At 35.2% G+C, this 110,126-nt stretch overlaps 3 protein-coding genes across 3 annotated transcripts; 1 reads left to right on the top strand and 2 right to left on the bottom strand.

Annotated features, from left to right (window-relative positions):
- Positions 1 to 7,917: 7,917 nt before the first annotated feature.
- Positions 7,918 to 72,774, bottom strand: LOC131979612 (testis-expressed protein 2-like). Its single transcript, XM_059343667.1, is given in 14 exon segments — positions 7,918 to 8,450; positions 9,490 to 9,610; positions 11,390 to 11,599; positions 12,767 to 12,880; positions 16,883 to 17,009; positions 29,418 to 29,517; positions 31,797 to 31,976; positions 32,875 to 33,116; positions 34,616 to 34,779; positions 34,781 to 34,947; positions 35,953 to 36,153; positions 36,904 to 38,428; positions 67,835 to 67,926; positions 72,568 to 72,774. Coding segments are annotated over 12 exon segments (3,360 nt in total). The 5' UTR covers positions 38,404 to 38,428; positions 67,835 to 67,926; positions 72,568 to 72,774; the 3' UTR covers positions 7,918 to 8,216.
- Positions 72,775 to 78,244: 5,470 nt separating this feature from the next.
- Positions 78,245 to 81,769, bottom strand: LOC131979646 (myeloid-associated differentiation marker homolog). The gene is made up of 2 exons (XM_059343705.1): positions 81,194 to 81,769; positions 78,245 to 79,312 (listed from the first exon to the last, which is right to left on the bottom strand). The coding sequence occupies exon 2, from the start codon at positions 79,271 to 79,273 to the stop codon at positions 78,380 to 78,382; it is 894 nt and encodes a 297-aa protein (XP_059199688.1). The 5' UTR covers positions 79,274 to 79,312; positions 81,194 to 81,769; the 3' UTR covers positions 78,245 to 78,379.
- An 11,734-nt stretch (positions 81,770 to 93,503) lies between these two features.
- LOC131979639 (perforin-1-like) lies at positions 93,504 to 97,109 on the top strand. Its single transcript, XM_059343699.1, has 2 exons — positions 93,504 to 94,027; positions 95,955 to 97,109. The coding sequence occupies exons 1-2, from the start codon at positions 93,504 to 93,506 to the stop codon at positions 97,096 to 97,098; spliced, it is 1,668 nt and encodes a 555-aa protein (XP_059199682.1). The 3' UTR covers positions 97,099 to 97,109.
- Positions 97,110 to 110,126: the final 13,017 nt, after the last annotated feature.

Raw genomic sequence — 110,126 nt, 5'->3', positions numbered from 1 at the left:
ACCACTATAAACCACAACAGACCACTACAGACCACTATAGACCTGGTGCTGGTCTACACACTGACCTATAAAGACGGACTACACTGTAAAAAGGTGTTTAGTCTAAAACCAGATCAAACAGTAAATCTGAGGGAAATGATCTTGCTGCATGGACAGATAATTTACCTTGACAAGATTTATTAAATTCAGATTATTAAATCTAGAAATAAGCATGTTGAACGCTTAAAATAATAAATTAACTCTTAAACCAGATAAAGTAAAGCTGCCAGCAGTGATGAACTGGCCCGAGCAGAGTGACCTGATGATTATTTGGTTCTTACCAAGATAAAAAAAACAAAAAACCTTTTTGTGTCTTTTTTTTGTGTGTTTTTTTGCAGATTTTTTGTGTCTTCGTTTGTGCGATTATGTCTTTTTTGTGTCTTTTTTTGGTGATTTTATGTCTTTTGTTTATTTTTTTGTCATTTTATGTCTTTTTTTTTGTCCTTTGTGTCTTTTGTGGGTCATTTTGTGTCTTTTAACATCTTCTTTTGGTCACAAAATGACCAAAAAAGACAAAAAATGTACAATAAGCGTTCATTTATAGATTTGTAGCGATAGATAGATAGATAGATAGATAGATAGATAGATAGATAGATAGATAGATAGATAGATAGATAGATAGATAGATAGATAGATAGATAGATAGATAGATAGATAGAAACACTGTTAGTTGTCCTCTGTCGCCTCCTGCTGGCGTCAGTGTCTTCTTACAGTTTTCATGAATGGATTTGTGTGTGTGTGTCTGTGTGTGTGTGTGTGTGTGTGTGTGTGTGTGGCCTGCCAGTGACCAATGGACATACGACAGTTCTTTAAAAGAAAAAAGACAGATTACAGATTGAGGTGAGAGACTAGAGACAGTCCATAATGATCTCTGTCTTGTTTTTTCTTCTTCTGAAGCGTGTTAAGCTAAAGTAACAGATAATATAAACCAGCTATCTGGATGTTGTATCAAATTACTGATGTAGGAAATGATCTGCTACAATATATTAGTGTATGATTGTCAGTGCCAAGAGAAAGAGAGAAAGATAGAGAAGGAGAAAGGGAGAGCACGCAGGAAGAACCAGGTGAGAAAACAACAACAATAAATTGATATTTAGTGAACAGTAACAACTCATACTCCTATACTAATTTATTGGCATTACTGTAAGTTAGCATTTTGTTGTCCAAGTAGCTGTTACTTTGTTCAGTGACAATAAAGTTTAAATCTAATCTAATCAAGTCAAAGTCAAAGTTTATTTATAAAGCATTTAAAAACAACCTCAGTCGACCAAAGTGCTGTACAGTTATTAAAATAGAATAAATCACACACAAATAGGTATAAATAAAAACAATGAATGATGTTGATTGAGGCTGGCTGGTGGCTCTGACCCTAGAATTACCCCTGCTGTAAACCACTGAGAAACATTTTGAAAAATTTTGACTTTTTTCTTGTAATTTTGAAATTTTTTCTGTATATTTTGACTTTTTTCTTGTATTTTGGCTTTTTTTTCTTGTAATTTTGATATTTTTCATGAAATTTTGACATTTTTTCTGTATATTTTGACTTTTGTCTTGTATTTTGGCTTTTTTTTCTTAAAATTTTGACTTTTTTCTTATAATTTAGATTTTTTTCATGAAATTTTGACATGTTTTTTTGTAATTTTGATATTTTTCATGACATTTTGACATGTTTTCTGGTATTTTTTTCTTGTCATTTTGACATTTTTTTCTGGAAATTTTGACATGTTTTCCAATCCAATCCAATCCACTTTATTTATATAGCACAATTTTAGCAAACACAAGGTTTCCAAAGTGCTGCACAAACAATAAATACATAACACAATACAAAGAGATGTAGTAAACAATAGATCAGTAAGATGCAATAAATTAAAAATGGGATAAAAATAAATAAAATAAAATGTAAAATGTACTGCCCGCACAAAATAAAATATACATGAATACAATAAAAACAAAAAATCATAAAATCAACATAAAATCAACACTCTATGTGGTGTTAAAAGCCAACGAGAAGAGGTGGGTTTTAAGAAGAGATTTAAAATGAGACAGTGAGGAGGCCTGTCTGATGTGCAGCGGCAATTCATTCCACAGTTTTGGAGCTGCAATGGCAAAAGCTGGTTCCCCTCTGAGCTTCAGCCTAGCTCTGGTACTCTCAGGAGAAGCTGGTCAGCTGACCTGAGAGAGCGGGTAGGAGAGTAGGGGTGCAGCAGCTCAGAGAGGTAAGGAGGAGCAAGACCATTTAAAGCTTTAAAAGCAAATAAAATAATTTTAAAATGAATCCTAAAATGAACGGGCAGCCAGTGCAGTGAAGCTAAAACAGGTGAAATGTGCTCATACTGTCTTGTGCCAGTTAAAAGACGTGCAGCAGCATTTTGGACCAGTTGAAGGCGGGCAATGGAGGACCCACTAACCCCCATATAAAGTGCGTTACAGTAATCCAGCCGAGTGGTCACGAAGGCATGGATTACTGTCTCAAAGTGCCGTGCTTGCAGGAGTGGTTTTATTTTTGCCAGCTGCCGTAGCTGGAAGAAACTGGACTTCACCACAGCTTTGATCTGGCTGTCAAATTTAAGATTAGCGTCCACTTTAACCCCCAGGTTACTCACAATTGGCTTATGATGTTGTGCCAAAGAACCCAGATCAACCAGGGGGGGTTTTGCAGAAGAGCCACCAAAGACCATGACTTCGGTCTTTTTTTCATTAAAACTCAGGAAGTTTGAGGACATCCAGGCTTTGATGTCATGTAGGCACCTTAGGAGTGAGTCAATACAGTACGAGTCATCTTTTTTGAGGGGGACATAGATTTGACTGTCATCTGCATAACAATGAAAAGAAATTCCATGTTTTCTGAGGATGGACCCAAGTGGCAGTAGATACAGGGAAAAAAGAAGTGGGCCAAGCACAGAGCCCTGCGGGACCCCACATGAGAGAGGAGCAGTGGAGGACACAGAGTCACCAAGGCTGACACAGAAAGTCCGATGTGACAGGTAGGACCTGAACCATTCCAGTGCTGTGCCACTGATGCCCACCCACTGCTCCAAACGAGCCAACAGGATTTCATGGTCCACTGTATCAAAAGCAGCAGACAAATCTAAAAGCACCAGGACAACACAATGACCAGAGTCAGTAGCTAAAAAGATGTCATTAAAAACTCTTAAAAGCGCTGATTCTGTGCTGTGCAATGTTTTAAAACCGGATTGGAAGATCTCAAGAATATTTTTTGCATTTAAAAAGTCCATGAGCTGAGCATAAACTATCTTCTCTAGAATTTTAGAAATGAAAGGCAGTTTAGAGATGGGTCTGAAATTTGCCAAGACAGTAGGATCCAGCCCAGGTTTTTTTAACAGAGGCTGCACCGCAGCATGTTTAAAATTTAAAGGGACTACTCCAGAATTTCTTGTAATTTTGACATTTTTTCTGTATATTTTGACTTTTGTCTTGTATTTTGGCTTTTTTTTCTTAAAATTTTGACTTTTTTCTTATAATTTAGATTTTTTTCATGAAATTTTGACATGTTTTTTTGTAATTTTGATATTTTTTATGAAATTTTGACATGTTTTCTGGTATTTTTTTCTTGTCATTTTGACATTTTTTCTGGAAATTTTGACATGTTTTCTTGTAATTTTGACATTTTTTCTGTACATTTTGACTTTTTTCTTGTATTTTGGCTTTTTTTTTCTTGAAATTTTGACTTTTTTCTTATAATTTAGATTTTTTTTAGGGTTAAACCATATTAGCGTCTGACTAATATCTTAGCTTTATAGTATGATTACTAATCCAGTGTATTATTAATCATAATATAATACTCAACACAGTATATGCAACACAGAATATTCAGAAAACAGAATTTGAAGCAAAAGAAAACAAAAGGCTTTTATTGACAGATTTATTTTGCTCTATAAATAAGGCAGATACACATAATCACTGGATTTGGCCTTTTAGAATTACATCATATTAAAAAATCATTACTAATTCACAGATACAAATCATGACATGATCTTCATATATCCTCAAAAACTGTATTTCATTCTGTTTATTCCAAAGACAAAATAACAAAAAAACAACCCTAACCACCTTGTGTCGTCATCCAAAAACAAAATACTGGACAAAAAGAACCGACAATCAGACATAAACAACCATTTATCATATTAGTACAGTGCTTTAGTATCCGAAGAGAGAGAAAAGGGAAAATTCCTGTAAACAATGTTAATGTCGGCATTGTAGCGCATGTGTAAATATTAAATCACAATGCTTTATCAATACAGGAAGTGTACCTTTGAGCAGAAATCATCATCAAAGGACTTTGGTTTAATATGAAATATGACACGTGGAAAAGAGAGAAACTTTACATTCTTGGCATTTAATGCTCCGTTATACAGTTCGTACCTTCATCCAATCGTTGTACATACATTATGGCGGCTGGGTAGAGTTTTATTAAAGCACATACTGGAGTTGGTCCTTTAAATTATCATCATCATCATCTTCATCAACACCATTAAACAGAGATGATTAATGTCTGGATTAAAACACCAAACTGGTATTTTATCTGGAGAAAGATCTTCAGGATGAGATAGTGTTTCTACTGAAGCTCTGAGAGGAAAATGAGAAAAAATAAAGTCTGGTTTTAACTGTTTTCTCTCCTGTTTGTTTCACATGTGGAGGTGAAACAGGTGGGATTAAAAAAAAAAAGTGAACAAAAAAAGTTATTTTTCTTTGTCCTTCATCTGTAAAAACTGTTTTTGTTGTGATCATTTTGGCCACTAACCATGTTGGAATATGTTGGCACATGTTATTCATTTTTCAGAATATTTGTACTATATGTGACCTCTACTAATGAGTTGGAAATGAGGTAAATACATGGCAAAAATAAATATATATATTAGATCAAATAATCATCTAGTGATATTCTCAAGAGCTTTAAATGATTCTTTGATGCAGAAAATGTAGATTTTAACAATTTTGACCTTTTTTCTTGCAATTTAGACATGTTTTCTTGTAATTTTGACTTTTTTTTCTAGTAATTTAAACTTTTTCTTGTAATGTTTACTTTTTTTATGGTAATTTAGACTTTTTTCTTGTAATTTCTACATTTTTTTCTGGAAATTTAGAAATTTTTTCTTGTAATTTAAACTTTTTCTTGTAATGTTTACTTTTTTCTGGTAATTTAGACTTTTTTCTTGTAATTTTTACATTTTTTCTGGAAATTTAGAAATTTTTCTGGTAATTTAGCCTTTTTTCTTGTAATTTTGATTTTTTTTCTGGAAATTTTGACGTTTTTCTTGTATTTTTGAATTTTTTTCTGGAAATTTTGACGTTTTTCTTGTAATTTTGATTTTTTTCGTGTAATTTTGAATTTTTTTCTGGAAATTTTGACTTTTTTCTTGTAATTTAAACTTTTTCTTGTAATGTTTACTTTTTTTCTGGTAATTTAGACTTTTTTCTTGTAATTAAGACTTTTTTCTTGTAATTTTGGATTTTTTTCTGGAAATTTAGACTTTTTCTTGTAATTTTGATTTTTTTTGTGTAATTTTGTCATTTTTTCTGGAAATTTTGACATGTATTTTTGTAATTTAAATTTTTTTCTTGTAATGTTTACTTTTTTCTGGTAATTTAGACTTTTTTCTTGTATATTTGAATTTTTTCGTGTAATTTTTACATTTTTTCTGGAAATTTTGACATGTATTTTTGTAATTTAATTTTTTTTCTTGTAATGTTTACTTTTTCTGATAATTAAGACTTTTTCTTGTAATTTTGACTTTTTTTCTGGTAAATTTTTTCCCATGACTGTATATAAATTAAAAAATACTTTTTTCCCACCTGTTTCATAGATGAAAAACAAACACAAGAGAGAAAACAAGTTAGACAGAAAATTCACATTTCACATATTTTTTCTTCTTTTTTTGCCTTTCAGGGCTTCCGTACTTCATCATAACACAATGAAACTTGTATTTGTGCAACAATTTTCATGCCACAGTCAAAAAATGAGAGGGCAAAGCTGTTGTTATTAACAATATCAACCAAAAAAATATTCAAACATACATTCAACAGATAATTAGAGCTGTCATACTTCTGACCAGACATAAACTTTAATAGAATATCTACAAGATCAGATACAGTTCACCGAGAGTTTTTATCATTGCACTTATTCTGAATGTGTTTTTATCATCAGTATGGAATTAAATAGTGATTGACACTTTTTTCCTACATAATCTATGTTTGCTCTGGAGCATGGTTTCCATGGAAACGTGGATAATAATAAGGGCATCGTTGGCGTAAAAAAGTTGTCTTGGCGAATGAAAAGAGGCGTCACAGCACGATGAAATACTGTTCACTGTTAATAACACCTGATCAGAAAGACACTTTAATCAAAAAGACACTTTAATATTTCAAACGCTGAAGAAAGAAATCATCAGAACATCAAGTATCGGAGATTTTGTTTTCCAAATAACTGTTTTTTTAAACCTGCTTACGCTTTGTTCATCCGATGAAACAATGAAAAAACTCGATCACACATTAATCATTCACTATGAAACATATTCCAGTTTCAACACATTGTCTTATTGTGAAAATCCACTGACTGTGTTTGTGTAATAAAGGGGTTACCGTCTTCTCTCTCTCTCTATATATATATATATTTATATATTTATATATAGTAAGGTATCTGGTGAATGCTTCCACATCATCACTGTGTTCATAGGACATTATATACTTCACTAATCCCCAAACATTAACTCCCCTTAGCAACTTAATCCAGGGGGCGGCAACCTTCGGCAACCTTCGGCAACCTGTGGCGGCAACCTTCTGCAGTGGCTCCCCGAAATATGATACAAAATGAAACTTTAATTTCTTTACATTTTCATTTATCCTCGGTGTAGGCCAAAGCAAACTGGATTCTTTATTGTAAAAGCTCTAAATATGAGTCACCAGAAACTGAATTTAAATTATCTGTATTTGAATTTGAATTGCTTAACTTGAATAATTGCATTAAAAAACTGAATTTGAATCACATCATTTGAATTTGTATTGTTCAATTTGCATCATCGCAATGAAAAACTGAATCTGAATTTTAATTTGATATTGAATTTATTAGTTTGGAACTGAAACATTCAGTTTTAACAACTCAAATTCAGTTCGCAGGCAGAGCAATCGAGTGCAGAAAACAGAGCTGCTGATTGGCCGAAGAGGCGATCTGTGTATCTGAGCTCGATTGCTCTGCCTCAACTACACTTCGCAGAAAATTGAAATATAATTTTGCGAACTGAATTTCTTTTTGACGAACATCCGGGTAGTTGAGGCAGAGCAATCGAGTGCAGAAAACGGAGGTGCTGATTGGCCGAAGGGGCGATCTGTGTATCTGTGCTCGATTGTTCTGCCTCAACTACCCGGATGTTATTCGCAGAAAATTTTAATTGAATTTTGCGAACTGAATTTGAATTGTGAGAACTAATAAATTCAATTTCAATTCAGATTCCAATGCAATGATTCAAATTGAACAACACAAATTCAAATGATGTGATTGAAATTCAGTTTTTTAATGCAATTATTCAAGTTAAGCAATTCAAATTCAAATATAAATCATTTAAATTAAGTTCCTGGTGGCTCATATTTCAGCTCGTACATAGCTTACAGAAGTCTACAGTCCAGAACTTCCAGTCTAGTTTAGAGTTTCCCAGCTAGGAGAGCTTTCGATTCAAATCTCTTGAGACATTTATCGTGTCCAGCCTCATTTTACACTTGAGTCTTTGCTGCATTCTGACAAAAACATATTCATAAATGCTCATTATGACCAGTTTGTAATGTCAGTATGCTCATTTAGAGCCAGTTTTAGCCTGTTTTATCCTTCTTGTAAGGCTCAAAATAAGGTTTGTGGTTCCATTCTGATTTTTTTTCTCACCAGAAATGACTCTTTTGTTAATAAAGGTTGCCGACCCCTGACTTTAACCGACCCCCCAAATATGATTTTCTTCACATATCAGTTTTTTTATAGTTCCATAAATCCTTCAAAGCCAACATCCTGTTTCCTCTGGCACAATAAATACTAGTGAAGAGCAGCAGGTAGTTAGTGTTTCCTGTTTGTGTCGTTAAGACTCTAACTAGAGGAATGATCGTTACAGTAGAAACCTACTGACTTTGGCTCCACGTCTCCTTCTGAGGCTTCATCAGGAATACTGTAAACATCTTCATGGCTGGATGCTGCTGCTGTCCTGACCTGGAGGCTCCGGCTCTCCTCCTGCTCCTCCTGCTCCTCCTCCTGCTCCTGCTCCTCCTGCTCCTCCTCCTGCTCCTCCTCCTGCTCCTCCTCCTGCTCCTCCTGCTGAGGGGCCCACTAGGGGCCCCCCGGCGCTGCGAGGGTCCATGGCAGAATGCATGATGGTCAGCCAGACGTCGTCCATGTTGGGCATCACAAAGACTTTCTGACAGGGACGACAAGGACGGAGGACATTAGAGGGACCATCAGGTCTCACTGTTGTTCACAGGTTTGATTTACACTTTCTGTCTTTAATTTAACACATAAACAGTAAACACGTAACAGGTAGAGAACAACTAGTAGTAGTATCAGTTCGACAGGATCATCTCAATAAATCAGAATATGATGAAAAGTCCATTTCAGTAGTTCAATCAACCAAGTATTGAGTCAAATAGATGGACACGGACACTTGTTTTGGTCATTTCTGCATCTTTTTCTGTAATTTTGTGTCTTATTTTTAACATTTCACATCTTTTGTAGTCAATTTGTGTCTTTTTTTGGTCAATTTGCGTCTTTTTTGTCATTTTGTGTTCAATTTGTTTATTTTTCTGTCATTTTGTGTCTTTTGTGGTCAATTTGTGTCTTTAGTTGGTCATTTCACATCTTTTTTTTTTATCATTTTGTGTCTTTTTTTTGGCCATTTCACATCTTTTTTGGTCACTTCATGTCTTTTTTGGTCAATTTGTGTTTTTTTGGCCATTTCACGTCTTTTTTGGTCAATTTCTGTCTCTTTTTTTGGTCATTTTGTGTCTTTTTCGGTTATTTTTACATCTATTTTTGGTCATTTTGTGTCTTTTTTGGTCATTTTGTGTCTTTTTTTTTTTCATGGTGATGATGATAAATGAACACGGAGTCACTTCTTCTGTTCAGGATCAGATTGACCCCAACATTATCTACAGGATCATCTCAATAAATCAGAACATGATGAAAAAGTCCATTTCCAGTAGTTCAAGTCAAACAGCTCCAACCAAGTATTGAGTCATATAGATGGACATGATAACAGAAAGAGAGAAAATAGAGAGAAGTCTTTAGGAATTTTTTATGGGTTTTTATTTTGGTCAATTTATGTCTTTTTTTTGGTCAGTTGTGTCTTTTTTTGTCCATTTTGCATCTCTTTAACAACAATAAAAAGAAGAAAATAACTCTATGGTACATCAGACACTGTGTCACTAATCAATAAATAGAAGTGTAGTGGTCCTCAGTACCTGGAACTCCTGGTCCAGTTTCTTCTCGATCCAGTCGGTAACGTGAGCCAGAGTGACTTCTCTCTCTCCCAGTTTGGGTCGAGCCTTCAGCTCCAGGTGAGGAGGCTTCCTGAAGCCGTACCTGCAGCACAGAAGGTCACAACTAGTCTTTATTTACACACAAACACTAGGAAAGGGAAACTTTTCTCACTTTAACCTGGCGGGACATGCAGGTTAATGCCTTAATGAACAGTTTGAGCTGCACATGTTGTTTCATGAAACCGAAGCATGATGACGAACAATTTTAGCATGTGCTTTAGATTAAATATGAATAAATGATTAAAATAATGAAGTGTTTGATATGAGAAAAACATATATGGGCGTCTACGTTTTCATACAAGCATGAATCTGTTTAGGCTTCATATTGGTAATTAGTTTACTTTATGCAAAAAGTTAATTTTGTATGAATTTACGTTTATCATGTAATACACCTACACACACGTCTGTCCTTTATTATTCATATTATATATCACGTGTATTTAGTATTAGGCTACTCTACAGAATATATTTAGAGATTTATTGGACAGAAATTAATGTCATCCAGCGCACAAGATCAGAAATGTACAGCGGGTTTGAAATAAAAGGGGTCTAGAACTACAGGTCTGATTCTGCAGTCTCCAGGTCTGCAGACAGACTGTTGTGAAAATGTCTGCTGTGTAAAGTGCTTTTAGTTTGGTCTCCACCAGCAGATGGCAGTAATGTATTAAAAAAAGTGCTACATTAGATGTATTTATTTTTTTACATGATAATCCACAACTTAGAAATAGAGTTTTTTACAACCGCTATGACTCGTTTGTCAGAACCTTAAAACTTTTTCAAAACTGTTAACGCACATCACACCTGAAACACACAATTCACCAAACAGTTAACTTCATGCTCAAAATCACACAGTGTAACTAAACACAGACACACACTTCCAAAATACAATAATACACTAACACAATTCACCAGATCTACCAAAACACTGACACACAGAAACATTTAGTCAGTCACTAAAATACTGACAACTGATGAATAACACAAACTGAATCACTTTGCATGTGTCAAATCTACTTTTTTCCCCCTTTTTCTTTTACAATCAACAGATTATTGTATTGATCATACATGTAAATTAATGTTTGTGATGATGTTCTTCATTTTTTATTTGTTGGCCATGAAATGTGTTCCTTTTTTTGTACAACACTCAGTACAAAAAGTGAACGAGCCATGTCAGAGCAGCTTTGCAGGATGTTTATAAAGAAGAATACAGTAAATGACAGGATTTACAGTAAACGATTTACTGTATTGCAAATGAAAATGACTTACAGTAAAGAGGGGGAAAAAAATCAGCATTTAGCTGTCATTCATTACTGTATTGTCAAATAGACAAAAAGAAAAAGGAGCAGAAGCTGATCAATGTAATCTTCTATCCATTAGTTTTGAACATGAGGTTTTCTGTTTTGACAGAGGAGTTAGTTTCTGTTTTTGTGTGAAAGTGATTTGAAAATTCACCAGTAAACATCTACTGTTTTGGTCTTGATTGAGCTTGTGTGTAAAAGTAGTTAAAACTAATTTTAAACGTGTAAAATGTGTGTATTTTGTGTCAAAAGAAGAAAAATTGTGTTAATTGTCTCGCCCACACAGGCTGATGTTGGTAACTGTGTGAAGAGTTTTGAAAAAGCGTTAAAAGTATCGAACAACGAGTCATAGAGTCATAGTCATAGAGGTTGTAAACAACTGTAAAAGAAAGTGTCTTCTGACTAATAACTGTTGACAAGAGTCATCTGTAATCAACCAGAGATGAGTTTCTATCTCTCTCTAACTCAGATTTGATCTATTTCACTGTGAGAAACATGAATATTGACTTTAGAAGAAGTCTCACCAGATCCTGTCTGTGGGAGGAGGAGGGATGTTGACGGCCAGCGTTCCTCTGAGCTCCTGCAGCTCCACCGTGAGGAGGAGCGGCGTGTTAGAAACCTCCTCCATCTTCTTCTTGATGAACTCCGTCTCTGTGGCCTTCTGGAAGTATTTAGACTTGGTGATCTTGTCCACGAAACGCATGATCTTACTGGGCTTGTGTCCCCCGACAAACCTGTGTTTAAAGAAAAAAAGAGGTTAAAGTCACATACTGAAGTTATTGTAGCTGTCTTTTTATTTTTTTCTGTTCTGTACAATTAATTGCAATGATAAATATATATATACAGTCATGGAAGAAATTTTTAGACCATTGTTTTCTTCAATTTCTTGTTAATTTTAATGCCTGGTACAACTAAAGGTTCATTTGTTTGGACAAATATAAGAAAACAACAAAATTAGCTGATAAGAGTTTAATTTAAGAGCTGATATCTAGACATTTAACATGGTTTTATTCATAAAAAAACAAGATCATTATCTAGAAAACCATGAATGTATATATATTTAGTATTTCTTGATGAATTCCAAGTTCTTCAGTCCCAATTAAAATTATTCTAGTTGAGTAATTTATCTTCACTATGACCTTCATCATCCTAGATGGTCTTCTTCCGTCTCTATTTTTATCTTAAAGCAGGGGTCTCAAACTCTAATTACCTGGGGGCCGCTGGAGGCAGTAGACAAATGACAACAAAAAAAGACACAAAATTACAAAAAAAAAGACACAAAACGACAGAAAAAAACACAAAATTACTAAAAAAAAGACACAAAATTACAAAAAAAAAGACACAAAATTATTTAAAAAAAGACACAAAATTATTAAAACAAGATACAAAATTACCAAAACAAGACACAAAATTATTTTAAAAAGACACAAAATTATTAAAACAAGACACAAAATTACTAAAAAAAGACACAAAATGACAAAAAAGGCACAAAACTATTTTAAAAAGACACAAAATTATTAAAACAAGACACAAAATTACCAAAAAAGACACAAAATTACCAAAAAAGACACAAAATTACCAAAAAAAGACACAAAACTATTTTAAAAAGACACAAAATTATTAAAACAAGACACAAAATTACCAAAAAAAGACACAAAATTATTAAAACAAGACACAAAATTACCAAAAAAAAGTAACTAAAGGGACCTTCCACACACAACACGGTAAAGTGCCATTCATATAAAACTCACATTAAACTTTCATATCAAGGTGGGGGCCACAAAATATAGTCACGAGGGCCACAATTGGCCCGCGGGCCGCCAGTTTGAGACCCCTGTCTTAAATGACCCTTTCATACTGCTCTGATAGGATCTGGTGTGAATGATGAAGATGATTCTCACCCTTCGGCTCCAGACGAGTCGTTGGAGAGCTCCGAGGAGTCTTCCTCATCTGAAGAACCAGCGCTGGACGACTCTTCATCACTGTCAGCCAGACAGTAGGTCCTCGGTCTGTAGCTGGACAGACACACACACACACACACACACACACACACACACACACACACACACACACACACACACACACACACAAAAATACACAAAAAGACACAAAAAGACACAAAAAGACACACACACACACACACACACACAAAAATACACGAAAATACACAAAAAGACACAAAAAGACACACACAGACACAAAAAGACACACACACACACACACACACACAAAAAGACAAACACAGACACAAAAAGACACAAAAAGACACACACACACACGCACACAAAGACACACACAAAAAGACACACACACACACACACACACACAGACACAAAAAGACACACACACAGACACAAAAAGACACACACACACACACACACACACACACAAAGACACACACAAAAAGACACACACAGACACAAAAAGACACACACACACACAAAAAGACACACACAGACACACACACACAAAAAGACACAAAAAGACACACACAGACACACACAGACACAAAAAGACACACACCGACACACACACACACACACACAAAAAGACACACACAGACACAAAAAGACACACACAGACACAAAAAGAAACACACAAAGACACACACAAAAAGACACACACAGACACACACCGACACACACACACACACACACAAAAAGACACACACACACACACACACACACACAGACACACACCGACACACACACACAAAAAGACACACACAAAGACACACACAAAAAGACACACACCGACACACACACACAAAAAGACACACACACACACACACACACACACACACACACACAGGTCAGAGTGATGCTGTGTCTGGTTCATTGAGCTCTGTAGATGAATTATAATATAATCAACAGATGAGTGATGGAGACGATGAGAAGGTGACATGGTGAACAGACTGAGAGCTTCTCACATGCACGACTGATAACCCTTTTGAAAACATCAACATTTTGAGAAAAAAATCAGCAAGTCAGTTAAAAAAAGCTGCTCTGTCTGTCTTCTGTTCAACTTTCAGATGTGATTTAATGTGAAAGTGAATCTTTCTTTGGGACTGACCGTTACTGAGCTGCTTCTCATTTACTGGCAGTTCAACTGATCATAAACTTTACGTGAACTCAAATGGAAAGAGTCTCTGTCTGCATGTCGAAACCATAGACTGTATAAAATAGGTCTAAAATTTGATTTTAAGTTTGGCTGCAAAAAACAGTCTGTAACTTCTAAAAAAAACACTTCTGACTTCTGACCGTAAATAATGGCCCCATTTAGAAGAAAATAGAAGATAAAGAATCGTATGATTTGGGGCGGGGCTACCTTTGATTGACAGGTCACTGACAAGGCGAGCCGTCATCAGGAGAGAAGCAGAACAATGCGTATCCACGGCAACGTGTCAATAAAGTTATATATAACGTCATATAGATAGAAAAAAGGACGTTTAGCGGTTTGGTCTCATAACTTTGACCCTTTCACTGTATTTTCACTTAATGACGTATTATCTGAACGTTTTGTTGATTAAATGTCTTGTTCAGTGTTTGGTTGGACTAACAGACACTCCAAGGAGTCGCTGCAACTTTTATTGTTAGCTAATGTTAGCTCGCGGCTAACGAACGGCATGATGCAACAGTGTGTTTGGACCTCTGGCAGCCTGGACAGGTTGATAGGATTTATTTCGGCTCGCGCAGACAGACAGATGATGTGGGGACAGGACTGAAACAGACAGGTGGGCATGCTTCTCTATAATTTTGCAGATTTGCAGACTGGACTCTGAGGGGTTAACATATCCTGCTCTGACTGCAGCTGGGAGAGACTGCTGTGGGAGGACTGGGCCGCTTGTGAGTGCTTTGGGAGGGCAGTTAAGAGTCAGAACGAGTCTCCAAAAGTCTCCAGTAACACCAGCAAAAGTCGCTGGATTTGTTGCTGGTCACTTTTTAAAAAAATAGTCTCTAAGGGGGTCTGAAAAGTCGCTAAATATAGCAACAAAGTGGCTAAGTTGGCAACAACTGTTCTGTACAATTAATTGCAATGATAAATATATAAATACAGTCATGGAAGACATTTTTAGACCCTTGTTTACTTCAATTTCTTGTTTATTTTAATGTCTTGTGTATTTTAATGCTCATTTTGTGTATTTTTATTGGTCATTTTACGTCTTTTTTGGACTTTTTGTTTCTTTTTTGGTCAATTAGTTGTTGTTTTCTTCAATGCATTTTAATGTCTGGTTCAAAAGTCTCCAGTAACACCAGCAAAAGTCGCTGGATTTGTTGCTGGTCACTTTTTTTAAAAATAGTCTCTAAGGGGGTCTGAAAAAGTCGCTAAATATAGCAACAAAGTGGCTAAGTTGGCAAGTTGGGCCGAAGTTTTTCTGGACACGTAATGACGTAATATAATTTTTTTATTTTTTATTTAACCTTTATTTAACCAGGGAATATCCCATTGAGATTAATATCCTCTTTTTCAAGGGAGCCCTGGGAATAATTGATTCCAGGGAGAAAAATCGATTTTTAAAATCACCCCATAAAAAAAATCGCGATATGTACATGAATCAAATTTTTCCCCACCCCTATTTGATTGGTGTATCTCAACTGCATTTACCCTGACGTACATACTGTATATTTACCATAGATATTTACATGTTCTTGTAAGGAGTCAGAAAAATAATGAAAGCACTGAACACACTTAGAATGAATGAAGTGAAATGAGATGAAGCTTTGAGTGGAAACATGAAATGAGACCAACACAAACTATTAACATGCAGAAGGAGAGAATTAATCAATAGAGTTGAACAGAAGAAATCACTGTTGAAAGAAGAACTCACCAAGAGAAGATACATATCCATTAACAGCCGCAGAAAGGTTGAATCCAGAAGGCAGAAAAAAGAACAAGAAGATATAAAAGAGAGCAAAGATACAGAATACTGAGACACCAGACACCTGACACACATTTATACTGTTAGAGTCAGGTAGAGGGAGGAAGGGATTTCATTAAAAAAAAGAAAAGATAACACAGATTAGGGAACACATATTTAACATTAATTAGTTGCTTATTCGCATGTAAATCAGTAACATATTGTCTGTTAATGAGTCATTGCTCAGTAGTTATTAATGCCTTATTCTGCATGGCCTTATTATACAACCAGTAAGACATTAACTAAGAGTTTTCCCTCAATAACCTCAGAATTGTTGATTATTAGTAGTAAGTAAGGAAGTTGTTGTATATGAGTTATGATCTTAATATGTTTTACTTTGTATGGACAAAAAACAACAACATTAAAACTCCCAATAGAATGACCAAAAAACACATAAAAGACACTCAAAAATGACCAAAAAACGCGAAAGACAGAAAAACTGAAAAAAAAACACAAAAAAAGATTTAAAAAAAAACAATAAAATGACAAAAAAACACATAAAAAACACAAAAATGACCAAAAAACACAAAAGACAGAAAAACAGAAAAAAACACCAAAAACATTTAAAAAAAAAAACAATAAAATGACAAAAAACACATAAAAAACACACAAAAATGACCAAAAAACACAAGACAGAAAAACATAAAAAAACCCCACAAAAAACATAAAAAAACAATAAAATGACAAAAAACACATAAAAAACACAAAAATGACCAAAAAACACAAAAGACAGAAAAAATACACAAAAAATTCAAAAAACGCATATTAAAAACAGACAAAAAATACACAAAAACAGACAAAAATGACAAAAAATACACAAAAACGCATAAAAAAACAAAAAAAATACAAAAAATACATAAAACACAAATACATAATGTCAATCATTATTAATAATGATTGACATTACAATCTACTAATCCTCATCAATCATCAAAAGGAGCCACCAGTCAGTCAAAGGTCTGGAGAAGGTGTTTGCTATTTGTCGTTTCCATGGTTTCGTTACTTATTTGCGTGCTAATTATCAGCTAATTAATGTTGAATGTGTGTTCCCTAATATAAAGTGTTACCAGATATTTAAACGTGGCTTTGACCGTCTCACCCGTCTTTTCCAAACTCTCCAAAGCGAACGCTCTCGCCCTCCTTCCCCAGACGGATCAGGTTCATCTTGGTCTCCAGAGTCATCAGGAAGGATCCGCTGTAGGAGATCTCCAAGTCAAACCACAGACCTGAAAGGACACCAAGCCAGTTAGAAATGTTGATCTGGGAGCAAATACAAGAAGTGAAAGTGTGGATGATTTGGGGATGTGAGCTGATTTACAGTAAACAAGAGGACTCGATTGTCTGCGTCTCTATATTTAAACACAGACCAATATAATACAAGGAAAAGTATGTGAACCCTCTGAAATGAGCAAGTGTCCCAAGTAAAGACAAACACAACGTGCTGAACTCTGGAGTTTTGGGCTATTTTGTCCATTTTTTAATCCTTTTCATCCTGCCTGTATACACCACATAAAAATTGTTTAAATGCCATGTTGGTATAAAAACACAGAAAATGACCAAAAAGACAGAAAATGACCAAAAAAAGACAGAAAATGACTAAAAAAAAAGACAGAAAATGACTAAAGAAAGACGGAAAATGACCAAAAAAAAGACACAAAATGACCAAAAAAGAAACAAAAAGACAAAAAAAGACACAAAATGACCAAAAAAGACACAAAATGACCCCAAAAAAACAGAAAATTACCAAAAAGACACAAAAAGACAAAAAAAGAAACAAAATAACTACAAAAAGACACAAAATGACCCAAAAAAGACAGAAAATGACTAAAAAAAAGACACTAAATGACCAAAAAAGGCATTTTTTACAGCCGTTTTAGGCCTAAATGGGTTAATTTTTGTCTCCTTGACACGTGGAGCCCCTCAGGGCACACTCCTCGGCCCATTAAACGTCTCAATCTATCCCTGACTCTTTTGTTCTCCACCTCTAACATTCTTCCCTCGACATCTTGGCCTTTCTGTGGCATCACAGACGTGGAAACTCCAGCAGATTTTATTGTTTTGATCCCTCCTTAGACGAGAAAGACACATTGAAAGTCTTAGTGAAGGGAGGGGAAGAAAAGAAAAGAGGCAGAGATCATAAGGTTCTTTGAACAGAGGAGAAACAGTTGGAGAGCACCAAGCTCCTGTTTGATATCAGCAGGAGGAGGTCTGGCTCCATAAACAGGGCTCTCCTTTTATTCCTTTTACCTCCGCTCCACCAAACCTGCTGTAATCTGGATTAAACTAACTCCTCTAAAGCCTCAATCCACCGCCTGGCTGCACGGGGCAGACTATGTGCTCTGGTTTCTACTTTTCTCTCTCTTTCTTTCTCTCTTTTCAACACTAGATCACTTCTTCTTGTGTACAAAGAGCCAGAGAGACTCATGAACATTCGTGTGGTTTCTCTTTTCTACCACTGGGAGGCAGCAGAGGACGACACATGATGGATTAAAGATGACTGAGCCTCCTTACTGTCCATTTATTAACCCATAAGAACCTATGGTGACACGGGTGTAACAAACACTTTAAATCAGGGGTCTCAAACTGGCGGCCCGTGGGCCAATTGTGGCCCTCGTGATGATATTTTGTGGCCCCCACCTTGATATGAAAGTTTAATGTGAGTTTTATATGAATGGCACTTTACTGTGTTCTGTGTGGAAGGTCCCTTTAATTACTTTATGTGGTAATTTTTGTGTCTTTTTAAATAATGTTGTGTCTTTTTTAAATGATTTTGTGTCTTTTTAATAATTTTGTGTCTCTTTTTAGCCTGGGTATACCCAGACTGCCTTGCGCGCTTGAATTTGATTTCGAACCTCCAGGCGGTCTGGCAACGAGGCGATTATCTTAGCCCTGTTTTAGGGATCCAATCACAGAGCGGGGAGGGACGGTGAGACGATGACGCGTACTACTCGGCACTTGGAAGCATTCCGGATCCAACATGGCTGCTGCAGACGCGAAACTCTCTTTAGCTGCAGATGGTGTTTTAAATAGTTTAGAGCGAAAGTTGAAAGGCGAAAGGTCTCTCGGCAGCTCCGCTGTCCCCCGGCTGGTAGCGAGATCACCGGTAGCGGGGCTATTAGCGCCGCACGGGCGGTTTCTGCGGCTCGTTGCGCCGAGCCGGTGAGACCGCCGGTCACCGCCGGTGATCTCGCTCCGAATCGGGGGACAGCGGAGCCCCCAGAGACCCCCAGCAGCTTGTTTATTGCCCATAAAATCAGTGGATGTGTGTGGCAGAATGACATGAGGGGGAATAAAGCGTGAAAATAAATAATCTTGCAGAAAGCGAGAACTGGAGAAGCAAAGCAGCAGCAACACTCTCTCACAGACACACACACAACAAACATCCATCTCTGTTGCTCTACTACGTCATCTGGTATAACTGATCTGATTGGCTAAGAGCTACCTACAGACGCTTTGATAGACATTCTAAGCGTCCAATAAACGGCTCTGGAGGATCGTAAACCACACCTCCTCTACGGAGAAATGAACGGCAGGTGTCCAGACCTAATCTCCAATGAGATTTGGTCTGGTGTTAGCCAGGCTAGTCTCTTTTAGTAATTCTGTCTTTTTTTTGGTATTTTGTGTTTTTTTTTTAATAATTTTGTGTCTTTTTTTGGTAATTTTGTGTCTTTTTTAAATGATTTTGTGTCTTTTTAATAATTTTGTGTCTTTTTAAAATAATATTGTCTTTTTTAGTAATTCTGTGTCTTTTTTGGTAATTTTGTTTTTTTTTAAATAACTTTGTGTCTTTTTAATAATTTTGTGTCTTTTTTTTGGTAATTTTGTGTCTTTCTTAAATAATTTTGTGTCTTTCTTAAATAATTTTGTGTTTTTTTTTGGTAATTTTGTGTCTTTTTAATAATTTTGTGTCTTTTTTAGTAATTTTGTGTCTTTTTTTAAATAATTTTTGTGTCTTTTTAAAAATAAATGTGTCTCTTTTGGTAATTCTGTCTTTTTTTTTTTTTTTTTTAGTAATTTTGTGTCTTTTTTGGTCATTTTGATTCTGCCTCCAGCGGCCCCCAGGTAATTTGAGTTTGAGACCCCTGCTTTAAAACTTCTATAATCTCCCATATTCAGCTTTATTCTTATCTTTAACACATTAAATCCCAAAGCGACACATACTAACACCCTGGTGTGGTGGTCATGTGACTGTGAGAGAAATGACTTCTCCAAAATGTGTCTGTGACTGGAAACAGAAATCTAAAAAAAGCTTATTTCTTGTTACTAGGCTTATTTTAAACCCATTTAACTATTCTAATCCATTAATAGGGTGTCCTGTATTGCATTTAACCCTATTATAGTTTGTTATTTGTTTTTATGTATTATTGATTTATTATTATTTTGTTACTTAAAAATAAATCTGAATTTTTTTTTTTTTGTTAAAACACTATTAATGTCACAATTTTAATAAATGTTGTGGAGATGCAGAGAAAAGGGCAAATTTGTGATTCTGTAAGTAGAAAAGGTGTTGAGTTTATTGATTTTAAAATAAGAAATATCACAAAAATAAATACCATAAACGCCCAATGTGACATATATGTCACATCACAGATCTTTAACAATTAGGGGTAGTATTTATTTATTTATTTTTTTTCAAAAACATCAGAAATGTGTTCTATGTGCTATATCCCCCATAATTTTCTTTTAAGGACAACTGGGTCTGGGTTCTTATGGGTTAAAACTCATCTTAAAACCTGTTTTTATTCCTTTTTGGCTTTCTACCACATGAGACTCTGCTCTTTTTTTAGTGTTTTTATGGTTTGTGTGTGCTGAATGATGTGATAATGCAATGAGTCTGGTGTTCCAGAGGGAAACACAATCAGAGTGAAAGTGAGTCGGACAGAAAGTAGAAATAAAAGCAGAAAAAAAACCTTTGACCCTTCAGAGTTTGGGGCCATTCTGTTGGTTCATTCTGCCTGTTTAAACCACTTTAAAGTGTTCATCATGACGTGTTGGTATCTTTGTTTTCAGCACAACATGACCAATATGACCTGATTATTATTATTTCATTTTGACTTACTGGATCAACATGTTGAACACAAAAACACATTAAAAAAACACACACAAAAAAGACCAAAAAACACAAAAGACAGAAAAACACACAAAATATACAAAAAAAAACCACACAAAAACCCAAGAAAAAAACAAATAAAATTACAAAAAAAACACATAAAAAACACACAGAAATGACCAAAAAACACAAAAGACAGAAAAACAGAAAAAAATACACAAAAACATACAAAAATGACTAAAAACACAAAGACGCACAAAAAATACAAAAAACACATAAAAACAGAAAAAATACAAAAAAGACATAAAAACACATAAAAACAGAAAAAATACAAAAAAGACATAAAAACACACAAAAAATACAAAAACACACAAAGACGCACAAAAAAAGACATTAAAAATGCATCGAAATGCAGACAGACACTGCAAAATAAAATAAAAATATCTGCAAAAACTTCATTAAAATCATGTTACTACACTTGGTCGAGGTGTTTTTTACCTTTGCTGAAAAAGAGTTGATGCACTAAATGGGACGTGGAAACTTGTGGGAAAGCCAAAACTTTAGAGGAAAGCTACACTACACTACACTTAGCTGACAGCTTTAGTTATTAGTTACTTTTTGGGTCAAGATTTAACATGAGGGAAAATATTTAAAAAATATACCGGTATAATAATGAACGATATGATATGACACACAACCTATGAAGAATTAAGAGTGTTTTGCACATACTGCAAAGAAACAGATGAGCTTGAAGAAGAGAGAGTAAATAGACACAAATGTACAACACAACTCTGTGTGGAGATACGCACACACACACACACACACACACACACACACACACCCAGCTGGAGGCTGATCGATGCTCTCAGCTGGTTCCAGGAAGGGTGGAGGTCAGATACGGTGAACAGAGAACCTGAGAACCTGAGAAGCTCCAGGAAACGACCAGAGGAAACTTTAAAAAGAGAAACTAAAGGGACCGATTCACTGCTGCTTCAGGTAAAAGGCTCTTATTGATCTCTTATTGATCCTGGAAACACAGCTAAACGTTCTCTACAGACGAATAAAAGCTGCAGAATACAGAAACATGCAGAGAAACAACATGCTTCATTTATTATTAACTAGTTTTTATTTCATTTAGTCTTTTGTTTGGATTGTTTACCTCTTTCTGCTTCCTGTTTAATTTCATTTACAAGAAGAACACTGTAAAATAAGGTGTTTAGTCTAAAAACCAGATCAAACAGTAAATCTGAGGGAAATGATCTTGCTGCATGGACAGATAATTTACCTTGACAAGATTTATTAAATTAAGATTATTAAGTCTTTTATTGGTGTTTTTTTTGTCTTTTTGTGTCTTTTTTGTGGTTTTTTTGTGTCTTCTTTTGGGTGATTATATGTCTTTTGTTTCTTTTTTTGGTGTTTTTTTTTGGCTTTTTGTTTCTTTTTTGGTCATGTTATGTCTTTCTTGGTGTTTTTTGTGTTTTTTTGTGTTTTTTTGTGTTTTTTGTCTTTTTGTGTCTTTTTTGTTGTGTTTTTTTGTTTTTTTGTTTTTTGTGTCTTCTTTTGGGTGGTTATACATCTTTTGTGTCTTTTTTTGGTGTTTTTTGTCTTTTTGTTTCTTTTTTGGTCATTTTATGTATTTTTTGCAGATTTTTTGCATCTTTTTTTGTGTTTTTTTTGTCTTTTTGTGTCTTTTTTGTGGTTTGTTTTGTGTTTTTTTGACTTTTTGATTATTTTTTTGTCTTTTAATGTCTTTTTGTGTCTTTTTTGTGTCTTTTTGTGCCTTTAACATCTTCTTTAGGTCACAAAATGACCAAAAAAGACAAAAAATGTACAAAAGAGATAAATTAAAGCTGCCAGCAGTGATGAACTGGCCCGAGCAGAGTGACCTGATGATTATTTGGTTCTTAGCAAGATAAAAAAAACTTTAGATTTAGAAGTGTTAGATCATTTATCTTGTTTTAAGAGTTAATTCCTTATTCAAAGCGTTCAACATGCTTATTTCTAAATTTAATAATCTTAATTTAATAAATCTTGTCAAGGTAAATTATCTGTCCATGCAGCAAGATCATTTCCCTCAGATTTACTGTTTGATCTGGTTTTTAGACACCTTTTTTACAGTGAAAGTCTAAAAATGAAGCCGTTTTCTGTTTTAGATTGACTTTAGACCAATACACTCGCATTCTCTTCTAAAGAAATAAAAATACTTGGCATCATATTGTAATTTCCGAAAGGAAGCTCAACTTGACCCGATGACCCGTCCAAACGGTTGATGTTGTTTATTATACAGTTTGTTTGGAGCGGCTCTTGTTTTGCCTGGAACGTTTCCAATAAATGCCATTGTCGTCTCAGTCGGAGATGAATCAATTGTTGAACTCTGCAGCGATAAAAATGACTCATAGAGCAGCAGAGAGAGAGAGACGGTGAGTCAGGACACAAAGAGGAAGATGGAATGAAAGGGAATGCAAGAGGAAGAGGAAAAAGTTAGACTGTACATATGAAACAGCTGCAGAGAGAAATCTGTCACTGAATAAAAGGAAAATGTCCCACGTTATTCCTCAAAGAGAGAAAACTCAAAGCTGATGTATGTCGAAAAATGACAAAACTAGAACACAGTTAGCAGAAACATTCTGACATTATATAATAGTTGTGCACTTACATGTTAATTATATAGTTTTGAGTCTAATTTACCTACTGAACATAGCTTTATGGCAGGGGTCTCAAACTTTTTTTGTTGGTAACATTGTCTTTTTTTTTTTTTTTAATTTGTGTCTTTTTTTTATTTTTTTAAATCTTTTTTAATTGTGTGCATTTTTTAAATAATTGTGTGTCTTTTTTGGTAATTCTGTGTATTTTTTTGGTCATTTTGTGTCTTTTTTTGTCATTTTGTGTCTTTTTTTGTCATTTTGTGTCTTTTTTAAGTAATTTTAGATGTTTTTTCAGTCATTTTGTGTCTTTTTTTGGTCATTTTGTGTCTTTTTTTAAAAGTAATTCAATTTTTTTTCTCTCATTTTGTGTCTTTTTTGTCATTTTGTGTCTTTTTTAAGTAATTTTGAGAGAGAGAGAAAACTCAAAGCTGATGCACGTCGAAAAATGACAAAACTAGAACACAGTTAGCAGAAACATTCTGACATTATAGTCGTGCAGCTGCAGCAGGAAAATCTTTGCTCCCTCACAAAGTTAAACCTCCGATTCTCTGATCCACAGAAAGCCAGAAGACCTGATGAAGTATTTAGAGCCAAGAGCTCACTAACCAATCAGAGTCTCTTCTGTAAGCAAAGCCTTCAGTTATGAAGTGTTTCCAGGGTTTATAGTACATAACCCTTTGGTGAAGGAGATTTCTTCAGTATAAATGGAGCATATTTGCCCTTTGGTAACACTTGAAACCAGTCAACAACAACAGCAGCAGCAGCCTGGATAACTGTGAGCAGGGTGACTGGAGGTCAGAGTGGCTGGCTGCGGTTGGAAAGCAGAGGAAAGGTTTCTACTGGTTCTACTGTTTCTACTGGTTCTCATGTACCCAGCATGTCTCTGTAACCTGGAGATGACCTCAGCCTGACAGCTGAGTGGGTGGGAGGGCATGTTTAGCTGCAGAGTCTGATGAAACTTATTGTTATTACGTCCATTAAGGAAGTCATGTTTTGGGGTTTGATTTGTGTGTTTTTCAGCAGGATTATAGAAAAATAACTGCTTTGATTTCATTCAACTTGAGCCAAGGGTGTAAATAAACCAAAGAAGAACCCTAGACTGCAAAAAAAACCTGCTCAGCAACATTTCTTCCTTTGAGCTCCACGTGATGAGGGTCACATTTACAGTTTAACTCATTGTTGTCATCATATACACACCAAGGTTATTATAGTTAAGGAAAACTAACGAAATAATGAAAACTAGACTTGAAAAAACATTTTCGTTACTGAAATAAAAATAAAAACTAGATATTTTAAAAAAACGATAAGTAACTGAAACTGAACTCAACAAAAAACTCACAAAAAGACCATAATACCTATCATTGATCCGACTTGAAAAATGAAAAAATAGCTTTGTTAGAGCGATCTAAAAAAACTGTTACATCTCCCTTTTTTAGAATTCTTCCTGCGTTTTTAATATGGGAGCCAATGAGGCTGTTGGTGGTGTTGGTGGATCATCTTTGCGTCCTACGCCCAAACTATAACTCTGACAGCTTTACCAGAGGATTGTGAGGGAGAAGACTCATTTTCCTACGTTTCTATGTATAAATTATTTCTGTAGAGTGGAATTTGCGGCCTGGAGCGCAGTTTTCAAATTTATTTTTTGACAGTTTCTTCTCTCCCTCTACACTCTGGCGATGATGTCACACACTGTGACACGAACATTCCGTACAATACACACCCATTATAATCTCAGAATTTCTCCAAAAATGATCATGGTCATTGAACAGGGATTGATAAAAAACTATATGACCTATCGAAACGCGGATTAATACACCGATACACAAGACTTGTGTCTACTTTTTAAAGTTTAAATGGAGTCTCTAGGTGAAATTATGCCAGAGACGTAGACATTTAAAAATCTCCAATTATTGTTCTTTTTCGCTCATTTTTTGTCGGTCGTCCCATTCACTTCAATGCAAAATTTTGGGCAGCATACTAAATGTTAGTTGTTGGTTAATATTGGAAGCATTTCAGTGTGAACAGTGTTGTTTTTATGGAGCTTTATGATGGAGAGTGTCAGCTCTGTGATCTGATTGGTCACAGCAGGAAGACAGAGAAAGAATAGAGCAGAGAGTCTGGAGAATAAATGTCACTGTGGAGATTACAGAAACTATTCAGCTCCTTTGACATTTCATAGAGTAAATATAGCTTTGAAGCAGTTTGTGTATGAAAGAAGTGGGCGTGGCCAATGTGGAAGTGTTTTAGACCTGCATTCTTTCTGATTGCCAGCAGGGGGAGACTTGGTAAAACAGGATTAATGTTCCGTTAATTAGATTATTTACATTGCAGCACATAGAGAGAGTCTAACGGCTAATGGTGCGTTCAAGGTCTACACAAATGTCAGAATTTTCAACGTTGTTCCGAGCTCCAAGTTCTGACTTTCAGTGTAAATTAAACACACCATGCGGTGTTACAGAAGGAACGTATTAGACCCGCCTTCAAAATAAAAGCAAACACATGTAGCTTTCAAAATAAGAGCACATGGATGTGTTAGCAGAGTCCACCACAGAATTTACAAGAAGACTGTCAAAATAAGAGCCTTAAATAAAACATATAAGAACGCTTATTATCCTTTACAATAATTCATTAAAATATGCAATGATTCAGATGGAATAGTTCATTAGAATGTGTGAGAGGCACCAAATTTAGACTTTTAGGGCAAAAATGTCCCCAGGTTTATTTATTTAAGTTGCTGTTGCACTACTGTTTTGTAGATTGTTTTATTTAAAAATAAATGGCTTGAATCTGCTGTATTATTCATGTTTTTGAAGGGTTTAACCTGAGCCAGGCCTCACCACAATGAGAATCATATCAGATTGTATAGTGGTCTATGACAAAAAGAACCTCCTTCTCACTTGATTAATTACCCCCAATTAACATTTTCTAATGAGTTTATGGTATCAATGGCTAGTTTCTTGTCTTCAATACAGCGTGATGCTCATTTCACAAATTATGGCCCCATTTAGAAAAAAAATAGGTGATAAAGCAGGGTATGCATAGTTTCCTTGAAAAATATATTATTATTAGTATTTTGATATCCATTGATTGATTTTGGAGATAAAATGTGTGGTGAGCAAATATTTATGTAACTGCCACACTGAATTAACTTTATATACACTACCGGTCAAAAGTTTTAGAACACCCCAATTTTTCCAGCATTTTATTAAAATTCAAGCAGTTCAAGTCAAATGAACAGCTTGAAAGGGTCCAAAGGTAAGTGGTGAACTGCCAGAGGTAAATAAAAAAAGGTAAGCTTAACCAAAACTGGAAAATAATGTACATTTCAGAATTATACAAGTAGGCCTTTTTCAGGGAACAAGAAATGGGTTAACAACTTAACTCTATGGAGTCTTGGGCTATTTTGTCCATTTTTGAATTCTTTTCATGTCTTTGTAAGTCATTTTGTGTCTTTTTTTGGTCATTTTGTGTCTTTTTTGTCATTTTGTCTCTTTTTTTTGTAATTTTGTGTCTTTTTTTGTAATTTTGTGTCTTTTTTTCGTCATTTTGTGTCTTTTGGTGTCTTTTTTGGTCATTTTGTGTCTTTTTTTAGTCCTTTAGTCCAACATAAAATGTGATTTTGAATCTTTTTTTTATTTTCAAAACACTCATGCTCAATAAAGAATTTTAAATGTGCATTAATTTCAGAGTACACTGAGACATTAAACTGCATCATTTTCAATTAAATTCTGGAAAAGTTGGTGTGTTCTAAAACTTTTGACCAGTAGTGTATGTTTAAGTTAATACTAGGATATTGTTGCTTAAATAGAAATCTTTGGGGATCCAAACATATTTTTGAAGATATTACATGTATACGGAAACTTGTAATGATCGCCTTCTGAGTACTGTCACTTTAAATGACTTTTGTTTCTTTTGGTTACCACGGTAACGTAAGGTCGTAGTTGAGGCTGACTGTACTTTTTCCCAGCTGGACAGAACTCCTCGGTAACCATCTTTACGTTGTTTTTCTTTTCTTTTTTACCTTCAACTCTGACATATAAATGGTGTTTGAGCTTCCACTGCATGAAATAAACACGCAGTGTGACGGTAAAGACTTGTTTTCTGTTCTTATTACAGCTTTAAGGACCCGTGGAGACCCCCGGGTCTCTACAAACTCCAAGAAGCAACACTGTTTTATCTGGCCTGGAGCTTTCAAAATAAGAGCGCATGGATGTGTTAGCAGAGTCCACCACAGAATTTACAAGAAGACTGTCAAAATAAGAGCCTTACAATAAAACATAGAAGAACCCTTATAATCCTTTACAATAATTCATTAAAATATCCAATGATTCAGACTGAATAGTTCATTAGGATGTGTGAGAGGCACCAAATTTAGGCTTTTAGGGCAAAAATGTTCCATATGTCCCCGGACGACCAGATTTATTTATTTAAGTTGCGGTTGCACTACCGTTTTGTAGATTGTTTTATTTAAAAACAAATGTAAAAATAAATGAACTCCTCCGTAACCATCTTTACGTTGTTTTTCTTCTTTTTTTACCTTCAACTCTGACATATAAATGGTGTTTTAGCTTCTCCTGCATAAAATAAAGGTGCAGTGTGACGGTAAAGACTTGTTTTCTGTTCTTCTTACAGCTTCAACGACCCGTGGAGACCCCCGGGTCTCTACAAACTCCAAGAAGCAACACTGTTTTATACTGTTTTATCTGTCCGAGAGGATAGAAGTGAGTTTTTCACAGAAGCTCTGATGCGTTTCTGCAGCAGAGGTGTTGCAGAGACTCTGAGGGGCGAAGCTGCAAACTCACCACATCCACTCAGTGATTTCCTGGGGAAACCCGACACTTCAACTTCTCATTAAGACCTACGGATTCATAACAGATGCATCCTGACAGACATCCTGCTCTTTATATCTCTTATCTTTAATATGGGCGCGGCTCACTGATCACTGCTTTTAAACAAGTTAAATCATTATTAACCCTTTGATGCACAACATGGGTGTAAAATGACCCTCATTCATTCCCTTCATGTTATTTAATGCTGCTGTGTGTTTCTGTGCTCTATCTTTTGATATCAACTTATTTTATGATTGAATATTTCAAGTATTCTTTAAATATCTTGTTTTTGACAACAACAGATCATTATTTCCATTTTTCCTCTCATACTTTATGAAGAAAAACAAAGGTTCTGTATTATTACATAGCTAACTACTTGGCTAAGTAGCTTGCTAAGCTAACTACTTAGCCAAGAAGCTAGCTTAGTAGTTAGCTTAACAAGCTACTTAGCTAACTACTTAGCAAAGAAGTTAACTAAGTAGTTAGCTTAGCGAACTACGTAGCTAAAAAATGGATATGTGCCATTTTTGACCCATGTTGTGCATTAGAAGAGTAGTGACACAAAAAGGGATTTTATTAAAATATGAATAAAGGAAAACGTAAAATTAGGATGTATGATGATCAAAAACAAACTAATTGAGGAAAACCTGGAATACTGAATGATGAAAATAATTTATTGCAAAGATATAGAACATAAAAACTCTGTCACTGGGTCACTTTAGACCATGTTGTGCATCAAAGGGTTAAAAACCTATTTATTCTCCTTGGCTTTTTACTTTTTATTCCTTTATTTCCTTTTTAACTCTAACTTTGTTTTTAGATTGAGTTTCTATTACTATTTTATTGTTTTTTTAGTATTTAATGATTTCATTGTTTGTATTTATTACTCTATTTGTGTTTGATTTTTGTTGTATTTTAACAACTTTACAGCATTTTGGTCATCTGAGGTTGTTTTTAAATGTCTATAAATAAACTTTGACTTGATAACTTTGCACAGTGAACAGAGTCTTCCCTGTAAACATCACATAGAGCTCAACAGAGGAAATGTTGCTGCCAGGATCTCTTTAAATAATTAATTCAGAGTGTTTGACATTAATATTAGTGTCTTACCTCTGTAGTCGATGGAAGGTTTGGAGGCTCCGAGGATTCTGGGCGTGGCCGAGCCCATGTCCAGCTCTGTCAGCGTGAGCTCGTTCATGAAGTACGGCAACTGGAACACACAGAAACAAATACTGAGATCAACACACAGGCAATTAATAGAATTAATAATTCATTTGCAGATTGTGATCTAACCAAAGTGGGCGAGGGGAGAGAAACAACCTCGGGCTGCTGGATTATGGCAAAAATCTACATTTTGGTCAATAAAGAGTGACTTTGGAAACTTCTTGAATAATATTCTTTTAAAAAAATATTTTAACCAGACAATTTTCCTGTGTCTTTGCATACAATTTACATGGAAATCAAATGAAAATGAATAAAAACATTAATATATAATAATGCATACAATCAATCAGAAAAAACAGAAAAAAAGTCAGATAAACAGAAAAAAATAGTCAGAAAAAAAGGACAAAAATAGTCAGAAAACTGGGAAAATAGTCATTAAATAGAAATACCTACCCCCAAAAAACAGAAAAGTATTAGTCAGAAAAACAAACAAAAAATGTCAGAAAAAAATAAAAAAAATTAGTCAGAAAAACAGAAAAAAAAACAGAAAAAATAGTCAGAAAAACTGAAAAAAAACCCAGAAAAAATAATCAGATAAACAGAAAAAAATAGTCAGAAAAACATGAAAAAATAGTCAGAAAAAAATTGTCATTAAATAGAAATACCTACCCCCAAAAAACAGAAAATTTTCAGAAAAAAAAATTGTCAGAAAAACAAGAAAAAAAAAGTTAGAAAAACAAAAAAAATGTCAGAAAAAACAGGGAAAAAATAGTTATTAAATAGAAATAAATACCCCCAAAAAACAGAAAAAAATTAGTCAGAAAAAAAACAGGAAGTCTCCAATAACACCAGAAAAAGTCTCTGGATTTGTCTCCAGTCGCTTTCTTGAAAAATAGTCTCTAAGGGGGTCTGAAAAGTCGCTAAATATAGCAACAAAGTCACTAAGTTGCCAACACTGCTTCACCAGCTTTTACAAATGTTGCGTGTTGTTGTGGCGTCCAGTACTACGTCACATCCTGCTTAGTGTTCTATCCAATCAGCAACCAGGCTGTTATCAGGGGAGAATAAAGACCCTGCTCTGATATTGTAGTGGAAACAGTCTCACAGACCAAAGAGATGACAGGATGCAGCAGGATAGTTTTCCAGGATCAGAAACTATCAGCAGGATGAAGTGATAGAAGTGGATCATGAGGTGTTTCTGTCCTGTAAACCGTGTGGAGCTGCTCACAGATCAACATTCATTTATCTGTGTTTGTTTCTGCTCTGTGGGCTTCAACACATGTTGTTTTAGGCTGGACTCTGTTTTTTTAATGTTTACTTACAGTCATGGCCAAAAATATTGGCACCCTGCACTTCTGTCAGAAAATGATCCAGTTCTCCCAGAAAACTGTTGCAATTACAAACGCTTTGGGAGGAGTGGTGCATTATCTGACAATAGTCAGAAAACTGGGAAAATAGTCATTAAATAGAAATGTCTAGCCCCCCAAACAAAAACAGAAAAACAAAAAACAATTGTCAGAAAAAAAGAAAAAAAAAGGCAGAAAAACAGGAAAAAATTAGTCAGAAAAACACAGAAAAATAGTCAGAAAAACAGGGAAAAATGCTCATTAAATAGAAATAACTACCCCAAAAACACAGAAAAAATTGTCAGAAAAACAAAAAAACAATTGTCAGAAAAAAAGAAAAAAAAGTCAGAAAAACAGGGAAAAAATACTTAATAAATAGAAATAACTATCCCCCAAAAAACACAAAAAATAGTCAGAAAAACAAAAAAAATTTCAGAAAAAAAGAAAAAAAGTCAGAAAAACAGGAAAGAAATAGTCAGAAAGAAATAGTCAGAAAAAATAGTCCGAAAAACAGGGAAAATACTTATTAAATAGAAATAACTACCCCAAAAAATAGTCAGAAAAAGAAAAAAAATAGTCAGAAAAACAGGAAAAAATTGTCAAAAAAACAGGGGGAAAAAAAATATTAAATAGAAATAACTACTCCCCAAAAAACAGAAAAAAATAGAAAAACAAAAAAAATAGTCAGAAAAAAAGAAAAAGAAAAAGTCAGTTTAGTCCGGTCCATTTTTGGAGTTCTGTGTGGAATGATCAGATTTGCCTTTTTTTTCTTTGCTTTTTTTGTGTTGTTCCAAAGTAAACAAAAGAAATAAACATGTGAATACCAAAGCGTTTGTAATTGCAACAGTTTTCTGGGAGGAGTGGAGCATTATCTGACAGAAGAGCAGGGGGACAAGATTTTTGGCCACTTTTTCCCAGCTTGGGATAAATAAAGTATATCTATCTATCCATCTATCTAGAAGCCTGATGCTCCACTCACCCGTATCTTGCTGAGCTTCATCTGGATCTTCTTGGAGACCAGTTCGGCCCAGTGAGGCTCCGTCAGGAAGTCCCAGCAGACCCGACCCAGCGCTGCGTTCACCCAGGCAACCGCATCTTCCTCCTCCTCCTCCTCCTCCTCCTCCCTCGGCTGCACCGGAGCTGACATGGTGCTCTGGAGCTACAGACACACAGTTAATAAATATTAGGAGAAAATAATATGGATCTAATATCTCAGGTAGGGCTGGGCGATATAGACCAAAAGTCATATTTTTTTTTGTTGTTATTTGCACTTAAAAAAACATACAATCATAAAGAAAGAACAGTACAAGAACTGAAACATGCACAAATGCACGCACGTCTTTTTGAATAATTTTGTGTCTTTTTTAATGATTTTGTGTATTTTTTTAGTAATTTTGTGTCTTTTTTAGTAATTCTGTGTCTTTTTTTGGTCATTTTGTGTCTTTTTTTTGTAATTTATTTATTTAAATTCTGTCATTTTGTGTATTTTTTTTAGTAATTCTTTGTCTTTTTTGGTCATTTTGTGTCTTTTTAAAAATAATTCTGTGTCTCTTTTTGGTCATTTTGTGTCTTTTTTTCAGTAATTTATTTATTTATTTTCTGTCATTTTGTGTATTTTTTTTTGTAATACTGTATCTTTTTTTGGTCATTTTGTGTCTTTTTTTCAGTAATTTATTTATTTAATTTTCTGTCATTTTGTGTATTTTTTTTAGTAATTCTTTGTCTTTTTTTGGTCATTTTGTGTCTTTTTTAAGTAATTTACTTATTTTTCTGTCATTTTGTGTATTTTCTTTAGTAAGCAGCATTTATATAGAAAGAAAGATAGTTTTTTTAAACTATATATATATATATATATATATATATATATATGTTTCTATATTTCTATATCGATATATCGGCCAGCCCTAATCTCAGTACAGATTATAAAACATTTACGCCCCTAAATACAACCCATTCTACCGTTGTGATTATCTAAATGGATAATCCTCTGTATCGTTGACTTGTTGTTGTTTAGAACGTCCCCTGAGGGAGGAACCAGTACAGGTGTTGTTGTTTACCTTCTTGTCGGCCCCGGGGCTGCTCTGGGGACTCTGAGGACTCTGGGGACTCTGGACAGCAGGACTGGCCAGCGCCGGGCTGACCACGGCCTGTCTGGGCAGCAGGGACGCCATGTAGACGCTGTAGTCAAACATCTGTCTGGGTTTAGCTGCTGTAGCTGAGGACAGCGAGGACTCTTTGGATCGAGAGGACAGAACCTCGTCCAGACTGCTGCGGCTGCTGCTGCGACTGTGACTCAGAGCTGACACAGAAAACAAAGAAAATTACTTAAAAAAGACAAAAAAATGACCAAAAAAAGACACAAAATGACAAAAAAAGAGCTGTGACTGTGACAGCTCAGAGCTGTGGAAAGAAAATCTCAGCAATGAGACGTTTCTGCTGTCTTTAAATGACTAAAACTTGAAATCAGAAGGGCCATTTTTATATCTGCATGTATGGAATACCATGGCACAAAGACACGAAATGACAATAAAAAACAAAATTACTTAAAAAAGACAAAAAATTACCAAAAAAAGACACAAAATGACAATAAAAAACAAAATTACTTAAAAAAGACAAAAAATTACACAAAAAAAAGACACAAAATTAATAAAAAACGACACAAAATGACAATAAAAAAATAAATTATTAAAAAAAGACACAAAATTATTTAAAAAATACACAAAATGACTTAAAAAAAGACACAAAATGACAATAAAAAACAAAATTATTTAAAAAAGACACAAAATTACTGAAAAACACAAAATTACTTAAAAAAGACAAAATTATTTAAAAAAGACACAAAGTGACACAAAAAAGACATAATTACAACAACAAAAAAAGACACAAAATAATTTTATCTCACTTTTTCTTCATCACTATCTAGATAATAATTTCCCTTTCAAATAAACTCAATAATAATAATCATATAATAATGTATATTATTCTTGTCTACACTAATAAACACAATGAATAAATACGTATCGAATATCACAGTTAAAGCAGATTGTCTGCTTTGGTTTTTATGTGTAACTTTGTATATTTATCCAGAGCAGACTGTGGTAAGTGAACTTACTGCAGTCTGCTTTGGGTTTGAGTTGGAATTTTTTTGAGTTACTGCAATTTTTATATAATTGTTACTCTGAAATAAAGCAAAATTGAAATCTAAAACTGTGACACAAGATAAAACAGACATCAAGGAGTTCATTTTTAGTTATAACTCAATTTAGACCAAACATGTATTTACTGCACTCTGGTTTTGCTGTAAAAGGTTCAGTAGCAGTAACTAGAATGTTGTTTTTTCAGCTTTTATATTTAGTTTTCAGTGAATAAACATTTTTAAATTGATTTTGTTACAAGTGTATTTAAAAGTGTTTAACAACTCTAATCAAAGATTTGTGTATTTTAGACTTAATATTAAAAAGTAATAGTATATTTTAGTCTTTAAATCATTTTATTTAACTTTTTTTTACTAAATCACTATCTAGATAATATTTTCCCTTTCAAACAAACTTAATAATAATAATCACAGTTAAAGCAGATTGTCTGCTTTGGTTTTGAGTTGAATTTTATAGTTACTGCAATTTTTACATAATTGTTTCTCTGAAATAAAGCAAAATTTTAATCTAAAACTTTGTCACAAGATAAAACAGACATCAAGGAGTTCATTTTTTAGTAAATTTAGACCAAAATGTATTTACTGCAGTTAGTATTTGTAGGACAGAGACATTTCTTGTGAACACAAGCACCAGTTCTTCTCACCACTCTTACTTCCTGCAGCCCCTGAAGCTCTCTTCAGGTCCGTCTTGGGTCTGGACGCTGCCAGGAAGCGCTGGAACCATTCCTCCTTCTCCCTGCCGGTCCGTCCAAACAGGTAGAGGGTCATCAGGTCCCTGCTGGAGGAGGACCCCCCCCCCTCGCTCCGGCCCCGCCCCCTCTCCTCGCTCCCTGGAGCCCTCGCTGGCGTCCCAGCGGTCCCAGCGGTCCCCCTCCGCCTTGGACATGAAGTCGTCCTGCCGGCCCAGCTCGATGCAGACCGGGTACTTCTTGTTCCAGATCCGCTTCCTGGCCAGACTCTGAGGAGCCAGATACACCTGGAGGAGGATTATAGGGGACAGACTGGGTCAAACTGGGCTTTAACACAATGTTACTAGTGGGGAGGCATAAGACACATAATGACCAAAAATAACACACAAAATTACTAAAAAAAAGACACAAAATGACCAAAAAAAGGACACAAAATGACCAAAATAAGACACAAAATGAACCAAAAATGCACAGAATTACCAAAAAAGACACAAAATGAAAGAGAAAAACTAAATTACTTTAAAAAAGAAACAAAATGACCAAAAAAGACACAAAGTTATTTTAAAAAAAGACACAAAATTATTTTAAAAAAGACACAAAATGACCCAAAAGACACAAAATGACCAAAAAAAAAGACACATAATGACTAAAAAAGACACAAAATGACTGAGAGAACACTAAACTACTTAAAAAAAGGACACAAAATGACAAAAAGATACAAAATGACCCAAAAATACACAGAATTAACAAAAAAGACACAAAATGAAAGAAAAAAACTAAATTACTTTTAAAAAAAAGACACAAAATGACAAAAAAAGACACAAAATGAAAGAAAAAAACTAAATTACTTTAAAAAAAAAAAGAAACAAAATGACCCAAAAAAAGACACAAAATGACTGATAAAAGACACAAAATGAAAGAAAAAAACAAAATTACTTAAAAAAAGACACAAAATGACACAAAAAAGACACAAAATTATTTTTTTAAAAGACACAAAATGAAAGAAAAAAAACTAAATTACTTGAAAAAGAAACAAAATGACAAAAAAAGACACAAAATGACAAAAAAAAGACACAAAATGACAAAAAAAAGACACAAAATGACTGAAAGATACAAAGTGACCCAAAATACACAGAATTACCAAAGAAGACACAAAATGAAAGAAAAATAAATAAATTACTTAAAATAGACATAAAATTACCAAAAATAGACCCAAAATGACTGAAAGAAGACTAAACTAGTTGTAACAGTTGCCCTTTAACTCCAGCTACAGGAATAATTTAGAAACATACTCTGCTGTTGGTGAGGTCGTAGATCTTCTGGCTGATGTAGTTGACGTCAGCTTTGGGCTCGTTGTGCGTGGCGCGGCGGGCGATGTTGTGGTTGGGTTTGGAGAGGCGGATGATGGAGCCCTCCAACCGGACAAACACCGAGTGGGTCAGCGTGGCGTGGTACGTCTCAGGGTCGTAGTTGGAGATCTCGTTCATCCAGCCCTAAAGGAGACAGCAGCAGTTAGAAAAAACAGTGATTACTGTTCAAGGAGCTCCAAGACAGACTAGAAGAATAAATAAGGATGTTTCCCCCCAACATGGACTGTTGACACTAGAGTAAACAGACTCTTCTTTCCCACTGCCATCACCAAAACTAAATTATTTAAAACAGACACAAAATGACCAAAAAATACACAAAATGACCCAAAAAAAGACACAAAATGACGGAAAAACACAAAATTACTTAAAAAATACAGAAAATGACCAAAAAAATACAAAAATTTATGAAAGAAAGAGACACAAAATGACAATAAAAAACAAAATTACTTAAAAAAAGACACAAAATCACAATAATAAACAAAATTACTTAAAAAATACACAAAATGACCAAAAAAAGACAAAAATTTACTAAATAAAAAGACACAAAACGACAATAAAAAACAAAATTACTTAAAAAAAAGACACAAAATCACAATAATAAACAAAATTACTTGAAAAAGACAAAGAAATGACAAAAAAAAGACAAAAAATGACAATGAAAAAGAGCTGCAACTGTGACAGCTCAGAGCTGTGGAAAGAAAATGTCAACAATGAGACGTTTCTGCTGTTTCTAAATGACTAAAACTTTAAATCAGAAGGGCCTAAAACTGATGAAAAATCCAAACTGATTGTAACCTTGGTCACCAGAGTATCAAGACCCTTTTGCAGCATGACAAAATGTTGAATTGAAGGAAGTCTGAACTATTCACTGACCTTATAGATGTCTGGTTCCTTAATGTCCAGCTTGGTCCGGTTCCACTTCTTCCCACTGAGTCTGGAACGTCTCAAAGAGCTTCCAGAAGGTTTTGGTCCCGTCAGCCACACAACAGCGATCGCTAACAGGAACCCCAGTCCGATCCCAAGCAGCATTCCTCCCACGTAACTGGGCAGAGGTAACACAAAATACCCATAGACCAGCACCGTCAGGACCACCAGAGTATAAAGTGGAACACTTGGAACCGGCTCAGAACTCTCTGATTCGTCTGATTCACTCTCTGGTTCACTACTTCCTCCACTTAGTGGCACTTTAGTTTGACTCCCAGTCCGAGTGTCATCAGTTTTATCTCCGTCTGTCTCGGTGCACGAGTCAAAGTCCTCGCTGGACAGGATGCAGAAGTCCTCGTCCTCTTGTTTCGCCAGAGCGGACATGGAGCATTTCTCCATCGCCATGGAGATAGAAGACTTGTTTGGGCTCTTGAAGTCGACCGACGGGAGAAGAAGAAGTGATTCAGAAGTTCTGCTGTTGAGGCTCTCAGCTTCCAGTTCCCCTCCTTCCTCCTCCTTGATGCAGTAGTTGTTGTTGCTCTCCAGGTGTCCGTTTATAGACGTGATGTTGGAGAGTTCGGAGGCGCTGGCTGAAAGGGCTTTGGGCCGGTAGATGCTGCTGCCCTTCTCGTCCATGATCTTACTGAGCAGCTGCAGCGGCTCGGAGATGGCCTCGGAGAGACGCCGCTTGGTGTCTTCGATCCTGGCCTCCACCTCGGACACTTTGAAGAAGCTCCGGTTGTCCGGGGAGGTCAACGGGGACGAAGGGGCCGTTTTAGAGTCAGACGACGGCAGGCGGGATTGTGTGAATTGCTTAAAAAGTTGCAGGTTGAGGCGCGATTCTGGAAGACGGTAAGGCGTAGAAGAAGAAGAAGAAGAGGATGAGGAGTCCTGGGATGTGTCTGAAGATAAAGATTTGACTAGAGTCTTCATCAGGTGCCGGTGCCGGACTGTCGGACCTGAATTTGAAGGGTTCCCATCTCGAGACTCGATATCTGAGGAGAGGGACTTGACCAAGCTGAGGAAGGGTTTGTCGATGGAGGGGAAGCTTAGAGATTTAGTCGGGGACGAGTTAGAGGTTTTCTGCTCAGAGTCACATGATGGTAGAGTTTGAGTCTGAGATCTGTTAGTGTGAAGTCTGGAGACCGGAGAGAGTCTAGAAGGTTCAACAACCTCGGCTACAGGATCCAACGCCACGGCTTCAAACATCTCCTCGCTGGCTTCTACGGCGGTCACGATGTTTGAGTCGTTCTGATTGGCCGAGGCAGCGGAGGAGACGGTCGTCATGTACAGCTCTTCTTCCTCCTCCTCTTCCTCCTTCCCGAGAGCGGAGAAGTGGATGGTGACGGTCTCCTTGGACAGCGATCTCTGGACATGGAGCCTGGGGGACGCGGCGGCAGGCGGTTTGTTGGTGGCGCTCTCTGCATGGCGAGGAGGCCGGCTGGTCATCGCACAACTCCCACTGAGACGCAGTCTGAAGAGAAGAAGAAGAAACAGATGGTTAATTAATTAGGGCTGGGGTGGTTAATCACTTTAACTCACACACGTCAATTAGTCAATTGTAAATGGTAAATGGACCTGCACTTATATAGCGCTTTTCTAGTCTCTTTGCGACCACTCAAAGCTCTTTACACTACAGACTGACTCATTCACTCATTCACCCGTTCACCCACACATTCATACTGGTGGCAGAGGCTACCCTAAACGGTGCCTCCTGCCACCATTGGGAATTCATTCTCACACCGATGAACGCAGCATTAGGAGCAGTTTGTGGTTCAGTATCTTGCTCAAGCCGCCGAATTGTCAAAAAAAAAGCGGCAACTATTCTTAATAATTGAGCAATCATTTCAGTTATTTTTAAAATGCCGAAAAATTATCTTCTTCTTGTGTGGATTTGGTGCCGTTCTTCATCACATATGTACGGTGTCCCTGAGAGCTACTGCAGCTTAAGAAAACACATGCTAACTGAGAAAACATCTTCATCAGTTTGACAACACAAGCAAGCAAGAAAAAGTGCTGCAAATCAATCAGAACACAACAGAAGTGTTTCCAGAGGACACTTAAGAGTGATGCACACGTCTGGATATGCTAACGTTAGCCGGTCACCGAAAGCGCTAGCAGCTGATCATAGCGTGCTAGCCAGCAGTTAGCCAGCGTTCAATATTGTGCTAGCGTTAGCGGGCTAGCAAGACCAAGACCAACTGGGTGCCATTGAGAGAGACCAACTAAAACGTGAATCATTCATTTATTTGATTTGTTTAACTGCAATGTGATCGATACGGGCTAGCGGGCTAACGCTAGCGGGCAAAGGCTATATATCACATTATAACATGAAAATATCATTATCATGAAATAACATGATATTTTTGTGTTATAACGTGAAATCAAAATAAAATCAATCAAAATAACTATTTATCCCCCAATTTTTTTATATTATTTTTTTAATTGTGATTATCTTGAAATAATGTGATAATATCAAGTGTCCTCTGGAAACACTTCTGTTGTGTTGTGTTCTTTGTTTTCTAAATGCTGCTGTGAGCCTTCAGGGCCACCGTACATATGATATTAAATGGAATATCTTTGAGTTTTGGACTGTTTGTTGGACAAAACATTACATTTGTTCCCCTTTTTGTTATTTTGTCATGTTGCAGAGAGCTGTCTGTTCTCTCCTCAGGCACTGATGGAGAAGCCTGTAAGTCAAATAATAATAATGAGAAGATATTGCATCATATTCTCCAAAGACAACCTTTGGTGCCGTCCAATGCTGAGTCACTAACCGTCCAACAGGGCCAATGATGGTGCATTATTATTTATAAGATGCTATTTCTAAACTAATTTCTGCATATTTGCATGTGTGTGTGTGTGTGTGTGTGTGTGTGTGTGTGTGCTGAAAAATGCAGTGTTGTAACACTAAACCAGCTCGGTTGCATCAGGCTTCAGTTCAACAGCAATCAGGCATCTAAAATCACCACAAACACACACACACACACAGACACACACACACACACACACACACACACACACACAGACACACACACACACACACACACAGACACACACACACACACACACAAAAACACACACACAAAAAGACACACACAGACACAAAAAGACACACACAGACACACACACACACACAGAAAAACACACACACACACACACACACAGACACAAAAAGACACACACACACAGACACAAAAAGACACACACAGACACACACACAAAAAGACACACACACACACACACAAAAAGACACACACACACACACAAAAAGACACACACAGACACACACACACAAACACACACTAACACACACTAACACACACACACACCCAGTCCCACTCACCACCTGCTGACACTTTTGTAAAAACCTCCTCAAACACTCAGTGAATCAGAAACAAAGAGCTTCTGATTATTACATTTTGAACATTAAACAGACTCGTCTTGTGATTTTAAATCCTATTTTTAATCCTTTACTAACAAACAGTTGCCACAAAGCTTCCACAGTCTTGACAGATGTTTATAACTTAGTTTTACTGTTTTGCATCTAGTCAAACTGCATTACAACACACAGCAGCCAACGTCCACATGATAATAAACTGATATTGGAATTATGTAACATGACACAATGATGCATGTTGTTTGGAGCCACAACAAGATATCTGGAGTGCCAGAATCATTCTGGAGTTAGATTTGTACCAAAATGTTCAAACAACACTTTTTCAAATCCAAACAAAAAGATATTAATCAAAATATTACATACAAGATTTGAACAAAAAAATAAATAAAGTCAGAGACAAAATTCAAAACTTGCAATCAAATTATTTGTGTAATTGCAAAAGATCCAACAAACTTATGTTAATGATACCATCTGTAAAATTAGCACGCTTTGTAGCATTTTGGGTAACACTTTACAATAACCAACTAAGTAATGTTTATAGATGGTTTATAAACTAATTATTAACCATTTACAAAGTGCTATACATATTTAATCGTTAAATGTTTTCAACCAATTTCTTAAAGGTATATGAACAATTTTAAAATCATTAACATACTTAATATGGTCTTAAAATGTTAAAATGAGTGCAACTAAAACTATTAATGAACTATTAATTATAATTTAATTGTTTGTTAATGTTAAAGTAACTATAAACTTGCATTAATATACCATTAATTTGTCATAAAAAAATGATTTAGTTAGTTAAACATTAATAAATTATGTATTTACCATTCTAAATGGCCTATATACGGTTTATAAATGATGATTAAAAATTAATAAACTACCTGTTTACCATTTATAAATGATGGTTATTGTAAAGTGTTACCGCATTTTGTGAATGGGCAGCCCACCTCCCGGAGGTGTTACTCCAAAAAGGAAACTAAAGGGGCGGAGCTTAGCTCGCTATGCTAACCGTTTATGAGGTGAAAGCTAACCTTACATATCCACTAGTAGAGCCTAGTCTTACTTTTGCATTAGCACAACAAAACAGCAAAAGGTCAAGACAATAAACACGCCAATACTTTTATTAGTTGGATCTCCAAATTACCACCAGAAATTCTCCACAGTCCGAAACAAGCAGAGAGCAGTTTGTTTTAACTTCCAGTTGCAGCTCAGCTGTCAGTCAAAACACATCAGCCAATAGGAATGCACCAAGAAAAACCCTCCCACAAGCGAAATTTGTGCCAGAACCGAAAGAAAAACGGCTGCAAACACAAAGACAGAATCGCAAAAGACAAACCAGCAGCAAACAAACAAACAAAAAGTTATTCAAAGATTTAAAGACGGATTTCTTTTGCAATTACACAAATAATTTGATTGCAAGTTTTGAATTTTGTCTTTGACTTTATCTTTTTTGTTTAAATGTTTAAAAAAAATATTTTGTATTTATGTCTTAAGATGACATTCCCAGATTTATATTAATTATTATCTTATTTAAAAAAGAATAGATTGTTTTTAATGTAAATTCATGAAATTAATTTAAAATTGCAGGCCCCTAAAATTGAAACACATTCAAGCCATATGGTGGCAGACTTTCTGATATCAGCCAATATCGTGTTGTTGCACAAATAATTGATATAATATTGCATCATGATTAAACAACCAAATCATTTGGAAACATGATAAAATAAGTTTAAGAGACAAACAGATTTCAGTGGAAAGTTCAGCTACTGTTTGGTAAAGTTCCTTTACTTGATATTTCCCTAAATTGATCCTATAAATAAAAAGAAAAGCCGTGGGCTGAATAAACAGGAAGTAGCTGTTGTAGTCTGCTATTGTCAATGCAAAAGTAACAACTTGTGAGATCATTCTTCCAGATCTGCACATTTATACAATCACATCTAAATGAATTCAGTCTGCCAAGAGCTGCCCAGTGTGATGGAGAACAATGAGCTCACTTATCATGGAGAGAAATTTATTCTTGAGCTGAGACATTTCCTTATTCCCATTCAACTCTCGGTATGTGGCATTTTGCAAAGTAATTACAGAATCCAACTCAAAACCAAAGCAGACCACAGTAAGTTCACTCACCAATGAGCTGCACAATTAATCGAATTTTAATTGTGATCACGATTTTGACCGCCATGATTAAATTAACCTGATGGTCGGTGATATTTCCATTTTAAAATGCGTCTCTCCTGCAGATCTAATCAACACTTTCTACACCAGTAGTCCACCAACCACCAGGGGGCGGGGCTGTGTTTCTCCCCTGTAAACAGCCTGGTTGCTGATTGGATAGAACGCTAAGCAGGATGTGACGTAGTACTGGACGTCACAACAACACGCAAAATTTGTAAAAGCCGGCGAAGTGTTGGCAACTTAGCAACTTTGTTGCTATATTTAGCGACTTTTCAGACCCCCTTAGAGACTATTTTTCAAAAAAGCAACTGGAGACAAATCCAGCGACTTTTTCTGGTGTTATTGGAGACTTTTGGAGACTCGTTCTTCTTAACGAGCCGTGGGTGCCGGTGGCTCTTTTTTAACGAGCCACGGGGGCCGGAGGCTCTTCTTAACGAGCCGCGGGGGCCAGAGGCTCTTCTTAAAGAGCCGCGGGGGCCGGAGGCTCTTCTTAACGAGCCACGGGGCCAGAGGCTCTTCTTAACGAGCAGCGGGGGTCAGAGGCTCTTCTTAACGAGCCGCGGGGGCCGGAGGCTCTTCTTAACGAGCCGCGGGGGCCGGAGGCTCTTCTTAACGAGCCACGGGGGCCGGAGGCTCTTCTTAGCGAGCATCCATACACTGAAAAAAAATGTTTTGGCCCTGTAATTATTATTTCAATCATCTATATAAATTCTACAAAGAAATAGGAATTCAGTTTTACTTTAAAATATCAGTTTTTCATGTGGTGCATCATATCAATCATTCTTTCCAAGTAATATTCACTAAACCAGTTCATTGGCTTCATTAGTTGATATTTCCAAGTAAAATGTAATTGAGGGACATCAGTGAATCTGTAATTTACTTGTGTATTTTCATTTAAAAAATAAGTGGTTCTACTAAATAAATGTTACTTAGAAACAGCCTGAGTAAAGATTATAAACACTTTCTGTGTGGAAAAACTTGCCGAGCTTTTTTTAAATAAATGTCACTCCAATTTCTTTCAGTGTAGATGACATCATGTGGTAGTGAAAGTAGAATAATAATGTCTTGTTGACATTGTCTGGTCTGAGATCATGCTGCTCACTCATAGACAGACTCCACTTGGTCACTCATTGTCACATTGGTCACATTGAGCCTGTTGCCCAGTCAGGCAATCTGCCAGCAACCTCTGTCTACAGCCAGCCAGCCTCCAGTCAGCAGCAACACAATGACTCCATTCTAATGGAGCACCAGTCAGACATGGATTTCATTTAACAGAACAGACTCAAAGGACCTGACTGGATCTGCTAATGGCACATTAGGATTAGTGATGAACTGGGAGTATGCACACTGTAAAAAATAATTAACAGTAAAATACCGGAAACTGTGGTTGCCAGAACTTCACTGTAGAAAATACAGTGAGTGGGTTTTCTACTGTAAATTTAAATGTAAATATTATCAAAAACTGTCATTTTGACTGAATAGACCCGTTATTTTTAGGGTAATTTTGTCCTACACTGTAAAAAATGTTTGTAGAAATTTACAGTTTACAGTTTTGCTGTAACGATATAAAATCTTCATGTAAAATTGAAGGATATTTTTTTTATTTTACGCCATATTTCTAATGTAATTTGTCATGGTTGCACTGTAATTTCTACAAATATTTTTTACAGTGTAGAAAACCCATTCTGGTAACCACAGCTGCCGGTATTTTACCGTAAATTTAACAGATTTTTTTTTACAGAAGTTCTGGTTGCCAGAACTTCACTGTAAAAATTACAGTGAGTGGGTTTTCTACTGTAAATTTAAATGTAAATATGATCAAAAACTGTCATTTTGACTGAATAGACCCGTTATTTTTAGGGTAATTTTGCCCTACACTGTAAAAAATGTTTGTAGAAATTTACAGTTTACAGTTTTGCTGTAACGATATAAAATCTTCATGTAAAATTAAAGGAGAATTTTTTTATTTTACGCCATATTTCTAATGCAATTTGTCATCGTTGCATTGTAATTTCTACAAATATTTTTTACAGTGTAGAAAACCCATTCTGGTAACCACAGCTGCCGGTATTTTACCGTAAATTTAACAGATTTTTTTTACAGTGTAGTGAAAATATGGTATTTCTCCTGTAGGTTTACATGAAAAAAGTTTACAGTTTAAAAGTTTTGTACTATTCTTTGATTTACGGTAATTTAAAGCATCTACTACAGTGATATTCAATTTTTTATTTTACGTCTACACTGTAAAAAAATAATCTGTTTAATTTACGGTAAAATACTGGCAGCTGTGGTTACCAGAACTTCACTGTAAAAAATACAGTGAGTGGGTTTTCTACTGTAAATTTAAATGTAAATATGTAATTTTGACTGAATTTTCACATTATTTTTAGGGTAATTGTGTCCTAGTGAAAATATGGTATTTCTCCTTTAATTGTGCATGAAAGAAACTGTGTTTTCTACAGTTTGAAAGTTTTGTGCTATTCTTTGATTTACGGTAATTAAAAGCATCTACTACAGTGATATTCAAATTTTTATTTTACGTCTACACTGTAAAAAAAAAATCTGAGTGAGTGGGTTTTCTACTGTAAATTTAAATGTAAATATTATCAAAAACTGTAATTTTGACTGAATATTCCCTTTATTTTTAGGGTAATTGTGTCCTAGTGAAAATATGGTATTTCTCCTTTAATTGTACATGAAAGAAACTGTGTCTTATACAGTTTAAAAGTTTTGTACTGTTCTTTGATTTACGGTAATTGTAAATGGAACAATCCATCCATGTGTAAATGTCCTCAGTGTGAATGAAGTCCTTCTAGGAACTCAGAGGAACTAAATCTTGCTGTTGGTTCTCATTAGAACCCGCCTCATTAACCCTCATGTTCTGCTCTCATTAGAGACGAGTTCACAGCTCACTTCTTCTCTATCGAGCAGCAGAAACTGGTAACAACAAGACTCAGAACTATGACACACACCATTTACCCATGCACATCAAGTAGCTCCAGAGTTAATTTCTTAAGTGTTCAACATGCTTATTTCTAGATTTAATAATCTTAATTTAATAAATCTTGTCAAGGTAAATTATCTGTCCATGCAGCAAGATCATTTCCCTCAGACTAACTGTTTGATCTGGTTTTTAGACCAAACACATTTTATGCAGTGTAGGTCTCAATTTTGCATCCTGCAGAGTGAAAGTTTTTATGTTACGTCAATTAAAACTGAGCAGACTGAAAGTGGGCAGTGGAGACGACAGAATGAGGCCCTGAGATGAACTATCAGGCCTTCTTGGCTTCACAACTGTCATGCTGCAACTAATGAGTCCCATTAAAAGCAGACTGGTTTAATGTGCCGACCCCCGATCCTGTTAGTATCGTTTTCCAAGAACGTGACCTCTGACCTCTGCTGTCTACCACGGCACTGTCGACTAGAATAGTTGCCAAAGTTGAGAAATTACATTATTTATTATTAATTATAAACACTAAGCACAGTATTAGGAAAAATAGAGAAAAATAGATAGTTGGTAGAGCTGGGCGATATATCAAAATATTTTTAAATGTGATATGGAATTAGACCGTATCTCATATATCGACAGAATTCAGATGTTTGTTGATCAAATGTTCACATTTTTTTTTATTTAAATGTGCACTTTATGGAGCTTTGATTTTTTTAAAAAGGTCCTTTACCGTGTTGTGTGTGGAAGGTGCCTTTAATTACTTTTTTTGGTAATTTGTGTCTTTTTTAAATAATTAGGCGTCTTTTTTGTAAGTAAATAATTTTTTTAGTAATTGTGTGTCTTTTTAAGTAATTTTGTGTTTTTTCAGTCATTTTTTGGTGATAGTGTCTTTTTTAAAATAATTTTGTGTCTTTTTTAAATAATTTTGTGTCTTTTTTGGTCATTTTGTGTCTTTTTATAGTAATTTAGCCTTTTTTTTGGTCGTTTTGATGCTGCCTCCAGCGGCCCCCAGGTAATTTGAGTTTGAGACCCCTGGTCTAAATATATCAGGATATGACTTTTGGTCCATATCGCCCAGCCCTATTTATTCCTCTAGTAACTGTATTATAGTTCAACAATGCTGGGAGATTATTATTTTTATTTTTTTGCGGCGGTAGACATCCTTTACAGTCGACAATAATCAATAAAGGCACTGGACATGTATTTTATTAGTGATTTAAGTTTTTTCCTATAAAGATGAACTCTTGTTCCTGTATCTGTGTCCACCAGTGACCACTGGGTTCAATACCAGTTCACCACCATCCTCTGAGGTTTCACCATGTCATGAGAGGAAATGCAGGAAGTCCCTAACTGGAGCAGAAATATCTAAATGTAGTCCGAAGAGGAAAAGTGGGTCAACTGAAAGAGGAAGTAGGAATTTACAACGTGGTTAAAGAAGACTTTTACCCTCGTTGAGTCACGTTACAACACTGGCAGCGTGACACATAAAGACATAACCGTTCTATAAACGGATCATGATTTTATGGGAAGAAGAAACCACAGAAACACTTTACTGGTGAGTGTGAGGAAGGAAATAATCCGTCAGACCAGGTCAAGTCTCACTCAGACAGCAAAGGGTTGAGTGGTGAGATAATAACTTGGATTTATCTTCTGCATTTGTTCTGTGACTGGATATATCGACTCCTGGTCCAGTATTAACCCTTTGATGCTCAACAAGGGTCTAAAACAGGGGTCTCGAACTCAAAATACCTGGAGGCCGCTGGAGGCAGGATCAACATGACCAAAAAAAGACACAAAATGACTTTAAAAAGACACAAAATGACCAAAAAAAAGACACAAAATGACACAAAATTACCTAAAAAAAGACACAAAATGACAGAAAAAAAACTAAATTACTTAAAAGAGAAACAAAATGACCAAAAACAGACAACAAATTACCAAAAAAGACACAAAATTACTAAAAAAGACACAAAATGACCAAAAAAAGACACAAAATAAAAAAAAAAGACACAAAATGACCAAAAAGACACATAATGACCAAAAAAGACACAAAATTACCTAAAAAAAGACACAAAATGACAGAAAAAAACTAAATTACGTAAAAGAGAAACAAAATGACCAAAAAATACACAGAATTACCAAAAAAAGACACAAAATTATTTAAAAAAAGACACAGAATGACAGGAAAAAACTAAATTACTTAAAAAAGAAACAAAATTACTAAAAAAAGACACAGAATTGCCAAAGAAGACACAAAATTATTTTTAAAAAAAGACACAAAATTATTAAAAAAGACACAAAATTATTAAAAAAGACACAAAATTACCAAAAAAAGTAATTAAAGGGACCTTCCACACACACCACGGTAAAGTGCCATTCATATAAAACTCACATTAAACTTTCATATCAAGGTGGGGGCCACAAAATATCGTCACGAGGGCCACAATTGGCCCGCGGGCCGCCAGTTTGAGCCCCCTGGTTTAGATCCTGACAAACAGACATTGTGTGTAATAATGTCTATTGTTCTATAGACTGAAGGCTGGTGATGGTGTAATAATGTTTATTGTTATTGACTCTGTGTTTTCCCTGATGATGTTTCTGTTCCCACAGTCCCTCAGCAGCAGTTTCCCTCAGACTCTGTTTGTTATGATTCATGTTCATTCCTATGTGAGTTGTTGACAGATAGTAACTTCCTGTTTGCCCCGAGGCTCCTGGTAGTTCATCAGTTAGAGTGGATATAGTTAAAGTGGATATAGTGAGACAGAATGAAGGGCTGGAGGGAAAGTAACCAGCTGTTTGTGTTTGAGGAAAACATCATATGAGGAAGTTAGTGACGAAGCTTCTTTCCTTCTGGAGGAGCCTTTCTCTTCTCCAGGGGCCTCATAGAGCTGACAGAGGGCATTTATTGAAAAAGATTGGCCTATTTTTTATCATAAGCTATTATTATTTAAGAAATGTTGTTGAAATGGAGATCTGATTTTTTTTTAAATCCTGTTGTTATACAGTATTTATGTTCACTTAAATAAACGGTTTCAATAAAACTACTTGTGACATGTCATATTTGACTTTGGCTGAACATTTGCTCTCACTTTGTGATAAAAATATATATACATCAATATTCAGTCAAAATATATCGGGATATGACTTTAGGTCCATATCGCCCAGCTCTACCTCCCTGCATGAATTCCCCCTAAATGCATGTGGGCCTAAACCATCAGTCGAACAGCTGACAGTGTTTCTGGTGTGTGCAGCTCAGCAACCACAGTGCCTTTCTGCTAATAAAGCTCCATGTTTCAGCCGCAAACTACAAGAGAAAAAACCTTACAAACATGCTCACATATTCCCCAACAGAGACTGAATCAGATCCCAGATGATTCCACCTGCTGCAGGTTGTCTAGCAGGAGAGTAACAGTCCCTCCTCAGGTCCTGCTGGCTGTTAGCACCACTAATCTACCAACACTCTCACTTTAGCTAATGACTTGCAAAGTGTCTCACAGCCCAGTGCTCCCATTATACTGCTGCTGTCAACATGCAGCTCTAGGAGCCAACAGCTCCCAGTCCCACAGGACAGATACTCTCAACCTGGGGGTCCCAGCCCCAGTCTGGGTCCCCAGATGATTTCTGGGAGTCTCCAAATCATTCTGGAAGTCAGCTCTGTCTCCACTGTGTTAAAGTCTTCATGTGTTTTAGTCTTTTTGGTAATTTTGTTTCCATTTTTTGTCATTTTGTGTCTTTTTTTAATCATTTTGTGTCTTTTTTGGTCATTTTGTGTCTTTTTTTTGGTCATTTTGTGTCTTTTTTGGTCATTTTGTGTCTTTTTTTGATCATTTTGTCTTTTTTGGTCAATTTGTGTCTTTTTTGGTCATTTTGTGTCTTTTTTGGTAAATTTGTGTCTTTTTTGGTCAATTTGTGTCTTATTGGGTCATTTTGTTTACTTTTGGGGTCATTTAGTGTCTTTTTTTGATCATGTTGTGGTCAATTTGTGTCTTAATGGGTCATTTTGTTTACTTTTGGGGTCATTTAGTGTCTTTTTTTGATCATGTTGTGGTCAATTTGTGTCTTTTTTGGTCATTTTGTGTCTTTTTTTGATCATGTTGTGGTCAATTTGTGTCTTTTTTGGTCATTTTGTGTCTTTTTTTATCATTTTGTGTCTTTTTTTGATCATTTTGTCTTTTTTGGTCAATTTGTGTCTTTTTTGGTCATTTTGTGTCTTTTTTTGATCATTTTGTGTCTTATTTGGTCATTTTGTGTATTTTCTGGTCATTTTGTGTCTTTTTTTGATCATTTTGTGTCTTTTTTGGTCATTTTATGTCTTATTGGGTCATTTTGTTTACTTTTAGGGTCATTTAGTGTCTTTTTTTGATCATTTTGTGTCTTTTTTGATCATTTTGTGTCTTTTTTTTAAATCATTTTGTGTCTTTTTTTGGTCATTTTGTGTCTTTTTGTGGGCCTGTTCAGTGAGCGGGGGTCACAGACAACATGCATGTTAAATTGGGGGTCGAGACTCAAAAAGGTTGAGAATTATACGCCCCAGTGTTTTGGGGTTCTTATTAAAGTGGAAGTGTTGAGGACTATAGAACGTTTTCTTGAGGTTTCTGTCATTATTTGCTCACTTTAAGGTCCCTTGTGTGGTTTAACTGGATGTTAAACACAGAAGATCACCATCAGTTATGTAACATTAGTAATATTTGGATGAGTCAGTGAACAGCGTGTCTGTTAGCAGTGGATGTGGCTAACTGCATTAGTGAGACTGAGGTGTGTGTCCAGGCTTGTTGAGTGACAGAGTGACTAAACTGGTAAATCTTTTCACATTCCAGGTTCTGAAACAGATAAACAATAGCAGCCCAACAGAACCGAAACTGTTCTCAGGAATGCTGACAGACTGGTCAGACTGGGAATGAAATGTTGAGCAGTGAGAACCAACGTCTGTCTGTCTGCTAGAGACTAGAGAACACGTTACTGTTGGAACAAGATAACATGGTGAACTGACAGAATATGATCATGTTAATGCTCCTGTAAAGTCAATGTAGTGCTGTTATACTGCTCAGCCTTAAAACAGGACGAAGCATTTACAGCAGGGGTCGAAAACTCTAATTACTGCTGGAGGAAGTATCAAAATGACCAAGAAAGACACAAAATTACTAAAAAAAAAGACACAAAATGACTGAAAAAAACTAAATTACTTAAAAAAGACACAAAATGACCAAAAAAACCAAATTACTTAAAAAAGACACAAAATGAAAAAAAAAAAACAAATTACTTAAAAAAGACACAAAATGACAAAAAAGACACAAAATTATTTTAAAAAAGGCACAAAATTACCAAAAAACCCCACAGCATTACCAAAGAAGATACAAAATTATTTTAAAAAAGACACAAAATTATTTTTAAAAGACACAAAATTATTTTAAAAAACCATATATATATATATATATATGTATATATATGATCTGCAGGCCTGTATTTACCAAAAATCGTCAGACGGACAATAAAAAACAGCAGTACGTATAGTTATTCTGACTCTTTGTCAGTGTGTTACCTTTCAAATTTCAAACTATTCAAGAACAGCTTTCAATACATTTTCAGTGTTGTTTTTTAGGCGTTTTAAGGTTATTTTGCAGGAATGCTGAGGGGTTAATCAAACAGACAAGTTTCTGTCCACAAACAGAGATCAGCCCCTGGAGTTTGACCATGTCGGTTTGTTTATTCTACAGAGAGGAAAAGCATGCAAACATATTGTGATGGTCAGCAACATTGTGACACATAATTTAATTTGTCTTTGATTTTGTGGACCATTGTGTTCAATTTGTAAGTTTATGTAAAGACAAAGTCAATTATCAGCAATGTGTAGACTGGTCGTCTTTAATTAGATAAATTAACTTTATACAGTAAATTAACTTCACATAAATGAACTGATTATTTCATTAGTCTGTTCTTTGAGAGTTCTTGTAGTTGATTTAATAAAACACAGAATTTGTTTTACCCGTTTTCCTTATTGAAACGCCACCAAAAAAAAATGAGTGAAAAAGAACAATAATTGGAGATTTTTAAACGTCTACTTCTCCGACATAATTTCACCTAGAGACTCCATTTAAACTTTAAACAGTAGACACAAGTCTTGTGTATCGGTGTATTAATCCACGTTTCGATAGGTCATATAGTTTTTTATCAATCCCTGTTCAATGACCATGATCATTTTGGGAGAAATTCTGAGATTATAATGGGTGTGTATTGCACGGAATGTTCGCGTCACAGTGTGTGACATCATCGCCAGAGTGTAGAGGGAGAGAAAAAACTGTCAAAAAATAAATTTGAAAACTGCGCTCCAGGCCGCAAATTCCACTCTACAGAAATAATTTATACATAGAAACGTAGGAAAATTAGTCTTCTCCCTCACAATCCTCTGGTAAAGCTGTCAGAGTTATAGTTTGGGCGTAGGACGCACAGATGATCCACCAACACCACCAACAGCCTCATTGGCTCCCATAATAAAAACGCAGGAAGATTTCTGAAAAAGGGAGATGTAACAGTTTTTTTAGATCGCTCTAACAAAGCTATTTTTTCCTTTTTCTTAAAAAAAAAAACATATGTAGACGTTCAGGAAGAACTCAGGACGCTCAAAGTGAAGTCGGATCAATGATAGGTATTATGGTTTTGCCAAAAATGCTTTCTGTTCGAGGCCAGAAATTCCAGTCTGTCCACATCTGGCTGCTGTCACTGTTCAGGAACATTCAGGTGGCAGTTAATTCTGTTGATTGTTCTGCTCTGATTGCCTTTGATCTTTGATGTGATTACAGTTACAGACACACAAACACGCACATTTTAAGGTTAAAGGTCATAGGTTGCTGTATAAATAAATACTTGTAAAGGAATGCTTGTTGTAGGTGTGCTCCTTGTATATTATATAGTATCATAACATTACTAGTATTAATTGTTATAAATCTCTGAAGCATCTCATCATAGTGTACACACACCGGCAGTAGCCCCCGTGGCCCTTTCAAAATTTACCCAGAGGAAATGTTCTAGTGAAACATTCTGCTGACGGATTATACAGAGTTTAACACTTCACCATCAGGAATAGTTGGATTGCTCAACTCTGTGATAACTCAGCTGTTTGTGAATCACAACAGTGAGAACAGGCTCGAGGAGAACATGTGACCCAGAGTCCAGAGGAAAAATAATCCTGTATTAAGAAACAGAGGCAGAAAGAGACTAACAGGCAGCTTTCACAGCTCAGTGACCAACAACCACCATAGTTCAACATAGAGAGGCCTTGTGTTAGTGACGGCAGTTAAAGTGTTTACTGTGCTATAGTGCATGTTTCTATTACTGTTTTCAGCACCTCACCTATTTGATCTGATGAATATTTTTTCACTTTGACTCACTGGATCAACATTTTGAACCCAGATGAAAGAAAAAAACAACACAAAACATAAAACTGGAGTGTAAAAAACATGTTTTTTTTTAATTACAAAACTTTTTTAGTAATTTTGTGTATTTTTTGGTCATTTTGCTTCTATTTTTGTCATTTTGTGTCTTTTAAAAGTAATTTTGTGTTTTAATCAGTCATTTTGTGTCTTTTTTGTCATTTTATGTCTTTTTTTAAATCATTTTGTGTCTCTTTTTTGGTCATTTTGTGTCTTTTTTTGGTCATTTTGTGTCTTTTTTTAAGTAATTTAGTTTTTTTCTGTCATTTTGTGTCTTTTTTATTCATTTTGTGTCTTCTTTTATTCATTTTGTGACTTTTTTTATTCATTTTGTGTCTTTTTTTATTCATTTTGTGTCTTTTTTTGGTCATTTTGTGTCTTTTTTAAGTAATTTAGTTTTTTTCTGTCATTTTGTGTCTTTTTTTTGGCCATTTTGTGTCTTTTTTTTTTGTCATTTTGAATTTTTTTGTCATTTTGTGTCTTTTTTTTGTCATTTTGATACTGCCTCCAGCGGCCCCCAGGTAACTTGAGTTTGAGACCCTGTTTAATTTCCTGTATAACGTTAATTTATCTAATATGAGGTTGTATGCTGTGTTTGAAGCCAGAACTTTCGAGAGAACTTGATGTCAGGGCTTGAACTTGCTTCCTTATTATGCCATAATGACGTAATGAAGAAGTGATGTGTCAGTGCTTCTGTGACTCCAAAGGGTTAAAACTCAGTAAGACTATTTCACACCATGTCAGTTCACTGACCCAGAAGTTGTTCATGTTAAATAATGAACTCCTCACTTAACTGCTTCACCTCGTCAACAAGCCTCATTATTTTTAAATGAACTCTTGGCTGCATCGGTGACAAAACGGAGACATGATCAGAGATCTCCAGTTACAGAAACAGACTCAACATCTTTAACCCTTTGATGCACAACATGGTCTAAAGTGACCCGACTGAGTTTTTATGTTCTTTATCTTTGCAATAAATTAATTTCATCATTCAGTATTTCAGGTTTTCCTCAATTAGTTTGTTTTTGATCATGATACATCCTAATTCTATGTTTTCCTTTATTAATTTTTTAATAAAATCCCTTTTTGTGTCACTACTCTTCTAATGCACAACATGGGTCAAAAATGACCCATATCCATTTTTTAGCTAAGTAGCTTGCTAAGCTAACTACTTAGCTAAGTATTTAGATAGATAGATAGATAGATAGATAGATAGATAGATAGATAGATAGATAGATAGATAGATAGATAGATAGATAGATAGATAGATAGATAGATAGATAGATAGATAGATAGATAGATAGATAGATAGATAGATAGATAGATAGATAGATAGATAGATAGATAGATAGATAGATAGATAGATAGATAGATAGATAGATAGATAGCTTTATTCATCCCCGAAGGGAAATTCGAAATAATTTAGCTAATTAGTTTGCTAAGCTAACTACTTAGCTAACTTTTTGGTTAAGTATTTAGCTAATTAGTTTGCTAAGCTAACTACTTAGCTAACTTTTTGGCTAAGTAGTTAGCTAAGTAGCATGCTAAGCTAACTACTTAGCTAACTTCTTGGCTAAGTAATTAGCTTAGCAAGCTACTTAGCCAAGTAGTAAGCTATGTAATGCTATGTATGTGTACTTATTGTAAGTCGCTTTGGACAAAAGCGTCTGCTAAATGACATGTAATGTAATGTAATAATACAAAAACTCTTTTTCTTCATAAAGTATGAGAGGCAAAATGGAAATAATGATCTGTTGATATCAAAAAGAATATATTTAAAGAAAACTTGGAATATTCAATCATAAAATAAGTTGATATCAAAAGATAGAGCACAGAAACACACAGCAGCATTAAATAACATGAAGGGAATGAATGAGGGTCATTTTTTACCCATTTCTTACTTTTTTAATAAAAACCCTTTTTTTATCACTACTCTTCTAATGCAAAAGGTGATTTCTGACCCATGTTGTGCATTAGAAGGTGTTTATATGTTGTCACCAATTTAAAACCTGACAAAGAAGACACAAATATTAACTATCCTAGTTTGTTAAATTGGTGTTTTTCCAATGGAAATTATTATTTGGTGGCTCTAATAAGTCTCAAATGTTAAAATATGTGATTTTCCAATGTAATCTGGTGGTTCTAACAACTCTTTTAAAGTTAAACCTTCAAAATAAGACAAACATAGTTACACATATACTCACATTGTTAATTCAGTGAATCACTTTTTGTATCACTACTCTTCTAATGCACAAGGTCATTTTAGACCCATGTGTGTAAACTTGATGTAATAATACAAAAACTATTTTTCTTCATAAAGTATGAAAGGAAAAATGGATATAATGATCTGTTGTAATAAAAAATAAAGATATTCAAACACACAGCAGCAGGAAATAACATGAGAAATTAATCATTTAGACCCATGTTGTGCATTAGAAGGTGTTTCTGTGTTGCATTAAAGGGTTAAAGAGCATTTTAACTAGTTTCCAAAGCAGCAAAACATTTGAGCTTTTATTGCTCTTTTGTGGTTTTGTCACATGGACAGTTGATAAAAACAAGCTACTGGTTCCAGGAACAAAGAAAAGAGTTGAGATGAGTGTTTTAATTGAGTGCAAGAGGTCAAGTGTGTAATCTTGTTAAGCAGATAGACGATGAAGAAGAAGCAGATCTCTCTTCAGAAGACCTTCATCTACTGCTGGCTTTAGTTCTGGTCTCCACTTCTGAGAAAGCTTCAGAAAAACGATCATCAGCCAGACTGTACTGAGTCGCCACAAGTTTGAATCTGGCAGTCAGTCTAACAGGCTTATACTGTAAAAAAATATAATAAAATGTCTGTTGATTTTACGGTGAAAAACTGATAAACCATGACAGTAAAAGACGTAAAATGATAAATGAGTTAATTCAGTTTCAGTAACAATGAAACACTGTAAATGTATATATCAGCCAAAACAGGATTTTTTACAGTTTAAAAAAACAAAACATTAATCTACTGTAAAATACTCTGGCACATGTTTGTCGCAAAGATATGCTGTAATATATATACAAGCATTACTGTAATTTTTGCATTTATTTTTTGTAAAAAAAATACTTTTTCTCACTGTTAAATGTACTAAACACCATATCTCTATAAGTAATATTTAATAGTAAAATCTTTAATTTATGCTGCATTTATTGTAAAATGAATTTAAAAAAAGAAACACAAAATTACTGAAAAAGCATGTAAACTGAATCACTATATAAAAGCTTTAAAAATATAGACTATTTCGTGAGAATAAGGGCATGTGGTAACCTCCTGAAGTAGACCCAGAGGTAACCTCACCTAGAGGTAACCTCACCTAGCAGTAACCTCACCTAGCGGTAACCTCACCTAGCGGTAACCTCACCTAGAGGTAACCTCAACTAGCGATAGCCTCACCTAGCGGTAACCTCACCTAGCGGTAACCTCACCTAGAGGTAACCTCACCTAGCGGTAACCTCACCTAGAGGTAACCTCACCTAGAGGTAACCTCACCTAGCAGTAACCTCACCTAGCGGTAACCTCACCTAGCGGTAACCTCACCTAGAGGTAACCTCACCTAGAGGTAACCTCACCTAGCGGCAACCTCACCTAGCGGTAACCTCACCTAGAGGTAACCTCACCTAGAGGTAACCTCACCTAGAGGTAACCTCACCTAGAGGTAACCTCACCTAGTGGTAACCTCACCTAGAGGTAACCTCACCTAGAGGTAACCTCACCTAGAGGTAACCTCACCTAGTGGTAACCTCACCTAGCGGTAACCTCACCTAGAGGTAACCTCACCTAGCGGTAACCTCACCTAGCGGTAACCTCGCCTAGCGGTAACCTCACCTAGCGGTAACCTCACCTAACAACAGAAACACAGAGCTAATGGAAAAATGGCGAAGCGTCAGGGAGATGAAGATGCTGAATATCTCAAAAAGAAAAAGAGAGAGTACCATGAAAGTCACAATGAGTTCGGCTTCATAGAAGCAATGGACAAAATTAGAGCTGAATGCATCTTTTGCAGTGAAAAACTGGCAAATAAAAGTTTGAAACCCTGCAAACTGACCAGACACCAGACAGCTAAACATCCTGAGTCGTGGGTAAACCAAAAGAGTTTTTCCTCAGAAAAAGGGAACTTGTTGTCACAAAAAGGCCCCAAAACATTACGAACAATTTTAATGAAGCTCTCCTTATTGTGCCAGCAAAAAAGCCACACAACACTGATTAAACCTGCTTGCATTGAAATGGCTGAGATACTATGTGGACCGCAGGTGGCTAACACATTTAAGACTGTACCAAAGTCCGATAACACAGTGGGGGGGTCGCCAAAGTTTACATGCTGCTGTAAAGTTTATAACTGTAAGGGAAATGTACAATTAACAGTAGAATGCTGCAACCCTGCTGCCAGTATTTTACTGTTAATTTACAAGACAATTGTTTCCAGTGTGAGTACCAACCCAACGATTCATCCAGAAACAAGTCAGAGTGAAATAAATCCCTTCTAGCCAACACAACAACATGGGAATGGATCAGTGATCCAAGCATTAGTCTGTACCAGGCCTTTAGGGCAACCATCTGGCCAGCTGGCAACATCTGGTTGCACCAGGAGAAGGCTGGAGCAACTCTCTGTTTTGTTGCCACAAAACATTCTTCTGTTTCCTCAAACAGTTTCCAGTCCGTCCTGACTGTCTACATACCGCTCATACACTCCTACAGACACACACACACACAATGGAATAAAGCTCCTCTGTCAATGTGTCTCAGACAGGAATGAAGATTATCAGCTGATGTTGGTTCATCACAGACAGACTGTCAGAATGTCAGAAATTAAATTCATAAAGGTGAAATAACACATTATATAGATCCATTACACACAGAATGAAACATTTCATGTCTTAATTTATTTATTTTATTCTAATTATAATGATTGTGGCTTACAGTTAATGAAGACCTGAAAATCATATGACTCAATAGTTGGTTGATGTTTGACTTGAACTACTGGAAATATACTTTAATATCATATTCTGATTTATTCAGATGCACCCGTATATGTTTTCTGATGCCATTATGAACTTATATAATGCAGAAAACAATACTTTGTTGTTGATTTTATAAATTGTGTCATGTGGCTATTTATTTTAATTAATGCTTTATTTAAATGGTCATTTATTTTCTCAGTTTTCATTACTAGAATTGCTTGATAATTAATGTATAATATAATTTAGGGCTGGGCGATATATACCGATATATTTTTAAATGTGATATGGAATTAGACCAAATCACATATATCAATATAGTTCCTTTTTTTTCTTTCTTTATATATAAATGCTGCCCTTACTAGGATTATTATTATTCTTTTCTCATATAAATATATATATATATATATATATATATATTTGGAAAAAGATTGGCCTATTTTATATCATAGGCTATTATTATTTAAGAAATATTATATATTATTATTTTTTTAATCTAAATGTGCACTTTATGGAGCTTTGACTAAAAAAAAAAAAGGTTCTCCTGTTGTTATACAGTATTTATGTTCACTTAAATAAATCAATAAAACTACTTGTGACATGTCAGATTTGACTGAGATAAAAATATCAGGATATATATCGTATATATTGATATTCAGCCCAAATATATCGGAATATGACTTGGTCCATATCGCCCAGCCCTATGTCATGTGGCTATATATATCATTTTAATTACTGCTTTATTTTAATGGTCATTTATTTACTAGAACTGCTTGATAATTAATGTATAATATAATGTAAAATATATATTTTTTAAAAACATTATTTGCTAAAGAGAGCAGCCTTCTGCATGAGTCTTTGTGCAGAGTCATATTGGTGCAAAATTGGTGCCAAATCCACATAGATATGCTTTATTTCCATGCTATTTTTTTTTTTTTAAAAACCCATGATATATTGCTGTTAAATCTGCTGTTAAATCCTCCTCCAACATCAGTATCGGTCTCAATAATCCCATATCGGCCATGCACTAGAAAAACCCTTTAATCCAAAGAATTTTGTCTTTTGTTTTTTCCTGTTTGTAACAACAGTCACAACATCTTGAACTGACTGCATGAATCTTTCTCGGCTAATTAACTTTTCCTGCAACAGAAATCAGTTTGACAGCAGCAGCTTTGAGGCAACATGAGACATCTGATAAAAATAACTCATTCAGTTATTTATTTAATATGTTATTTTAGGGTTGCACAGATTATTCAGTAACACTTTAGATTAGGGAACACATATTCAACATGAATTAGTTGCTTATTAGCATGAAAATAAGTAACATATTGTCTCTTAATGAGTCATTATTAAGTAGTTATAGGTTGCTATTTGCCATTTCCATGGTTGTAAGGAAGTTGTTGTATATGAGTTATGATCTTAATATGCTTTACTTTGTATGGACTTTATAATCTCTACATAGAGGTGAACGAAACCATGGAAACGGCAAATAGCAAACACCTTCTCCAGACCTTCTTTTTTTTTTTTTTTGAATTTTGTTTTATTAATTTCTGTGGGTCATCATAGATAGGTACCAGGAAGTACATCAAAACAACAAAAATTAAAGAATAGGAATTTCAGAAATTTTTACTCTACAAAGTGAGCCACTTTGTAGAGTAAAAATTGACATTAAAATCTACCAATCCTAGTTTTTTAGGATTTTTTTCCTAGGATAAGAGAGGAAAAAAGTGTCTGCCAACGAGTCGGATATCTCATCCCCTTTATATCTTGAAAAAAAATGTCCTACAAAACAATCATTTAGGGACAATATGTTACTTATTTCCATGCTAATAAGCAGCTAATTAATGTTGAATATGTGTTCCCTTATATAAAGTGTCAAAAGAAAAAAAGAAAGAAATGTAAATGTACATATCTGATGAAAAAAAAAAAAAAAAATGTTCATACTACCATTACTCAAATGTATCTTGGATTCTCATTTAGCAATAAAAAAAAATTGCTGTTTAATTTTTCATAATTTTTGGATGACTACTATTTCAGTCGCACAATTTTTGGAGGGGTTCGATTTATGCATACCAGATTTAAGCAAAATGTTTGTCCAAGTGTTCAATAAAAAGAAAGTTTAAAAAAAAAGTACATATCTGATGGAATGAAAACGTTCATACTACGATCAGAATGACTCAAATGTGTCTTGGATTGTCATTTAGTAATAATAATTGTGCCCTGTTGGCCAACAATGGATCAAACAGGAAGTTAAATAATCAGTTTGGGTCAGAGTGAAGGATGTGGAGCAGCGTTAGTCAGCTACTGGAGCAACAACAGAGCAGATTGTTGGAGCGTCAGACTGAAACACTCTGAGCCTCGTCATTGTTCACTAATCTAAGATCTCTGGATCACTGACAGGAACTCTGGAGGAGACGCTTTAACTGGAGAAAAGACAGCTAGTCTCAACCTGGGGGTCCAGACCCCAATAAGGGTCCCCAGATGATTTCTGGGGGTCAACAAATCATTTTAGAAGTCAGCTCTGTCTCCACCACGTTAAAGTGTTCATGTGATTTAGTCTTTTTGGTAATTTCATGTCTTTTTTTGGTCATTTTGTGTCTTTTTTTGGTCATTTTGTGGTCTTTTTTTGGTCAATTTCTGTCTTTTTTTGGTCATTTTGTGTCTTTTTTGGTCCTTTTGTGTCTTTTTTGGTCATTTTGTGTGTGTTTTTGATCATTTTGTGGTCAATTTGTGTCTTTTTTGGTAATTTTGATCCCTTTTTTTGATCATTTTGTGTCTTTTTAGTAATTTTGTGTCTTTTTTGGTCATTTTGTTTCTTTTTTGGGCTATTTAGTCTCTTTTCTTGGTCATTTTGTGTCTTTTTTGGTCAATTTCTGTCTTTTTTTGGTCATTTTGTGTAATTTTTTTATCTTTTTGTGTCTTTTTTTGATCATTTTGTGTCTTTTTTTTAGTCATTTAGTCTCTTTTTTTGGTAATTTTGTGTCTTTTTTGGTCATTTTGTGTGTTTTGTTTATCATTTTGTGGTCAACTTGTGTCTTTTTTGGTAATTTTGTTCCCTTTTGTTGATAATTTTGCGTCTTTTTTGGTCAATTTGTGTCTTTTTGCTTAATTTTATGTAATTTCGTGGTCAATTTGATTCTTTTTTGGGGTAATTTTGTGTCTTTTCTGACAAATCCCAAAGTATCAAGTTGTTACTTTCCAAGGAGTCTCTGCTTGAAGCTGACTGTTACACACTCAGGAGGTCAGAATGGACCTTTAGACTGATAGCAAAGGACTTAGATTAAAAGTAACAATAAAATATAAAAATATATATATATAAATGCATAGACAGAGAGATGTTTTAGTTGTTGTCTGCTTCATTATTTGTCCAAAATTCGTCGAATCAACTGAGTTTGTCTGATCTGAACTGTGAGATTCTGATTCTGACTCAAAAAGGTTGAACTCCTGATATAAAATACAGCTGCTGCTTGATTCCTCGGGGCTCAAATTAAAACAGCGAATGAATTCACTGATCTTGATTTGTTTTCCTCTCACACAGAACGCTCCCTGAGAGTGAACTGTAGCGTTGTGAATAATAATGTCTCCGTTTCAAGTGAGAAAGTGAAGCCAGTATTTATAGAAAAGCTATATTTATACGTCTTCCCACCTCCCACCTCGCCTCCGTCTCTTTCCTCTGCTAACAAGTGATTATTATGATGAATGGAGCTGTCAGCAGCGTTCACCTGAAGCAGGCTGACACCTTCAGTAATGGTCATTATCTCAGCTGTTGGACAGGTGAAGGAGACACACCTGTCTGTTATACTGGGATGTTTACTGGCACCTGTATAACAGGCAGGAAGCTCAGGAGATGAACGATTAACCCTTGTGTATCATGGATATAATAATCTGCACGATTATTAATCACGATTATTCATCATGTGAGGGAAAACATCTGTATTTTTATTGCATTACTTTTAAACAAACAACAGGAACAGTTTTTAGTGTCTGGTGCTACAGAGCTAACTGTTAGCCTGTTAGCACATACACACTGTACTGCTACAGAGCTAACTGTTAGCCTGTTAGCACATACACACTGTACTGCTACAGAGCTAACTGTTAGCACATACACACTGTACTGCTACAGAGCTAACTGTTAGCCTGTTAGCACATTCACACTGTACTGCTACAGAGCTAACTGTTAGCCTGTTAGCACATACACACTGTACTGCTACAGAGCTAACTGTTAGCCTGTTAGCAAATACACACTGTACTGCTACAGAGCTAACTGTTAACCTGTTAGCACATACACACTGTACTGCTACAGAGCTAACTGTTAGCCTGTTAGCACATACATACTGTACTGCTACAGAGCTAACTGTTAGCCTGTTAGCACATACACACTGTACTGCTACAGAGCTAACTGTTAGCCTGTTAGCACATACACACTGTACTGCTACAGAGCTAACTGTTAGCACATACACACTGTACTGCTACAGAGCTAACTGTTAGCACATACACACTGTACTGCTACAGAGCTAACTGTTAGCCTGTTAGCAATCTGCAGACTGGACACTAAGGGGTTAACATCCCCTACGGCTCTGCAGCTGGGAGAGACTGCTGCAGGAGGACTGTGCTGCTTCAACTCGTTCTTACTCTTCTTAACAAGCCTCCGGCCCCCGCGGTTCATTGGGAAGAGCCTCCGGCCCCACAATAACACCAGAAAAAAAATCTCCAATAACACCAGAAAAAGTCGCTGGATTTGTCTCCAGTCGGTTTTTTGATAAATAGTCTCTAAGGGGGTCTGAAAAGTCGCTAAATATAGCAACAAAGTTGCTAAGTTGCCAACACTGCTTCTCCAGCTTTTACAAATGTCTCGTGTTGTTGTGGCGTCCAGTACTACATCACATCCTGCTTAGTGTTCTATCCAATCAGCAACCAGGCTGTTTTCAGGGGAGAAACACGGCCCCGGTGTAGAAACTACTGGTGTAGAAAGTGTTGATTAGATCTGCAGGAGAGACGCATTTTAAAATGGAAATATCACCGACGATCAGGTTAATTTAATCGTGGCGCCCAAAATCGTGATCGCGATTAAAATTAGATTAATTGTGCAGCTCTAAGAGAATCTGTGAAGAGTTCTACAGAAATCAATATGGATTTATATATGATATGGAATACTAGAAACATTACATGTCCAAGAAACGCTTCACATTGGTCCAAGATGGAAGGATGAATTCTCCTTTTTTAACTACTGTGTACTCATGTAGACTAACAGACTGGTGTAAGGCAGCGTGACAACATGTTGGACTAAGCGGAGAGCCAGCGTCCCCCTGAAGCCCTGAAGCAAGGCACTAACCGCCTCGTTAATAAATCAGGAGGATGTTTGTTCTCATTCTAATAATCCTCCAGTCAACAGCCTCGACACTGGGACACGAAGGAAACGGAGCTGTGGTTTCCTAAATGTCTCTTATCTTGGAGGTCTGACTCAGAGGTAAACACAATTCTAAATTATGTGTATGTATGTGTGTGTGTGTGTGTGTGTGCGCGTGCGTGTGTGTGTGTGTGTATGTGTGTAATTACATATTCAGATTTTTTTATTCTTTAAGTAAAAAATATCAATACAGCAATGTAAAATACTCAATAACAAGTAAGAGTCCTTCATTGAAGTCCTACTTAGGTGTAATTACACAAGTATAATCAGTAAAATGCACTTATATTGCCCTAATAAGACGTCTACATATTATCTGGTTAATGCTTCGACCACAACAAAGAAGAAGCCAGTTTAATAAAGGAGGTCAGCCAAAGAGAGCAGGTGAACAGTCAGCAGGGTGGAGTTGAGCTGCTACCAGGCTGATAAGCTGCTCGTGTTCCTGAAACATCATTATGGAGCATTTCATCTGAGGAACATAAGAGTGGTGAAAGGTCAACGCACCTGCTGTTCCACCTGGAGAAACCTCCCCCTGCTCTCTCTCTCTCAGCTGTTTGGATCCTGTTCTGTTTTGTTTTTCTCTCTCTAACTAACTGACGCCTTCCTTTCTCACACATCACAGCTAAGCACACACAGCAGCAGAGTGTGTGTGTGTGTGTGTGTGTGTGTGTGTGTGTGTGTGTCAAGATGTCAGGTAAAGGTGTTGTTTTATTTTTATTATAGAAACACAAAAAACAATCAGTTTATCTCCCCAAACAACTAACATGTTTGTAGGTAAAAACTGATACAATGTATGGCTCAGAGCCATAAAAATCTGTTTCTGTAATTAAAAAAAACAGAAATACCAAAAAGTAAGATGCTGTGTAAAATCCATCTATAAAGCAAGATCGGACGCCTTTTAGTGGAGCTAGAAAAGTGTTTTATGGAGTTGCAGACGAATACAGACTTCCTACGGATACTACACTAATCAGATAAACACGAATGTTGTAAAAGGGACCAAAAAAGACACAAAATGACCATAAAAAGATACAAAATGACCATTTAAGACGGGAAAGCATTACCCCATTTCTACCTTTAAAACCTGTTGGGTGCTGTTGTGTTATTCTACCATTAAAGAGGAAAGAGGATACGTCGTTTTTGTAGTATTTGTAGTTTTTTCCACCTAATTTTGTCTCTTGGCCAATGAAATGCATAAGAATCCATGTGGGAGTGTCCCAATGCATCATGGGACTTTTCCAGAACTTATAAATCATGGTGAAGACGACTATAGCGGAGGGAGCTCAGATATAACAGCTATAAGCTCTCACATACTTTATGAATGTCATTTCTATCTGCTACAGAGGCTGAAAAATCTATTATTTAGTAGAAGAGTTGACACTTCTGTTGGATTTACAGAAAAACTTCAGGTTTTAGAGGCTGATTTTAAAATCACCAATCAGAGGTTTTACAGGCAGTTTTAGGACTAAATGGGTTAAAGTGAATTGCTGGATAATAATTGGGTAACGCTTTATATTAAGGTCCTTGTAATAACCATTAATTAACAAGTAATAAGGCCCTTGTAAGCCCTTACAAGATGCTTATTAACATTATTGTGTGTTTATAAGCTTATATAAGTGTTAATAATGGCATTACAAACACCCATAACCCACCCATTATGTCTTTGCCATGCCTTTATTAATCTTATTTTGTTTGTTTATTGATATTAAAATATACTTTATTGCTCATCTATTATAAGTTAACTATGCTTTTTGCAACTACCGGATCAAAAGCGAGAACAATGCCTTATCACTTGTTCATTAATGGTTATTAAGGACCTTATTATAAAGCGTTACCTAAATAATTTGTTTTCTAATTTGCATCTAATTCAATTCAGGTTCGAGTCAAATTGTTAAAAAAATTTACTCACAAACAAATGGGCTAATAATAGTAATTCACCACGCCAGGGGTCCTTATTTATTTTCCAGGGAGTTACCAACCCTGTAACTCTGTTTGAATCCCCTCAGGAGAAACTGAACTCAAACAACTGTGCAAATTTGATGTTTTCCACCAGAACAGCAACATTTGCATGTGAAAACAGAGAAAGAAGTGTAGAGACCACTGGTTCAACAAACAGGAGGAGGTCGTTATGCATAGAAACTTTGCATAGTCAGCTACTTAACATTTCAAATATACCTTGAGGTCAATAATGTGTGCTGAGAAACCTGTAGAACACCTTGCTGCTGTTGACTTTAACCATCCGTCTGGAGGCTCCATGGCCTTTAGAACAACTGTTCAACTGTCACTCAAGTTGTTTGTTAATCAACATTAAACATGTTTAAATGTTTAATGCACCAGCATCACTACAGCTGACAGACAAAGGTAGAAAACCTGCTCTTTGTGGTTATAAACTAGGGTTGTCAAACTTATCAATACTCAAAAAGTAACCACAGCTGCTGGTTTTTACCGTAAAAAAACTGTTTTTTGGGGGTTTTTTTACAGTGTGGGGTCCGGGTGTTCAGTGATTAGAGATGTTTCCAGCAGGTTTTGTCCCTGATCCCAAATTTGGGAATTGTTAATAAGTTCACAGCAGCTCTGGTGTTTTGATCTTGAGGAGAATTTTCCATGAAGTCATGTAGCTAAAAGTCTTTTAGTTTTAAAAAAGTATTAGGCCTACCTATTTATGTTTCTAATCTCTGTTTTTCAACAAAATACTATTGTTGGGCTGAAAATCTCTGTCTTGAGTGTCTTCTCACTGAAGAGTTTGTTATTTTGTGTCTTTTTGTTCATTTTGTGTCTTTTTTTGTCATTTTGTGTCTTTTTTTTGTCATTTTGTGTCTTTTTCTGGAAATCCGTGTCAGTTTCAGGGAAATTTGAGTGATTCCGTGGCTATTCCACGGATTTTGAGTTAAGCAAATCTGTGGCTATTTCACGGATTCCTGTGAGACCAGGTTCAGATGAAGTCTGACATCACATTAATGATTATAAACAACATAAATAAATAAATAAATCAGGCACGTAGTATGTCCATATTAGGTTAATTGACAGTGTCAGTATACATAAGCATAAAGTTAATACGTTTATATAAATGTTGGTGACTGAAAAGTGTTATTTTCTCTCTTAAAGTCCCAGAATGAAGCAGAGAAACTTATCAAGCTTTCCTAATATTGTGCACAGCATCCAAAATATTGTTCTAATTGTTATTGTTTATTGTATTTATTTATTTTGTGCACTACCTCAGACCTGAAGCTTGTTCTCATAGTTGCAGTTTCTTTTTGCACAACTGTTTTTATTATAAATATTTAACCTGTGGTTCTGTTCATTTTTACATGTTGCATTTTTCTTGTTAATAAAAATATTTCTGTTACATTTTGGGGTCTTTGTTTTTATCCTGGTGGTATCCAAAATGGTATTGAATATTTCCTTGAGTATCGGTATCGAGTTGAACATTTTAGTATCGTAACAACCCTACTATGAACACAATATTTTGTAATTTTCCAGGTTTCTGTGTTTATTCGGGTTAGATATATCACCTGATACTGACTTGATATTTCCTTAAAATGTCATTTGATCCCTAAAATGTGCTTTTTGTGTGTTTTTTTTTTTGCCATTCTGTCTTCTCATTTTGTGTCTTTTTTTAGTCATTTTGTGTCTTTTTTTGGACATTTTGTGTCTTTTTTAGTCCTTTAGTCCAACATAAAATGTGATTTTGAATCTTTTTTTTACTTTCAAAACACTATCATGCTCAATAAATAATTTTAAATGTTGCAAATGTGAACAAAGGTGTCAAATATAACATATAAGAGGGTTGTTTTCTAGTCTGGATGTCATCAAGAAGTCTGGATTATTTGGAGCTTTTGGAGACTCCACAGGGTTAATTCAAGATTTCCCTATTTTATTTTGGCAAGGTTCATGTGATTAGATAATATTTAGCTGAGAACTTGAGTTCCCTTTTTATTAAATGGGGAAAAAATGCTTTTTATGGAAAAAAAAAGCATTTTTAAACAACATCAAACACACTTTATTTAAGTATTGATACAGAATATATTGAAATGATTCTGATTAGAGCAGAGCAGGTTGATTTGTGTTGTTTTGGCGTATCAGAAAGGTTTTGCCAAGATGGCCAGTTGGTTTTTATTTAGTGAAAAAGTCTAGTTTCCAGACATTAGTCTACTTTTACATTTCCAGTCTTTATATTTGTGCTGTGAGCCGACATGTCTAATGATTCGTCTTTTCTCTGTGCTCCTCAGAAACCTCCTGAGTATCGGTATCGAGTTGAACATTTTAGTATCGTGACAACCCTATAATGAACACAATATTTTGTAATTTCCCAGGTTTCTGTGTTTATTCAGGTTAGAAATATCACTTGATACTGACTTGATTTTTCCTTAAAATGTCATTTGATCCCTAAAATGAGCTTTTTTTGTGTATTTTTTGCCTCCAGAGCTGCGTTCTCTACCTTCTCTCTCTCTCTCTTTGTGTCTGTGAGGACTTTGCCCTCACTGAGGTCATTTGTAGCTCAGGAAACGGATCAATAATGAGTTCAGATTTACTGGCAGAGTGCTTACCTTGTATCCTCAGTGCCATCCAATCCAGCCTGGGACTCACATCTGCCTGCTGCAGAGTCAAGTTTCACATGTTCATGAAGCTCAGGAGGTTTCTGAGGAGCACAGAGAAGAGACGAATCATTAGACATGTCGGCTCACAGCACAAATATAAAGACTGGAAATATAAAAGTAGCCTAATGTCTGTGAACTAGAGTCTGGAATAACCTGCCCTGGATCATCCCATCTGAAGGATCTTTTGAGGTTTTAAAATCATCCTTAAAAATACACTTTTTCTCCCTGGCTTTTAATCAAGTTTAAATGGACATCTTGCAAAAACAAAATTGTATTAAATTTTAATTTATTTTATTATATTTTGATTTATTTTATTCTATTGTTGCACTGTGTTTATGTATTTTAGTATTTTAGTTTTTACTGTATTTCCTGCAACTTTGATATCTGTACAGCACTTTGGTTAACCCCGGTTGTTTTAAATGTTTTTATAAATAAAGTTTGACTTGACTTGACTTAAACTAGACTTTTTCACTAAATAAAAAACAACTGGCCATCTTGGCAAAACCTTTCTGATACGCCTCTACAACACAAATCAACCTGCTCTGCTCTAATCAGAATCATTTCAATATATGTTGTATCAATACTTAAATAAAATGTGTTTGAATTTTTTTTTAAATGCTTATTTTTTTCTATAAAAAGCATTTTTTCCCATTTAATAAAAAGGGAACTCAAGTTCTCAGCTAACTATTATCTAATCACATGAACCGTGGCCAAATAAAATTGTGAAATCTTGAATTAACCCTGTGGAGTCTCCAAAATGATGACATCCAGACTAGAAAACAGCCCTCTTATATGTTAGATTTGACACCTTTGTTCACATTTGCAACATTTAAAGTTATTGATTTAAAGTTATTTATTGAGCATGATAGTGTTTTGAAAGTTAAAAAAAAGATTCAAAATCACATTTCATGTTGGACTAAAGGACTAAAAAAGACACAAAATGAGAAGACAGAATGGCCAAAAAAAACACACAAGAAGACACAAAATAACAAAAAAAAGACACAATTGACCAAAAAAAGACATGAAAAGGATTAAAAAATGGACAAAAATAGCCCCAGACTTTATAGAGTTAAAAGGGAAATATTATGGTCATTTTTAGGTTCATATTTATATTTTGAATGACTACTATCAAACATTTGTTTATGCTTTAATTATAAAAAAACAAAACACTTCAGTCTTCCCTGATTGGTCAGTGTTTCCGCATCTGTGCTCTCAGCATCTCTGCACCATCATTGCAGCAGGGGAATGACTGAGAGCAGGGCGATATTTTATTTATATGGTAAAATATGGAATAAAATGGAGACACAGAACTTATAAAATAAAAAAGGAAAGTAAATAGTAAGGGGAATTCATGCAACTTTATGTGAGAACAGAAAAAACCCATATTATGGGATGTCCAAAAAATGACCATTTAATTTAAAAGGTTTTTTTTAAATCAAAGCTCCATAAAGACACATTTAAATAAAGAAAATATCTTAAATAAAAGCCGCAGCTTGTCTGGAGCAAGGGTCACAGTGCAGATTTGAACTATATCGATATATGGTTTAATTCCATATCACACTTAAAAATACATCAATATATCTTTTATATTGACATGTCGCCCAGCCCTACTGTGAACTAACCATATGGCCCAGCATTTAGCAGTGTAGCATTTCTTTAATATGGGTGTTGTTGTGAAGAGTTGAGAGGCTAATGCTCATGCTAACGTGGTCTAAATAGAAACTTGTCCAGTTTTAATAACTAGTGAAAGCCGCCTTGTAGTCAGAAATGACACCATATTACATGTCAAAAATTACCATTTAATTTAAAGGTTCTCCAATAAAACAACAGGAGAACCTTTTTAAAAAAAATCAAAGCTCCATAAAGTGCACGTTAAATAAGAAAATATCTTAAATAAAAGCTGCATCTTGCCTGGAGCAAGGGTCACAGTGCAGATTTGAACTATATTGATATATGGTGTAATTCCACATCACATTTAGAAATATATTGATATGTCGCCCAGCCCTACTGTGAACTAACCATATGGCAAACAAGACATTAGCATTAACCAGTGTAGCATTTATTTAATATGGGTGTTGTTGTGAAGAGTTGAGAGGCTAATGCTCATGCTAACCTGGTCTAAATAGAAACTTGTCCAGTTTTAATAACTAGTGAAAGCCGCCTGTCTTGTGATGGTGGTCTAGTTTGTCCAAAAGTATCTGAATAATCCAGTTCTCTCTGTGTGGTCTGTGTCCTAGAGGTTAGGAAATCAGCTTGTTACCACAGGGGTCGCTGGTTCAAATCCCAGGACTCACGGGTCAAGAACTATTAGTCAAAAAATAGAAACAAATTACCACATTATGGGATGTCCAAAAAAACCTCATACTATGCCTAAAAATGCTTAAAATGGGTCAATTATAGTCTGTTGAAACATACTAGAGCATCATATGGACAGAAATGACAGAAAAACAGCACATACATATTATGGGATGTCCAAAAATTACCATTTAATTTAAAGGTTCTCCAATATAACAACGGGAGAACCTTTTTTTTTTTTTTTTAAATCAAAGCTCCATAAAGTGCACATTTAAATTAAAAAAATATCTTAAATAAAAGCTGCAGCTTGCCTGGAGCAAGGGTCACAGTGCAGATTTGAACTATATCGATATATGGTGTAATTCCATATGATATATCTTTTATGTTGATATGTCGCCCAGCCCTACTGTGAACTAACCACATGGCAAACAAGACATTAGCATTAACCAGTGTAGCATTTATTTAATATGGGTGTTGTTGTGAAGAGTTGAGAGGCTAATGCTCATGCTAACGTGGTCTAAATAGAAACTTGTCCAGTTTTAATAACTAGTGAAAGCCGCCTTGTAGTCAGAAATGACACCATATTACATGTCAAAAATTACCATTTAATTCAAAGGTTCTCCAATATAACAACAGGAGAACTATTATAACAAGCCGCCTGTCTTGTGATGGTGGTATAGTTTGTCCGAAAGTAGCTGAAAAATACAATTATATATGTGTGGTCTGTGTCCTAGAGGTTAGGAAATCAGCTTGTTACCACAGGGGTCGCTGGTTTGAATCCCAGGACTCACGGGTCAACAACTATTAGTCAAAAAGTAGCAACAAATTACCACATTATGGGAAGTCCAAAAAAAACTCATGCTATAGTATGTCTATTTTTGTCAAAAATTGTCAACTTTTAAAATGCCTAAAAATGCTTAAAATGGGTCAATTATAGTCTGTTGAAACATATTAGAGCATCATATGGACAGAAATGACAGAAAAACACCACATACATATTATGGGATATCCAAAAATTACCATTTAATTTAAAGGTTCTCCAATAAAACAACTGGAGAACCTTTTTAAAAAAAATCAAAGCTCCATAAAGTGCACATATAAACAAAAAAATATCTTAAATAAAAGCCACAGCTTGCCTGGAGGAAGAGTCACAGTGCAGATTTGAACTATATCGATATATGGTGTAATTCCACATCACATTTAGAAATATATTGATATGTCGCCCAGCCCTACTGTGAACTAACCACATGGCAAACAAGACATTAGCATTAACCAGTGTAGCATTTATTTAATATGGGTGTTGTTGTGAAGAGTTGAGAGGCTAATGCTCATGCTAACGTGGTCTAAATAGAAACTTGTCCAGTTTTAATAACTAGTGAAAGCCGCCTTGTAGTCAGAAATGACACCATATTACATGTCAAAAATTACCATTTAATTTAAAGGTTCTCCAATATAACAACAGGAGAACCTTTTTATTTAAATCAAAGCTCCTTAAAGTGCACATTTAAATAAGAAAACATCTTAAATAAAAGCCACAGCTTGCCTGGAGGAAGAGTCACAGTGCAGATTTTAACTATATCGATATATGGTGTAATTCCACATCACATTTAGAAACATATCAATATATCTTTTATATTGATATGTCGCCCAGCCCTACTGTGAACTAACCATATGGCAAAGCATTTAGCAGTAGCATTTCTTTAATATGGGTGTTGTTGTGAAGAGTTGAGAGGCTAATGCTCATGCTAACGTGGTCTAAATAGAAACTTGTCCAGTTTTAATAACTAGTGAAAGCCGCCTTGTAGTCAGAAATTACATCATATTACATGTCAAAAATTACCATTTAATTTAAAGGTTCTCCAATATAACAGGAGAACCTTTTTTTTAAATCAAAGCTCCATAAAGTGCACATTTAAATAAGAAAATATCTTAAATAAAAGCCACAGCTTGCCTGGAGGAAGAGTCACAGTGCAGATTTTAACTATATCGATGTATGGTTTAATTCCACATGATATATCTTTTATATTGATATGTCGCCCAGCCCTACTGTGAACTAACCATATGGCCCAGCATTTAGCAGTGCAGCATTTATTTAATATGGGTGTTGTTGTGAAGAGTTGAGAGGCTAATGCTCATGCTAACGTGGTCTAAATAGAAACTTGTCCAGTTTTAATAACTAGTGAAAGCCGCCTGTCTTGTGATGTAACTAAGATAACAAGCTGCCGTTACCGGACAGCCTCGTCCTGCCGTTATCAGCTTTAATGCGACTTCATATGAAAGTGAGTGAAAACTATGTGGCGACAAATTGAATCATGCATTAGTTTTAAAGGTCACATCACATCACAAACTCACAGAAAAGAGAGAAACACAAGTCAGAAACAGCTCACCGTGTCCGCAGGACTTCATGTTATGGCGGATAAACCGAGCAGAAATAAACTCCACAACCGTCAGAATCCTCTCGGGACGGTACCGGACGGGAACGGGGTCGTTATCAGCTCCACGTACCGAGTTTAATATCCACGGGTGGTTTTCTCTCTCAGCCTGTTGACAAGTGACGAGCTGGACTCAGTTCCTTAAAGAAGACACGCAGCAGTCGGTCCAGACCGGAGCAGTCGAGCCGGAGCATATGACGAGTCAGGCTGCTTCTGTTCTGTTGGTTCGGGGCTGGCTGCCGAGCGATCGATCGATCTCTCGGCAGAGCGGCTAGTCAGGTCTGGAGCAGAGGAGGCAGATGTGAGAAAGTAAACAGTGTAAAATGTAAATGAAGTTATTACAGTGTTGCACCGTTCAGCTATGGAAGACGAAAGATGACAAAATAAAATAAAAAAACAAGTTAATTAATTATACAAATAAAATGCATTATTATTATTATTATTATTATTAATGATAATAATAATAATGTTATCATTATTATTTTTTCAATTATAATTTAATTATAATTTTATTATTATTATTATTATTATTATTATTATTATTATTAATAATAATAATAATAATAATAATAATAATATTACCACTTTTATTGTTATCATTATCATTATTTTGTTTTATTATTATTGTTGTTGTTGTTTTTGTTGTTATTATTATTTATTATTTTGATTATTATTGTTGTTGTTATTATTATTATTAATAATAATATTGTTATCATTATTATTATTTTGTATTATAATTTTATTATTATTAATATGAATAATAATAATAATATTAAAATTTGTATTATCATTATTATTATTATTTTGTTTTATTATTATGATTGTTGTTGTTGTTGTTATTATTATTATTATTATTGTAAATATTATTATTGACCCAAAAAAGACAGAATTACCAAAAAAAGTAATTAAAGGGACCTTCCACACACAACACGGTAAAGTGCCATTCATATAAAACTCACATTAAACTTTCATATCAAGGTGGGGGCCACAAAATATCGTCACGAGGGCCACAATTGGCCCGCGGGCCGCGAGTTCGAGACCCATGGTTTACAGAGAGTGGTCCTAAAAGAGAAAATATCCAGAGGGCCTTGATGCTTTGTTGAAAAATCAACAGTAACTCAAATAATAACCACTGGTTACAACCAAGGTCTGCAGAAGAACATCTCTGAACACACAACAGGTCCAACCTGAAGCAGAAGACCACAGCGCCACTTTATTAGGTACACCCTTCACCTAATAAAGTGGCCGGAGAGTGTTTCCGCTAATAGAGTGTCGCCACCTAGAGTTAGTGAATTGCAACTGTTATCATTAACCCTCTGCTGTCTGAGCCTATTTGCCCTTTATATACCACATCATATTTACTATTGTCATGTTTGGTATTTGGTATTTTCTCAGCACAATTATTTTTTTCACTTTAACACACTTTATTAACACATTGAGCCCAAAAATACACAAAAATCATGAAATCTGAAATAAAATTGTACTATCTATGACAATAAAAACCATAAATATGCTCAATGAACTGTTTAAGAGCAGAAAAATGTAAACATAGGTTACAAATATGAACATATAAAGGTAAAATTCAAATAAAACTATACATAAAAAAATACCATAAAACATGTTTATTTATAGGAACAGTGTTAGATCATTAGACTCTTTTTTCCATTTTTACAGAATGCCACGCCTGCCTCGTCACATCCTACTTTTACACTTGAATAAATATTTTGTACTATCAAATTAAAACGATCATATCTTTGGTTTTACACAACCGAGGAGCATCAAACAAAGAACTCGTTTTTTGTTACGGCGCTTTTAAAAAAGTCACGTTATCATAGACCCCAGAGGGTTAAATTGGAGCTAATGCAATCTTGATTTAATAGTGTTAATGGGTGTTTGATCTGTGAGGCAAATTCCTTTTATAATCGAATATAAAGTGTGGAAGACATTTTCAAAATCAGTCAAACCATTTGCCTGAAAAGAGTTTTTCTTACCATACTATTCTGTCCTACAAAGTCTAACTGCAGTAACTACATTATAAGTCAAAATTGAGTTATAACTAAAAATGAACTCCTTGATGTCTGTTTTATCTTGTGACAAAGTTTTAGATTTCAATTTTATTTGATATAAAAACCACAAAATCCAACTCAAAACCAAGCAGTTATTCCACTTACCACAGTCTGCTTTGGATATATATACTAATTTAAACATGAAAATAATAGAAATTATAGGTTTATTTGAAAGGGAATAAAAATGTAAAAGATGTAATGTTAGATACATTGATTCATTTGGAAAATGTTTCATAAGTTGATATTTCGGTTTTGTTTTGGTTCTTGTGTCTCTCTATAAAGTTGCATTTAATTTATTTTTAAAACTGATGTATTCATCCGAAATTACATTAAACAAAACAACTTTAGCATTAAAAAAAAAACATTTTTGCATCATTATTCTTATTTTCAACATCAAATATTAAAATAGCTTTTTTTTTTTTTAGAAAGATCTCTTCTTTCATTGGTCCATATTGAGAATTCAAAAAAATGTTGATTAATTGTGCAGCCGTAATATGTAGTATAAAAAATATACCATATGTAAAACATTAAACAAACACAATTTTAGCATTTTTGCCCATTTTTGCCATTTGATAAAAGTGTACTTTTTTAATCAGATCTAAAAATGTAAAGATGTAATGTTAGATATTTGCTTAATTATGTCCGCAACAGATTTTTCTGCAATCAGAACAAATGGTGTGTTGTTGCATTAGTTATTAAGGCACAAATCTGTTAAATTTAGACTAATTTAAGCTTGATTTGTGGGCTTTCAGGAGTCTTTGAGCTGTTATTAGTCTGCAGCTTTATCAGCGATGGCTTTTCTTCTTTTCCGCTCCGACTATAAAAACACACCAGGTTATTATTATCCCCATAAAGGATGTTGTGTGTTTATGAGTCAGAGCATCATAAATGTCACATTACTCTTTCACACGGCAGGTAAATCATCAGTTTCACATCTTTTTTTAGTTCGTTTTTAATGTGTACCGGTAAATAACTTGTAAATGTCTCATAAGTTAGAAATGAATGTCTAGAGAGATATTTTAATTACAATGTATTGTCATGTTGTGTCTTTATTATACAGACAACTTTCCACACTGCGATCATAAAATGTTTTTACCGCAAGTATAATTCATATGTGAGACAGTACACTGTAAAAAAAATTTGTAGAAATTACAGTAAAACTCTGTCAAATTACATCAGAAATAGGGCGTAAAATTAAATATTCTATATCACCGTAGTAGACACTTTTAATTACCGTAAATCAAATAATAGCATAGAAAAAACTTTAACTTTTACTGTCATAAACTGTAGGAAACACACAGTTTTGCTGTAAAAAAATATTACATTTTCATGTAAAATTAATGGAGAAATACCATGATGTGAATGAATGACACAAATTAGCCTAAAAATAATGTGAATATTCAGTCTAAATTACAGTTTTTGCTGATATTTACATTTAAATTTACAGCAGAACCTGAAAGATGAAAAATGCCAAAATTAGAAAAACATGTTAGTTATTATTATTATATTTTATTTTTTTAATTATTATTTTTATTTTATTTTCATTTTTTAAACTATTATAATTATTAATTAATTAATTAATTAATTAATTATAATGACATTACCGTAAATGTACAAAAAAAACCCCAAAAAATATATTTAGGCATTGATTAATTTGGAAAAAGTTACATAAGTTGATATTTCTGTTTTGTTTTGGTTCTTTATAAAGTTGCATTAATTCCCCTTTTTATTTTGACACAAATTTTCATGTAAAATTAATGGAGAAATACCAGGATGTGTGAATAAATGACACAATCACCCTAAAAATAACGTGAATATTCAGTCTAAATTACAGTTTTTGCTGATATTTACATTTAAATTTAGAGAAGAAAACCCTCTCACTGTATTTCTTATGGTGAAGTTCTGGCAAACACAGCTGCCAGTAATTTACTGTAAATTAAACATTATTACAATTATTTTTTACAGTGTAGAGACGTGTCATACCATAGGAGCCTATGAGATCCAACTCAACAGAAGGAATTGGATTTTTCAACAAAAGTCAGAAGGGTTCAAAGACAAAACTTTTAAAATTAGCAAACAAATGCTTTTAATCCGCAGTAAAACATTTTTAATCATAAATTGATTTTAGTTTTATTAATCTGGAGCCACAGATCACACTGGCAACATTAAATAACTTTTTCATGACGTCACAATGTAAAAAAACAAAGCCCTGCCATCTACTTCCTGTTATAGTTCTTGCTTATAGCTGCATGACAGTTTTTGTTTGATGATGATAGAAAAAGTAAAACCAGAGATAAAGTCAAATATATATATATATATATAGCTTATAAGTTATATATTTACCACCTTTGTTCACATTTGCAACGTTTAAAATTCTCCATTGAGCATGGTTGTTGTGCTTTTAAAAGAAAAAAAAAAACAAAAATCATTTTCAAAATCAGATATTGTGCGGTTTAATATGTTGATCCAGTAAGTCGAAGTGAAAAAATAATTATCAGATCATAAAGGTGAGGTTGTGCGGAAAAAAACTATATCAACATAGCATTTTAAACATTTTTAAGTTGTATATACAGGCAGAATGAAAAGAATTCAAAAGGTTAAACCTTTTTTCTATAGCAGTGTTGATAGTTTGCTCTCAGATCTAGAACTGGACTGCAGTGTGGAAGATTTTCTGTTTAACAGAATAATAAAGACACTGAAGTAACCCAATAGTTTATGTACACAGCAATAATTAACAGAAAAACAACAACAAATCCACTTAGTTTGAATAAAGGTGTTTAGTCTAAAACCAGATCAAACAGTAAATCTGAGGGAAATGATCTTGCTGCATGGACAGATAATTTACCTTGACAAGATTTATTAAATTAAGATTATTAAATCTAGAAATAAGCATGTTGAACACTTAAAATAATAAATGAACTCCTAAAACCAGATAAAGTAAAGCTGCCAGCAGTGATGAACTGGCCCGAGCAGAGTGACCTGATGATTATTTGGTTCTTACCAAGATAAAAAAAAAATAACTTTAGATTTAGAATGGCTGTTTCTAGGGATTCCTTAGTGCATTTTTCTTCAATCTGCGTATAAATAATACGACTTTAGACCAAAAAAGACTAAAAATAGCCAAAAGAAATATGTTAAATCAACCAAAATGACACACGAAAAACCCCAAATGACAAAACAATGATGTAAAATCACAAAAGAAATATGTAAAACCAACCAAAAACGACACACAAAAAAAGTAAATGATCAAAAAAGCATGTAAAATGAAGAAAAAGACACAAAATTACCCATAAGACTTCCAGTAGTGACGTCGTCCTTATTTTAAGTGTCTTTTTTGGTTATTTTGTATCTTTTTTGGTCATTTTATGAGTTTTTTTTGTCTATTTGTGTCTTTTTTTGGCCATTTCACGTCTTTTTGGCATTTTGTGGTCATTTTGTGGTCAACTTGTGTCTTTTTTTTAGCCATTTTGCGTTGTTTTCTGTAATTTTGTGTCTTTTTAGGGTCATTTTATCTTCTTTTTTTTTTGTCAATTTGTGTCTTTTGTTGGCCATTTGCATCTTTTTTTTTTGTTTCAACATGCTTATTTCTAGATTTAACAATCTTAATTCAAGAAATCTTGTCAAGGTAAATTATCTGTCCATGCAGCAAGATCATTTCCCTCAGATTTAATATTTCTGCAGAATACATTTAACGTGTTACTTCATGTGAGACTTCTGTCACACAGCAGTTTGATAGAGAAAGCCAGATCGACGGTATAAGCCAGCAGAGTGATGGTGGCCACCACCGTCTCCATGACGACCACTTGTGCCGTCTTGTTGTCCATGTTCTGGTCCTTCAGCTGCAGGATCTTGGTGAAACAGATGACGGTGGCCAACATGTAGAGCAAGACCCCGAGCAGACTGAAGCCGGCCAGAAACCGGTCGAAAGGGAGACAACACCGTCCAGCAGAGTCTCCTAAAATCACCAGCAGCGTGAGCAGAGACGTGAGGACGCAGACGCCGTAGGAGACGCACGAGACCCACAGCTGCCAGCCGGGTGGACCCCCAGCCAGGGCTTGGACCTCCTCCACCACCAGGGGCACCATGTGGCAGCCCCCCCACACCTGGAGGATCTTCAGGAGCCCCGGCATGCTCCCCATGTAGCCCCGCTGCTCAGGAGCTCTGGAGCCCAGGACGTAGGACTCTGAGCTGTAGCACAGGAAGGTGAATCCGGACGCCACGGCGGCCGCCACGGAGCGCGCCGAGACCTCCTGGTGGTCCACGACCATCCACGGGAACACCACGGCGGCACTGAGGCACATGAGGGCCCCCAGGACCGCCGAGGTCACCGTCAGGTTCTTCCAGGAGATGGGGATGAGGCTGTGGAACTGGATGATGCTCAGGATGTGGATGAGGAGGGTGAGCGTGAAGAAGAAGCACCAGGTGAACATGCAGAAGATCTTGAAGGTGCTGAGGTGCTGCAGGTTCTTGTTGAGCTCTGAAGGATCCAGCGAGGCCACCAGGCTGAAGGTGGTGCAGCAGGAGAACACCTCCAGGGTCCGGACCAGGAACAGAGGGCTGAGGAAGTCTCGGGCCTCCAGCACGATCACAGGCATCGTCCCAGAGGAGGACCGGAGGATCCAGGATCAGGAAACCTCACAAAACAAGACAAACCAGTAGAAATATTAGGTGTGTTTTGGTTTATGGAGTCTTAAAGAACGATTTTGTCCATTTTTGAATCCTTTTCATGTCTTTTCATGTCTTTGTAAGTCATTTTGTGTCTTTTTATTTAATTTTGTGTCCGTTATTGTGTCTTTTTTTTGGTCATTTTGTGTCTATTTATGTGTCTTTTTTTGGTCATTTTGTGTCTTTTTAGTTATTTTGTGTCTTTTTGTGGTAATTTTGTCTCTTTTTTGGTCATTTTGTGTCTGTTTTAAGTCTTTTTTTGGTCATTTTGTGCCTTTTTTGGACATTTGTGTCTTTTTTGGTCATTTTGTGTCTGTCTTTGTGTCTTTTTTTAGTTATTTTGTGTCTTTTTTTAGTTATTTTTTGTCTTATTTTAGATATTTTGTGTCTTTTTTTTGGTAATTTTGTGTCATTTTTGCTAATTTTGTGTCTTTTTTTAGTCTTTTTGTGTCTTTTTATGGTCTGCTTTGTTTTTACGTCTGGATGTGATGAAGAAGCCATGCTTTGGTGCTTTTGGAGACCCCAGAGGGGTAAAAATAGCAAAATTATCTGCCAACGGAACAAGAAAATTCGGCTTGTCAAGACTTTACAAAAAAGTCAAGTTTACAAAAGTAAAGATGTCTAATCTCAAAAAACAAAAACAAATGACCAAAAATGACACTAAATGAACAAAAAAAAGATGTGAAATGTCCAAAAAAAGACACAAATTTACCAAAAATGTATGTAAGAATGACCACTAAAAAGACACAAATTGACAAAAAAGACACAAATTTACCAAAAATATATGTCATATCACAGGCATCGTCCCAGAGGAGGACCGGAGGGATCCAGTATCAGAAAACCTCACAAAAACAAGGAAACGAGTAGGAAAATAAGGTGTGTTTTGCTTAGAAATAGCAAAATTATCTGTCGATGGAACAAGAAAATTTGGCTTGTCAAGACTTTCCAAAACTAGTAAAGATATCTGATCTCAAAAAACAAAAACAAATGACCAAAAAAGACACAAATTTCCCAAAAAAGACATATAATGACCATTAAAAACACACCAAATGAACAAAAAAGATGTGAAATTTAAAAAAAAGAATAATCTCAAAAAACAAAAACAAATCCACTCAGTTTGACTAATACATTCCTACCAGAGACACTAAACTTTTCAGGACTGTAAGTTGTAAATTTACATGTGATACACTATAAGACGGTGTTTAAAACCCAGATCAAACAGTAAATCTGAGGGAAATGATCTTGCTGCATGGACAGATAATTTACCTTGACAAGATTTATTAAATTAAGATTATTAAATCTAGAAATAAGCATGTTGAACACTTAAAATAAGAAATTAACTGTTAAAACCAGATAAAGTAAAGCTGCCAGCAGTGATGAACTGGCCCGAGCAGAGTGACCTGATGATTATTTGGTTCTTACCAAGATAAAAAAAAACTTTAGATTTAGAAGTGTTGGATAATTTATCTTTATCCAAAAGAGACAAAATGACAAAAAAAAAAGACAGAAAATGACAGAAAATGACAAAAAAAAGACACAAAATTACTTTAAAAAAGACACAAAAAGACTAAAAAAAGACACAAAATTGCTTTAAAAAAAGGCACAAAATTACTAAAGAAAGACACAAAATTACTCAAAAAAGACACAAAATGACTTTATAGTTGTAAGTGTTGCTGAAACAGCTTTGTAACTGTTGATATTCTAGTTTCCAGCATGTATTTACTCAGTATAGGTCATGAAATCTCAGTAACAAGCTGTAATATTATTATTATTGAGATAATTAAGGACCAAAACACTTATCAGACAAAAAATAATCATAAATCCCTTTAATCTGAGATATTTCACCTTACTTAGATTTCAGTTTTTGCAGTGAAAAGAGACCAGGTATCCCAGATAAATTCCTCCAAATGAGTTTTAAAAATCCTCTCCTTCAACAGGGTCGATGCATCGTTTCCACAATATCCAGATAAAGTTGATTTGTGGAGAATAATCCACGGCAGCGTGACTTGAGCCTTCACCTGTTCTTCTTTTCTCTTCACCGGAGCTTCATCCTCTCTACAAACAGACTGAAACCTGATTGTGTTGGAAGATCTTTTGCAGCATTGTTGCAGTGAAACAGGCCTGGCCTACTTCCTGTCTGAGGTCGCAGCAGCTTTCAGTCTCACTGGAGCTACGAGCTGCAAATAACCACAATAAAAAACATATGCAAACAAGGTTATCTTCCTCCACCTCGATTCTCATGAAACTCTCTTCCCTTTTTAGCTTTTACTGCATGTGGGTGCACTAAAGGTTCTTCTGACTCAATATTCATTATTACCTCGTTACCACGGCGACCGCACAGCTGCACAAATTAAATGTGGTCACAGGTCGTACAAATGGAGAGAAGTCTTTGGGAATTTTAGGTCTTTTTTGGTCATTTTATGTCTTTTTTGGCCATTTTGCGTTTTTTTTTCTGTCATTTTGTGTCTTTTTAGGGTCACTTTGGTTTTTTTTGGTCAATTTGTGTCTTTTTTGGTCAATTTGTGTCTTTTTTGGTCAATTTCTGTATTTTTTGGTCAATTTCTGTCTTTGTTTTGGGCCATTTTACATCTGTTTTGGTCAATTTGTGGCCATTTCACATCTTTTTTTGGCCATTTTGCGTTTTTTTTTTCCCGTCATTTTGTGTCTTTTAGTGTCATTTTATTCTTTTTTTTGGGTCAATTTCTGTCTTTTTTGGCCATTTTGCATTTTTTTTCTGTCATTTTGTGTCTTTTTAGGGTCACTTTGGGGTTTTTTTGGTCAATTTCTGTCTTTTTTGGCCATTTCACATCTATTTTTGGCCATTTAGCATTTTTTTCTGTCATTTTGTGTCTTTTAGTATAATTTTATGTTTTTCTTTTGGTAAATTTCTGTCTTTTTGGTCATTTTGTGTCTTTTGTGATTTTGTCTGTTTAGGGTCATTTTATGGGTTTTTGTTGGTCGATTTGTGTCTTTTTCCTTTCTCTCTTTTTTTTTTTTTTTTAAATGAACACTTTTCCTCCACCTCGATTCTCATGAAACTCTCTTCCCTTTTTAGCTTTTACTGCATGTGGGTGCACTAAAGGTTCTTCTGACTCAATATTCATTATTACCTCGTTACCACGGCGACCTCACAGCTGCACAAATTAAATATGGTCACAGGTCGTACAAATGGAGAGAAGTCTTTGGGAATTTTAGGGTATTTTTAATTATTTTGTGTGTGTTTTGTAATTGTGCCTTATGTGGTCAATTTGTTTTTTTTTTTGGCCATTTCAGGTCTTTTTTGGTCATTTTATGTCTTTTTTGGCCATTTTGCATTTTTTTTCTGTCATTTTGTGTCTTTTTAGGGTCACTTTGGTTTTTTTTGGTCAATTTGTGTCTTTTTTGGTAAATTTCTGTCTTTTTTGGTCAATTTCTGTCTTTGTTTTGGGCCATTTTACATCTGTTTTGGTCAATTTGTGGCCATTTCACATCTTTTTTTGGCCATTTTGCGTTTTTTTTTTTCCGTCATTTTGTGTCTTTTAGTGTCATTTTATTCTTTTTTTTTGGTCAATTTCTGTCTTTTTTGGCCATTTTGCGGTTTTTTTCTGTCATTTTGTGTCTTTTTAGGGTCACTTTGGGTTTTTTTTTGGTCAATTTCTGTCTTTTTTGGCCATTTCACATCTATTTTTGGCCATTTAGCATTTTTTTCTGTCATTTTGTGTCTTTTAGTGTAATTTTATGGGTTTTTTTTTGTAAATTTCTGTCTTTTTGGTCATTTTGTGTCTTTTGTGATTTTGTCTTTTTAGGGTCATTTTATGGGTTTTTGTTGGTCGATTTGTGTCTTTTTCCTTTCTCTCTTTTTTTTTTTTTTTTAAATGAACACTTTTCCTCCACCTCGATTCTCATGAAACTCTCTTCCCTTTTTAGCTTTTACTGCATGTGGGTGCACTAAAGGTTCTTCTGACTCAATATTCATTATTACCTCGTTACCACGACGACCTCACAGCTGCACAAATTAAATATGGTCACAGGTCGTACAAATGGAGAGAAGTCTTTGGGAATTTTAGGGTATTTTTAATTATTTTGTGTGTGTTTTGTAATTGTGCCTTATGTGGTCAATTTGTATCTTTTTTGGCCATTTTGCTTTTTTTTTTGGCCATTTCACATCTTTTTTGGTCATTTTGTGTCTTTTTTTTTTGGCCATTTTGCTTTTTTTTCTGTCATTTTGTGTCTTTTTAGGGTCACTTTATGGGTTTTTCAGAATCCCCTTTATTAGAGTACAAGTACTTAGTACAGCGAAAATAGCCATCAACCCGTCCAAACGTATAAGAACACTTCCAAACAATATGACGGGCAGCATAGTCAGGCAGCCATCATCAATTTGTGTCTTTTTTGGTCAATTTTACATCTGTTTTGGTCAATTTGTGTCTTTTTTGGCTATTTCAAATCTTTTTTTGGCCATTTCACATCTTTTTTGGTCATTTTTTGGTCAATTTGTGTCTTTTTTGGCCATTTCACATCTCTTTTTGGCCATTTCACATCTTTTTTGGTCATTTTTTGGTCAATTTGTGTCTCTTTTTGGCCATTTTGCAGGGTTTTTTTCTGTCATTTTGTGTCTTTATAGGGTCACTTTAGGTTTTTTTGGTCAATTTGTGTCTTTTTTGGTCAATTTCTGTCTTTTTTTGGGCCATTTTGCGTTTTTTTTTTCTGTCAGTTTGTGTCTTTTAGTGTCATTTTATGTTTTTTTTGGTAAATTTCTGTCTTTTTGGTCATTTTGTGTCTTTTTAGGGTCATTTTATGGGTTTTTGTTGGTTGATTTGTGTCTTTTTTTCCTTTCTCTCTTTTTTTTTTTTTTTAAATGAACACTTTTCCTCCCACCCTTGATTCTCATGAAACGATGTCCCCTTTTTAACGTTTTACTGTGGGTGCAGTTCAGGTTCTTCTGACTCAATATTCATTATTACCTCGTTACCACATCGACCTCACAGCAGCAGGAGTAAAATAGGGTCACAGGTCGTTCTCTGAAGTTCTGTGTGGAGGTTTTATATGAAGGAGAGACGTGTTGATGTGTTGTAGAGTCTCAGGGAAGAGAGAGGAAGCTGCTACTGTAAAGAGACAAACCTGACAGTCATAAAAATGGACACAATAACAGAAAGAGAGAAAATAGAGAGAAGTCTTCAGGAATTTTAGGTTTTTTTTTTAAATTATTTTGTGTGTTTTTTGTCATTTTGTGTTGTTTTTGGCCATTTCATGTCTTTTTTTGTCATTTTGTGGTCAATTTGTGTCTTTTTCTGGCCATTTTGCATTTTTATCTGTCATTTTGTGTCTTCTTAGGATCATTTTATGGTTTTTTTGGGGGTTTTTTTGGGGGTCATTTTGTGTCTTTGAAGGGTCATTTTATGTTTGTTTTTTGTCAATTAGTGTCTTTTTGGCCATTTCACGTCTTTTCTGGTCATTCTGTGGTCAATTTGTGTCTTTTTTTTGCCTATTTTGCATTTTTATCTGTCATTTTGTGTCTTCTTAGGATCATTTTATGGTTTTTTTGGGGGTAAATTTGTATCTTTTTTGGTCATTTTATGATTTTTTTGGGGACAATTTGTGTCTTTTTCTGGCCATTTTGCGTTTTATTCTGTCATTTTGTGTCTTTGAAGGGTCATTTTATGGGTTTTTTTGTCAATTAGTGTCTTTTTGGCCATTTTGCGACTTTTCTGGTCATTCTGTGGTCAATTTGTGTCTTTTTTTGCCTATTTTGCATTTTTATCTGTCATTTTGTGTCTTCTTAGGATCATTTTATGGGGTTTTTTGGGGTAAATTTGTATCTTTTTTGGTCATTTTATGATTTTTTTGGGGACAATTTGTGTCTTTTTTTGGCCATTTTGCATTTATTTTTCTGTCATTTTGTGTCTTTTAAGGGTCATTTTATGCATTTATTTCTATGTGAACAAGAGCATAAAAAAGATCTGGACCAATCACTTTGCGTCTGTGTATGAACACACCTGCTCTGTGTTATAAATAGACGAGGATACATCAACTCCCTGGTGTCACACAGCTCAGCTTCACTAACTGTGATGTGACAGAAGGAGAAGACACACAACACAAAGACACACAACACAAAGACACACAACACAAAGACACACAACACAAAGACACACAGAGAAACTGACAACACGCACTCAGGGCACAATGTCTGGATCTGGATCCATTTTATTCCAAGGTTTATTTAAATAATCTCATATTTAACCATTTCTAAGTACTGTACCGTACAAAAAAATCCACTAAACTTATAACTATATTATGGGAATACATTTTATTTCCCTCACTACCAAACTGCATCCATGTTCCTTTACTGTTTTGTATTTTCCAAAATGATTTTAACATTATATATACGGCAACCATTTATTGATTATTTCAACCAGAACACATAGTCTGAGGGCAAGTTATAGTAGTGCTCTTAATAGAAGGAAATAACTTTTATTTTTTATCTTATTTTTATTTTATTTATTTATTTTTACTCCTGTATCTGTTTATTTATTTTATTTTATTTATTTATTTTTATTCCTGTCTCTGTTTATTTATTTATTTATTCAATTCATTTCATTAATTCATTTTATTTATTTTTATTTTATTTTATTTATTTATTTTTTATTCCTGTCTGTTTATTAATTTATTATTATTATTATTATTATTATTATTATTTTTATTTATTTTTATTTTATTTTATTAATATTTTCTTTTGAAGAGTGTATACATGTTTGGGCACATATATAGGTATAATCTTTTTTTTTTTTTTTTTTTACATCTGTCTACTTTTCATTTTGAGATACATAAGTTAATAAAACTTAAATTACCTTTTTATGTCAACGTGTACTTGTAAATGTGTTGGTGTCCGTAGTGTCTGATACGTTTTATGTTCAAAATGAGGAAAATCAATAAAAAGGAGTAAAAAAGAAAAACAAACAACATTATATATTACTCTGAAGTATATAACCTGCCAGTGGGGTTGAAAGGCAAAAAAAAAAAAATCACCATTATGCACCATTTATTCCTGCCAGAACCGGTAAAAACTGAATTTGGTCCTTAAATAAATTACGTGTGACGAATGCTATATCAAGAAAAAGTAACCAGATCTAAGTTTGAAATAAATTATTGATAAAAAATATTGATATTTCATCTAAATCACATGGCATGAATTACTGGACTCATGTGACATAAATTCAGTGGAACATGAACTGAACTGAGCTGTTTACACAGAGCAGAGGGAAGAGGACAAGAGAGGTTGAAAATAAAAATAAAATGCGTTTAATATGTATAGAATGTTGAGCTCTGTTTTTCCCCAATACTGATAACACTTGTGGGCACTTGGAAAATGTTGTTTATATCATTTTATTCAGTTTTTTGAAACACAGCAGGTTTCTGTTTCTTGAAGTTCTGAAGAACAAACAGCTGCTGTCAATCACATCAGCAGCCATTTCTGCATGTAAATAAATAAATAAACACTGCCCCTCTGTGGCAACAATATTAATTACAATTTCTTCAAGGTCTCATATATATATATGTGGTCTCATACTTGATTGTTGGACAGATTGAAGGCTGCCTGTAGTTGTGGTGGACAGCAGCAGAGGGGGAAATACTTCATGTTTTCCACAGAAACACAGCGGGAGGAAACCTTCAGTCTGCTCAGTACGTCTTTCCTGTAGAATACAATGAAATACCTTTGAATACTGACAGTTCATCTTAATGCAGACAAATACTTAATTTGTGTGTAGATTTTTTTTTATATAATCAATAATAGAAAAAAAACTGAATAGAACTGAATAGAACAAGGACACTTAAGAAGTTAAAAAGAGATCAGTTGGTAGGTAAGGTAAAGTGGCAAGATGATGATATGATGGTAATAATGTTATTGTGACTAGAAACTATATAATATATAAAAACTAGAAAATTTCCTCCTGGGAAATTCTGAAAGGGCCACGGGGGCTACTGCCGGTGTGTGTACACTATGATGAGATTCTTCAGAGATTTCAAACTATGCCCTTTAACCTCAAAATGTGTGTGTGTGTGTGTGTGTATATGTGTGTGTGTGAGAGTGTGTGAAACGTGTATCTGGAGGAGTGTGTGCGCTTACGCGTGCATTTGTGTGTGTGTGTGTGTGTAATTAAAATCACATAAAGTTACCTGTGTGTGTGTGTGTGCGCGTGTGTGTGTTTGAAGCATGTGTATGCATGTGTGAGGAGTGTGCGCGCTTACGCGCATGTGTGTGTGTATCTGTAACTGTAATCACATCAAAGATCAAAGGCAATCAACAGAATTAACTGACACCTGTTCCAGCTCAGTGACAGCAGCCAGAGGTGGACAGACTGGAATTTCTGGCCTCGAACAGAAAGCATTTTTGGCAAAACCATAATCTTCATAATCTCCAATCTCCATAATTTTCTATCAAGAAAAATGAAAAAATAGCTTCGTAAGAGCAATCTGAAAAACTGTTAAACGTGCTTTTCTACAGAAATCCTGTCCCATTCACTTCAATGCAAATTTTTGGGCAGGTTTTCGCGACTTATGTCACAAAAAATTCCCATTCCGTAGAGAAAAGTAATAGCACACCGATCCCGATCAAACCGCACGTTTTGATATATAATTTGTCGTATCGGGATGAAATTGCGTCCGGAAGAGGAAGAAGAAAAAATCCACAATATAACATTTATATATACATTATTCAACAAGGACGTCTTACTGGAATTATACACAAAAAAATAAAATAACTAGACAAATCTACTGAAATTAAGCTTCCTCATTTCTGTAAAAGACGACCACAAAGGACAGTTTAGTGAGAGACTCATCAGATGAGCCAACGGATAAAAAACATGTGTGAAACTTTGGTTCATGTGGTTTACTCAAACAAAACAAAACACAATGCTTCAATTCTTTGATTAAGCCTTCGTAAAGCTGATTTTAAAACGTATTTAGGGTTATTTTACCTCGTCTTTGGTAATTTTTGGTAAATTTTGCTTTTACTGAAGTAAAAGTACAAAAGTATCAGCATCAAAATGTACTTAAAGTATCAAAAGTAAAAAAAAGTTCTCGTCATGCAGAATGGACCCACTAAGACTTTTTTACATATTCTAAATATACATACATTTTTTGGTAATTCTGTGTCTTTTTTTTGTGGTAATTTTGTGTCCTACTTTAAGTACATTTTGATGCTGATACTTTTGTACTTTTACTTCAGTAAGTTTTGAATGCAGGACTTTTATTGTAGTGGAGTAATTTCACAGTGTGTATTAGTACTTTTACTGCAGTAAAGGATCTGAATACTTCTTCCACCACTAGAACAGGTGCATCATGCGACACAGAAAGTCTCGTATGTGTCTCTTGGGACGAATGTCACGGTTTTAAATTCACACCTGTGATTTGACTCTAAATATATGCAGAGCAATGTAGTAATGCAGCGTGGCATCTATTTCTATCTATCTTTTTAAAGGTTTAATTCTATTTAAGTAAGTAAGTAAGTAAGTAGGTATGTAAGTAAGTAAGTAAGTAAGTAAGTAGGTATGTAAGTAAGTAAGTAAGTAAGTAAGTAGGTAAGTAAGTAGGTAAGTAGGTAAGTAAGTAAGTAAGTAAGTATGTAAGTAAGTAAGTAGGTAAGTAAGTAAGTAAGTAAGTAAGTAAGTAAGTATGTAAGTAGGTAAGTAAGTAGGTATGTAAGTAAGTAAGTAAGTATGTAAGTAAGTAAGTATGTAAGTAAGTAAGAAAGTAGGTAAGTAGGTAAGTAAGTAAGTAAGTAAGTAAGTAAGTAAGCAAGTAAGTAAGTAAGTAGGTATGTAAGTAAGTAGGTAAGTAAGTAAGTAAGTAAGTAAGTAAGTAAGTAGGTAAGTAGGTAAGTAAGTAAGTAAGTAAGTAAGTAAGTAAGTAAGTAAGTAGGTAAGTAGGTAAGTAAGTAGGTATGTAAGTAGGTATGTAAGTAAGTAAGTAAGTAAGAATGTATGTAAGTAAGTAAGTAAGTAAGTAGGTAAGTAAGTAAGTAAGTAAGTAGGTATGTAAGTAAGTAAGTAAGTAAGTAAGTAAGTAAGTATGTAAGTAGGTAAGTAAGTAGGTATGTAAGTAAGTAAGTAAGTATGTAAGTAAGTAAGTATGTAAGTAAGTAAGAAAGTAGGTAAGTAGGTAAGTAAGTAAGTAAGTAAGTAAGTAAGTAAGCAAGTAAGTAAGTAAGTAGGTATGTAAGTAAGTAGGTAAGTAAGTAAGTAAGTAAGTAAGTAAGTAAGTAGGTAAGTAGGTAAGTAAGTAAGTAAGTAAGTAAGTAAGTAAGTAAGTAGGTAAGTAGGTAAGTAAGTAGGTATGTAAGTAGGTATGTAAGTAAGTAAGTAAGTAAGAATGTATGTAAGTAAGTAAGTAAGTAAGTAGGTAAGTAAGTAAGTAAGTAAGTAGGTATGTAAGTAAGTAAGTAAGTAAGTAAGTATGTAAGTAGGTAAGTAAGTAAGTAAGTAAGTAGGTATGTAAGTAAGTAAGTAAGTAAGTAAGTAGGTATGTAAGTAAGTAAGTATGTAAGTCAGTAAGTAAGTAAGTCAGTAAGTATGTAAGTAAGTAAGTAAGTAAGTAAGTAAGTAGGTATGTAAGTAAGTAAGTAAGCAAGTAAGTAAGTAAGTAAGTAAGTAAGTAAGTAAGTAAGTAAGTAAGTAGGTAGGTAGGTAAGTAGGTAAGTAGGTAAGTAAGTAAGTAGGTATGTAAGTAAGTAAGTAAGTAGGTAAGTAAGTAGGTATGTAAGTGGGTATGTAAGTAAGTAAGTAAGTAAGTAAGTAAAGTTTATTCAAATAATTCAATAATTGTTTGAGGGATATAATTAGGAGACACTGTCCTCCATTTGGACAGCAAGTTTTTTCAAGCCATATTAATGTTTGTAGCTGGTGGCGTCCTCAAATGATGAATGAGGTGGAAGTGAGACTGAGGTTAGTGTCACATGTGAAACCATGGCAGTAGAAAGGGAACTATATAGTGTTTGGGGTGAGCTCTACATTCATATGAAAGCTGCTCAGTGTTGCATGAAGCCGAAACAGTTTGACTTCCGTGCATGAAAATACCAGATATTCACCAGCCTTTTTGCAGCTATGAGGCCAGTTCGTAAGATTCTTCTGCTGGTTGTTTGGGTTTAGCCCTCATCTACACTATATTAAGTTAAGTCAAAGTTTATTTATAGAGCACATTTAAAAACAACCTCAGTTGACCAAAGTGCTGTACTAGTTATTAAAATACACACTGTAAAAAGGTGTTTAGTCTAAAAACCAGATCAAACAGTAAATCTGAGGGAAATGATCTTGCTGCATGGACAGATAATTTACCTTGACAAGATTTATTAAATTAAGATTATTAAATCTAGAAATAAGCATGTTGAACACTTAAAAAAAAAAAAAAAAGAACCTAAAAAAAAAGAACTCTTAAAACATGATAAATGATCTAACACTTCTAGATCTGTAAATGTGGAAGTTCGAGTGTGTGAGCCTGAGATCCGCCTCTGTCCAGTGCCTAATCAGTCCCGTCTCAAAACATAGCCGTTGCTATGGAGACAGTCTTCCAAGGCCTCCAGGCAGCAGCAGGTAGTCAACAGGTGTCAGTGGGAGGTTGGGAGGGGGATTGGAGAGTCTCACTGGAGAATTCAATCAGGGCTGTGAGAGGGGAGGCCAGATAAGATCGGAATTTGGGATGTAGGCGAAAGATGGCAGCCGTTTTCTGCTACTCAATCTCGATATGATGTCCACATTGGTCTCCAAATCGAACCCGTCGCTTTTCCAGAGCCGTCAGTCGCTCTTTGATCTCATCCAGGGTGCGGTTTGTGGCCAGTCTGGGGCCACGTTTACACATAGCAGGGTATTTAGAGAAACCAATATTTTCCCCCCTCCGTTTCCAAAAAAGTTGTCATTTACATCAACCCAAATGAGGGAAAAAGAACAATAATTGGAGATTTTTAAACGTCTACTTCTCCGGCATAATTTCACCTAGAGACTCCATTTAAACTTTAAACAGTAGACACAAGTCTTGTGTATCGGTGTATTAATCCACGTTTCGATAGGTCATATAGTTTTTTGTCAATCCCTGTTCAATGACCATGATCATTTTTGGAGAAATTCTGAGATTATAATGGGTGTGTATTGCACGGAATGTTCGTGTCACAGTGTGTGACATCATCGGCAGAGTGTAGAGGGAGAGAAAAAACTGTCAAAAAATAAGTTTTAAAACTGCGCTCCAGGCCGCAAATTCCACTCTACAGAAATAATTTATACATAGAAACGTAGGAAAATTAGTCTTCTCCCTCACAATCCTCTGGTAAAGCTGTCAGAGTTATAGTTTGGGCGTAGGACGCACAGATGATCCACCAACACGCACCAACAGCCTCATTGGCTCCCATATTAAAAACGCAGGAAGATTTCTGAAAAAGGGAGATGTAACAGTTTTTTTAGATCGCTCTAACAAAGCTATTTTTTCATTTTTCTGAAAAAAAAACATATGTAGACGTTCAGGAAGAACTCAGGACGCTCAAAGTGAAGTCGGATCAATGATAGTTATTATGGTTTTGCCAAAAACCATAATACCTATTAAGCATATTATTACTTGTTTGTATTAAAGGGACAAAAGCATACTAACTACTAATATCCAGAATATTCACATCATAGAGACCATTAAGTGTTCTTGGAACACATTTGTGTTGCATCTTCTTTGCAAAATGCAACACTGTGGTGTACGTGCTCAAAATGTGGTGATTGTGGTGACTCTGTTCTCTCCATCCAGTTGTACTAAAGGGAATTAATGTGAACCATTAATGTTTGTGACAATAAATCACCCAGAGCCCGACTGCTGCTGCTGCTGTTAATCACATTCTCATCAAAACACAACCTCAGATCTTCAAAAAAGAAAAAACTGCCAGACAGAATGAGGAACCAACAGAGTTTAGAGTCAGAACAAACATCTTAGTTTTCTAGTAAACAAGTTGGATTTTATACACACACACACACACACACACACGCACAGATACACACACACACACACCCCTCATACACACACACACAGGTACGCACACAAACACAGGTACACGCACACACACACACACACACACACAGAAACACAAGGACACAAACACAACCACACACACAGACATACAGACACATAAACGCACAAACACACATACACACAAACAGACACACACGCACATACACTCAGACACACACACACACACACACACACGCACACACAGGCACTCAGACACACACACACACACTCAGACACATGCACACAAAGACACACACACACGTAAACAAAGACACACACACACACACACACACAAATACACAGACACACACAGAGACAACCACACACACACAAACATGTAAACACACGTAAACAAATACACACACACACACAGCCACTCTAGGTAAATGTAGCTGTTATTAATAATGTGTGAGATCCAGACTCCTCCTCCTAGTTTTTGCTATAATAATAGTTCAGATATTGTTTCTGGTGAACAGAGCTGGCTGTCCCCCGTCACGGTAAGACCCCCGACCCCTCCCCTGGAGGAAACTCAACTTTCTAACAGGGTTAGCAGCTAAATTATCTGTTATATTGAATTCTCCATATTCCTCTGTCATTAGTTTCATCACATCCAGTTCATATGGAAAACAGATATTAAAAAATGTGCTTCGTTAAAGTGATTCTGTGTTCATGCTTTTAACCATGGGTCTCAAACTAGCGGCCCGCGGGCAAATTGTGGCCCTAGTGATGATATTTTGTAGCCCCCACCTTGATATGAAAGTTTAATGTGAGTTTTATATGAATGGCACTATGTGGAAGGTCCCTTTAATTACTTTTTTCGGTAATTTTGTGTCTTTTTTTTGGTAATTTTTTTGTCTTTTTTTGTAATTTTGTGTCTTTTTCAAGTAGTTTAGTTTTTTCTGTCATTTTGTGTCTCTTTTTAGTTATTTAGTGTCTTTTTTTGTAATTTTGTGTCTTTTTTGGGTCATTTTGTGTCTTTTTTGGTCATTTTGTGCCTTTTTTTTGTTATTTTGTGTCATTTTTGAGTAATTTAGTTTTCTCTGTGATTTTGTGTCTTTTTTTGATCATTTTGATACTATCTCCAGCGGCCCCCAGGTAATTTGAGACCCCTGATTTTAACTTCCTGTTGCTGTTTATTTCCCGGTCCAGATGTTGAGGTTGTGGCAGGTCCTGCTCCTGTGCTGGGCCACGAGTCCTGTGTGTCTGCCGTCCAGGGTCCGAATCACCGGGACCCCGCAGGAGTGTGCAAAGGCTCCCTTCGTCCCCGGCTACAACCTGGGTGGAGAAGGCTTCGACATCGTCACAATGGAGAGAAAAGGCGCCTACGTCATCGACACCGAAACATGGAAGCTCGGCAACGACACCTGCAGGTTGTACCGGAACAGCTACGCCGACCAGCAGCTGCAGAAGGTCCCGGTGGCCGTGGTGGACTGGAGGACCCTCCCCAAGTGCAGTCTAAAGGTCTCCGGCACGGCCTACGATTCTGTGGAAACCCTCGTCAACGACTCCACTTCATCAGTGTCCAACGATTGGAAAGTCGGCCTTGAAATCCCTGCTGGTCCTGGTGCTGGCGTGGGAGGTTCCCACTCCAAGGAAGCAAAGTTTGGTATGGAGAAGTCCAAACAAGACCACTACAACTTCTACCGCCATTCTGTCTACTGCAGCTTCTACAGGTGAGCATGTGGGCCGAGGTTATTATAGTTAACGAGAACTCACGAAATAACCAAAACTAGAACTGAAAAAACATTTTCTTTCACTGAAATAAAAAAATAAAAACAAGAGTTTTTTTTAAAAAAAACATAACTAACTGAAACTGTATTTTGTGGTTACAAACGAACTAAAACTAACTAAAATTATAGTGAAAATGTCCTTCGTTTTCGTCTTTGTCGACTTTTTTCATATGTTTTTTAAAGCGCCGTAACAAAAAACGAGGTGACGTGGAGCGCTGCTGTCCACTTCACTCCAAGTTACAGACTTGAAACTTTCTGTTTGATGCTCCTCGGTCATGTAAAACCAAAGATATGATTGTTTTAATTTGATAGTACAAAAATATTTATTCAAGTGTTAAAGTAGGATGTGACGAGGCAGGCGTGGCATTCTGTAAAAATGGAAAAAAGAGTCTAATCATCTAACACTGTTCCTATAAATCAGCGTTTCCCAAACTTTTTTAGCCGTGCCCCTCCCTTCTATGTCCCGACCGGGTTGACGCACCCCCAATCCTCCACACCTTAAAAAAAAAAAAAAAAAATGCAATAAGCTTTTTTATTGCCATTTTTGAAATTTGAAATTAACCTTTTGAAATTGACAAAAAAAACGTGTAAAAATGACTGAAAAAGACACAAAACAACCAAAATTAGATGCAAAAATGACCAAAGATGACACAAAATTATCAAAATAGACACAAATTGACCAAAATAGATGCAAAAAAATTTACAACAAATGACACAAAATTGAATAGCCTGCATTTATTAATTAATATTGCAGTTTTTGATTGAACATTTTACAGAGGAATGTTTATTTACACGTCTTTATTGTGTGTGGGGAAAAAAATGTAACTGTGAAATTATCAGACCGCCATTATATTTTTCATCTTGTGCATCCCAGGGACCACACTTGTTATGTTTTTATGGTATTTTTTATGTATAGTTTTATTATATTTGAATTTTACCTTTATATGTTCATATTTGTAACCTATGTTTTACATTTTTCAGGTCTGACACAGTATATTGAGCATATTCATGGGGTTTTATTGTGAGAAATAGTACAATTTTTAGTTCAGATTTCATGATTTTTGTGTATTTTTGGGCTTAATGTGTTAATAAAGTGGGTTAAAGTGAAAATAAATAATAGTCAGATCATGTTGAAGTTGTGCTGAGAAAATACCAAATAGTATAGTAAATATTATGTTGTATATAAAGGGCAAATAGGTTCAGACCCCAGAGGGTTAATTTCTCTCATCAAGCTTTTTGAAATTGGACGAGTCGCCCTGACTGCTGCATGTCTACAGATATAGATTGTGTTATGAATATTAATTTTATTCTATCAGCTGTGCAACAAGTTTGCAGAGCAACAGTATCACACTTCTTCTTCTTCTTTCTGTGACTGAAGCTCATTAACAGGGGGTTGTTAAAAACTCTGTCTTTCTGTATCTCTGGCTACTGTAAATAAACCATTACATCATTCAATTGCTCCACTAAGGTGTCGGCCATCTTGAAAAATGGCCGCCATCTTGGAATTTCAAGTAACTGTGGGTGGGTTATTGTCAAGTGACCAACAGAGACTGCTCATGCCAATTTGTATGCTTGTATCACCTAATAAACCATTATATCACTTAACTGCTCCACTTGGGTGTCGGCCATCTTGAAAATTTCAAATGTCTCGGACAATTTTCTTGTTAAGTGACCCATGGAGAGTGTTTATGCCAATTTTGACCCTTGTATTATAAACTGAACAATTGTATCACTGAGCCACTCCACTATAAACACCTTTTTTTGCAGTGCAGATATTCTTTGTTTCAGTACTCTGGATAGTTGGGAATAACAACAATAAATGAAACAGGACTGTGATGACTAATATCTATATTCTTCCTGTGCTTCACAGCTACAGAATGGCAACCAAACCTCCACTGAGTCCTGAATTTAAATCAGACGTGAGCTCTCTTCCATCCTATTCACAGAAGACAGAGACGGCGTTTCTCAACCTGATTGACACATACGGGACACATTACATCCAGCAAGTGTCTCTGGGAGGACAAATTAAAGCCATCACTTCTGTCAGGACCTGCCAGGCGTCTCTGAGCGGTCTGACGGAGACAGACGTCAAAGACTGTCTCACAGTCGAGGCCTCTTATAGCTTTAGCAGCGTTAGCGTTAAGGCCATGGCTGCACACTGTCAGGCAGAGAAGAAGAAGCTCGGCCACGATCAAAGCTTCAGCAGCACGTTTAGTGAACGCAACACCAAGGTGATCGGTGGACAGATCAACGATGCTGACGTCCTGTTTCAGGGCCAATCGAACCCCTCCGTCTACAACAACTGGCTTGTTTCTCTGAAAACAACCCCTGATGTGGTTAAATACAACCTAAAGCCGATTCACACCATCCTGCCCAGTGGTCACCCCGCCCAGGCCGGGCTGAAAGAAGTCGTAGAGAAGTACATCGCCAAAAACGCTGTGTTGAAAAAATGCTCTGAGACCTGTCAGATCGGCCACAGATCCAGCAAAAGGGATCCTTGTGCTTGTGTTTGCAACAGTAATCAGAATGTCAGGTCCAACTGCTGTCCTGCTGGGAAAGGTCTCGCCACTTTAAAGGTCTTTAAACTCTACGCACAAGGCTTGTACGGCGATAAGTGGACTAAGACAGACGGGTCAGTGGAGGTCAGATATGGGGATGATAAGGTTAGACGCACTAATATCATCAATAACAACGACAATCCCAAATGGTCCGAGACGTTTGAGTTCGGAGCCATTCAGATAAACATGAAAAACCTGCTTAAATTCGCTGTTTATGACCAGGATACGTACTGGAACAGCGATCTGCTGGGGGAGTGTTCGTTTAAGCCGCGTCGTGGCGTAGTCAGCGAGGCGTGCATGTTTAATCACGGCACCTTCTTCTTCTCCTACGAAGTCGAGTGTGCACCAAGTCTCAGTGGAGACCATTGCCAAGAATACATTCCCTCCGCTATGAGTCCATCTTTAGCCAAGGTCTTCTACACCAGAAACGGGGTCCTTCTTGGAGAGACAGGGTAGATTATACTGTAAAAAGGTGTTAAAAACCAGATCAAACAGTAAATCTGAGGGAAATGATCTTGCTGCATTGACAGATAATTTCACTTGACAAGATTTCTTAAATTAAGATTATTAAATCTAGAAATAAGCATGTTGAACACTTAAAATAAGAAATTAACTCTTAAAATAAGATAAAATAAGGCTGCACGCAGCGATGAATATATATTGTTGATATCTAGATATTTTCGATTGGTTTTATTCATAATGATTTTGGTTATTATCAAGAATGTTTCCATGACTGTAGATGTAAAAATGACTAAAAAAAGACACAAAATTATCAAAAATATATGTAAGAATGACCACTGAAAAGACACAAATTGACAAAAAAGACATAAAATGACCATTAAAAAGATACAAAATGACCAAAAAAGATGTGAAATGACCAAAAAAGACACAAACTGACCAAAAATAGATACAATGATGAAATTAACTCTTAAAACAATATAAATTAAAGCTGCCAGCAGCAGCTTTATATTTAGAAGTGTTAGATTATTTGTCTTGTTTTAAGAGTTAATTTCTTATTTTAAGCGTTCAACATGCTTATTTCTAGATTTAATAATCTTAATTTAAGAAATCTTGTCAAGTGAAATTATCTGTCCATGCAGCAAGATCATTTCCCTCAGATTTACTGTTTGATCTGGTTTTTAAACACCTTTTTTGCAGTTTAAACTGTATCAGTCAGTCCGGTTGAGCTCAGCTTTGATGACAGAATAAGGATTTGATTTTATGATTATCTTGCATATAGTTAGTAGCATCTTTCACACTGTCACTTTTTCATTTGTATTACTTTTGTTTGCAATTATAGCAACATAGGTTCTCAATTTCTCAAATGTAATCAAATTGTGTGTTTTTGAGAAATGGTGTTTTTCTTCTGCTTTTTTCTTGTTAGTGATTAAATCAATAAAGCAATAAAGCATTCACAAAGACAGCACATGTGTTTGTCTGATTTATGAATTAACTATACTGCCCCACAGTAACTACATTATAAGTCAAAATTGAGTTATAACTAAAAATGAACTCCTTGATGCCTGTTTTATCTTGTGACAAAGTTTTAGATTTCAATTTTGCTTTATTTCAGAGAAATAATTATATAAAAACCACAAAATCAACTCAAAACCACGCAGTAATTACACTTACCACAGTCTGCTTTGTATATATATACTAATTTAAACATAAAAACAATAAAAAAAATTATAAGTTTATTTGAAAGGGAAATTATTATCTAGATAGTGATGAAGTAAAAAAGTGAGATTAAATGATATTAAGACTAAAATATAGTGCAACTTGTTGTAATATTACGGTAAAATGATAGTAGCACTGTTGATTTCACGTTTAAGATTGCCATTTTATTCCATATTTTACTGTAAAAAATAAAAAGTTTTTCCATCAAAAGAAACGCTGTTCTGCCATATAATTGACAAGAAAATACTTATAAATGCTGCATAAATTAAAGATTTTACCTTTAAATATGACAGTATATTTCTGTTAGAGATATGGTGTTTAGTACATTTAACAGTGAGAAAAAGTATTTAAAAAAAAATTAAATGCAGAAATTACAGTGAAGCTTGTATATATATTACATTATATTTTTGTTACAAACACGGTGCAAGAGTATTTTACCGTGGAGTAATGTATTTTATTTTTAAAAACTGTAAAATAATTTTATAATTTTGTATCTTTTTTATTCATTTTACATCCTTTTTTGGTAATTTAGTTTTTTCTGTCATTTTTTTAAGTCATTTTGTGTCTTTTTTAAGTAATTTCGTTTTTTCTCTCATTTTGTGTCTTTTTTTGGTCATTTTGATACTGTCTGTCTTTTTAAAGTAATTTAATGATTATTCAGTAATTTTGTGTCTTTTTTGGATCATTTTGTGTCTTTTTTTTTTCTTTTTGTTTTTGGTAATTTTGTGTCTTTTTTTGGTTATTTTGACACTGCTTCCAGCAGCCCCTCCAGGTAATTTGAGTTTGAGACCCCTGCTCTAGTTTGTGGTTGTAAAGTTTCATGAGGTTGTGATTATAACAGAGCTTATAGCAGGTAATTTTATACAGAGAGGTCAAGTTTAAAAAATGCTCTAATCCTACAGCTGCTGTTTAGTTTTGATCAAGTATAATCTCAAATCTTTCCCTTACTCACAACATGTAGGGTGCAGGTCAAATACTGCTCCCTGGGTCATGAGTTATGGGGAAGGAAGGGGAAACTCTTCATCATAATCATATCATGGTGACTTTGTTTCATCTAAAGAAAAGCACATGACATGTAGGAGTCCTATAACGTGTTAGAGTGGGAGGAACAGAAATCTAAATAAAGGAAGTGAAACCTGTTTGAATGTCTGTTTAAAACACAACAACAGTTAAAACACTACAGACAGAATGAAATTATTTTATACACATAAATTAAAAACATAAACGTTTTTTTCTTCCTCAAAACTAATAAAATCATGTATGTAGCAATCGTGTATGTGTCTATATATATGTGTGTGTGTGTGTGTGTTTGTGTGTGTGTGTGCGTGTGTATGTGTGTGTGTGTGTATGTGTGTGTGTGTGTGTGCGTGTGTGTGTGTATGTGTGTATATATATATATATATATGTTTGTGTGTGTGTGTGTGCGTGTGTATGTGTGTGTGTGTGTGTATATATGTGTGTGTGTGTGTGTGTGTGTGTGTGTGTGTGTGTGTGTGTGTATGTGTGTATATATATATATATGTTTGTGTGTGTGTGTGTGCGTGTGTATGTGTGTATGTGTATGTGTGTGTGTGTGTGTGTATGTGTGTATATATATATATATATATATGTGTGTGTGTGTGTATGCGTGTGTGTGTGTGTGTGTGTGTGTGCGTGTGTGTGTATGTGTGTATATATATATGTGTGTGTGCGTGTGTATGTGTGTGTGTGCATGTGTAAGTGTTTGTGTGCGTGTCTGTGTGTGTTTGTACATGTGTGTGTAAATGTGTGTTTGTGTGTGTGTATATAGGTGTGTGTGCGTGTGTGTGTGTGTGTGTGTGTGTGTGTGTGTGCATGTGTGTGTGTGTGTGTGTATGTGTGTGCGTGTAAATGTGTGTTTGTGTGTGAATGCGTGTGTGCGCGTGTGTGTGTGTATATGTATGTGTGTGTGTGTGTGTGTGTGCATTAACTGCAAAAAGCATCCAAAAAGAGTTGGTTTCACTAGAAGTTGTTCATGTTGTGATCTAAGGGAATACTGTTTAGACATGTCATGTCAGTAGTTTGGCTCCGCCCCCTTCAAAGACTAAAAACAAGCAGAAGTGCTTTAAAATCAGTTCTGTAGCTAATTGGGAACCAGTGCAGGACTTTCAGATTGAGGACAATGGTTCTGTTCTGGATCATTTGAAGTGGTTTTTAACTGTTTAACTGTTTTAGGAAGTCCTGTGAAAAACGAATTCAATAGAATAAATAAAGCACATTCATGTCTATAGTAACAGTCAGCTAGCTTCAGGTCTTTTCAATTCTCAACAGTTCAGGTCTGCAAAGCTATTAAACATTTCATTTACAAAAAACACTGGAGGCTCAATGTCTAGCCTGTAATGTTCTACTCATGAAAAGCTTGTCACAAACCATCTATTGACACCTCCATCACACCACAAAAAGGAAGTTTTTAAAAAACACACGCACAAACCCCATGACAGATAACATCTGCTGCCACTCGACACTCTCAGCTTCCCTTTTTTAAAGTTTTTCTGAGACCTTATAGACTTGTCTTTTCACAAGGAACTTTTAGCAACCAAGTTAAATTCCATCCATTAGGCCTATAGATGACATTTCTGCAATAAAACTTTAGGGTACTCAACATTTCTGGGTTTACTATTGGGCCTATGGGGATTATGGCTAGACTATACTGCCCTACAAAGTCTAACTGCAGTAACTACACCAAAGGTAGAACTGAGAAAAACGGTTTTAAAGTTTTTTAACGTTTTTTAACTGGCCAGCCAAATTAATTCTAGGTAGGTCAGTGATATGACACTTATTTCTACATGTATTGATGACGTCATTTTTATGCTCAAAAATCATGATGATTAATTTGACCTTTGACCCCAAACATATAGTAAGTGCACTCTGGTTTTGCTGTTAAAGGTACTAATAGTAATGCAAAAACAGTGTACTTTCAGCTTTTATATTTTGTTTTCAGTGAATAAACATTTAAAAATGAATTATGTTGTAAGTGTATTTAAAAGTGTTTAACAACTCTATTCAAATATTTGTGTATTTTAGACTTAATATTATAAGGTAATGTTATATTTTAGTCACTAATTTTATCTCACTTTTCTACTTAATTACTATGTAGATAATAATTTCCCTATCAAATAAAATTATAATTTCTAATATTCTTGTCTTCACTATTCAACACAATGAAGAAATACAAGGCTACACTGCTTTTGTTTTATATTAAAATGCGTAAATATATCCAAAGCACACCTTGGAAAGTGCAATTACTTACAAAATTGAAATCTAAAACTTTGTCACAAGATAAAACAGACATAAAGGAGTTCATTTTTAGCTATAACTCAATTTCGACCAAAAATGTAGTTACTGCAGTTAGGCTTTGTAGGGCAGTATAGGACTTCAGCAAAAATTAGTTTCTCATCAACCTCTTTTTGACCTTTGATGACTTCTGTGTAGCCTACTTGTAATTTTACTATCCATAACTGAACTCAGTATGAGCAGAGCTTTCATTTGAGCCTAATATTAAGGCTCTATGACGACTTTGAAAAATGGACATTTAAAGAGCCAAAAATTGGCGGCCATCATGAATTTGGGTCAAAAATAGGTCAAATCAATAAATTTACATCATTTATGAATTTCTTGACCCAAATAGTCTCAGAAACCATGTATTATGCAGTACTGTGGTCCAAACCATTAAAAAGATAATTTCCAGCTTGGCTGACGGTAGCCATTTTGGATTAAGGGCACTCAAAAATTTTCCCCACATTTTTGAGAGGGGCACCCCGGCTCAATTTCTTATTTAACCCTTATAGGTGACAAATCCAGTGAGAAACCAACCTTCGCTCTCCACGGTCACGGAACTGCTATAGATGACCCAACTACCAGCTGCTCTCTATACCTTTTTCTGTGACTGTATTTTTGGTCATTTTGTGTCTTTTTTAGTCATTTGTACATCTATTTTTGGTCAATTTGTGTCTATTTCGATAATTTTGTGTCCTTTTTTCGTAATTTTTACATCTACAGTCATGGAAACATTCTTGATAATAAACACTTGTCTTTAAATGTGAGCAGGTGGGACACCAGAGTTATCAGGAGTCTTTCCCAAATCTTTTCAAAGTCTTCTGATGTATAGGTAGCATGAGATACATTCACAATACAGACGATCCGCATCTGTTAGGAAGCACCAATCCTAACATGAAACACACCAAATTTTCGGGGAGAAACTCAGCTAAAAGCCTCTACCAAGCATTGCCACCCAGACAAAACATAGTTCAATCCCCGAGCAATCAAATGGGCATGTGACAAAAATTCGAAAACAGGGCATGTCCACTTTAGTGCTTCTGCTAATGTCACCACTTCAACCAAACCACACAAACGGTGTCCAAGCCAGGGACTCCGCTGCTTATAGAGATATCATAGAGTCTCATCACCTTTGCAGTGAAAACTCGGCAAGCTAGCCCCGAAAGAGTAGCAAAATAAATCCACAAAACGATAGAGTATGTCTTATCTTAGCTGTTTTGTGGTCAGAAGTTCTATTCCAGTGCAAGAAAACGCTGCTAATGTCTACTCCTATGTCTCTGCTTTAGTTTCAGACCAATCACCAAGGTACTGGTTGTTTACATTAAGACAAAGGGGCTTTGAAAGTGTGAACTCCTGGTGCAATATACCACTTTTTCTTTAGATGTAAGCATCTAAACTTAATTATATTACTTACTTAATTCATATATATATATATATATATATATATATATATATATATATATATATATATATGAATTAAGTAAGTAATATAATATATAATATATATATATATATGAATTAAGTAAGTAATATAATTAAGTTTAGATGCTATTATATATATAATATATATATATATATATACATATATATATATATATATATCTTTCAAAACATATTTTTCTATAATGTTATGATTTGAAAATGATGTTGTGATTTGAAATGATGATGTGTGTTATATTGTGTCTCAGGGTTCCGTGTGTTCTGTGTTCTGATGTCTGCACATAAATTAGAACACAGAACACACAGACAGTCTGTAAACACAGTTGAAGTCTATTAGAGTGTATTTAGAGTGTGAGCTCTCCACAGACTGGACAGACCACTGGGCAGACACACTGTGGATCTGCTTGGATTGGAAATACTACTCAGAGTTTTTACATGTTATGTAGTTTTTTATTTACTTTGTGAAACCTGTGGATCAAGGAGACACAAGGGGAAAGTGGAAGCCTTTTTCCTGCATGTTGCCAGAGCCATGTGCAGAGTCCTGAATATAACGCTGAAAGAGGTAGGGATCCACGTGCTCACACTAAGTTATGTCATGTTTTGGTTACTGTGTTGCAGTGCAAGGTTTCTGTCTCTGAATTTATTGGGTGATGGTGTATGTCCTCTCCTGAAGCCCACTAAGAGTTTAATATAGTGGGGGATCTTTATTTATTTATTTATATTAACTGCAGAGACCACATTGTGCTGTTTAGCAAGAAACAAAATCCCCAAGTCCACTAATGAGGAATCTAAAGTGACAGTCACTGTTAGGAAGTTTGTTTCTGTGATATTGTGAACAAGGTTATGATTATTTGTGTCATTGTTGCTGTTAATACCTGCATGCATTAAAAGAAGGTCTCTTGTGTGTTTTTCTTCACAACTTTAACTCACATTTTGGAGCTTTTTCTTGCCCACTGGATAGAAATGCCATAATATGCTTTTTATTAAGTTTTGCTGTTATAGTTTCTGATAGAAGGTCTCTCCTGTGTTTCTTCCAAAGGAAAACTCCAATTTTAACTCTAAACTAAAAGGGTTTTGGGTTGAGTTGTTGTCATGAGAGGCATCTTTATTTAGTTTTATATTGTTTTTTGTTTCATTTTTGTGTTTTTTGTTGAAATGTACAGTACTGTGCAAAAGTTTTAGGCAAGTGTGGAAAAAATGCTGTAAAATAAGAATGCTTTCAAATCAGAATTGATATTTTTATCAAAAAACAAAATGCAAAGTGAGTGGACGGAAGAAAAATCAAAATCAATATTTAATGTGACCACCCTTTGCCTTAATTTAATTTAATTTAATTTAATCTAAATTAATTTTAATGGTTTTATTTCATTGTTGTTTCCGAAATGTTTGTCATTTTTACTGTCAAGACACTTGTAAACCTTGGAAGAAGGTCTCTCTTGTGTTTATCTTAAGGAAAAATCCAATTTTACTAAACTTTTTTGGAACTTTTTCTTGTCCATTGGAGAGAGGTGTCAAAATATGCTTCTTGTTATAAACATTTTATTTTTCACAATGAAAATCCACCTTGACATATAAAATGAATCTTTCAAAACATATCTCTCTATGATGTTATGATTTGAAAATGATGTTATGATTTGAAATGATGATGTGTGTGTTATTGTGTCTCAGGGTTCCGTGTGTTCTGTGTTCTGATGTCTGCACATAAATTAGAACACAGAACACACAGACAGTCTGTTTAAACACAGTTGAAGTCTATTAGAGTGTATTTAGAGTGTGAGCTCTCCACAGACTGGACAGACCACTGGGCAGACACACTGTGGATCTGCTTGGATTGGAAATACTACTCAGAGTTTTTACATGTAATGTAGTTTTTTATTTACTTTGTGAAACCTGTGGATCAAGGAGACACAAGGGGAAAGTGGAAGCCTTTTTCCTGCATGTTGCCAGAGCCCTGTGCAGAGTCCTGAAGATAACGCTGAAAGAGGTAGTGATCCACGTGCTCACACTAAGTTATGTCATGTTTTGGTTACTGTGTTGCAGTGCAAGGTTTCTGTCTCTGAATTTGTTGGGTGATGGTGTATGTCCTCTCCTGAAGTTCACTAACAGTTAAACATAGTGAGGGATCTTTATTTATCTGCTCACCATGAACTGCAGAGACCACCTTCTGTTGTTCATATTCCTCATTAGTTTCTTGCTAAAGTGACAGTCACTTTTAGGAAGTTTGTTTTTGTGATATTGTTAACAAGGTAAGATATATATATATATATATATATATATATATATATATATATATATATATATATATATATATAGTACTGCGCAAGGGTTTTAGGCAGGTGTGGAAAAAATGCTGTCAAATAAGAATACTTTTAAAAATAGAATTGATGAATTTTTTAAAATCAAAAACTAAATGCAAAGTGAGTGAATTTGATCACCCTTTGCCTTCAAATCAGCATCAATTCTTCTAGGCATTTGTTCACACTGCCTAAGACTTTTGCAAAGAACTGTCTATATGTATGTATATATTTATATAAATATGAGGACAAAAAGTAAAAATAACAAGAATATAGTCAGAATGAGAAAAAAAAGTTGAAAACATGAAAAGTCAAAAATGACAAAAAAGTTGAAAACATGAAAAGTCAAAATGACAAAAAAAAGTTGAAATCATGAAAAAAAAGTCAAAATGACAAAAAGTTGAAATCATGAAAAAAGTCAAAATGACAAAAAGTTGAAATCATGATAAAAAGTTGAAATCATGATTAAAAAAAGTCAAAATGACAAAAAACATGAAATCATGAAAAAAGTCAAAATGACAAAAAAAATGAAATCATGAAAAAAGTCAAAATGACAAAAAAAAATGAAATCATGAAAAAAGTCAAAATGACAAAGAAAAGCAGGTAGGTCATAATGTGTTTTTATTTTATTTTATGTCATTGTGGTTTTTGAAATGTTTGTAATTTCCACTGTCAAGACACTTGTAATCCTTGGAAGAAGGTCTCTCTTGTGTTTATCTTCCCAAGGAAAACTTCAATTGTACTAAACTGTTTTGGAGCTTTTCCTTGTCCATTGGAGAGAGGTGTCATAATATGCTTCTTGTTATATATATATATATATACATAAACATATATGTACAGTACTGCGCAAGGGTTTTAGGCTAGTGTGGAAAAAAATGCTGTGAAATAGGAATGCTTTTAAAAATAGAATTGATGAATTTTTTAAAATCAAAAACTAAATGCAAAGTGAGTGAATTTGATCACCCTTTGCCTTCAAATCAGCATCAATTCTTCTAGGCATTTGTTCACACTGCCTAAGACTTTTGCACAGAACTGTCTACATGTATGTATATATATATATGAGGACAAAAAGTCAAAATAACGAGAATATAGTCAGAATGAGAAAAAAAAAGGTGAAATGAAAAAAGTGAAAATGACAAAAAAGTTGAAATCATGAAAAGTCAAAATGACAAAAAAAAGTTGAAATCATGAAAAAAAAGTCAAAATGACAAAAAGTTGAAATCATGAAAAAAGTCAAAATGACAAAAAGTTGAAATCATGATAAAAAGTTGAAATCATGATTAAAAAAAGTCAAAATGACAAAAAACATGAAATCATGAAAAAAGTCAAAATGACAAAAAAAAATGAAATCATGAAAAAAGTCAAAATGACAAAAAAAAATGAAATCATGAAAAAAGTCAAAATGACAAAGAAAAGCAGGTAGGTCATAATGTGTTTTTATTTTATTTTATGTCATTGTTGTTTTTGAAATGTATGTAATTTCCACTGTCAAGACACTTGTAAGCCTTGGAAGAAGGTCTCTCTTGTGTTTATCTTCCCAAGGAAAACTTCAATTGTACTAAACTGTTTTGGAGCTTTTCCTTGTCCATTGGAGAGAGGTGTCATAATATGCTTCTTGTTTTATATATATATATATATATATATATATATATATATATATATATATATATATATATATATATACATGAACATATATGTACAGTACTGCGCAAGGGTTTTAGGCTAGTGTGGAAAAAATGCTGTCAAAAAAGAATGCTTTTAAAAATAGAATTGATGAATTTTTTAAAATCAAAAACTAAATGCAAAGTGAGTGAATTTGATCACCCTTTGCCTTCAAATGAGCATCAATTCTTCTAGGCATTTGTTCACACTGCCTAGGACTTTTGCACAGAACTGTCTATATGTATGTATGTATGTATATATATATATATATATATATATATATATATATATATATATATATATAGGCATTTGTTCACACTGCCTAAGACTAATGCAAAGAAGATGATGTCATGTGATGATGATGTCAGGTGATGATGATGTCATGTGATGATGATGTTATGATGTCAGGTGATGATGTCATGGGATGATGATGTCAGGTGATGTCATTTGGTGGTGATGTCATGTGATGATGATGTCAGGTGATGATGATGTCATGTGATGATGTCCTGTGATGATGATGTCATGATGTCAGGTGATGATGTCATGTGATGATGATGTCAGGTGGTGATGTCAGGTGATGATGTCATGTGATGATGATATCAGGTGATGATGATGTCATGTGATGATGATGTCATGATGTCAGGTAATGATGCCATGTGTGATGCCAGGTGATGTCATGTGATGATGATGTCATGTGATGATGTCAGGTGATGATGATGCCATGTGTGTTGTCAGGTGATGATGTCATGTTATGATGATGTCAGGTGATGATGTCATGTAATGATGATATCAGGTGATGATGATGTCATGTGATGATGATGTCATGATGCCAGGTGATGATGTCATGTGATGATGATGTCATGTGATGATGCCAGGTGATGATGGCATGTGATGATGTCAGGTGGTGATGTCATGTGATGATAATGTCAGGTGTGTTACCAACTGGCTCTAAGGTGGCAACAAGGAGGGAGGTCACACACAGATTGAGCATGAAAAAACTAATTTTATTTAACCTAATTTAAATAACTTATTTACAAATGAGTGGTGTGTGTAGATAAGAAAGGAGTCAATGATGTCAGCAGTGTGTGGATGCATGGGAAATATGGTGAGGTTTGTGATGTATGGTGCGACAAAACAAACAAAAGAAGCCACAGTGTTGGGCCTGGAGCCTGCTGAGAGAGAGTGAAGCTCTGCAGAAGGCCCTCCTTTACGCCTTCTAGAGAGCCCATCCCACATGGGCAGGTACAATCACAACCCTCCCACTCTACCCTCCTAACCACTCCCAGTACCTGCAACAAAAGCAGAAATAACAAGTAGGCAGAGTGGGAGGGGTCGTCACAGGTGATGATGTCATGTGATAATGGTGTCATGTGATGATGTCATGTGATGATGTCAAGTGATGATGTCATGGGATGATGATGTCAGGTGGTGATGTCAGGTGATGATGTCATGTGATGGTGATATCATGTGATGATGATGTCAGGTGATGATGATGTCATGATGCCAGGTGTTGATGTCATGTGTGATGTCATGTGATGATGTCATGTGATGATGTCAAGTGATGTCATGGGATGATGATGTCAGGTGGTGATGTCAGGTGATATCATGTGGTGGTGATTTCATGTGATGATGATGTCAGGTGATGATGATGTCATGTGATGATGTCCTGTGATGATGATGTCAGGTGATGATGTCATGTCATGATGACGTCATGTGGTGGTGATGTCATGTGATGATGATGTCATGTGATGATGTCAGGTGATGATGTCATGTGATGATGTCAGGTGGTGATGTCATGTGATGATGATGTAAGGTGTGTTACCAACTGGCTCTAAGGTGGCAACAAGGAGGGAGGTCACACACAGATTGAGCATGAAAAACTAATTTTATTTAACATAATTTAATTAACTTATTTACAAATGAGTGGTGTATGAAGATAAGAAAGGAGTCAGTCATGTCAGCAGTGTGTGGATGCATGGAAAATATCATGAGGATTGTGTTGTATGGTGCGAAAAAAACCAAACAAAGTAAGCCACAGTGTTAGGCCTGGAGCCTGCTGAGAGAGAGTGGAGCTCTGCAGAAGGCCCTCCTTTATGCCATCTGGAGAGCCCATCCCACATGGGCAGGTACAATCAGAACCCTCCCACTCTGCCCTCCTAACCACTCCCAGTACCTGCAACAAAAGCAGAAGTAAACAAGAAGGCAGAGTGGGAGGGGTCGTCACAGGTGATGATGTCAGGTGATGATGTCATGTGTGATGTCATGTGATAATGGTGTCATATGATAATGGTGTCATGTGATAATTTCATGTGATGAGGTCAAGTGATGATGTCATGGGATGATGATGTCAGGTGGAGATTTCAGATGATGATGTCATGTGGTGGTGATGTCATGTGATGAGAATGTCAGGTGATGATGATGTCATGTGATGATGATGTCATGATGTCAGGTGATGTCATGTGTGATGTCAGGTGATGATGTCATGTGATGATGTCATGTGATGTCAAGTGATGATGTCATGGGATGAGAATGTCAGGTGATGATGATGTCATGTGATGATGATGTCATGATGTCAGGTGATGATGTCATGTGTGATGTCAGGTGATGTCAGGTGATGATGATGTCATGGGATGATGATGTCATGATGTCAGGTGATAATGTCACGTGATGATGATGTCATGTCATGATGTCAGGTGATGATGTCAGGTGGTGATGATGTCATGTGTGTTGTCAGGTGATGATGTCATGTGATGATGATGTCAGGTGGTGATGTCAGGTGATGTCATGTGATGATGATATCAGGTGAAGATTATGTCATGTGATGCTGTCATGTGATGATGTCAGGTGGTGATGCCATGTGTGATGCCAGGTGATGATGTCATGTAATGATGATGTCATGTGATGATGTCAGGTGATGATGTCATGTGATGCTGATGTCAGTTGGTGGTGATGTCATGTGTGTTGTCAGGTGATGATGTCATGTGATGATGATGTCAGATGGTGATGTCAGGTGATGATGTCATGTGATGATGATATCAGGTGATGATGATGTCATGTGATGATAATGTCATGATGTCAGGTAATGATGCCATGTGTGATGCCAGGTGATGATGTCAT

This window comes from Centropristis striata, chromosome 1 (genome assembly GCF_030273125.1).
Source record: "Centropristis striata isolate RG_2023a ecotype Rhode Island chromosome 1, C.striata_1.0, whole genome shotgun sequence".
NCBI classification, from domain to species: domain Eukaryota; kingdom Metazoa; phylum Chordata; class Actinopteri; order Perciformes; family Serranidae; genus Centropristis; species Centropristis striata.
The sequence above is the reverse complement of the archived record's forward strand: the minus strand, read 5'-3'. Positions and strand labels throughout refer to the sequence as shown.

Bases quoted from the DNA above. Each gene is read 5' to 3' on its own strand.
- LOC131979646 (XM_059343705.1), bottom strand. From the start codon at position 79,273: ATGCCTGTGATCGTGCTGGAGGCCCGAGACTTCCTCAGCCCTCTGTTC.
- LOC131979639 (XM_059343699.1), top strand. From the start codon at position 93,504: ATGTTGAGGTTGTGGCAGGTCCTGCTCCTGTGCTGGGCCACGAGTCCT. The intron at 94,028-95,954 runs GTGAGCATGTGG...TGTGCTTCACAG, and splicing joins GTCTACTGCAGCTTCTACAG to CTACAGAATGGCAACCAAAC.